This window comes from Cetorhinus maximus, chromosome 2 (genome assembly GCF_964194155.1).
Source record: "Cetorhinus maximus chromosome 2, sCetMax3.hap1.1, whole genome shotgun sequence".
Lineage (NCBI taxonomy): Eukaryota > Metazoa > Chordata > Chondrichthyes > Lamniformes > Cetorhinidae > Cetorhinus > Cetorhinus maximus.
The window spans coordinates 119,903,228-120,047,406 of record NC_135880.1 but is presented as its reverse complement, the minus strand read 5'-3'; the positions used below and the strand labels follow the sequence as shown (position 1 = coordinate 120,047,406).

Below are 144,179 nucleotides of genomic sequence, written 5' to 3'. Positions count from 1 at the left end.
TGCCATAAATTTGATGAATAATGCAATGATAGAGGGAATTCACCTATAGCTTTGAACAATAGTAGCATAGCAAGATCATAACAATTCCAGGAAGGAGAAGATCTTGGCCACAAAATTTGGCTCTGTGGTGCCTCTGGAACTGGAGGAGATGGTAAATGGGACCTCTTTATTCCAGATGGGCTGTCCATTAGTGCCTTTGGTTCCCTTCAAACAGCATCCCATCACCCCCATTGCTCCACAATTCCCCACCATTTAATCCATCTCGTACATTCCCTCAAATGTGCTCTTGGCCAAAACCCAGTGATAAAAACCACTGACAAAAAACCTTTCCATAGGAAATTTATTCAATAATTCAGTCAATAATATATACAAAATGGAAGTATTCACCTTTGTGCATTTCCTTAGTGCCTGTCTAAGGATGCCTTTACCAGGTTTAGTGCTCCTATGCGGTGCTACACCAGTGATTGTGGCATTGCTGATTCAAGGCTGCCCACTTTCACCAGGGAAGTTGGCAGAAGGCCTGGCAGGATGACCTCAAGCAGCACTGGCCTCAGGATGTGGCTTTGGACTTAGCAACACCAGTCTGGGCTGACTTACAACAGCAAGGGCACTGGTGGAGTGGCAAGGGTGGGAGGGCAAATGCTGTCATCCCGAGAGAGAACAGCAGGCTCATGGATGGTGGGTTCACTGGCACTCCCTCGCACCAGCGCTTCAGCAATCCTCATAATCTGTTGGAGAACAGATTTCTGCATATCCCTTTCAATACTGCGACCATGATGGTAACAGTCTGAGCCTGCATGGCAGCAAGCATGGATCTAATGAGCTTTGTCTGAGCTTCTACTGCAGCACTGAGATTTTGAGTGGATTCTATCTATGCTGCACTGGAAACCGAGACAGTGGCCATTAGATGCTGCATCATGATTGTGTCCACAAGTGCTTATGATGGAGCTGGCCACCATTTCCACACTGCAAAGCATGGGCTTCATGGTCTGTGTGATGCCCTGTGCCAAGTCGGAACTGGGCTGCTTCATGCTCCTTGACAGTGATAAGAAGCTACCTGGCAGACCTGCCAATGAGCCAAACATCTCAATGTGTATCACCATTAGCATTCTCCTATATGTCACCTCATCAAAGTCCACATTTGAGTGCCCGGTGCAGAACTCATCTGCAATTGCACACTCCAGGGAGCTGGCAAATGAAAATCCTATCTCCCAACCTAGGTGCAGCCCACTAGTGCCCGGTGCCTCACCATGTGCAGATCCTGGTGCCATACAACCCATTAAGAAGTGCATGGTGCCGGTATCTGAGCTGGTGGCTGTGAGTGTCAGATCATGTGAGAGTGCTTCTTCATCAGACACCTGGAGCACCTCTCGCCCTTCCTCATGAATCTGCACTGGTTGGTCAAGTGGCAGTTCTTGGGTATCTGAAAGCAGAAAACCAGAAGGGGAGGGTTGCTGCAGGGTTTGGATCGGAAAGCAAGAGGTCCACGGTCATATTGTCAGCAGCTTGTTCTTCCTGCCAGAAAACAAGATGAGGATGAGATGGGATTTGAGAAGGGGTATAAAGCCATACCATCATCAGTGACACCATGATGCACAGTCTTCTCCACAGGGTTTAGGTAATGGAGGTGTGCCCCCTCCAGTTCAGCTCTGAACCATGCGGTTATGTTCCAATTTGCCCTGCAAGATAGAGGGAAGAATGTCAATGAGTGCGTTGCACTGTTTTGGGGTGATGTGCCATAGATGAATAGCTGGAGCTTTATGGAGGCTTGTGAGAAGTGGTTGTGAGGCTGGCAGCATTGATAGGTGTGTGAGGGTAAGGTGGAGTATCTGGATTTTAGGCTTGAGTTTTGTGGGCTAGGGACCGCTGCTGGGTGAGTGATGAGGATGTGGTGCATCAAGCAGCATGAGAGACTGGTAAAACAATGTTTTACCCACCGGCCATGATGGTGGATTTTCACTCTATCGTCCCAAACCCACTGCAATACTTATACATTCCCGGGAAACAGGCCGTTTCCATGGCAGATGGGCTCTCGTTCACCCACTACGCCATCACCTCGCCGCTTCATCACGCCAGGCACCACATTTAAAGTCCAGCCACGCTCAGTGCTTCCAGCCCAGGGCAGCAGCAAAGAAGACATGGCCCCAAAAGGCAAGAAGACAGCAGCATCTTGAACACCTTTGGAAGCCATGGAGGCCCACTTTTATGTCCTCTACCCCAGCTCTGGCCACAGGAGGGGCAGCTACATTACCACTCTGACTTGGTAGGTGATGGCAGTGGTGATCAGTGCCAATGCTGCACAGAAGATGATGGCCTTACAATGCAGATAGAGGGTGAATGATCTCATCCATACAGCCAGGGTATGGCAACCATCTCATCACTCTAAACTCTCACACTCATGCCCATCACACATTCACTGGCATCCCACTCACTACCAGCTCATAGGACATCATCATCCATTCTCACACACACCCTCAAATGTCCATCTGGCCTCATCTCCTCTGGAGACTGCCTCCTTAGCCCTCACCATTTTAAGGCCACTTGCACAGATTAACATGTGATCCCCACACACCCTGGGTTACCCTCCTTCACAAGTAAGCTCTCGTCCTGCAGCCTCTACCCTTGCCTGAGGCCACTTTTGCCCCTTCCCCAAGCGAGATCTTTCCCTGCAGCCATTGCAAAGCCACCCGCATACCCATCTGGTAGGTAGAGTCCTGCCGTGAGCCCCCTGAAAGTGATGTGACGCTGTCTGTGAGCCTGGCATTGATGATTGTGAGTGTTGCCCAAAGCAAAGTAGGCAATCAAACCTTGAAGTCCTGAGTGAAGTGCAGCCCGCCAGGTGCATGTCGCTTATGTGCCACTGTGAAACACGTTGGCGTGTTTTCCCGCTGGGCTGCCCTTATAATGATATGCAGATGTATTACACTGAGGCTTCCAACGTCCGATGGCGGGAAACATGGCCCACCATTGGCGGGTAGAACAGATGATCGCAAAATGGTCTCATGATTGTGAAATAGATTGCGCCATATTGTCTGCCCACGCCACTGAACATGCCCGATGCCGGAGAGAATGGACAATCCCGGCCATGGAGCTAGAACTCTCGCCACCTCCCACCACACCTCCACCCCATTGCAAGGGTCGGCTGATAGCCGACGCACCGAAAGGAAGGCCACTCTGCCAGTGGGCTAAACAGGTCAAGGGTGGTTGCCCAGGGAGTGGGCTGGGGGGTGGGGGTGGAGGGGTGCGTTTTGGAGATGAGGCAGGGAGGAACTGAGGGGTTTCCTGATGCACAAAGGGCACCCCAGAATTATGTGCCACCCTTCCTTCCCGCCATTACAAATTTATTTTTATAAATGGCCTGCCCACTCCTGCTTGCCTGCCCATGCCAACAGTATTAAGGTGTGAGCTGTGTATTAAATCGGTCAACTTGCTTGTTAGCAAGCTCAACTGACCCTTAATTATTTCTTTAAATATGTCAAGCAGGCTTCCGATTTTGGTGTCCTCCCACCTACTGTGTTATAGGAGACATCTCAGGGATGGGCAGGCAGCTGGTGGGCTTGCCAGCCCTCGCATTTTACATGATCCACGCTCCCTGCTGAAAACACGTCCAGCGGTGGGGAGGAGGGGGTTGCTGTACAATCCAGCCCATAACCTTTCTCCTCCTGTCCTTCTCCTGAGCTAAGGCCTCCAGTGCAGCATCTGAGAAACTTGGAGCCCTCTCTGATGTTTGTTGCTCCATTTGGTGTCCTTCTCCTAACAGCCACTTGCACGACAGGCAATCAGCAGGATTTTCCTTTATAATGAGTGCATCTCTCCTTTAAAGGGACAGACTGCCTTTTGGAGGTGCAGGCTAGGTGAAACAGGCACTCGCTACACAAGCTGCCAGGCCTCCTGTTGAACGTTCAGCCAGCCAGCAGCATGAGTTGTGGCCAACTGAATGTTACAATCACTCACACGAGGACTCAGCTTGAAGTTTCAATGCTACCTGCCTCAATGGGACTGGGCACTGGCTAATCGCAAGTCATAACCCCTATGCCCTCCAAAAAGAAGAAAACCAATTTGAGCTCTTTCAGTTCATCTAATAATCCCTTGGTGTATTTCAAACATCCCTGAACCTATAGTTCCTTCTTGATACTCGTTGTTTTTTCACCTGGCAAGCCAGAAATATGTTCCACATACTTAATACCTTTGTGTAATAGTTCTTCCTGAATTTTCTATTTCATTTGTTGATCTTAGTTTGCAAATATGACCACTCATGCTTAAATTCTGCATATTGCAGCAATGCATACTTGGACCCAATTTGTCCAACCTCTCATCCTTGTAAATCCTTCTCTCATATTGCCCCTCATTCTTCCCTGTTCAAGACAGTAAACAGCCAGGATAGGCTGTTATAGAGTTGACTTTCCAGGCAACTTTTCTTGGTGGAAACATTGAAATTTATTTACAAGGCGGCAGCAGCAGCAGCAGCAGCAGCTACATGTGTACATCAAGCTCTATAACTAAAAAATAACTCCCTCCTAGAGGTTCCCCACACCACTGATTGGTTTACACAGGCCATGTAAACTATCAAGACAGAATTATTTTTAAAGCTACAGTCCTATGATTATCAAAGCTATAATTACTACATTCCTCCCTCTTTAACTTTTCTGTACATTTTGTATTTACAAGGAAGCTTATCTCATGACGTTACAATAAATACACAGGTCATGGAATTATAAGTTCAGTCTTTCAAGTGGTTTCCTGAACCTTGTGGAATGTCGTAGCTCCATGACTTTCGAACCCCTTACAGGATCCACATTATGTGGAACCGCAGCAACATCAGGTACCTCTTTAGGCACAGGCAGTTCTATGTTATCTACTCTGACAGAGACATCTGGCACATCTATCCTAGGTTGAACAACTTCAACAGGAACCACAGGCTCTACAATGGTTACAGGTGGAACATCATTTTGTTAGTGTATCTCACTTCTTCTTAAATGATCCACGTGTTTGCCGGTGATCCGGCCCTCCACTTCCACGTGGAATGAGAAAGGTCCGGTCACAGAGCCTACTTTACCAGGTAACCACTTCGGTCTTCCACCGAAATTCCTTACATATACTGCTTCACCAACAGTAAATTCTTGCTCATGGCTATGCAAATCATAAGTCACTTTTTGGCTCCCTTGACTTTTCTCCACCTTCCCCTTCAAGTTGAGAAGTATCAGGCTTAATCTCGTTCGAAGATGATGCTTCATCAGTAACTCTGCAGGTGTTGCACCTATAGTAGTGAGGGAATGAGCAAGTTTAGTTTCCAATGATTTACCCGTTAATCTTTTCATTCCAACCTTAAAAGTCTGTACTGCTCTTTCAGCCAATCCGTTAAGTGACTGATGGTATGGTGCAGTCTTCACGTGTTTGATACCATTTAGGCTGACAAATCTTTGAAATTCAGCGCTAGTAAATGCAGTCCCATTACCTGAGATGATTACTTCTGGCAATCCATGGATAGAAAAGCTTTGGCGTAACTTTTCTATGGTAGCGACGTTGGCGACTTAACCTCATAAAATGGAATGAGCATCTATAATCAGTAGAAACATGGCTCCAAGAAAAGGACCAACCCTATCTATGTGCAATCTCACCCAGGGCCTACCAAGCCACTCCCATGGGTGTAATGGGGCTGCCACCGGCAACTTCTGTAGTTGTTGGCATAGTGTATAGTGTTAAACCACCTTCTCAATATCGCTGTCCATTCTCGGCCACCAAATATAACTGTGTACAATCATCTTCATTCTTGAGATTCCCAGATGGGCACTGTGTAATCCTACTAAAAGCAGTTCCCTTCCTTGTGAAGGAGCTACTATTCATGCACCCCATAACAAGATATTATTTTGGCTGCTCAATTCATTTCTTAGAGTGAGAAATGACTTCAGATGGTTCCTGGGACCATCTATTTAAAACTTTGTCTCTCACTTTAGACAGGACTGGATCACAATTCATTCAGTTTCTTATCTGCCTGGCATAGGCTGGTGAGGAATCCAGGAAATTCATTGTTAATACGATCTGTTGGGGAATTGGGATATTGCTCTCCCGCAAAGGAAGGTGACTTAGAGCATTGGCATTGGCTATATGCATCCCAGGCCTATGCACAAAAGTGTATTCATATACAGATAAAAGTAGGGCCCATCTTTAAATTCATGCAGAAGCTATGGGAGGGATTGCCTTTTCTTCACTAAACAGACCCAAGAGTGGTTTGTGGTCTGGTACTATCATAAAGTGTCACCCATGTATGTATTGATGGAACTTTTTAACTCCAAAAGTAAACGACAATCCTTCTTTCTCGATTTATGAATATCCTTTTTCGGTTGTGGTAAGTGTCCTGGAGACATAGCCTATCAGCCTCTCTGAACCATTGTCCATTTTGTGAGATGGTACGGCACTCACTCCATAGGGGGGGCGCAATGCAGGTTAGCACCAATTCCTTTGTCAGGTCATAGTGCACTAACAAATTTGAAGAGTGCAAGGGCTGTTTGACTTTTATGAAGGCTTCTTCTTGGGGTGACTTCCAAGCTCAATGCTGGTTTTTCTTTAGCAGTGAATGTAGAGAGGCTAGGACCATTGATAAGTTAGGTAGGAATCGACCATAATTATGTAACGTTCCTAAAAATGATTTAAGTTCAGAAACATTCTTAGGTGAAGGTGCCTCCTTGATAGCTTTAACCTTCCCTTCAACCCTTGGGCATCTACCCGGTGGCTCAAGTAAATTACTTCGCTTGCCTGAAAAATGCACTTTTCTTTCTTTAAGTGCGCCCCTGCTTCTAAAAATCGTCTCAGGACTTCCTCCAGATTAGCCAAGTGTTCAGTTTCCATGAATCCCGTTATTGGTGCATCGTCCAGGTCCTACTTGAGGTAGCCCTTGTTGCAAGCTCCCCATCATCCTCTGGAAAATGGCACAGGCCAAAGAAACACTGAAGGGCAGGCATATGTATTGATATAACCCTTTGTGGGTGTTTATGGTGACAAATTCTCGGGAGGCATCATCCAGTTCCAGTTGCTGATATGCATGACTCATATCTAGCTTGGTATATGTAGTCCCTCCTGCTAATTTAGCATAGAAGTCTTCAATCTTGGGAAAAGGGTACCTGTCCAGTTTGGCTACTTTGTTGACTGTTAGCTTATAGTCTCCACAGATAGATAGTTTGATCCAGTTTTAAGTCAGGGATTATAGGTGCTGCCCACTTTGAGAACCGAACCGCTTTTATGACACCCAGCATCTCCAGACAGTTTAACCTAGAATCAACCTCCTCTCTCAGAGCATATGCCACCGGTCTTGCTTTCAAGAAACGAGGAGTTGCTTCTGAGTCCACATAAATCTTGGCCTGTAGGCCTTTGATTCTCCTCAGTTCATCTTGGAAGACAGTGTCATTTTTTTTAGCAGCTTTCCTTCGCCTTCTACCACCATCACTGGAAGTTGTGCTGTTTGGTGTTTATAATAAACAGGTACAGTGATTATATCCTTCAGTTGGATTGCTTTGCCAGTGTAAGTTTTCAATTGGCAGAAGATTGTTCCAAATTTAATTGTTGAGCACCTTTATTTAAATATATGAAGGTGTGCTTTCCTACTACAGTGGTAAAAGTGCCAGTGTCTACTTCCATTTTTAAGAGTTTCCCATTCACCTGTAAAGTGACAGTGATTGGCTCTGTCTTCCATAATTTCACATTAAATAAGGGATAAATGTCAGAATTGGTTATTTCTGGTTCTTCCACATTTTATACTTCATTTGACTTTGTTTGGAAGCCTGCCTTAATCTTGCTTTGCAATGTTTCAATATGTGCCCTCTTTTATGGCAAAAATAATACTCCACCTCTTTAAACTGGCAATCTTTAGGAGTATGATTGCTTCCACGTCGATAACAATTAGTTTTCGAATTTGTTACCGAGCTTAAATGCTGAGCCTCTAAATTTTCGGGTAGTGTGGACTGTTTCCCACTTCGTGGCAGACTCCCGGCTTTTTGCGCCACTCTCGAATGACCACTCCCACCCCACTTGGAAAACGGCACCATTTTGTGCACCTTGAATAGCTTGTGAATCCCTTACAGCACTTTCCATCACAGGCGCTATATCCAACGCTTTCTCAAAATCAAGATCCACTTCAGTCAACAATCTTTGCTGAATAGCACCATCTTGCACACCACATACCAACCGATCCCTGAGCATACATTTAGGGTTTCACCGAAATTACAATATTCCATTTGTTGCTTTAATTTCATCACATATGTAGCAATGGTCTCCCTGGGGCTCTAATCTGTGAATTCACCGTGAACCTCTGCATTGTGACTGCGGGTTTTGGTTGAAAGTGTCCCTTAACAAGGTCTGCCAATTCACTGAAGGTCTTCAAATCGGGAGCATTGGGGGCCGTCAAGCTTTGAATTAGATTGTAAATCTTGCTCCCACAAATACTTAGGAGAATCGCTCTGCCCTTTTGCTCCCCCGTGATTTTGTTAGCGTGAAAGTAGACCCTAAGGCATTCTACATATTGACACCAATCCTCTGTGGATGGCTCAAAGGGATCGATTCTGCCAAACTGTGGCATCTCAGATGAGTATATTTTGCTGTCTTTTAATTATCTTAGCTACTCACAATCGCTGGGCGAGGGACAGCACCGGATCTTATTTATCCTCATCACCAGTTTGTTATAGAGTTGATTTTCCAGGCAACTTTTCTTTGTGGAAACATTGAGCTATTTTTACAAGGCAGCATCAGCAGCTACATGTGTACATCAAGCTCTATAACTAAAGAAGAACTTTTTTTTATTTATTCATGGGATGTAGGCTTTGCTGTCTGGGCCAGCATTTATTGCCCATCCCTAATTGCCCTTGAGGAGGTGGTGGTGAGTAGCCTTCTTGAACTGCTGCAGTCCATGTGGTATAGATACACCCATAGTGCTGTTAGGAAGGGAGTTTCAGGATTTTGACCCAGAGACAGTGAAGGAATGGAATGACTTCTAGGTCAGGATGGTGAGTGACTTGAAGGGGAACTTCCAAATGGTGGTGTTCCCCTCTATCTGCTCCCCTTGTCCTTCTAAATAGTAGTGGTCATGGATTTGGATGGTGCTGCCAAAGGATACTTGGTGAATTCCTGCAATGCATCTTGTAAATGGTACACACTGCTGCTACAGTGCGTCGGTAGTGGAGGGAGTGAATGTTTGTGGATGTGGTGTCAATCAAGCAGGCTGCTTTGTCCTGGACGATGTCAAGCTTCTTCAGTGTTGTGGGAGCTGCACTCATCCAGGCAACTGGAGAGTATTCCATCACACTCCTGACTTGTGCCTTGTAAATGGTAAACAGGCCTTGGGGAGTCAGGAGGTGGGTTGCTTGGCGCATGATTCCTAGCCTTGGACCTGCTCTTCTAGCCACAGTATTTAAAAGGCTAGTCCAGTTCAGTTTCTGGTCAATGGTAACCTCCAGGATGTTGATAGTGGGGGATTCAGTGATGGTAATGCCATTGAACATCAGGCGGCGATGGTTAGATTCTCTCTTGTTGGAGATGGTCATTTGCCTGACACTTGTGTACCACGAATATTACTTGCCACTTGTCAGCCCAAGTCCGGATATTGTCCAGGTCTTGCTGCATTTGGACACGGACTGCTTCAGTTTCTGAGGAGTCGCGAATGGTGCTGAACATCGTGAAATCATCAGCGAACATTCCCACTTCTGAACTTATGACAGAAGGAAGGTCATTGATGAAGCAGCGCCTCATGGATGCCCAGTCTTGAGTTGCTAGGTCTGTTCGAAAGCTATCCCATTTAGCACGATGGTAGTGCCACACAACACGATGGAGGGTATCCTCAATGGAATTCGTCTCCACAACAACTGTTCGTTGGTCACTCCTACTGATACTGTCATGGACAGATGCACCTGCGGCAGGCAGGTTGGTGAGGATGAGGTCAAATATTTTTTTCCCTCTTTTTGGTTCCCTCACCACCTGCCGCAGACTCAGTCTAGCAGCTATGTCATTTAGGACTTGGCCAGCTCGGTCAGTTGTGGTGCTACTGAGCCTCTCTTGGTGATGGACATTGAACTCACCCACCCAGAGTACATTCTGCGCCCTTGCCACTCTCAGTGCTTCCTCCAAGTGGTGTTCAACATGGAAGAGCACTGATTCATCAGCTGAGGGAGAGCAGTACTTGGTAACCAGCAGGAGGTTTCCTTGCCCATGTTTGACCTGATGCCATCAGACTTCATGGGGTCTGGAAACGATGTTGAGGACTCCCAGGGCAACTCCCTGCCGACTGTATACCACTGTGCTGCCATGTCTGTTGGGTCTGTCCTGCCAGTGGGACAGGACATGCCCAGGATGGTGATGGTGGTGTCTGGGACGTTATCTGTAAGGTATGATTCTGTGAGGATGACTATGTCAGGGTGTTGCTTGACTAGTCTGTGAGACAGCTCTCCCAATTTTGGCACTAGCCCCAAGATGTTAGTAAGGAGGACTTTGTAGGGTCAACAGGGCTGAGATTGCCATTCTCGTTTCTGGTGCCTAGGTTGATGTCGGGTGGTCTGTCCAGTTGCATTCCTTTTTTTGTGACTTTGTAGCGGTTTGGTATAACTGAGTGGCTTGCTAGGCCATTTCATAGGGCATTTAAGAGCCAACCACATTGTCTGTGCTTATTCCTAGCTTTGATTAGATAGTTGTGACCCTCAGATGGTACAATTTTGTCACAACTTTTTTGGAAATGGCAGATTTACAAAAATAAATCTTAATTTCCTTTTGCCACAAGTGGGGGTAGATATTTCCAGAATTTGAAAACTCTAAATGGAGAATGATTGCAGTATCATAGCAAACAGTGATTTTAACCAAAGAGAGCAACTTGCTTCTGCACATGCAACAGCTGATATGTTGGTTTCCAAATCTATTATTCAGATCCACTTGCATTGTACATTTATGCCTGCCAGAATTTTAAAACTCACTTAAAGCACAAATATAACAGTACAATGCTTTTGCTGCTAAATGAGCTGTAAAATGATAAAATAGCTCTATCTACAGTCAAGAAAATGTACTGCAAGCTATATTACCTTTATTTCTCTTGGTGCTTTATTGTAGAGGTTCTCTCCATAGGTTCCCTTCCTTACCGCACTGTGCGTGTACCTACACCACATGGGCTGCAGCAATTTAAAGAGGCGGCTCACCACCAGCTTCTCAAAGGAAATTAGAGATGGGCAATAAATACTGGCCTAACTAGGAACACCAACATCCTGTGAAAGAATAAATTAAAAAATAACTTTTTTTGCTCGCCCATGTTATAAAAAAAATCCATGGACCCCTGTAACACAACATGTGTATTTTTTCTGTATAAAAATTAATTGTACAATTAAATATATTTACTATTCTTATTGTAATTATTGTTTTGCTTACCTAATGAGAAACTTGTTGCTGGATCTGAACAACAATTCTGTCATGACGACATCAACTTCTATTTATATTCCACCTTGAATATAATAAAATGACCCGAGGCACTTTGCAGGAGATTATAAAATAAAATAAGGAGATATTAGGGCAGATGACCAAAAGCTTAGTCAGAGAGGTAGGTTTTAAGGAATGTTTTCAAGGAGGAAAGGGAGGCAGAGAGGCAGACAGGGATAGGGAGGGAATTCCAGAACTTGCAGCTGAAGGCATGGCTGCAAATGTTGGAGCAATAAAATCCAGGGTGTTTTGCAGGTTTAACTGTGGCTGGTTGGGTTTGTTGGGCCTCTGGAAATCCAGCAGCTGCGGCAAAGTGAGGACAGCCTTGGAGAAAGTGCTTTCACAGTGCAGTATAAAGGGTTAATTCTAACTGTGTGATATGCTAATGAGACAGTATATTTTATCACATGAAATGATGCACCATCTCATGATCTTACTTTCTCCTGTAGACCCCATGGAAAGATGTAGACACAGTAAGAGATGTTCCAATAAAGTTAATGTTTTCCTTACTTCAGCAGACTGTGAATGTTCTGCATTAGCGTAACTAGACCAAGAACTCCTTGTGGGCTAGGAGGAGCTGAAGTTTTTCTTTCCTTCCCCCCAGGGTTGCAAGCTCACACAACATCAGACTTCCCGCCCCCCCCTAACCCTGTACAAAAGACCTCACCTCCACCCCACAATCCTAGGATTGGGGATCATAAGCTTCCCACCTTCCGCCCACCATTCTCCCCAACCCCAGGTTGCGGATTGACCCACCCCCCAGGATCAGGATCCTGATGTCTCTCCACCCATTCAAGAATTTCATCACTCCTGGGATCAGATGCTCTCCCTGAGTCAAGGATCGACCCCAGCCCCCTACTTCTAGATTCAGGAACTCCCTCCCCCGCCTCAGGTTCAGGGAACTGAACCATCTGGTCTTGAGGCTTCCTCCAGAGTTCTCCCTGCACGACTGGAAGTCAAGCCTATCAACCAAGCTGATTTGAAGCCAAGGAATCTGTCATAAGTCACATACTGTGTGGTTAGAACTCCACAGCCAGCGAGGAAACCCACACCTCCGGGTTTCTTGTGCATTGTCAGATTCCCACACATATCCACAACCACCTCTATCCACATGCCCCCACACCAGCTCCCAGCACATCAGCAACTAAAAACTTCCTCCATAATGATCTTTGTGCATCCTGAATGTTGCCTGGCTATTTAACTTGCTGTGAAACAGTTTAATGCACTCTGCGCCATAAGAAGCCACAATTCAAGCAATTGTCAGAGAAAAATAAAAAGCTTAAACAGAGGACCAATAAATTTCCAACAGTTCACTAATTTAGCTGAAGAGGCACAACTGAACCAAATGGAATAGTAATATTAATACCTATAATGATTAATGGGCCAAGTTAGAAAATTGCATAACAGATTAACAAGAACTAGACGCTCAGGACAGGATTTGGGTGGTTAATGGGCTCTTAATTATGAGAGTATAAAAATATTCTTATAATTTTTGGTTTTGTAGATAAACACACTAGAAAACTGAACTGGGCAAAAGGCAAGTGCATTCAGAAAATAAGACATACTCTAAAGGTTTTATTATGCTAGAGGTATCAGTATGAGATAGAATTAAAATTTGTTATATTCCAACAAGAAGATCTTAAATCTATATAGCAGTGGGGAAATTGATAAAAACCTGTTCCCAAGTCTATAACTGATGTTACACACAGATTGCACACCCCAACTCCGAAGGCCCAGGCCTTTGGCTTCAGTTCAATAATTTAGGTGAGCTGTAGGAGGACATTGAAATAGTTGGAGCTTAAATTAAATTTGGACAGTCAAGTTTTTAAACTAAATAGTGGGGGCAAGGGATCAAATTTGGGAAGATGTGGTAAATCAAAGACAAAAGATAAAATGAAAAGGTATTATTACGGAAATGAAAAACAGACCATGACAGGAAGGGATAGAGAGTACAAATCTAACAGTAAATCAACAGATGAAACTAAAGGTTATAAAAAGAATAAAAGGATAAAACTAAAAGCTCTGTATTTGAATGAATGTAACATTCGAAGCAAAACAGATGAACTGACGACGCACATAGAAATAAATAATTACGATTTGATAGCCATTACAGAGTCATGGCTGCAGGAGGAAATGGATTGGGACCTGAATATCGAAAGGTACAGGATATTTAGGAAGGACAGGAAGCGAGGAAAAGGTGGAGGGGTGGCTCTGTTAGTTAATGATGGTATTAGCATATTAGTGAAGGATGACCTAAGTTCAGGAAATCAGGATATGGAAACAGTTTGGGTAGAGGTGAGAAATGGTAACGGCAAGAGGTCACTTGTGGGAGTTGTGTACAGGCCCCCAACAGTTACCACATGGTAGGGTTGAGCATAAAGGAAGAAATAATTGGACTTTGTCAGAAAGGCACGGTAATAATCATGGGAGATTTTAATTTATATATAGACTGGAAAAGTCAGATGGTCAAAGATAGCCTAAGTGAGGAGTACATTGAATGTTTTCAGGATAATTTCTTAGAACAGCATGTTCTGGAACCAACCAGATAGCAGACTATACTAGACTGGTATTGTGCAATGAGATGGAAGTAATTATTTATTTCATAGTGAAGGCGCCCCTAGGTAGCAGCGATCATAATACAATTGAATTTTACATTCAGTTTGAGGGAGAGAGGAGTGGGTCTGAGACTAAGTTTTTAAACTTAAATAAGGGCAATTATGAGGGCACGAAAGCTGAGCTGGCTAAAGTGAATTGGCAAATTAGATTAAGGGATAGGTCAATAGAGATGCAGTGGCTAATATTTAAGGTGATATTTCAGAATACACAGAATAGATACATTCCAACGAGTAAGAAAAACTCCAAGGGACGGACACAACATCCGTGGTTAACAAGAAAAGTTAAAGATAGCATCAGGCTTAAAGAAAAAGCATATCATTGTGCAAAGATAGGTGGAAGGCTAGAGGATTGGACAGGATAGAAGGAACAGCAAAGAATTACTAAAAAACTAATAAGGAGGGAAAAAAATAGAATACACGAGAAAGCTAGCCAGAAATATAAAAACAGATAGTAAGAACTTTATAAATATTTTAAAAAGAAAAGAATTAACAAGGTGAGCATTGGTCCTATAGAAAGTGAGTCTGGAGAATTGATAATGGAAAATGAGGAGATGGCAGATGAATTGAACAGGTATTTTGCATCAGTTTTCACTACAGAGGATACAAGTAACATCCCAGAAGCAACTGTAAATCAGGAAAATGAAATGGGGAAGGAATTCAGGAAAATTACGGTTACCAGAGAAGTGATACTGAGTAAATTGCTGGAGCTGAGGGCTGACAAGTGCCCGGGTCCTGATGGTCTTCATCCTAGGGTCTTAAAAGAAGTGACTAGTGAGATAGTTGATGCATTGATTTTAATTTTCCAAAACTCCCTAGATTTGGGCAAGGTCCTATTAGATTGGAAGATATCAAATATAACTCCTTTATTCAAAAAGGGAGGGAGACAGAAAGTGGGAAACTGCAGATCAGTTAGCTTAACATCTGTCGCAGGGAAAATATTAGAAGCTATTATTAAAGAAGTTATAGCAGGGCACTCGGATAAGCTCAAGGTCATCAGACAGAGTCAACGTGGTTTTGAGAAAGGGAAACGGTGTTTAACCAATTTATTGGAGTTCATTGAGGAAGTAACATGTGCTGTGGATAAAGGGGAACCGGTGGATGCACTGTACTTAGATTTCCAGAAGGCATTTGATAAAGCACCACATCAAAGGTTATTGCAGAAAATAAAAGCTCATTATATAGGGGGTAACATATTGGCATGGAAGATCGGCTGCTAACAGGAAGCAGAAAGTTGGCATAAATGGGTCCTTTTTTAGATTGGCAAGATGTAACAAGTGGCATGCCACATGGTTCAGTGCTGGGACCTCAGCTGATCACAATTTATATAAATGACTTGGGTGAAGGGATTGAAGAGATGGTTGCCAAATTTGCTGATGACACAAAGATAGGTAAGAAAGTAAGTTGTGAAGAGGACATAAGGAGGCTACAAACAGATAAAGATAGGTTAAGTAAGTGGGTAAAGATGTGGCAGATGGAGTATAATGAGGGAAATGTGAAATTGTCCATTTTGGCAGAAAGAATAAAAGAGAAATGGTGAGAGGTTGCAGAGCTCTGAGGTGCAGAGGGATCTGGGTGTCCTAGTGCATGAATCACAAAAGGCTAGCATGCAAGCACGGCAAGTAATTAGGAAAGTTAATAGAATGTTGTAATTTATTGTGAGAGGAATTGAATACAGAAGTATGGAGGTTATGCTTCAGTTGTACAGGGCACTATTGAGACCACATTTGGAGTGCTTATTTAAGGAAAGATGTTAATGTGTTGGAAGCAGTTCAGAGATTAATACCTGGAATGGGTGGGTTGTCTTTAGAGGAAAGGGTTGGGAGACTAGGCTTGTATCCGCTGGAGTTTAGAAGAGTGAGAGGCGACTTCATTGAAACATATAAGATCCTGGGGATACTTGACAGGGGGGATGTGAAGAGGTTGTTTCCTCTTGTGGGAGAAGCGAGAACTAGGAGCCACTGGTTAAAAATAAGGGGTTGCCCATTTAAGAAGAAAGAATATTATCTATTATTTCAGCAATGGGCAATTTTATCTTTTCACATTCCCCTGTTATTGAGCCCAGATTAATCATGCACCATACCTGTTTAGGATAATGATCTGTTCCAAGGATTCTGTATTGATAGCTGTTGGGAGGAGCATGTTGATATTCCTTTTCTCCTTGTGAGGAAACATGTGCTTGTGTTGAATTCTCTCCTCATGAGGGGTAATATTAAAAAGTAAGTTGTTGAATTTGCAAATTCTACTGTGCATCAATGATATACTTATTATCATGAATGCTGAACTTTACAAGACAGTTATGTTTTGAAATGTACCTTTAATTCAAAGTAAAATGGAGAATTCCAGATAAACACCTCAGCTCAAAGAGGTGCCCAAGTGGTCCAGTTGCCATGTGGAGAGAAACTAAAGGAGAAACCCACTGAAGTTGGGTGGCAGTTTTCACACCTTTTCAAAGTATCTCACATAAAAAGGACAGCTACTGTTTGACACACAGGAACAAAGGAGCTAATGCTGTGGAGAAACAGAGGGAACTGTTTAGTGTTAACACCAAGCAGGATGCTTGTGAGGGTTTAATTTCTGTTCAAAAGAAAGGAAACAGAGATGGGTTTCTTGAAGATTTAAGGAATGGAGAGTCACCAAGGTACGCCTTGCTGGTGGTAATCTTATTCAGGAAAACTTGGGCTAAGTGGAACGATTGTTGAAATATACTGGAAGGTTTGACTTGGCATGACAGGAATAAGTGAATCTCTGCTGGTGAGCTGGGCGTGACTTTGGGGCTGTCTCTGTAATGCTACATATCAGCCAGAAGTGTGGCATTGTTTCATAGGAAGAAGGTAAGAATGCAAAACTTACCTTTTTCTTTACTTTGGTGTGTTAGTTGCCTGTTAAGTAATGTTTATCCTGTATTAATTTTAGTTTGTTACAGTAGAAAAAGTGAAATCTTTCCCATTGGTCTGTTTCCATTGGTTGTTTGGGAAATCCATCTCTCTTTGGAAGTTATTGGTCTCTACGGGGATTGTAACACTAAATACAATCCCATTTTTAAACAAAAAATCATCCCCAACATGTGGGCATCACTGACAGGACTGGCATTTATTGCTCATATCTAATTGCTCTTAGAATTGCTCTTAGAAGCTGGCAATGAGCATTCTCAAATCTCTCCCCTTGTCCAGTCCCTTCCCACCTACATCCGTGATTCCTCTGACACTTTACGTCACATCAACAATTTCCAGTTCCCTGGCCCCAACCGCTTCCTCTTCACCATGGATGTCCAATCCCTCTACACCTCCATCCCCCACCAGGATGGTCTGAGGGCCCTTAGCTTCTTCCTTGAACAGAGGCCCGAACAATCCCCATCCACCACTACTCTCCTCCGTCTGGCTGAACTTGTTCTCACACTGAACAATTTCTCCTTTAACTCCTCTCACTTCCTCCAAATAAAAGGTGTGGCTATGGGTACCCGCATGGGCCCCAGCTATGCCTGTCTCTTTATGGGGTATGTGGAACATTCCTTGTTCCAGTCCTACTCCGGCTCCCTCCCACAACTCTTTCTCCGGTACATCGATGATTACTTCGGTGCTGCTTCATGCTCTCGTCGGGACCTGGAAAAATTTATTAATTTTGCTTCCAATCTCCACCCCTCCATCATTTTCACATGGTCCATCTCTGACACTTCTCTTCCCTTCCTTGACCTCTCTGTCTCAATTTCTGATGATAGACTGTCCACCAATTTCCATTACAAGCCTACCGACTCCCACAGCTACCTCGACTACAGCTCCTCACACCCCGCTTCCTGTAAGGACTCCATCCCATTCTCTCAGTTCCTCCGCCTCCGTCGCATCTGTTCTGATGATGCTACCTTCAAAAACAGCTCCTCTGACATGTCCTCCTTCTTCCTTAACCGAGGTTTTCCACCCACGGTCGTTGACAGGGCCCTCAACCGTGTCCGGCCCATATCCCGCGCATCCTCCCTCACGCCTTCTCCTCCTTCCCAGAAACATGATAGGGTCCCCCTTGTCCTCACTTATCACCCCACCAGCCTCCGCATTCAAAGGATCATCCTCCGCCATTTCCGCCAACTCCAGCATGATGCCACCACCAAACACATCTTCCCTTCACCGCCCCCTGACAGCATTCCGTAGGGATCGTTCCCTCCGGGACACCCTGGTCCACTCCTCCATCACCCCCTACTCCTCAACCCCCACCTATGGCACCTGCCCACGCCCACGCAGAAGATGCAACACCTGCCCCTTCACTTCCTCTCTCCTCACCGTCCAAGGGCCCAAACACTCCTTTCAAGTGAAGCAGCATTTCACTTGCATTTCCCCTAACTTAGTCTACTGCATTCGTTGCTCCCAATGCGGTCTCCTCTACATTGGAGAGACCAAACGCAAACTGGGCGACCGCTTTGCAGAACACCTGCGGTCTGTCCGCAAGAAAGACCCAAACCTCCCTGTCGCTTGCCATTTTAACACTCCACCCTGTTCTCTTGCCCACATGTCTGTCCTTGGCTTGCTGCATTGTTCCAGTGAAGCCCAGCGCAAACTGGAGGAACAGCACCTCATCTTCCGACTAGGCACTTTACAGCCTTCCGGGCTGAATATTGAATTCAACAACTTTAGATCTTAAACTCCCCCTCCCCCCATCCCCACCCCGTTTCTCCCCCCTCCCTTTTTTTTCAATAATTTATATAGATTCTTCTTTTCCCACCTATTTCCATTATTTTTAAATCTAAAACTAAAACACCCCACCCCCACTAGAGCTGTACCTTGAGGTCCTGTCTTCCATTCTTAATTAGCACTTTTCTTAGACAAATATCACCACCTTCAACACCTCTTTGATCCTTTTGTCTGTGACATCTTTTGATTATCTGCTCCTATCACTGCTTGCTTATCTCCACAATCACCACACCCTCAACTTCTCTCTCCCCCCGCCCCCCCCACCTTAAACCAGCTTATATTTCACCTTTCTCCTAACTATGCTTCAGTTCTGCCGAAGGGTCGTAAAGACTCGAAACGTTAACTGATTTCTTCTCCACCGATGCTGCCAGACCTGCTGAGTTTTTCCAGGTAATTCTGTTTTTGTTCTCAAATCTCTGTAAGCTGCAATTGAGCAGCTGGCTCAGACAATTCAAAGGACCGTTAAGGATCAATCACCTGGCTGAGGGCCTGGTGTCAAATACAGCCCAGACCAGAGACAGTTGGCAGGTTTCCTTCCCTGAATGATACAAGTGAACCAACTCAGGTTTTATGAGAATGAACAGCTCCATGGTCACTTTTACTGATACTGGTTTTTTTTATTTCCAGTTTTTTTTCACCTGAATTCAAATTTTTAAGATCTACATATAATTTAACTAGGTCTTCTATTTTGATGTACATTTTCTAGATAACAGAAGGTATAATATCCATGTTAAGAGTTTCCAGTCATATTTAAAAAGGTAATTGCTACTTTGTGATTTATTTTATTTTGAAAAGGTTACAAATTACAAATTTACAAGCACACTTTTTCAGTGCAGCTGTGACAGAATAGGGGCTGTTGCAGGTTTGTAGATGGAATAGGTGTTCCAGTGAAGGTTTGTGTTTGCATTACTAATTACTACTGCTTGGGACCTTGAATTCAGCTCAGGACAACATTTGTGAGATTCCTGTCAGCACATTAATTGTAGTGCCATATAGCGGAAGATTATTCCATCTGCAGTGGTGTAGGAAAATTAAGCAGAAGAGAGGTCACTCGCATTCTACAAAACATTAGCTGAGAGTGGTGGCTCCATTCTTTGTTCATTCATAACCAAAAACGTTTCATTTTCTCCCATTCATTCACGGGATGCGGGCTTCACTGGCTGGGTCAGCATTTATCGCCCATCCATAATTACCCTTGAGAAGGTGATGGTGAGCTGCCTTCTTGAACCGTTGCAGTCTATGTGTTGTAGGTACATCCAGAGTGCTGTTAGGAAGGGAGTTTCAAGATTTTGACCCAGCAACAATGAAGGAACGGCGATATATTTCCAAGTCAGAATGGTGAGTGACTTGGAGGGGAACTTCCAGATGGTGGTGCTCCCCACTATCTGCTGTCCTTGTCCTTCTAGATGTTAGTGGTTGTGGGTTTGGAATGTGCTGTCGAAGGAGCCTTGGTGAATTCCTGCAGTGCATCTTGTAGATGGTACACACTGCTGCTACTGTGCATCGGTGGTGGAGGGAGTGAATGTTTGTGGAAGGGGTGCCAATCAAGTGGGCTGCTTTGTTCTGGATGGTGTCAAGCTTCTTGAGTGTTGTTGAGGCTGCACTCATCCAGGCAAGTGGGGAGTATTCCCTTACACTCCAGACTTGTGCCTTGTGGATGGTGGACAGACTTTGGGGAGTCAGGAGGTGAGTTACGCACTGCAGGATTCCTAACCTCTGACCTGCTCTTGGAGCCACAGTATTTATATAGCTAATCCAGTTCAGTTTCTGGCTAATGGTAACCCTCAGGATGTTGATAGTGGGGGATTCAGTGATGGTAATGCCATTGAACATGATTCTCTCTTGTTGGAGATGGTCATTGCCTGGCACTTGTGTGGCGCAAATGTTACTTGCCACTTGGTCAGCCCAAGCCTAGAAATTGTCCAGGTCTTGCTGCATTTGGACATGGATTGCTTCAGTATCTGAGGAGTCACAAATGGTGTTGAACATTGTGCAATCATCAGCAAACATCCCCACTTCTGACCTTATGATGGAAGAAAGATTATTGATGAAGCAGCTGAAGATGGTTGGGCCGAGGACACTACCCTGAGGAACTCCTGCAGTGATGTCCTGGAGCTGAGATGACTGACCTCCAACAACCACAACCATCTTTCTTTGGACTAAGTATGACTCCAATCAATGGAGAGTTCCCCCCCCACCCCCCACCCCCCGTCCCTGTCCCCGCCCCCAATTCCAATTGACTCCAGTTTTGCTAGGGCTCCTTGATGCCAAACTCGGTCAAATGCTACCTTGATGCCAAGGGCAGTCACTCTTGCCTCACTTTGGGAGTTCAGCTCTTTTGTCCATGTTTGAACAAGGCTATAATGAAGTCAGGAGCTGAGTGGCCCTGGCGGAAGCCAAGCTGGACATCAGTGAGCAGGTTATTGCTAAGCAAGTGTCGCTTGATACCACTGTTGATGACCCCTTCCATTACTTTACTGATGATGGAGAGTAGACTGATGGGGCGGAAATTGGCCGGGTTGCATTTATCCTGCTTTTTGTGTACAGGACGTACCTGAGCAATTTTCCACATAGCCGGGTGGATGCCAGTGTTGTAGTTGTACTGGAACAGCTTGGCTAGGGGTGCGGCAAGTTCCAGAGCACAAGTCTTCAGTACTGTTGCCGGAATATTGTCAGGACCCATGGCCTTTGAAGTATCCAGTGCCTTCAGCCGTTTCTTGATATCACGTAGAGTGAACCGAATTGGCTGAAGACTGATATCTGTGATGTTGGGGACCTCCGGAGGAGGCCGAGATGGATCATCTACTCGGCACTTCTGGCTGAAGATTGTAGCAAATGCTTCAGCCTTAGCTTTTGCACTGATGTGCTGGGCTCCTCCATCATTGAGGATGGGGATATTCGTGGACCCTCCACCTCCGGTGAGTTGTTTAATTGTCCATCATCATTCACGACTGGATGTGGCAGGACTGCAGAGCTTAGATCTGATCCGTTGGTTGTGGGATCGCTTAGCTCTGACTATCACTTTCTGCTTATGCTGTTTGGCATGCAAGTAGTCCAGTGTTGTAGCTTCACCAGGTTGACACCTCATTTTTAGGTATGCCTGGTGCTGTTCCTGGCATGCCCTCCTGCACTCTTCATTGAACCAGGGTTGATCCCCTGGCTTGATGGTAATGGTAGAGTGGGGGATATGCTGGGCCATGAGGTTACAGATTATGATCGAGTACAATTCTGCTGCTGCTGATGGCCCACAGCGCCTCATGGATGCCCAGTGTTGAGTTGCTAGACCTGTTCGAAATCTATCCCATTTAGCACGGTGGTAGTGCCACACATGATGGAGGATATCCTCAATGTGAAGGCTGGACTTCGTCTCCATAATGACTGTGCTGTGCGGTGGTCACTCCTACCAACACTGTCATGTACAGATGCATCTGGGGCAGGCAGGTTGGTGATAATGAAGTCACGTATGCTTTTCCCTCTTGTTAATTCCCCCACCACCTGCCGCAGAACAGTCTAGCAGCTATGTCATTTAGGACTCGGCCAGCTCAGTCTGTGGTGGCGCTATTGAGCCACACTTGGTGATCGACATTGAAGTCCTCCAACCAGAGTACATTCTGCACCCTTGCCACCCTCAGTGCTTCCTCCAAGTGGAGGAGCACTGATTCATCAGCTGAGGGAGGGTGGTATTTGGTAATCAGCAGGAGGTTTCCTTGTTCATGTTTGACCTGATGCCATGAGACTTCATGGGGTCCGGAGTCGATGTTGAGGACTCCCAGGTCAACTCCCTCCCGACTGTATACCTCCGTGTCACCACCTCTGCTGGGTCTGTCCTGCCAGTGGGACAGGACATACCCAGGGATAGTGGTGGTGGGACATTATCTGTAAGATATGATTCCATGAGGATGACTATCTCAGGCTATTGTTTGACTGGTCTGTGAGAGGGGTCTCCCAATTTTGGGACTAGCCCCCAGATGTTAGTAAGGAGGACTTTACAGGGTCAACAGGGCTGAGATTGCCGTTCTCGTTTCTAGTGCCTAGGTCGATGCTGGATGGTCTGTCTGGTTTCGCTCCTTTTTTGTGACTTTGTACCAGTTTGATGCAACTGATTGGCTTGCTAGGCCATTTCAGAGAGCATTTAAGAGTCAACCACATTGTTGTGGGTCTGGAGTCACTTGTAGGCCAGACCAGGTAAGGACACCAAATTTCCTTCCTTAAAGGACATTAGTGAACCAGATGGGTTTTTACAACAATCGACAATGGTTTCATCATTAGACTTTTAATTCAAGATTTTTATGGAATCAAACTCCAACACCTGCCATGGCGAGATTCAAACCTGGGTCCCCAGAACATTACCCTGGGTCTCTTGATTACTAGTCTAGCAACAATACCACTTTGTATCACCTCCCCTAATCCTTCATTTGTTTTGCTATTTTTAATAGTAAACATTTCTTTGCATTCTAATGTATTTTTAAAACTCCTGGCTTACATTTTGATGCAGAATCCATGATAATTCTGTGCCATTTTCCTTCATAGCCTTAAATGGCTTGTTATTTTCTTTATGTTTCTTGGTAGTCCCATTCAACCAGGCAGGAGTCCGTCAAGCTTCATACTTTTTCTTTGCTTGGGTATACATTTCATTCACATGTATTCAAAATCACCTTCTGAAGGAACACCACTCTCCTCATCACATTCAAACCTGTCAGACTCACTCCGACAAGACTGTTTTAGGGCACAATGTTGGTTCTCTTAAAAATTTGGCAATTTTGTTTGGGTTTTAATAATGTCTCCAAATCTTTTACTGTAAAATGTGATCACACTACAATCTGTCTCAACCACCTTTGCGTTGGAGAATAGATTGTTCCTATAACTCATAACCAAATCCAAGTTGTTGGCTCCTCTTGGATTCATGTTTACCACATGTTTTTTGCTGCACAGAGGCTTATTCAATAAAATTCCTGTCATTTGGTGTTTTTTGAAGTTCAACCTTTATAATTCTGCAGTTTGAGAAGTTATCTTATTAAAAGATATAAAATTCGGAGAGGACTTGCAGGGTAGATGCACACAAATACACACAAATCCTGCAGCTGGCAGATGTGACCGACCAGTTCCCTCGACATGCAGTCTTCGGTGACACTGGTTCTCGTTCATCTGAAGAGGAATCTGAAGCTCCTCCATCTCCTCCTCAGCAAGCTCCTCTCCCAATTACAGTGCAAGGTTGCAAAGGGTGTAGCAGACGATGACGATGCACGATACCCTCTGTGGACTATACTGCAGGGTTGCACCAGACCGGTCCAGGCACCAGAAACTCATTTTCAGCATCCCGATGGTCTGCTCCACCAAGTTGTGAGTTGCAGCATGAGCCTTGTTACACCTTCACTCTGCTGCAGTCTGAGGCCACCGCATGTGTGTCATCAGCCATGTCCTCTGCAGGTAGCCCTTGTCCCCAAGGAGCCAACCCTGCAGTCTCTGTAGACCCTGGAAGGTGTCAGGGATCTGTGACTGACTGAGAATGTAGGAGTCGTGGACACTCTATGGAAACCAAGTGCAGACCTGCAGGAGGTGTTTGTGGTGGTTGCACAACTGCTGTACATTCAGCGATTGGAATCCTTTGCAGTTGACATAGTTGACTACTTGTTGCCGTGAAGATCTGAGCACCACATTAGTGCAGTTGATGGCACCCTGCACCTATGGGAAACTTGAGATCTGGGCAAATCCAATCGCTCTTGCATCCCGGCTGTCCTGGTCCTGGGAAAAATGCACAAAGTTGTGTGCCTTCGCGAAGGTGGCCTCCGTGACCTCATGGATGCATTGTGGGTGGAAGCTTGTGATATCCCACAGTAGCCCTGAAAGGAGCTACTGGTGTCAAAATTGAGTGCTGTGGTCACTTTCATGGCCACTGGCAGTGGATGCCCTCCATGTCAGTTCAAAGGACATCACCATTCACTCTCACATACACACCTTCATTGTCCTTATCCTGTCCATGGGATCACTCACCACCTACACATGCCAGACATTACTTATTATCTGGCCTGGCAGGCATCCTGCTTACGCTCTCTCCATCTCTATTCCTGCAGGACAAGCTGACACACAACAAGAAGGGGAGGGATATTTCACAGGCACATTTGGGACACAGCCGACGGAGGCCACGACACAAGGCCTCCAATCAAGTCGTGAAGAAACTTCTGAAGAGGAATCTGAAGGTACCTTCATTGAAGACTCATCACATCGCTTGCCCGCACACTCCACCAGTGCAGAGACACACACCTCAGTGGGACCTAGCTTTAGAGTAGACTCGGGATCACAATCTGGTGAGCACATCACACTGTCTGATCCAGGCGGCAGCAGAGACTTCCCAGGTCCCCAGCACTCAGAGGACTCCTGAAGGCCAGAAATTTGCTGAGTCTGAGTCAGGTGACAAGCCTCTGCACTTGGTCATGTCATAGTTGCTGGAGCTGCATAGGCAAGCTCGGGATCATCAGGAAGGGATGTCTGCTGCATCCTCAGATTGCAAGCACGATGTAGGAGTCCGTCCGCCTTCAGGCTGAGGTGATAGCACCGGCATGCCAATGCACTAGGTCAACACTGGTAGGATGGCAGTCGCCATGGAAACCTTAGTCCAGGACATCGCTCCTGCACTGCAGCATGGGCTCAACTCCATTGCTGATGCCATGCTTGGCCTCCAACAGTGTGTACATGAGAGGGGTGCGGGTCAGCTGGATCTCACTCCAGCTACCCCTTCTCCCCAAGGAGCCAGCCAAGGGCTCTCAGGCACCCATAAGGAGGAGGATCGGCATGTGCACACCCCAGAGGCATTCACCCAGGTGACTCCAGGGGTGCCTGGGTCATCCAGCTCCCCTCTTCCTGTGACCCCAGCAGCTCCAACTCCACAGGCCAAGGAAGGTGCCATTGCCACACAGCAGGACTCTGAAAGCTGGCTGGGGCCCTCCAGATCTTGGCCCTCAAGAGGACGCCCACCAACGTCATCACAGAAAGGGCTTAGCAGTCAGCAGGCTGCCTCCCCCTTCGCTGTCGATGCCAGGAGAGCACCAAGACATAGCAGCAGGGCTAGGAGGGTTAAGAAGATGTATTTCCACAGCCTGTCGATCACTTGTACATAATGTTCACTATTTGTAAATAAACTCCCAAGAATGTCTCCCTGATTATGGTTCCTTGTTCTGATGAGCAGTGTTTGTGTCACTCAGATGTGAAACAATCTGTTTGTGCTTGTGGTCCCTGCGCAAGGTAAAGGCAGGTGTCTCAGTCCAGGCCTCTTCCCTCTGCTTTGTGCAACCTTCAGACCAAAGTAGTGGTCCAGCTTCACACTCCCTGGACACATTACCAATGCCTACACCTCGCTGATGCTTGTCACTGCTGCCAGAATGTCATGGGCAGGCGTCACAGAGTTCCATCATTCTTTCTGTGTGCTCTCAGCACCTTTCTATTCCTTTTCCTGTCATATGCTTGCCTAGCTTCCCCTTAAATGCCTCCATACAGTTTGTTTTAACCACTTCTTGTGGTAGAAAATTCCACATTCTCACCACTGTTTGGGTAAAGAGATTTCTTCTGAATTCGCTATTGGATTTCCTGGTGACTATCTTATAGTGATGGTCTCTAGTTATTCCCTTCCCCAGAAGTGGAAACATTCTTTCTGAAACCACTCTTTTCATAACTTTTAAAATTTTAAAGACCTTTATTAGGTCACTCCTTGGCCTTTTTCAAGAGAAGTGAGACCCAGCTGATTTAGCCTCTCTTGATACATATACAGGGACACAAAATCATGAGAGGCTAGCATGAGTTAAAACTAGCCTGATCTACTTAAAGTCAGCATGCACCTCTGAAAGGGGAGGTTCATTGTGGCTAGAGCAGCTGCTGGAAATCATGAAGTCATGATATTGACCAGGGAAACACTCAATAATGGCACAACATAGCAGACAGCAGACTCCAAGAACTTCCTTTGCTGCACTGGAGGCCTTGGTGCAGGAGATGGACAGGAGGACAGATGCCATCTATCTATAGAGTGCCTGGAGGCCATCCAGGCAAACTTTGTAAAGACATTGGGACCAGATAGCCTTGGTTGTCAATGGCAAGAATTCAGCCCTGAGGACCTCTCATTGTGCCAAAAGGTTTAATGAACTCACAGCACCTTCCAAACCCACAATCTCCACCACCTAGAAGGACAAGGACAAGATGCATGGGAAAACCACTATTTGCAAGTTCCCCTCCAAGCCATACACATCCTGACTTGGAATTATATCATTGTTACTTCACTGTTGCTGGGCCAAAATCCAGGAGCTCCCTTCCTCACAGCACTGTGGGTGTATCTATACCACATGGCCTGCAGCAGTTCAAGAAACAGCTCACCACCACCTTGTCAAGGGTAATAAGGGGTGGGCAATAAATGCTGGCCTAGCCAGCAACACCCACATCCGATTAATGAATACATTTTTTAAAAAGTGGTCAAGGTCAGTGAATGAAATTTCAAAGGCCATATCCCACCAACTGCACCACTAGCTTCACACACTGCTCAATGTGCCACACTCTATCACTGTCCTACCAACAATCTCTATCAATCAGGTTATACCTTCACTTCACCCTCATACATTGTTGCAATTCTTGCACCCATATCTCACAGCTTGCACATGCTGCCATCAACCATCAAAAGACCAGAAAATCAAAACGGATTGCACCACACTCCAAGATACATTTCCTTGTCTCTTGCAGAACAAGATGGCACATAACCAGAAGCAGCAGGACCTAATCAGAGGGGGATAGGCTTGACTGCATGTTCTTACCTTGATGGTGGGAGGTGCGGGACTGAAATTGCAGAAGGTAGTGTTATACCCCTGCGTAATCCTCCTCCTACCATCACACTTGCTCCTCATCCCACAGGCTTTTCTGATTGACAAGCTTCAGATGGTATAAGCATGCACCTCTTGCTTTCCCCACTCCCCTCATCAAAACACCAATACCTGGTCAGGTAGTGGTTGAAGAACAAAAGGTGGAAGAGCAGAAAGACAGTGATGAAGAATAAACACGTTACTCTCACACTCACAGCCACCAACTCAGACACTGATATGAGGGAGTATCTTAAACTGCAGTCAATCACTACCAACTCGACAGGACATGATGTATTAGTACCATGACTTGTAGTCAGTTTATAAGTAGCAGCAGTAGAGGTCAGATGTACTATACTTAGCCCCCTAGTTAACTCTCTCTGTATATAGTCTTATCTTCAAATAAGAACATAACACTGACATAGCGTATACTTTACAGGATAGCTTACATGCAGGATCTACAAGTGGTGAGGAGCCAGGTACAGGTGGCCTGCAGTCAGGCCAGGTGAGAAGTGTTATACTGGTGGCTTGAGAGGGTAAACCTGGAATCCATATGGAGGGGATTCCATTTACTCTTGGTACAGGGCTTTGAGAAGAGCTTAGAGTTCACTCTTTTTAGTGTGAAAACAGAGGCCAACTCCATTAACGTGATTGCAGACCCAATCATGGTGCAGTATCTGATGGCTGGTGTCTCAGCTTCCATTTCAGCACAAGCAGAAGCCACACAATGTCATGCAAGGTCAGCTTTCTGCCACGGATGATCAGAATGTCTTTAGGTAAGATTAGCTTTCTGCTCTTCAAGCAAAGTCTACAGTGCAGAATTGGAAAATCTTGGAGCCCTCTCTGTGCCATATTGTGCCATTATTGTGTTCTTCTTGCTCATACTCTCTTCTGCATATAGTTCCAACACTTGCTCCATCCAGATTCATTTAACAGGTTGTAGATTCAAGTCCCACTCGACAATTTGAGTACAAAAATCAAGGCTGACACTCCAGTGCAGTATTGAGGGAGTGCTGCACCACTGGAATGTTGTCTTTTGGATGTCCTCTGGATGAAAAAGTTCCCATGGCAATATTTCGAAGAGTAGGGGAGTTATCCTTGGTCTCTTAACCTTTAGTTATCTCTCAATTAGCAGCACAAAGACAGATTATGTAGTCATTGTCACATGGGAGCTTGCTTTGTGCAAATTGGCTGCCAAATTCCCAAGCAATTAATTATTTTCCTTTTAAGCATCTCAATGCAAGTTGAAAATGCATTGTCAAAAAATACATAATTGCTCCTTTAATAACCAAGTTAAAAGACTTCCCATATTTACAGCCAACCAGAAAACAAACATCCGTAATATGTTCAATATGACAGTCATTAATTACCATTTTGGGTGGAGGCAGAATATATGTATAAAAGAATACAAAGATACCATTACACATAAACCTGCTCTTGCAGCATGTGCCAGTTCGAGTTCCGTTACCAATTTGTTCTTTGCAAGTTGAAACAACACAGGCTAGACCATATAGATAGTATGAAAAACTGATGCTCCTGTACAAGGCTTTGTATTATTTAAGGTCTGAGTGTCCTTCAATTGTGTGAGATCTCATCCATGATAAATATATGCACATTTATTTTGCATTTTTAGCGCACTTGTGCAACTGTTAAAATATTGGCTGATAAAAATTTTTGATTCACTACCTTATTTTTGACTCACTATATTACACAACCTACATAGTGCGGAAAGATGGTGTTGAGGTAGAAGATCAGCCATGATCTAGATAAATGGTAGAGAAGGCTAGAGGGGCCAGCTCCTGTGTTCCTACATTTTCCGTCCTGGCTACTTTGTTGCACTCCCACCCTGTGCATCCCCGGATTCAGTTTGGAAAATATGGCCATCCTAGTATGATGGATGACTTAATTATCTATTTTTCACTTTAATCAAACTTTAAAATTGCTCCTTCCATCTTTTGTAATCAATTCCATATAGTTGTAGAGATGAACAAAACCTATACTATGTTGGATTGTAGACTTATTTTTAGTTGTATTGCATTGATCTATTAAGAATATTTTCTGGATGCTCAGAACTGGGGCAACTCAGTTAACATCAGCTTTGGAATAATAACAAAAGAGTAGTTTTTAAGTAGTCAGAAACAACTAACAAAGAATTCCATCAGGCGACCTGGAGTGTGAGGGAAGCTGGCTAACAGCATGTAAATGATACTTCATGAATATGCGAAGAATGCAGTTTAAATATTAACAAAACTTTTGTAATCTGGCAGCAGTAACCCTGACATTTATAATGCATATTATTTCCAATATTCCGTAGGTTGGTGTATAATATGTTAAGTCTTTTGTTGTTCCCTTGCTGCTCTAGATTTTCTTCTATTCATTCATAGGATGTGGGTGTCGCTGGCTAGGCCAGCATTTATTGCCGATCCCTAGTTGCCCTTGAGAAGGTGATGGTGAGCTGCCTTCTTGAACTGCTGCAGTCCATGTGGTTAGGTACACCCACAGTGCAGTTAGGGAGAGAGTTCTAGGATTTTTACTCAGCAACATTGAAGCTGCTTATCTGTTTGGCACGCAAGTAGTCCTGTTTTGTAGCTTCACCAGGTTGACACCTCAATTTTAGGTATGCTTGGTGCTGCTCCTGGCATGCCCTCCTGCACTCTTCATTGAACCAGGGTTGATCCCCTGGCTTGCTGGTAATGGTACAACGGGGGATATGCTGGGCCATGAGGTTACAGATTACGGTTGAGAACCATTCTGCTGCTGCTGATGGCCCACAGCGCCTCATGGTTGCCCATTCTTGAGTTGCTGGATCTGTTCAAAATCTATCCCATTTAGCAGTGGTGGCACCACACAACACGATGGAGGGTATCTTCAATGTGAAGATGGCTCTATGTCTCCACAAGGACTGTACAATGGTCACTAATACTGATACTGTCATGGACAGATGTATCTGCAGCAGGCAGGTTGGTGAGGATTACAGAATCTTTACACTGCAGAGGGAGGCCATTCGGCCCATTGAGTATGCACTGGCTCGCTGAAAAAGCAATCTACCTAATCCCACTCCCCTCCCTTATCCCCATAACCTTGCACATTCTTTATTTTCAGATAGAAGTCCAATTCCTTTTTGAATACCTCGATCGAACTTGCCTCCACCACCCTTTCAGGAAGTTCGATCCAGACTCCAACTACCCTCTGGTTGAAAAAAATTTTCCTCACATCACTTCTACTCCTTTTGCCCATTATTTTGAATCTATGCCCTCTAGTTCTTGATGTTCTCTTGAGTGGGAACAGTTTCTTACTATTTACCTTGTCCATACCCCTCAGGATCTTTAATACCTCTATCAAGTCTCCTCTCAGCCTTCTTTTCTCCAAAGAAAACAGTCCCAACCTCTCCAATCTATCCTCATAGCTACAGTTGTTTATCCCTGGAATCATTCTTGTGAATCTCCTCCGTACGGTCTCCAATGCCTTCACATCCTTCCTCAAGTATGGCATCCAGAACTGGACACAGTACTCCAGATGAAGCCTAACTATTGTCTTCTACAAGTTTAACATGACCTCCTTATTCTTGTACTTAATGCCCCTATTAATAAAACCTAGGATACCATATGCTTTATTAACTGCTCTCTCAACATGCCGTGCTGCCTTCAATGACTTATGTACATATACACCGAGGTCCCTTTGTTCCTGCACCCCCTTTAGTTTATACTGTCTTTCCACATTCTTCCTACTAAAATGAATCACCTTACACTTCTCTGCATCGAACTTCATCTGCCATTTGTCTGCCCAATCCATCAATATGTCTATGTCCTTTTGAAGTTCAAGACTATCCTCATCACAGTTGACAATGTTTCCAATCTTCGCATCATCTACAAATTTTGAAATCATGCCCTGCACACCACAGTCTAGGTCATTAATATATATCAGGAAGAGCAAGGGTCCCAACACTGACCCCTGGGGAACGCCACTACAGACCTTCCTCCAATTTGAAAAACAATAATTTATCACTACTCCCTGTTTCCTGTCACTCAGCCAATTTCTCATCCAAGTGCCTACTTCCCCTTTTATTCCATGAGCTAGAATTTTGAACACAAATCTGTTGTGTGACACTGTATCAAATGCCTTTTGAAAATCCATATACACCACATCAACAGCATTGCCCTTATCAACCTTCTCTGTTACCACCTCAAAAAACTCCAGCAAGTTAGTTAAACATTCCCTCAATGAATCCACGCTGGCTTTTCTTAATTATCCCGCACCTATCGAAGTGACTATTGATTTTGTCCCGAACTATAGTTTCCAGAAGTTTCCCTACCACTGAAGTAAAATTGACTGGACTATAGTTGCCAGCATTATCTTTGCCCCCCTTTTTGAACAAAGGTGTAATATTCTCAATTTTCCAGTCCTCCATCACCACCCCTGTGTCTAAGGAAGACTGAAAGATTATCACCAGTGCCTCTGAAATTTCCACACTCACCTTCCTCAGTAGCCTTGGATGCACCTCATCCAGTAGTGGTACCTTATCAATTTTAAGCAAAGATCGTCTAACACTTCCTCCTTCTCAATTGTAATGTCTTCAAGTGTACCAGTTACCTCCTCTCTCGCCTCGGCCTGGGTAGCATCCTCTTCCTTTGTAAAGACAGATGCAAAGTACTCATTTAATACCTCCGCTATGTCACCTGTCTCCACATGCAAGTCTCCTATTTTATCCCTAAAATGCCCTACTCTTTCTTTTTCCATCCTTTTGTTATTTACATGCTTATACAAGACCTTGGGATTCCCTTTTATGTTTGCTGCTAGTCTCTTTTCATGAGTCCTCCTTGCTTTTCTTATTAGTTTTTTTCACTTCCCTTCTGGTCCTTCTTTATTCAGCTTGATCCTCCATTTTATTTCTACCTGACATCTATCATACACACACTTCTTCCTTTTCCTCTTCACTTCTATCGCTCGCATCATCCAGGGTGTTCTAGATTTATTTGTCCTACCTTTCCCATTCAAGGGAATGTAGCTTTACATTGCTTGCAGTGCTACCTCTTTGAAGGTAGCCCATTGTTCAGCCACCATCTTTTCCGCCAACATTTGATTCCAACTCACTCGACTCAGATGCGTTCTCATCCCATCGAAGTTGGCTTTATGCCAATTAATTATTCCCTGCTCTGGATTGCTCCTTGTCCTTCTCCATGGCCAACCTAAACCTTATGATACTATGGTCACTGTCTCCTAAATGGTGTCTCACTCTTATTTGATCCACTTAGGCCAACTTATTCCCCAGAACAAGGTCCAACAGTGCTTGCCCTCTTGTTGGATCAGAAACATACTGCTGCAGAAAATTATCTAGAACACACTCTAGGAATTCTCGTCCTTCTTGTCCCTCTTGTCCCTTTGCGCTATTCCTATCCCAGTCTATATTTGGATAATTGAAATCCCCTATTATAATTACTCAGTAATTCTTACACCTCTCTGTAATTGCTTTGCAAATTTGGTTCCTACGTCCCTACCACTAGTTGGTGGTCTATATACTACACCGATCAAAGTTATTGCACCTTTTTCATTTCTTATCTCTAGCCAGAGAGGTTTTGTCTATGACTCCTCTGGAACATCCTTTCTCTCCATCTTTGATCAATATTGCTACTCTCCTCCCGCCCCCACCCCTTTACTTCCTTCCCTGTCTCTTCTAAATACCTTGTACCCAGGAATATTTAACGCTCAGCCCTGTCCTTCTTTGAGTCATGTTTCTGTTGTAGCAAGAATATCATAGGGCAGAATTTTGGGCGGGCTCGGCGGGAGCGGTCGGGAAGCCGACCAGTGCCCGCGATCGGGGCCGGACCGCGATTCAACATGAATGCTGGCTGGAGAACCTCTGAGAAGGGATGGGCGCAGGGCCTGTTGTCCACCAGGTCTAATGGCGACCTGGTGGCTGGTACAAAAATGGCACAAGCAGCCCCAGGGAAGCAGGCTGCGCTGGAGTTGCAACAGCAACATGACAGCAAATAAGGATGCAGAGAGACCAGGCGGGAGGTGAGGTCGGTTGGGCACTTGGCCCCCCGTTTTTCCAACGAGTGCCTCTCCGCCCTCCTGGAGGTTGTGGCTGCCAGAAGGGACACCTTTGTCCCCAGAAATGGGAGGAGGAAGAGGCCACTGCACTTCACAAAGAGGCTATGGGAGGAGGTGGCTGCCCAGGTGAGCAGCCACAGCATGGTGCGGGGCACCTGGGTACAGTGCCAGAAGTGCTTCAATGACCTACTGCGCTCAGTCAGGGTGAGTGGTGTGTTGGAATGTTTTAGGCTGGCCATCCCTCCGTGAAGTTCAGGGGTATTAGAGTCTGAGTGTCAATTGTCAATCACGCTGGAGTTGGCCAATGGGCTGAGCCCTGGTTGCTTTGACTTAGTGCCTTGCGGCCCGAGGGCCACGAATCAGATCTGCCCTGCAAGGTGCTCCTCAGCTGGGGTTGGCCAGGCTGCAGGTAGAGAGTGGACTAATCAATGCTCCTCTGTTCTTTCAGGAGAAGACATCTCATAACAATGTTGAGAGGTCGTGGACTGACGGAGGATCCCCACACCTCCTCATCCTCTCTGAGCAGGAGGCCTTGGAGCTCAAGAGGCACAATGCACCTCAATCAACTGGCCGCAGTGAGGCTGGGGTGTCAGGCGAAGGTAAGAGTACAGTGCACTGAGGTGAGAGTTTCGGATGGTTCAAACATGCTTATGCAGTCTCATCATTGATGGGACTCTCTGGACTGGATTCCTCATTGATCAATGAAAGGCAATGGCACCATGATGCACATCTCCATTGTCTCACCAGGGTGCCTGGCATGCATAGTGATAGTGACATGTTCTTCTTCTCCCCTAGTTCTGCCACCAAGCAGCAAAGTGCACGACCTCCAGGAGCTACCTCTGACCCCGGAGGACCACCTTGCTCCCCAAGCACCTGTGTCACACCCACTCTCTGAACTAGGCGCCAGCGCAGATACCAGCACCTCGGTGGGCATTAGAGTAGCGGCTAGTATCTCGTGCACATTGGTGAGGGTACTTCACACTCGCTTGAGGTACAGTTGGAGGCAGAGAGTGCCCAAGGTGCCAGCAGTTGGAGGACTGATGATTTTCCAATCTTCACAAGATACAGGGGAGGTACCGGAGGACTGGAGAAATGCAAACATAGTTCCCTTGTTTAAAAAGGGATCAAAGGAAATGCCAAACAATTATAGGCCAGTTAGTCTTTCATCGGTGGTGAGCAAATTAGTAGAATCAATCCTGAGAGATAGGATTAACTGTCATGTGGAAAGGCAGGGACTAGTCAGGGATGGTCAGCATGGATTTGTTAAAGGAAGGTCTTGCCTCACAAATTTGATTGAATTCTTAGAAGAAGTGACAAGAAGGGTTGATGAAGGTAGTGCAGTGGATGTTGTGTACATGGATTTTAGCAAGGCATTTGACAAGGTCCCACATGGCAGATTGGTCAGGAAAGTAAAAGCCCATGGGATTCAGGGTAATGTGGCAAACTGGATAAAAGGTTGGCTTTGTAACAGGAAACAAAGGGTAATGGTCGATGGATGCCCTTGCGAGTGGAAAGTTGTCTCAAGTGATGTTCCACAGGGCTCGGTGTTGGGACACTTGCTGTTTGTGTTATATATTAATGATTTGGACGTGAACGTGGGGGGCACGATTGGGAAATTTGCAGATGGCACAAAGATTGGCCGAGTAGTGGATAGTGTAGAGGATAGCCATAATCTTCAAAACGATATAGAGGGGTTGGTGGAGTGGGTGGTAAAGTGGCAGATGGATTTTAACATAGAGAGGTCAAACAGTTACAGGGATTACACAATAAATGGGAATATACTAAGAAGGGTAGATGAAGTGAGAGATCTTGGTGTACAAGTACACAGGTCCCTGAAGGCAGCAGTTCAAGTAGACAAGGTTGTAAAGAAGGCATATGGAATGCTCTCCTTCATTGGCAGAGGTATAGAATATAAAAGTAAGGATATAATGTTGGAATTGTATAAAACACTGGTGAGGCCACAACTGGAGTATTGTGTGCAGTTCTGGTCACCACATTACAGGAAGGCCGTAATAGCTCTGGAGAGAGTGCAGAGGAGGTTTACGAGAATGTTACCAGGGTTAGAAAAGTGTAGCTACGAGGAGAGATTGGATAGGTTGGGGTTATTTTCCTTAGAACAAAGAAGGCTGAGAGGTGACTTGATTGAGGTGTACAAAATTATGAGGGGAATAGATAGAGTGGACAGGATAAAATTGTTTCCCTTGATGGAGAATTCTAGAACCAGGGGACATAGATTCAAGATAAGTAGCAGAAGGTGTAGGGGGGACATGAGGAAGAACTTTTTTACGCAGAGGGTAGTGGGTGTCTGGAATTCGTCGCCCAAGTTGGTGGTAGAGGCAGAAACTTTAAACTATTTTAAAAGGTACCTAGATCTGCACCTATGGGCCGGGTGCAGGAAGGTGGGATTAGAAAGGGCACCTGGGTGTCCTCGGGCTGGCATGGACAAGATGGGATGAATGGCCTCCTTCTGTGCTGTAACTTTTCTATGGTTCTATGGTTAACCAGGACGATGCTCAGTCGAAGGCTGATGATGGGCCTCTGGAGTCGTCCATTAGGCAGAAAATGCTGGATGTCCAGCGGGGTGTGCAGGAGGATCTGGTGGAGATCCAAGATGGTATGCATGCCATGGTCTCCATTGTGGAAGAGTCTTTGTGGAGTGCGAGCACTGTGTTGCCCCTCATGGCTGAGTGAAATGCCTCCTCCATGGTGAGAGTGGCGATTCTCATGGAGAGGCTGCTCCAGGAACAGAATCAGGGCTTCCTAGGGTTGCACTTGGACCTGCAAGCCCTCACACAGGCAATGACCTCAGCTGGTCAGTGTCTGCGCGTGAGATGGATGGGGCACCCAGCCTCCCAGCTAGGTGCCTGTCCGTCAATGGCGAGCAAGGAGGTCCACAGCGACCTCACGTTGGCGCATGAGCTGCTTGTTGTCACTGCGGGCTCCTCTCAGGGTTCTCTGGATGATGGCCGCAGCAACTCCGCACCTCTGCCAGTGACATGGCATCTGATGAGGCTGCAATGACTGGGGAGATGCCAGCCATGGCACTGGCCGCTCACTACCAGGAAGGGCCAGCACAGGCTCCACTGGCCAGAGGACGTCCGCCAAGGTCATCAAGGCCAACAGGACAGCAGAGTCAGCAAGCTGTCTCCAATGCTGGTACCAGCAAGGGGGGAACACCTAGATATAGACCTGTAAACATAAGTTTAAAGCACAAGAGGAACTGGTCACGGGTGATCTTTTGTGTCCCCATTTTTTGCTTCTTCTTTAAATGGTGTGACTACCAACACCAGATATTGTTCCGTTCAATACTATGTGAGTTCCAACATTAAATTACATTTGCTTTTGTGTTATTGCCTGAGCATGCTTCATTTGTTTTGTAGGTGCATGGTAGGCCAGTATGTAATGCTGGACATGGATGGCTCGAACCATTATTGCACAGGCATTGAGTGCATCTTGGGGGCCAAGGAAAGGGTCATTTCTGCGATCCAGGATGGAGACGACAACACTGGCATGAAGTAGTAGTTCTTATTGGTAGCCGAGCTGAAGGAGTGTTGGATCAAGGCGTCCCTGCCTCCCTGGAGTTACGAGGTCTGGCTCCACACCCTCAGCATTCTCCTCACCGTACTCCTCTTCTGACTCACTACTGGACTCATCATCTGGGGCCTGTGCAGCTGCATCAACATCCTCTTCCTCCAGTAGGTCCCCCCTTGCCAGTGCCAGATTGTGGAGAGCGCAGCATGCAGCCACTATCAGTGACACCCACTCTGAGGAGTATTGCAGTGTGCCCTCTGAACAGTCCAGGCATCAGAAGTGCATTTTCAGAAGACCTATGGTTTTCTCTACCACTGCCCTTGTGGAGGCATGGCTCCTGTTCTACAGCTGCTCCGCCTCTGTTCTTGGGTGGCAAAGAGGCGTCATGAGCCACCGTTTCAAGGGATAGCCCTTGTCACCCAGCAGCCATCATCCACTTGAGCTAGAGCACTGAAGAGCCTCGGCACCTGGGAGTGTCTCAGGATATACGCGTCATGGGAGCTGCCAGGGTACCTTGCACAGACTTGCAGAACCTGCATCTTGTGATCCACACACTATCTGCGTGTTCATGAAGTGGAATCCCTTTCTGTTGACGAAGGCACCCGGCCGACCTGCTGCCGCCTTGATGGCCACATGTGTGTAATCGATTGCACCCTGGACGCGGGTGAAGCCAGCAATGGCTGCGAAGCCTCTGGCTCACTCAGCCTGGCTGGCCTCATCCGTACAGAAATGAATAAAAGTCAATACCCGCCTGAACAGAGCTTCTGTCATTAGTTTGACACAACTGTGGGCAGCTGATTGGGGGGACTCTCCACAGATCCCCCACTAAGCCCTGGAAAGAGACAGAGGCATAGAATTTGAGGGCCACTGTGACCTTCAGGGCCCTGGCATGGGGTGTCCACTCACACAGTCGGAGCTGATCTCAGGCCTGATCATCTGACAAATGGAGGTCACGGTCTCCCTGGAGAGATGGAGCCTCCTTCAGCATTGCACCTCAGACATTTTGAGGTAGCTGCAACGCCACCTGTAAACCCTGGCAGCAGGATAGTGGTGTCTTCTGAGCCTCCTTCGACCTTGGGCTACCTGCTGGCCCTGCGCCTCTTGTGCCTGTGCCTCGCCTCCCACAGGTCCCTCCTCTGGAAGCTGCATTGGGACACCTGGCTTCTTCTCCCTTTTGCCCTTCTCTTCCTTCTCAGAGGAGGTGCCTCCAGCAGAGAGCACAATCCCCGATACCAGGATAAGGGAAGTCTGTCTGATACCTGGAAGGGTCCACACGGTCTGAATCCTCAGGGGGGTCTGGATGACTCCAATGAGTCCTGAAATAAAGCCTGGAAATGCTAACAATGAAGCGGTTAATCTGACAAGTACCAATAAGCCGCCAGCAGCACGTTATCTCCAAAACACCTCACTGTTCACATTGATAGTGCTGCTGACCTGTCTTATCCCACCCGTGGATGAGGTTTTGCAAATTGTGGGCTGCCCACCTGTGCAAAAAGTGAAAAATTGCACAGGCAACGTTAAATCGTCATCAGTTGGGTTCTCAAGGGCCTTAACTGGCTCTTAATTAATGGTGGGTGCGGCTCCAACTCCCACCCGTGCCCGCCGAGCGAAATATCGCACAAGTGTGTGATGACTTTGGGACGCTTGCCCAACGTCATCACTCGTCACTTTACATTCGTTTGGGTCGGGCACGCGCCCACCTGACGAGTGAAAAATTCTGCCTACTGTTTCTGAACTTCTCCTGGCAAGGTGAAACATTTCACACCCTCTTTTCAATTCAAGCTAGTCTGATTTATTTAAAAATGCAAATGTCCCCTTTAAATCTATGTTTACCTACTTAACATTTCAAACCTAGCTTATCTTCTAATACATCAAAGCCTTCAGACCAACTGCCTTTAATTCAATTAAGTCACACACACACAGACCCTACTATTAATCTACTTTACAATAAATTCCAATAACATTATGAAAGTTATTATATCTTCCTGACACTATCCTTATGCTCACTAGCATGTGGTACTGGGAGTAATCCTGAGATTACTTCTTGTGAGGTCCTGCTTTTCAATTTCCTTCCTAAGGCCCTAAAATCTGCTTTCAGGACCTCATCCTTTTCCCAGCATATGTCATTGATCCCAAAGTGGACCACGACCTCTGGCTGCTTGCCCTGCCCCAAAAGAACGTCCTGCAGCCGCTCTGTGACATCCTTGACCCTGGCACCATGGAGGCAACATACCATCCTGGAGCCATATGTACAGCAGCAGAAAAGTCTGTCTGCTCCTCTAACTATGGAATCCACTACCACTATATCACTTCCACTCTTCCTCCTCCCCTCCTGTGCAGCTGAGCCACTGGTGATGCTACGAATTTGGCTCTTGCTACAGTCCTCTGATGAACCATCACGCTCACCACTATCCAAAATGGAAAAGTGGTTAGAAAGCAAGATAGCGTCAGGGGATTCCTGCATTACTGCCTGTTTCTCTCAGATACTCTGGCGGTCTCTGCCAACGTCCTTCTTTGTTGCAGTGTGACCACCTTTCTAAACATGCCATTCACATAATTCTCAGACTTGTGGATGCATCACAGTGACTCCAGCTGCCACTCAAGTTCCGCAATCCAGAGTTCAAGTTTCTGAAGCTGATGACACTTCCTGCAGATGTAATCATCGAGGCCACTTTGTGCCTGCACAACTTCTCACATCCCATAGGATGCACATTCCACATGGCCGAGCTGCACTGACATACCTTAAACTTTATATAAAGTGTTTACTCACCTGTCACTTACCAATTGTCTCCTTCTCCCCTCTTGCGCCTCTTTAAGAAATCTCGCTGCTCCCTCCGTCTCACGTTCTTTCATGTCCTGGGCTCCCCTCGAGTTCCCTATGACATCACACTTGAGTTTCTCCAAATCTGATTGGTCCACTGAGATCCACCACCAACACCACAGCTAGTTCCTTTTGAACTCCCAGCTCTTCTTGAACTCCCGGCAATGGATGAGGTCAAGTATGTTTTTTACTCCTGTTGGTTCCCTTACCACCTGCCGCAGACACAGTCTAGCAGCTATATCCTTTAGGATTCGGCCAGGTCGGTCTATTGTCGTGTTACCGAGCCACTGTTGGTGATGGGCATTGAAGTCCCCACCCGGAGTATATTCTGCACCATTGCCACCCTCAGTGCTTTCTCCAGTGTTCAACATGGAGGAGCACTGATTCATCAGCTGAGGTGTTGGGATGGGAGGGGGGCAGGTGGGGTGCAGCAGTAGATGGTAATCAGCAGGTTTCCTTGCACATGTTTGACATGATGCCATGAGACCTCATGGGGTCCAGAGTTGATGTTGAGGACTCCCAGGGCAACTCCCTCCTAACTGTATACCACTGTGCTGCCACCTCTGCTGGGTCTGTCCTGCTGGAGGGACAGGACATACTCAGGGATGGTGATGGAGGTGTCTGGGGTATGATCTGTAAGCTTGCTGCTTGACCAATCTGTGAGACAGCTCTCCCAATTTTGGCACTAGCCCCCAGATGTTATTAAGGAGGACTTTGCAGAGGTGATAGGGTTGAGTTTTCCATTGTTTCCAATGCCTAGGTCGGGTGTTCCATCCAGTTTCATTCCTTTTAGCAGTTTGATACAACTGAGTGGCTTGCTACGCCATTTCATTGCTGTGGATCTGGAGTCACATGTAGACCAGACCAGGTAAGGACGGCAGATTTCCTTGGTTGGGAGGCATTAGTGAACCAGAAGGTTAGACTTTTAATTCCGGCTTTTTATTGAATTCAAACTTGAATTTGAACTCGGGTCCCCAAAGCATTACCCTGGGTCTCTGGACTACTAGTCCAGTGACAATACCACTATGCCGCTGCCTCCCCTGAGATTGTTAAACATTTTTGGGCAGAGATTTCAGTTTGGTTGCAATCAGGAAATTGTGGACAAAATGTGTTTTAAATTTCACTGGTTATACTAGGCTACATGTTTTCCATTAAGATTCATTTGAATAAGCAAAAACATGAATCTTAAATGAATTAATGCAATTGGGCAAGTGTATATTTTTAATTCCTTTTTTTCCATTAAAACACATTCATTGATTAATTTGAGACTGGTCACCCGGTGCAATTTTATTAATACAGCTGAAAATAGGATTAAGGCCAGAAAAAGCATTTTGAATAAGGATGTTCACTTCCTCACCAATGAGTAACTTGATTTTAAATAACTGAAAATGACTTTAAAAACATATGCTTAATCATTTAATAGTTTCATTGGTGCACACTAGTCAGTTTCTTAGTAAATTAAATATTTTTAAGATAATGAGTGCAATTTGAAGAGTTTTCCATAACTAGAGCAATAAGTGGAATCTTGCAATTTTGATCTGGGTATATGGCCATTTTTTGCAAGCAGGGCCTGATTCATAAATCTCACTGAAAATTCCTCAATCTTTTGTCAAGCATTTTTCTTACAAAATCAAAATACAGACACAGAGTAACATTGGGAGTGTATCCCAGCATGGAAAAGGGAGCAGGGGAGCCTGACCAAAACTAGGTGGCACTCGTTTTATGCAAGGCTAAGGAGAGGAGCATTGCAGGACTCAGCATAAGGAAGTGGAAGGACAGGGAATTAGTGATGGGGAGGACTGAGCTGCGGATGAACGAAGAGCAAAGAGGAGGGGTAAAGAGATAACAAAAACAGCAGGGGAAAAGAGCAAGGGAGGTATGAAGGAAGGAAGAGGGTGAGCTGAAAGAAAGAGAGGAAGAGTTACAAATGTTCAATAATGTTTCAATGGGGAACAGATTGAGAATAGGGTAATTTTAATATTCCATCTGTCCCACCCCACCTCTCCTTCCCAATTCCTGCCACCTTGTCTTGACCTCTCCTCCTGCTTCTTCCCCCTTCCCATCTCCCTCATACTCATCCCTCTGGTCTTTCTCTTGTTTGCACCCTCTCTTTCTCCATCATCCTCTTCCTGCTGCTTCTTCCTTTCCAACCCTGTCATTTTATCCTGTTTCCCTCCCTCCCTTTCTCCCCTGCACCTTCCTCCTCCTCCCTCTGCCCTCTCTTCACTTCCTCACTGGGCAACTGCAATCCTGCCATTTGTATCTCCTTTACAGCACCTTCCTTACCTAAAGAAGATTTGGGAAACCATTAGCCCGATCATTTGGTTGGAGGAGCAGGCAGGCTTCCAGACTCAGTGGGGTTAGGTTTGGGTCCTGGGAATAATGCTTATTTGGGGAAGGCAGTTTCAGTGAATGATGCTAACTGAGGGAGTGGGTGTAGGCATGATGGATTTTATGCTTGCCAGGGAGGGGTTGATTCATTACAAATGATGTTCAATGTAGAGGGCACAGGGTAACTAGAAATGATGATTAGTGGAAAGGGATTACGTTCGCTGGGAAAGCTTGGAGAAGCTGGTTGGGGAGGCAATTGTTGGCAGTGCAGATTGGTGTGCAAGACCGGATTACCTTCTGTACCCTGCTAAAGGAAATTGAAGATGTTTTCCATTCTATTATGGAGGCTAAAGGGAGCAAAGTGGACAGGTCCTTGTTTTACATTTCATTAAATACGATTGTAGTACTCGACATATAAGCACCATGTAGCTGAGGCCTACCTTTCGTTTATACTATGTTAGTGAAGTTTATCTCCAATGACTGAGATTACACAGCTGTGACTGCGGATGCAAGATCTGTCCATGAGAATCCCTAGCCTTGGGGTATGTGAAAGCAGGGAAATTCCTGTCACATAAACAAACTTTTTGTATAATTGTCAACTGCATTCTGTGGCAGGCGTGTCCATTTCTTATCAAAATGACCCTGACTGCACAGAAAATTAGAAAACAATGAGTAGAGATGGGCAAGCTTATAAAACAATTCAGGAAAAATCTCAGTATTACATTAAAAGGGCAAGTTACAACTTTTATTAAAAATATTGAAATTGCATTGGTAAAGTTGACAAGAAAAATCATTAAAATGTAACTGAATCAAAGGTCTGAACCTTATTTCCCAAAAATGGATTGGTTGGGGTTGGTCAGATGTTAAAACTAAAATTTGAAACGCAACCCCAGCTCACCCACTTCCGAGTTTAAAGGAAGCCGGACAAGGGATGGCCAGCCAACCTGTTCCCAGAAGGCCAGATGCTCAATTAAATATTTTAAGGAGGCTGACATTTTAGCCCCCTTTTATCTTAATGAACCACCTTACATCACGTTGAAGCCTGTTGTTGTTCCCTGTACATGAGTTGCTGCAATTGGAATGCTTTGTAAAATTCCATATGCCATCATATTTGACTGAAGCTTGGATTTGTCCCAGTAACCCTCAATCCTGGAATTTGTGATATGATGGTGGTAATTTTGAATTCTGCCACCTGGATGCTAACCTGGCAGAGTGAACTACCCACCTGTTTCAATTTCTGTGCTATTGAAAACAATTTGGGGACAATCTGTTTCATCAGATTACTGTCTAGGCACTCAAGAGAAAATAACCTCCAGTATTTACTAATATTACATTTTTCCCTGGCTACATGTGAAATTACAGTGGAAATCTCATATGACATAAATTAAACTGTTGTATTCTGGGAGGTAATCATTACCTCTGCCACTGAAGGAGGGAGGAGCTGATGTTTTCTGCCCATTTTTCTAGTCTGTTTGTAAACAATTGGCCCAGATCTTCTGGTCTCCAAATTGTTGGTAGTTGCCTGGAAGATATTCTCCAGGACCCCTTGGAAGTCCCAACGTACTGACTCTGTGGAAATTGCCCAGGAAGTCTGAAGTTCTTAAGGGCAATTCCTCTGAGTTAGAGTTGGAGACTTCAGATGGTTGCGACTTACTTACCTGAATAGTTACCCAGGAAATGTTAGGCAGAAAAATCCTAGCCTAACTCTTGGGTAACTATACAACTGACTCCCTCCACCTCCCACCACCGACCCCCAATCCCGCCCAACCAACCTGAACTCACCAATTGATTCACTGCCGCCCCCACCCCCCCACCCCTCCGACATCCTGCTGACCTGACCCCACTATCTGACTTCCGCCCTCCATCCCCACCGACCCAACCTGACCTGACCTCACCACCCGAATCTCCCCCCCCCCCCTCCACAACCTCCTGACTCCCCCGCAACCCAATCCCATCACCCGACTCCTCCAACCCCGAATTCCCTCCCGACTTCACCCTTACCTGTTCCCCCCCCTCCTCGACTTGACTAGACCGCGACCTGACATACTCTCCCAACCCACTTACCCACCTGCCACCCTACCCATTAGGGGTTCCCCCCTGGGGAACAGGGGAATAGCCCATTGGAAGTTCAAACTCTACAGGTAGTTCCCACAGAGGTCAGCGTGTCTGGACTTCCGCGGAGTCCCAGCCTGCATCTTTGGTCTTAGGTCCAGTCTCTGACGATCCGGAGTCCGGAAGGTCTGGGCCCTTGTGTGGTTAATTCAAGAGCTATACAGAAATGCTTCAGGAGTTGTCAAGAGTTGGTGATGGGCATACAAAGCAATTCCAGGGAGTAGGGAGTCAGGCAGGGTTGTCTTCTGTGAGGATGGTGCAAGAAGAGAGATGTGGCTGATGAGATCATAGCAAATGCAAATTCAGGTATGCAGAAGGCCTAGTGAAAAGAAACAGTGAGTCTGAATAATTACCCAGGAAATGTTAGACTGAAAAATCCTAGTCTAACCCCTGGGTAACTATACAACTGACTCCCCACCAACTCCACCCAACCCCCCAAACCAACCTGACCTCACCACCTGACTCCCCACCTGACCTCTCCTCACAACGTCCCCCTTAACCGACCCCATCATCCGACTCCCCCCAAAACTTCCGACTCCTCCGCCACCATAACTAAGGCAAAAACCAACATTATGGCTCTAAATGGCAATGGAAAAGTCAAGATTGGAAGCACCATAATACAGGCAGAGGGCAATTTCAAGTACCTTGGCTCGATGATAAACACCAAAGTTACAGACAAGAATGAAATCCAGGTTACATTAGCTACAGCAAAGGGCATGATCAGGTGGCTTAAGTAGCTCAAGTAGCTACTTGGAAGTTCAAGAGCATCAGCATGAAGCTGAAAAAGCATCTAGCACAGTCACTAGTGCGGAGTGTTGTGCCTTACGCATGTGAGAGTTGAACTCTGAAGAAGATGAGGAGGATAACAGCTTTTGAAATGTAGGAATAATGGAGGATGTCCATCACAATCAACTAATGGACAGAAAGACAAATCAGTGGGGTTAGATGAAGAGTAAAAGTTTAGGGCCAGACTATTATGCTCGTCAGGCGGGAGCATGCCTGACCCGAATGAACGTAAAATGAAGCGCGATGACATCGGGCGAGCGTCCTGACAACATCGCGTATTCGCATGATATTTTGATTGGCGGGCACGTGCGGGAGTTGGGAACGTGCCCGCCGACAATTAAAAGGCCTATTAAGGCCATTAACAATGTAATTCAATTAAATTTTTCGCTGCCCGTCCAACCTTACGGTTGGTGGGCAGGTGAAAAGGCCGAGTGGCCTTTGCATTTTTTGCGAAGCCTCATCCACGGGCAGGATGAGGTTTCGATCTGTCATTAAAAAAATAAAAAATTTTCATACTAATTTCTAACATGTCCCTACTCATGTGACAGAGTCACATGAGGTGACATGCTTTTTAACACCTTAAAAATCTTTATTTTTTTCTTATATCTTCATCTCCCTGAGGCAGCTCTGTGCCTCAGGGAGCTTTTCCTGAGTGCACTTGCGCACATGCACGAACTTGCACGCTCACCCTCTTCCCCCACACAGGCAGCGCTGAGTGCTGAAGCATGTGTTTCATGCTGGGTGGTTCTTACTTGGCCTGCCATGATGAAATCACGTTCTGGCCCCAATCGTGGGTAAAATACTGGCTTTGGAATCGAAAGGATTGTTAAGTATAAATAGAGGAGAAAGATAGCCAAGTTTGGATATTGGAAACAAAGACCTGACAGCCTTGTCCTGTCAACAACTGAAGGAGAAATTAACGGTAAAAACAGAAATGGAAGAAGAAAAATCAGATTGTTGGATAACATTGAGATGTGGACTGAAGGAGGCCTGCCACCAAGAGCCAACAGAGGGCCGGCAGCTCAGCAGCCTCACTAGTGGTGACCATTGCTGAAGCTGCAGCTGAGGGTGAAGGTGCATCCATGGTCGGACACCCTTGAAGTAGGGTCTGGAGACACTGGGGCCAAGCAGGCAGGTGCCAGCAATCAGGGGTTGGAGTCGCTGAGGGTAGGCAGAGCCAATACAACAGGGGTGGCCATTGCTGCCAGTGGGTCCCTCTGTGAGCCATGAAATACCCAAAAAGGAGGTCCCCCCACTCGCTGGAGTTCACTAGGAGGGCATGAGGTTTAACTAGATGGCGGTGCGGTGGCGGGCACCCTTCCACTGACAAAATGTCCACAAAGATGGGAAGAGGCTCTTAATTGGCCATTTAAATGGCTCAATTGAGCTCCCAGGCTACAACACATTAACCAGCTTTCCTGCCACTGGCAAAATGGCATGGCAACAGGAAGACACTTGGCATGCTTCCCTGTGCCATTTTGCCAGCCTTCCTGTTTCTCAGCCCATGACCAAGGGGCTTGTAAAATTTCAGCAACTAACTGTTCCCTACTCCATGTCCCATTTCTACAGGGTATCTGGAATTTGACCCTTAGGACACTGCCATCACCATCTCTCTCCAGAATATCTGTTCACTTTTGAACAAAGCCCTTGCCATCCATGAGTTTAATATGGATAACTGCATCATCATCACAGCCTTGATAAAACCTGCTTGAGGAGTGATGACAGCTTGCCCCTAAATTAAGCCTTCCCACCTGGTTATACCTTCCATCACTGCTGAGACCGTCACACCTTGGTCTCTCCCCCTACTTTTCTGGCACTTTCTCTTCTTTTGAACATTTCATCTTGTTCCATCCTTCTTGCCTCTCATTTAATATTGGTCTTCCCTACCAATATTCACAGCCAGCCCCTTAATGTGGCCATCTCACATGGCCTTGCTACTCCTATCATGTCAATCACAGATAAAGCCATCTCTGGTTACTTCCTTGTATTGCTCTCTATGCACACCCTCCTTTCCCCTCCCAATCTTACTTCCTTCTTTGCCTGTCCTGGAAAAAAAAATTATTTCCCAATTTACTAACAACTGTACATTCAAAATCCCAACTGTCCAGCCTTTGGTTTCCACTCACCATAATATTTCTATAGCTACCAATCTGCTTAACCACATCCTCATCTGCACTTTGATATCCTAGCTGCCTTCAAAATCATTACTGTCTTACATCCTGGACTTGCCCCTGCTGCGGCCCTCATCTTTGCTCCCTTAAATTCAAGACTTGAATGGAAATAGTGGACAACTGGTTTAGCCATTTACTGCCAGATCTGGCTGGACCACATAAGTCACAACCGGGCCCTGCTCTCATCTGCCAAAACTGTTCACTATTCCAGGATCATCCAGGAATGCAAAAATAGCTCCTGGCTGCCTTTTCTCCACAGCAAACCTAAACCAATCTACCCCTTTCCACCACCAGCCAGTGTGAGGAGCTTACAGACTTCTCTGTCAGTAAAATTGAGACCTAATAATCAGCTACCTCTACTGCTTCTCTTCCTTCCACTAGCCCACTGGCCATTCTTCTTCTAAGGCTTCCCTCTGCAGCCCTTGCCGTGAACTTGTATCTTTCTCTCGTTTCTCTCCTAATGCTCTTCCAAGTTCATCTTGTTCATGAGACCCACCTTCTGCTCCCTTGAATCTTTTTCCACTAAACTACTAATCGCCAGACAAAGACAAAAGTTTTGCTTTTTCTAATGTTGCCCTGGAGGATGATGCAACTAACCTAAGACTTGATGTTTGATAGGCAGTCAGACAGCAGGAAGCATCTTGGAGAAGTGGCGGGCATGGAGGGGTAATTTTTGTCTTACTATCACTCTATTTGTGCTTAAATATGGGGTCGTGAAAGGGCCAAAATTTTATTGAAAACAGATCCAATAAGTTGTTCATCCATTTAGTATTTTGCTAAGATCTCAATCTAGGTGGTCAGAACTCCTGCTTGAAGCTGGCAAGTCTTAGTGAATGCATGCTAATTAGGGTCAATTGACATAGGATGTACAATACCATTTTTGCTTCTGCCCATGTTGCTACCAATAGTTCTTTCCCCAGTTACAAAGCGTTGCCAGTACATGTGGATTTTCAGCAATGATTAGAGGGATCCTTATCTGCTCTTAAATAAAACAAGAGAAAATTTTGGGATACATGTTGCTTGAATTACAGTATAGTTTTTGCTACTTAATATGATTTCAAATGTGATAGAATATTCTACGGTCTTAGGGGTTTTCTGGCAATGCAATCCTTTCTTCATTGGCATCCAATCTGGCAAGAGGCTTAGCAACAGCAGCTGCAGGAAGAAGGAACAAATAGAGTTATGGCTGCAGTAAAAGCAAATTCTAAAAAAAAGAGCTTGCGGGAATCCTTTCCTTTCTAACAGAGTTTATAGGCTGAGGATAACATACCTTAACTCTGATAAACTGCATGTCCCTAGGGAACTATAATAGTGTATCATTTGCAATCAACTGTCATAGTTAGGACAACATTGGCTGTTGCAGGTGGGGTCGCTGCCACCATGAACTTCTTTGCTTACAGCTCATTTCAGGCTGCCACAGGGGATATCAATAACATTGTTTGCAGTTCATACTTGTATTAAGCAAGGAAATCTTGCTTACTAGATTAAAAGCTTTCATTATTTTCATCTGTAATACTTCTCCACAATCTTTGATATTTTAGGATGAATTTGCCCACCAATGGGCCATTTCTTGAGGTGTCCCTTCTATTGCAATTGATCCTTCTTCCATGAATCAGTGTATCACCCAGGTAAGACCACTGTAACTCAGTGTCTATACCATCTGGGGTGCTGATATATGTGCCGGTGCTTGAAAGGGTCAGAGAAAGTAACACTGCATCTTTGAGAGGTTCTTGCTCATCAAGGTTCAAATCATCTGAAAAGCCTGGAAAAAAAGGGAGACAAAAGTTAGCAAATGAGGGCAAAGGTGGAGTAGCAGATGAGTGGCCGTGCATTGCACCACTAGATTGTTACACTTAGGGTGCAAGTAAATGAGCTAGAGAGTTATGTGGGAAGAGAAATGGAAGCTCAGACATCCCACCACCATGTGTGGTCTCCAGCTGGGTATCTCCATTCTGGTCTGCCTCTGTCTGTTACTGATGTCAGTGGTACCTTCATCCATCAGCCCTGGTATCTATGTAAAGGCAGGACCTCCTCTTGTCATTGTGTGTTTCCTCCCTTTGTTTGCCAGCTCTTCCTGCAAGAAGAGTGGAGCCTGTGCCCCATTGGAGGGGTTTCAAGGTGTATATGGCAGTTTAGCATTGTGTACATAAGAAGCAGAATGTGGTCTAAAAGGAAGTAGTCATGAGGGCAGGAGCAGGTTTTGAGGGTGTGAGTACAAGCAGGAGGAGGTGCAAGGAATTGCCCATTTTGATTGGAGGAGAAGCATGGCGGAGTGGGGACAAATGGAGGTTGAGAGACCCCAATGCCGAGTTGTACAGACAGCAAGAGACATATGATGATGAGTTTTATATTGACAGTCTTGATGAGGTTGTATTATTTTCTTGCACTGAAGTCCTGGGTACAACGCTTTTGGCATTTACCTATCCAGCCACCTCTCAATTGCTGCTGAGAAATTTATCTGGGCATCAGCCACCTATCAGAGGTGCAGATGTATCCTGGCAAATATTTATCTCTCAACTAATACCTAAAAACCACCAGATTATCTGGTCAAAATCACATTGTTGTTTGTGAGAGCTTTCTGCGTGCAAATTGGCTGCCATGTTTCCTACATTACAACAGTGACTATGCTTGAAATAGTACTTGGTTTGTTGTTAAATGCTTTGAGATATCATGAGATTGTGAAATTCATTATATAAATGCAAATCTTTCTTTACTAGCATTGGCAGGTCACTGATTGAATTTCAATTAGACTCGGCAACAAAAATGGCCAAGACGCTCTGCCAGCTGCACCAGATGTGCAGTGTGCTCCCAACCATTGCACACCATATAAGAAAATCACCAGCAAACATTTCAGCCTATCCCCCGTTTGTACCATTACCACAACCTGAAGTCTGACACTTTCAGTGTGGCACCTTTGAAAGACCTAACTTAAACGTAAGGCTGGTGGTTATGTGGGATAAGTAAAGGCACTCTAGTATCAAGCTTGACAGTATTGAACAAGAGTTGAACATGTATTACCCAAAGCAGCGGCAGCAGTGCAGGATGTCCCGCCTTATTTGGTGCTCGAAGACATTTCACTTTCACTGTATGGACACTGCACTTGTCGTTTATCGAAACGTTATCTTCAGGAGGAGAGAAAATAAATCATTCCATGTTTAACGTGGTAAAGATGATTTAAGTGAGACCTGGTGGAAGGGACCACCGAATGCGCTCAAAAAGCGGAGAAAGAAGATTAATCGACTTTGTTTTAAATCTTTCTCGTTACTTCAACGTTTGTCAATATTTTGGCGAGACAGAACTGGAAGAATGTTGTTGTCTGTCGCCGCTGCAGCAGTCGCAGGAGCCATCGCCTTGTTGTTCCTCCTGAATCTCACCTTTTCCTGTCTGTGCGAGGATGTGTGTTTTGTGTTAAGAGCCAGCAAGTTCGGCTTGAAACTTTTGAAAATTTACCTCACCAAGAGGGTGCTCACCGTCCTGGACCGCTTCGCGCAGCGGGTGGAGGCAAACCCGCACAAAACCTTCCTGCTGTACGAGGGCCGGCCTTACACTTACCGAGCCGTGGACAGTCGAAGCAACCGAGTAGCTCAGGTCTTCCTTCAGCAGCAGCCCGGCTTGAGAGCGGGAGACACGGTGGCGTTGCTGATGAGCAACGAGCCCGACTTCGTGTGCGTCTGGTTCGGCTTGTCCAAGCTCGGCTGTGCCGTGGCTTTCCTCAACACCAACCTCCGCACACGCTCTCTCCTGCACTGCCTGGTCAGCTCGGGAGCTAAGACCCTGGTCGTGGGCGCAGGTAAGAAAGGATTTGCACTTTCTCCCACCTTTCACTTCCTTAGAATGAAAGTTCTGCGCAGTCAGCGAAGTAGTCACTGTATTAATGTCACTGTATAATCTGTTCGCGGTCAGGTGAATGACCAAACAATGTCTTGTTTCTTCTCCGCCGATGCTGCCAGACCTGCTGAGTTTTTCCAGGTAATTCTGTTTTTGTTTTGGATTTCCAGCATCCGCGGTAGTTTTTTGTTTTTAAATAATGTCTTGTGTTGGATGTTGGGATGTTAGTTAGGTCACTGGGAGATTTCCTTTGTTTTTTTTTACACCTACCGGAGGTAGGAAACAGGATTTTGGTTTAACATCCCATCCAAAATTTGGGGCCTCCCAGCAATGTGGTAATGTCTCAGCACGACACTGAATAGCAGGCTGGATTATGTGGTCATATCCCTCGGGTTGGGCTTGAACCCATGACCTTTTGACACAGATCGCTACTCCTTCCTTCATTTTTGCTTCAACAATTGGCGATCTTGAATTTTCAGCTGCAGCTGGGCCTCAAAGTAGGAGGTACTTTCATAGAGTTTTTCACCATGTTTACTTGAGAAGGCTGAACTCACTTATGGATGTCTAATTCGCACATGTTTCAGGGTCACTTTGAAAAAGAGTTTTTCTATCTCTTTTACTGCCCGCCATGAGATCCCTTCCCAGTTGTTAATGCATCATAAAAGATTTTCTTCACGATTACTTCAGATGCTTACACCACATGACCTGACCAGCGTTGCTATGCATTCATAATCAAAGCATATATTCCTGGTTTTTTAGCATTTGTTTTAAGAACTTCGATGTCAGGGATCTTGTCTTACCATCTGATTTTCATTAGTTATCTCAAGCAGCTTTGGTGAAAGTGATTCTGTTGCTTAATTTGGCGTGTTTATTTTGCATAGAATTTACAGTACAGAAATGTCCAAGTTTCATAGACATAAAGCAGGGTTATCAGATCAACAGCCCTGGATACTTTGAGCTTGATCTACAGGCTGATTTTTTTTTGAAAAATATGCCTTATTCATAAAATATCTGAAAGAACATTACAACACCTTTCTAAATAGCCATCACAAAAAGTGCAGTCATATTCAACTTTGACACATGAATCATCAGTACAATCAATGAATATTACAGTCATTTGAATATGGTTATTACAGACAGTCAGACAATGTAATGGTATTGGAGTTATCGGCATACATCATGTTGCACTCTGCGGTGCTTCAATACAATAATAATACGTTTAGTGTTCACTACATACATTCATTGAGAGTCATACAGCCCGAGCGGAGTATACAATTCCCAGCCCCTTGGTGCACTATGGCAGAAAGGTCTTAGACAGCGACCTTTCCCCATTGGGCCTTTGCAGCGGTTGCCTCAAGCTTTAGTGTGCCCCTCAGCATGTAGTCCTAGACCTTGGAATGTGCCAGTCTGCAACACTTGGTCAGGGACAATTCTTTGCACTAGAAGACCAACAAGTTTCGGGCAGACCAAAGAGCGTCTTTCACCAAGTTGATGATCCTCCAGCTGCAGTTGATCTTTGTCATGGTGTCTGTCCCTGGGAACAGCCCATAGAGCACAGAGTCATGGGTCACAGCACTGCTCGGGATGAATCTTGACAAAAACCACTGCATCTCTCTCCAGACCTTCTTTGCAAAGGCACATTCGACAAGGAGGTGAACAATGGTTTCTTCCCCACCACAGCCACTTCGAGGGCAATGTGCAGAGGGAGTGAGACTCCTGGCGTGTAGGAAGGATCTCACCACCAGCCAAGCTACATCTTGGTGCTTGTTGGAAAGTTCTGGTGATGAGGCATTCTGCTAAATGACTTTTACAGTCTGCTCAGGGAACCATTTGACAGGATCCACCATCTCCTTTTCCCACAAGGCCTCTAGGACGTTACATGCCAACCATTGCCTGGTGGACTTGTGGTCAAAGGTGTTTCTCTGCATAAATCTTTCCACGAGGGACAGGTGGAAAGCACGATCCAATGACTTGGAGCGTTCCGCGGCACCGTGGTCTGACCCATCCTTCCCAACACCGGGCACAGGTAGAACCTCAGCACATAGTGACACTTGGTGTTTATGTACCAAGGGTCTACGCACAGCTTGATGCAGCCACACACAAAGGTGGCCATCAGGATGAGTGCGATGTTGGGCATGTTTTTTCCTCCTTTATCTCGAGGCTTGTACATCGCGACCCTGCGAACACGATCCATTTTCAACCTCCAGATAAAGCAAAAGATGGCTTGGGTGATCGCCATCGCGCAGGAGTGAGGAATGGGCCAGACTTGCGCCACGTACAGCAACAGCAAGAGTGCTTCACACCTGATGACCAGGTTCTCATCTGCAATGGAGAGGGAGTGTCGCTCCCACATGCCCAGTTTCCTTTCCAGCATAGCGACTCACTCCTTCCAGTTTCTAATGCATGCCCCGGTCCCTTCGAACCATATGCCCAGCACCTTCAGGCCGTATGACCTGATGGTGAAGGGGACAAAGGATCGGTCAGCCCAGTTCCCAAACATGGCCTCGCTCTTACCACGATTTACCTTGGCTCCTGAGGCCAGTTCGAACTGGTCGCAGATGTTGATCAGTCTGCGCACCAACAGCGGATCCGAACAGAAGACGGCAACATCGTCCATGTACAGGGAAGCTTTGACCTGAGTGCCTCCACTGCCTGGGATCATCACTCCTCTTATGCCCGGATCCTTCCTGATGGACTCAGCAAAGGGTTCTATGTAACATACAAACAGGACAGGGGAGAGAGGGCAGCCCTGTCTGACTCCAGATTTAATTGGAAAGCTTTCTGAGTCCCACCCATTGATTGAAACTGCGCTACTGATGTTAATGTAGAGCAGTTAGATCCAGTTGCGGATTGCCTCCCCAAACCCCATTTTGGAGAGCACATCCACCATGTAGGTGTGCAATATTCTGGCTGATGCCTTTTTGTTCCTGAGTTCCCCAAAAGCTTAATTGGTTTTGGTGCTTTTGCTGGATGTGTCTGTATCGATGTTCATTTTTCTGGGTAGGGTGAATCTGCCTGAAGTATGCAATGAGCAATAATGATGATAGGTGCAGTGTAATTCTCGCTGATGGCTAGTTGGAAGTCTTTTTAAACTTGGAATTCATGGCAAATTGAAGGCAAGCTGCTGCAAAATTGTTCATGATTGTTTTGCATATTATCCTTGAAGTAGTCCACTAATGTGTACTGAGTTAAGGCAGACACAGCTGATAATATTACATGCATTGACTATGCATGTATGTCCTTGCATGTTGAAGATGAAAGGGCAACATAACTTGGTGTTTAAGGTGATTAAAGGAGTTGTTAGAGTAGATAGAGAAAAGCTACTTCCTCTGGTGATGGAATCCAGGTCAAGGGGTCATAACCTTAAAACTAGAACAAGGCCATTCAGAGTTGATGTCACACAAAGCGTAGTGGAAATCTGAAGCTCCCCCAAGAAGCTTTCGAGGCTTGATCAATTGAAAATTTCAAAACACAAGCAATAGATTTTGTTAGCCCTCAGTATTAAGAGTTGCGGAACTAAGGCAGATAGAAGGAGTTAAGATTCAGATCAACCTTGATCTAATTAAAAGGAAAAACAGGCTTGAGGGGCTGAATAGCTTACTCCAGTTCCTATGTTTCTCACATAACTGGGAAATGTATATTACTTCCCTTCTTTGCCATCTTTGTAGAGAATGTATATTATGACCCCAGCTGATTTTAGTAATGGACAAGTCAGATCCCAGTGAAACCTGGCTTGATAGATCCTAACATTTTTTTTGAAACCATGGAGAAACGTTACTGAACAAATTCACAGGAGTCTGCTGATGAACTTTTAACACAAAGAATAAAATATTTATTAAAACAAGAAAAATGAATTATATTGCACCAGAGAAAAAGGTTGGAAAGATCTCAATACAAACACAAGAAGATGATTCAATTTCCCAATATTCTTTTACCCAGCAATATCTTTACAGACACACAAATCAGTGAAGAGTTACCACTAGCTTGACACAAAGGCTCCTTGCTTGGGACTTGCACATGTGCAAATGGTTTTCTTCCAGTGAATTCTTGAGCATTCACTTGATGCTTCTCACCCAATGCGTCTGTCTCCCCGAGATTCTCAGGACTGCACACTAAACTCATTGCTTCAACTGCACAGCAAACACGAGTTATCTAAACGCAGTCTCCCAGTAGCCTTGTAGTATTTCTTATCAGAGAGCTTAACAGTCCTGCCTTCTCTCCCCGACACCCACTGAACTCTGCCTTGTCTTTTTTCTGTTTCTGTGTCACTTGAGCACTGTCACTAGGCAACAGCAAGGCGTTTCTACTTTGCTTTGGAATCCCTAAACTTGTGACCCCCTCAACCCATCTCTTGAACCTCAGGGTTGTAAAACCTCATTAAAAATGTGTGTGTGTATATATATATATATATTTTTTTTTTTAAATTTATATATATATATATGTACCAAAAGACTGACCTTTCAGCCACAGGTCCAGCCAGTCTTCTAGGCACCAAGGTTGATACCAAACCTACATGAAACTGAAACCACTCTACCTTCCTTAACACAAAATACATTTATATATAAATTCAACTTAAAACTATACACTGTTCATCACAATGTGCCTTTTTTCGACAGGAGGTGTATGTAAAAGGTTTGAATGTAGTGCTCACAATATGCTTTAATATCTAATTTTGTTAAGCAAGTATGAAGTGCATCAATTTGTGTAAACCTATAATCAGAACTTTATAGCAGTTGGTGGGACCAACAGCTTTGTTTAGTCAAACAAAATTAGTTGTAAATTCCTTTTTAATTTGAAATAATATTTTATCTAAAAAAAAGCCACGTGCCAGTCCCATAGAGAAAATAATTTTATACTGACATAAAGTGAACAAAGTTGAATTTTCAACAGAAATTCAAAAAATTGCAGGGATTTATTGCTCAACGTCACTGTCTAGGCAAAGGTTTCAGGCTATCATTGTTTGTTTGCCAGGTATTCATGAATTTCTTTCTTGCTGCACCCTTTCCTCCCACCACCACTGTCCTCCACTCCCCCCATCCCCCAAAAGGAACAAATCAATTTATACATATTCAAATCATATATTTGTAGGATATATTGCCTTTGGTATATAATGCTGACTTGTTTTTCCATCATAATATGCTAGGCTTTTTTAGTGTATTGTACTATAGGAAAAATTGAACTTGTCAGTTTGCTTTAATGTACCTCAAATTGGTACCAACAATAGCCGTTTCAGCGACAAACTTGTGATTACAGCAGCTCCAAATACTATCTCCAGTCATAGCTCAATCTGTAACCGTATTGATGGGTGCTTCTTATAGATCAAATCAATGTATTATAAAGTTTCACTTGCTGGTCATTAATAGTTCACCACCATTAATAGTGTACTTGGATTTCAGAAATAATTTTGATGAATCCATGAGGAAAGCTGATAAATTGATATCAGTTTTGCAATATTACAGTTTTAATTGCCTAACGGGAGATATAGCAGCAAGAAGGAAAATTATGTATTGATTTGTACATAGTATTTACAGCACAAAAACAGGCCACTCAGCTCAACAGGTCCATGCTGGTATTTATGCTGCACATGAGCCTTCTCCCACCTTCTTCATTTAACCCCATCAACATATCTTTTTGTTCCTTTTGCCTTCACATGTTTATCTGGCTCCCCTTTAATTGCATCTATGCCAGTTAGCTCAACTATTCCTTGCAGTAGTGGGTTCCACATTCTAGCCACTCTCTGGGCAAAGAAGTTTCTCTTGAACTCTCTGAATTTATTGGTGAGTACCTTATATCTATGACCCAGATCTGGTCTTCCCCACAAATGGAAAAATCTTCTCTCATGTCTATGCCATCAAACCGTTTTATAATCTTAAAATCCTCTAATAGGTCACCCCTTAGTCTTTTTTCTAATGAAAAGAGCCCCAACCTGTTCCATCTTTCTTGATAGGTTTAACTCTCAGTTCTGGTACAGTAAATCTTATTTGCACCTTCCCCAATGCCTCTGTATCATTTTTATAATCTGGAATCTAGAACTGTTCACAGGACTCCTGGTATGGTCTCACCAAATTTCTATACAAGTTAAACTTAACTCCTCTGCTTTACAGTTCTGTCCCTCTAGAAAAGAACCCTAGCATGTTGTTTGTTTTGTTTTATAGATTTATTAATCTGTAGCTACTTTTAGTGATTTGTGTATCTGTACATTAATTTGTGTAACTGTACGCTCAGATATCCTAATGGGTTCAGAAAGGAATTATGCAGATTTTTCCACCAACTGAGTATTATCTACTTTAGCCTTTCAGCTAATGCATTCCAGATCATTATGTTGAGTAAAACATGTAAATTACAGGCCTGAAGGGGGGCGTTCAACCCACTGCCTCAGTGCCAGTGCTGGTGACTCTTCAAATGGAATAACTGGGTTTTATCTGTTTTTCCATCTCTCACAGGAGGTCATATGGCTTTCAGATGGGGTAGGTATGTACATCTTGTGATACACAACCCATGGCTGTGCCAGCTTTTAAAAGGCTATTCAGTTAATCTCACTTCCTTGCTCCTTCCCCATAACCAGTAAATCTTTCCAAGTATATATTCAATCCCCTTGAAAGTTACCATCTGCTTCGACCAGCCTTTCAGCTAATGCATTCCAGATCATAATGTCAAGTAAAACACATAAATTACAGCCCCGAAGGTGGGCATTCAACCCACTGCTTCAGTGCCAGTGCTGGTGACTCGTCAAATGGAATAATCCACTCTAATCACATTTATTCAACTTTTCCCAAAATCTTTTTCCAAAAACCAATCCATTTCCTTTCTAAATTACATTACTCTCCACATTACATTTCCCACTCATAATTGTTGTGATATTTATATCTGTATGTTTATATATATTTGAAACTTGCTTATAGTTTTTATGTTGCCAAATGTTATTTTTTACACATTTTGTTTATGTATGTGTCATTTGTACATAAACTTCATCCAGCCATTTACCGGTTCAACTTGTCTTTGAACGCCTTCACTGTTATTTGAATATAACATTTCTGATTGGTTTTGTTAATAGCTCTCTCAAAATCTTCTGCTGTGGTGATGGGTTGTAATTCCCAAAGCATAACTAAAAGTCCTGGAATCCTACGTAACGAAAAGGAAAATTTCACCTACCTAGGAACAAATTAATTACCCCAGAGATTTCATTGTGGATTAATTGAGGATAGAGTTGTTGTAATCATCGTTTTGAAAAAAAAACGTGCAAGTTCAGCTTAATCAGTTCACCCCCTTTCTACCTTTATTTGACTTTGACATTAGAAATTTCTAATTAGAATTCACATCTGTTACTTGGGAATTGAAAAGAAAATTAAGTACAGTATATGGTGCTGCTATAGTCTGTGAAGAATTTTCTGTGCTCTAAGACATCACACAACATTTATTGTTATTTAAAAGACTTTATATAGTAAAATATTTCAAAGTGCTTCACATAATCACTTACTTTGAAATGCAGTGATCATAGGCAAATAGCTCAACCATTTTGTATTGACAAAGTCCAACAGAAACTAATAAGATTAATGGCCAGTTAGTCTGTTTATTTTGTTCCGACTAAGCTTCCACTGGTATAAATATCAGTCTGCATTTGTTGCCTGATAAATATTATGTTCATGTGTAATTTGGAAACATTTAACATTTTAATAGGTTGTCTAAACCGGAAGTATTTTATAAATGAATATATCATTCATTAAAGCTGGTATGACTTAACTTACATTTTTTAAGAAAACTATAATCCTGCTATCAGGTCTTCTGCCTCCACCAGTCCCATTCCCAAATTGTACATGTGCATATTATTCATTCATTATAGTAAATGCTACTTTTTCAAGCATTGAGTACTTTTTTCATAAATTCCGGTAATGCTTTTGACAACTTGGTACAAACCTGATAGAATAACTGTGTCACTAGTCACTGGAAACTTTTGCTCAGCTTCAATTCTACTCATTGCAGATTGTAAACTAAAAACAATTCAGTGTTGTTGTGCTTCCAGCAGATTTGTTGTTTGGTTAATGCAGCATGGATATGCTGCCAAAGAAAGGACAAAACATTGCCAGAGTAACTAGCAAATATGCTAACAGCTTTTACAGATTTTTTTTTATGTGACTCCTGTTATACAAAGTGCTGCAGTAATTTTAAAAAATGCAAAGCAAGGTCTGATGCAGGCCTGTAACATTTTGCACATTCTTACCAATGGAAAGGCAGCAAGTGATTTCTGCCTTATCAGCTGCTATACATTGAAAAGTTTTGGGAGATTGAGGTAGTGTGGATTCAATGTTTTTTCTTACTCTTTTTGCAAAATTAAACATGTATTGGGTATAACAAGGTCCATGGTTACTGATATAAAAACAGAATGTGCTGGAAAAACTCAACTAGTCTGGCAGCATCTGTGGAGAGAGAAACAGGGTTAATGTTTTGAGTCCAATATGACTCTTCTTTGGAACTGAATTTTGTCGACTATAAGAACCTGGAATTCAATTTTCAGTCTGTGCTTAGCTGATGTCAGCAGAGATGTACGCAATTACAAGTGACCTCTTGCTCCTAAAAATCATTGAGTTTGTTACTCCTCGTAACTATACAATGATCCCATTGGAAAAGTGAGTTTATGTAGACATTGGCAGGATCAAGCTTTCAAGCTTGGCATAGTTAAATTACCTGCCAACATCCACATGTGAAGGGTAGCCACTTGGGAAAGATATTGTAGGGCAACAATAAGCATTGCCTTCAGGAGAGAAGCAAGAGGAGGGAATGGGGAATAAGTGGCAAAACTTTCCCCAAAAAAAATAACATGCGTTGAAGGAAATCACAACTGTCTTGTATCTAAATCTAGTTTGGGTACACAGCATACCTTTATGAATCACTTGGTCTTCAGCTTAATATTTGATAATCACCTTCTGTTAGTTTTGTATTGTTTACTGTAGTTATTATTTAGTACACAATTGAAGTTAGTACAAAAAGGCAGGTTAAGTATATATATATTTAAAAAAATCAATTGTGATCCAACTAGTTTGTCCAAGAATGGAATAAAACCACAAAATACTTTAAGTAACGTTGTGGGTCAATCAGCAATGGTAAAGAGAAAAGATGAGTTAATATTTTGGATGAGAAACTTTCCTTAGTTCTGGTGAAGGATCTGCATTTGGAATATTCATTTTTCCCCTTTCTAGATGCTGAGGGAACAGTTATGTATTTCCACCACCTTCAAATTTTTGAATTTCAAATTTCCAGTGTCTGCAGGTTTTTGTCTTTTTGTCTTTGGAATGGTTTCATGGAAGTGCACAATTTGTTTTTGTTTAAAACTGAGAATATTTAAAGCCACAATTAAACTATTGAATCCGAGAAGAAAAAGATTTGCATATCATATAAACAATACAAGCTCAAGGGGCTAAATAGCCACTCCTGCTCCTATTTCTGATGTTCTTAATATAACAGAGCACCACAGATCGCTCTAAGTATCTGGTGTCTGATGTGTGAATAGTGTTTGGTTTCATGTGCTGGTTTTTTTCTTCACTGAACTGTGAGATTTAATTCTGTATTTCCTTCACCTCCATCTGGGATTGAATGAAGCACTGTTTGAAGCGATGAACTATCCCTTTCCCAAAGATATACAGATTTTAAAATTCAATTCATTTGGTGTCCTCAGTAAAAAAACTCACCTTAATTGAACTACTTTAATATGAGTTTAAGTGCCGTGCTAGTGTGACCAGCTCCTGATGGCTGGGGGATAGGCCTTACAAAGCTAGAATCAGCCCTAAGATAAAGCTGCTGGATTCACCAAAGTTGCCTACCAAAACAAAACAGTGTTATAACAGGGGGGAAGCTTGGCAAGGGGATTTTTTAAAAACCAGTTCTTTGTAAAGTTGGTTTTGTTGAACTAGTCAGCTTTACTTCAGGGTTTGTGGTTGCACAAGACCCACACATTGGGAACCACCAGCGCTATCATGGAATACAAAAGCTGCTTCGGACAAACTCGCTCGTGCAGTCATGTAAATAAGTGATGCTGGAAAGGATAAATGTAACATTTCTGCAGTAAAATGTGTCCTTCTAAGTTGGAATTGAGGCACATTATTGGATAGCATAGGGAATATCTTTTTTTCATGCAGCTTGTTACTTTGTGTGATTTCTAATGCTATAATTGGGTGAAAAAAGGTAGAATTGCTCCATTTCTTTCGCATTGACATTCTTCACCGCAATCCCAAAATTCTTCTTTCTTCATCTTATATAAGTATGTTTGTAGGTGGGAGCTGTCAGGGATATATAGGTATCAGATGTGTCTTGCCTGAACAAATCCGCACACATTTTATCCTTTCTATTAGAAAATTGATGGGTTTGCAATAGGGCAGTAAATCAGCTCATGGAAAATTGCTGTGCTCTGCTCTTTGATCTTCTCACTGCAGGTATTGACTGTAACTCAAACCTGATGCTACTATTTGGCTGTTGGAGTGGACTCTGTGCCATGGGAATTCTTGGTCTCATGATAAAAAATGAATTGTGCCAATGGGAGCAGGTGTTGTGCACCAAATGAAAGAATATGTACAATAAGAAGGGGAGGATTGGGAACTTAATGTTCTGGCTATCAGGTATTCGAGACAGATAGCAAAAGAACAAAGAAGTGTGGAAATCAGAAAAACTGTTATAGCAGTGGAAGGGAAGGTGCAGTTGAGGAGTCAAAGACGGAATCTGTTGGTTAGAATTAAGATACATTAGAGGAATTATTACATGACTGTTATGTGCAATAGGACACTAAGTAGTGGGAAGGAGGTTGAGGAGCAAATTTGTGGGCAAACGACTGAAAGATATAATAATTACATGGTAGTAATAATGGGGAACATCTACACATAAGCATAAAAATACTGAACTGGAAGAGAGCTAACTTTGTAGGTACTTGTGCAAAAATCTTTGAAGGTGATATGGTAACGAAGCAGTTAATAAAGCATATGGGATTCTGGATTTAATAATTCAAGCTGTAGAGTACAAAAGCCAAGATGTTATGCCAAATCTTGATAAGCTGTAGTATTGTAATTAATTCTGGGTACCACTTTAGGAAGGATGTGAAGGTTTTGGAGAAGGTACAGAACAGAGTTACTAGAATGGTTCCAGGGATTACAGTTATGTAGATGAAGCTGGGGTTGTTAGACCTTGGAGCAGAGGAGGCTAAGAGGAAACTTGATAGAGGTATTAAAAATCATGAAAGGTTTAGATAGAGAAACTGCTTTCAATGGCTGAAGAGTTGAAAACAAGAGGGCACGGATTTAAGTTGTTTATCAATGGAACCAGAGGTGACTTGAGGAAATATGTCTTATGCGATGAATGGTTAGGTTTTTAAATGCACTGCCTGATTGGGCGGTGGATGCAAACTCAATGGTAGTTCAATCTGATTGACTCTTAACTGCCCTTTAAAATGGCTTGAGAAGCCTCTCAGTTGTATCAAACTGCTACAAAAAAGTCAAATACAAATAAAATCAGGTGGAACACTTGGCATCAACCTAGGCACTGTAAAAAAACAAAGACACAACCTGCTCGGTTGACCATGCAATGTCCTCTTCACTAGCATCTGGGGACTTATGTCAAAATTAGGAGAGCTGTCCCACAGGGTAGTCAAGCAACAGCCTGACGTTGTCATGCTCACTGAATCATACCTTACAGCCAATGTCCCAGTCTCCCCTATCATGATTTTTGGGTATGCTGTGCCCCATTGGCAGGACAGACCCAGCAGAGGTGGCAGCACAGTGGTATACAGTTGAGCATGAGTGGCCCTGGGAGCCTTCAATATTAATTCCAGACCTCATGAAGTCTCATGGCATCAAGTCAAACATAGGCAAGGAAACATCCTGGTGATTACCACCTACCGTCCTCAGTTGATGAGTCAGTACTCCTCCATTTTGAACACCACGTGGAAGAAGCACTGAGGACAGCAAGGGCACAGAATGTACTCTAGGTGGGGGACTTCAATGCCTATCACCAAGAGTGGCTCAGTAGCACCACAACTAAATGATCTGGCTGAGTCTTGAATGGACATGTCTGCCAGACTGAACCTGCGGCAGGTAGTAAGAGAAACAAAAAGAGGGAAAAATCTAGTTGATCTCGTTCTTATCAATCTACCTTTCACAGCTGCATGTGACCATGACAGTATTGGAAGGAATGTCCACCCCACAGTCCTTGTGGAGACAAAGTCAAGTCTTCACACTGAGTGCACCCTCCATCATGTTATATGGCAATACCATACTGTGCTAAATGGGATAGACTCAGAAAAGATCTAGCAGTTCAAAATTGGGCATCCATGAGGTCATCGGCAGAAGCAGAATTGTATTCAGCCACAATGTGTAACCTCATGGCCTGCCATATCCCTCACACTTTATCATTACCATCAAACTGGGGATTAATCCTGGTTGAGTGAAGAGTGCAGGAGGGCATGCCAGGAGCAGCACCAGCCGTATCTGAAAATGAGATGTCAACTTGGTGAAGCTACAACAGAGGACTACATGCTTGCAGAAACAGCAGAAGCAGTATGCTATAGATAGAACTAAGCAATCACACAATCAATGGATCAGATCAAAGCTCCTGCCACATCCAGTCGTGAATGCTGGTCAACAATTAAACAACTGACTGGAGGAGGTGGCTCCAAAAACACCCCTACCTTCAGTGATGGGTGAGCCCATCTTTCAGTCCAAGAGACAAGGGTGAAGCATTTGCAACCACCTTCAGCCAGAAGCGACAAGTGGATAATTCATCTCAGCCTCCTCCTGAGGTCCCCGCCATTGTGGATGCTGGTCTTCAGCCAATTCAATTCGCTCTATGTGATATAAAGAAATGGTTGAAGGCACTGGATATGGCAAAGGCATAGGTCCTGACAACATCCTGCCTGTAATACTGAAGACTTGTGCTCCAAAACTAGCCACACCTTTAGCTAAGCTGTTCCAGTGCTGTTACAACACTGGCATCTACCCAACAAATTGGAAAATTGCCCAGCAAAAAGCAGTACAAATGCAATCTGGCCAATTTCTAATCTTAATCATCAGCAAAGTGGTGGAAGATGCCATTGACAGTGCTATCAAACGACATGTAGTCAGCAACAATCTGTTCTTCAGTGCTCAGTTTGGGTTCTGTCAGGGCTACTCAGTTCCAGAAGTCATTATAGCCATTGTCTAATCATGGAAAAAAGAGCTGAATTTCAGAGGTTGAGATTAGAGGGACTGTCCTTGACATCAAGGCTGCATTTGATGGAGTGTGGCACCAAGCAGCCCGAGCAAAATTGAAGTCAATGGGAATCGGGGGTGGCAGCAGGGTTGGGGAGGGGGGAGGCAGTGGGTGGGAAGCGCTAAGCTGGTTGGGCCTTACCTAGCATAATGAAAGATGGTTTTGATTGTTGGAAGCCACTCAGCCCATTCCAAGGACATTACTGCAGGAGTTTCTTAGGGCAGTGCCTTTGGTCCAACCGTCTTCACTGCTTCAGCATAAGGTTAGAAATTGGGACTTTTGCTGATGATTGCACAGAACTCAGCACCATTCACGACTCCCCAGATATTAAAGCAGTCCATGCGCACATGCAGCAAGACCTAGACAATATTCAGACTTAGCCTGTTGTGTGACATAGCCTGTTACTTGCCACTTAATTGCCAGTCAATAACCATCTCCAACAAGAGAAAATCTAACCATTTCTTAATGTTCATTGTCATTACCATCATTGAATCCCCAGCTATCAACACCCTGGGTGTTACCATTGAAATGAAACTTAACTGGACCAACCATATAAATACTGTGGCTACACAGCAATGTGGTTGACCCTTAAAAAAAATGCCCTCTGAACAAGGGCAATTAGGGATGGGCAACAAATGATGGCCTAGCCTGCAATGCCCACATCCCATAAACAAATAAAAAAAACAGATCAGAGGCTGGGAATTCTGCAGCGAGTAACTCACTTCCTGATTCTCCAAAGCCTGTCTACCATCTACAAGGCACAAGTCAGGTGTGTAATTGAAGCACAGCTCCAACAACACTCAATAATCTCAGCACCATTCAAGACAATGCAGCCCACTTGATCTGCACCCCTTCCACTGTACAAATATTCACTCTCTTCACAACCTGTGCACAATGACAGAAGTGTGGATCGATCTACAATGTACACTGCAGCAACTTGACAACCTTCCAAATGAGCAACCTTGAACACCTAATATGATAAGGGCAACAGACTATTTTGGGAATACCACCATGTGCAAGGTCCCCTCCAAGTCACACACAATCCTGACTTGGAACTATATTGCCATTCCTCCACTGTTACTAGGTAAAAATTCTGAAACTCTCTTTGTAACAGTTCTTCCACATGGTCTGCAGCAATTTCAGAAGGCAACTCACCACTACCTTCTCAAGGGAAATTTGAGATGGGTAATAAATGCTGGACTTGCCCACAGCACTCAAATTCCAAGAATGACTAAGAAAAAGCTTTCAAAAGAGTATTGGATAAACAGTTGAAATAGAAATATTGGAAGGATATGGGGAAAGAACTGGGGAGTGGGACTATTTCCATTACTCTATTAAAGAGCTGGCATAGATGCAATGGGATGAATGGCTTCTTTCCCTGCTGTACTATTCTATGATTCTAATTTTGCTGCCTATGCAGAATGATTATTTTATAAGTAAATAATGTTCTTTAGAGCTTTTGATGTCTGATTTTCATCTTTATAAAGTTGTGTTTTCTTCTTTATAATTTGCAGATCTAGTTGATACTGTGGAGGACATTCTTACTGATATCCAGAATAATAATATATCTGTCTGGGTTATGGGGAAAAGTTGTACTCTCCATGAGGTGAATACCCTAGCAGATAAAGTAGAAGAAGCACCAGACAGTCCTGTGCCAGGATCGTGGAAATCTACAATCTACTTAAAGTCCACCTTTCTCTACATATTCACTTCAGGCACAACAGGTATTTAGGATTCTGGTTTTGTTTTATTCTTTAATTTGTTCTGTAGAGACAACTTTAATTGAAGAATGCTAAATTATGTATCTTCTTCCTGCATTACAGCACAATAACTTGCATCTGTATAGCACCTTTGACTTGAAAATATCTTGGGGCATTTTTTTTTAAGAGAAGGGAAAAATCATTGGAAATGGTTAAGGGAATAGACATTAAGCCATGGATTAAGAAATTAGGAAGGGTGACAAAATGTTGATCAAAAAGAGAAGCTTTTCAGTTCTGGGTAAGGAAAAGGAAAGGTTGAGAGGTGTGGGGAGGGAATTCCAGAGAGGAATTCCAGAGAGGGCAAAGGTATCTGAAGATTCTGCCATTACTGGTGTGGTGAAGGACGTGGGAGAGTTGGCGGGGGAGATGCACAAAACATATCAAGAGGGAATAAGGCTGGAAGGGTTTCCAAGATTAGTGGGCCAAAGCTGTGGAGGAATTCAAAAGATATTAAGTTTAATTTGTAAGGGACTGGGGGCAGCAATGACTGGGTTAATGGATATTTTAATCATGTAATCTTAAGAAAGAGATGACTGGCTGAAGGTTGCATGCGTCCTTTGAATAAGATTACAACAACAAAACATTTTGCATTTATATCCGGTCTTTAACATTACAAGGCTTTTTGTAGGAGCATAGTCAAATATTAAAAACAATTGTCAGATTAGGAGATAAGCTTGTATACAACTCAATTATATAAACTGCACCCATTAAAATACATAGAGGCATTGAGTACACAAGCAGGGAAGTTGTGTTGAATCTTTATAAAGCTCCAGTTAGCCCACAACTAGAGAATTGTATTCCATTCTGGTCACCACACTTAAAGAAAGAGCTGAGGATCCTTGAGAGAGTGCAGTGAAGATTTACTAGAATGGTTCCAGGGATGAGGAATTTTAACTACAAGGCTAGGTTCAGAAGCTGACATTGTTCTCAGTGTAGCAAAGGAGATTGAGAGGAGATTTGACAGAGGTGTTCAAGACTATGACAGGTTTAGGTAAGGTAGACAAAGAAAAGCTGTTCCTATTAGCTGATGGTACAAGGACTAGGGGACACTAACTTAAGGTTTTGGGCAAGAGATGTGGATATGATGTGAGGAAGAACTTTTTGACGCAGCGAGTGGTAATGACCTGGAACTCATTGCCTATGATGGTAGAAGTGGAGATGATTAATGATTTCTAAAGAAAATTGGATGGACATTTGAGAGAAACAAATTTGCACGTTGATATGGATAGAGCAGGGGAATGGAACTGACTGGATTGCTCTACAGAGAGCCGGCATGAACTTGATGGGTCAATGGCCTTCTTCTATGCCTTAATGACTCTCTATCACTCTCTGTGACTCTGTGTATAATGCAGTGTTTAAAAGTACAACAGTCTAAATTGGCTTAACTGTATCATGAACATTTATTATAGTTTCTTTCCATTCCTTTCACACTGATAGTGCCGTTCTTTCACTGAAGATATTTCAGTTGAGAATAACATGTAAAATCCAATAAAGCATTTTGGAAATGTATTTTTCATCATCAGTACCATGTAATTAACATAATCAACATTAGGAAAGTCCCATAGTCCTATGTGCAGTTGAGCTATTAGGCATTCTGTGGCATGAATATTCTAACTGAGCAGTTAAAATTGAAGACTATAGGACAAAGCAGTGCAAGGTCACTGCAACGTATTGCAGCTACATAAATGGCTATGAATGAAACGTTTTGTTCTTATCAGGAATTTGAGTCACAGATTCATAGATGTTCTCTGAGGGAGATGGGAGGTGCAAATCCAACCATAAATGAAATGTGCTCTTGTTAGACTCATTGCGTGTTGCACGCAGGGTACCACTGAAGTCACAAGGAAAATAAAGTTGCTAGATGTGATGGATTTTTTTTTTTAAATTGCTTTTGTATTGCTCTTTTACTGCTGAATCCTGTAGTGTAGATATTTTTTGCAGGTCAGCCACATAGATGTTAACCTGCTAGATTTTGTTAAACCAGCAAAGATGACCTGTTTGATCACTTTCTGTCGACTGCTGTACAATCCTATGTGACAGTAGCAAATTTATATGGCATCACTACTATGTTATCATTTACAAGCTATTGTGTTTCTAGAGAGGAAGAATGAGGAAAGACTTAGGGCTAGATTTTAACTTTTCAACCGTCTGGCTGCAGGCAAGCCCTGAAGCACATGCGGAACCCACAAGTTTTAGAAATGCGCTTGTCAGTGGCTTTTTAACCCAGCAAATGGATTAGCATCTGACTTCCTGGTTTCCTGAGCAACTAGCATGAGCGGGTTTTTAGAACCATAGAATGGTTATTTAATAATATATCAATTAGTGTATATATATATATGTATATGTATATATATAAAATATATTATATATATATAAAATATACTAATCATTGCACAGATGGAGGCCATTTGACCTGTTGTCCGTGCTGGCCCTCTGCAAGATTTTTACCTGAGCCATGTGCAAATTGGCATAGGGCAAATAAGATTAGAGAGATGAATGTGTGGCTCAAAGACTGGCATGGGAGAAGTGGGTTCTGGTTAGTGGAGCATTGCCGCCAGTACTGGGGAAAGTGCATGCTGTACCGTTGGGACGGTCTACATCTGAACCGTGCTGGGACGTGTGTTCTTGCAAATTGCATAACTAGGGAAGTAGAGAGGGCGTTAAACTAAACAAGGTGGGTGAGGGATCAAGCTTGGGTAGATGTGACAAATCAAGGGTAGATTCAAAGCAGGAGATGATAATAGTAATGTGGGAAATAAGGGTCATAGAACAGCACAAAGGGACAGAGAGATAAAACCTAAGAATACATCAATAGTCAAGACTAGATGTTACAAAGATAACAAAAAACAAAACTAAAGGCTCTGTATCTGAATGCGTGTAGTATTCATAATAAAGTAAGTGAATTGATAGCACATATTGAAGTAAATAAATGTGATCTGATAGCCATTACGGAGACATAGCTGCAGGGTGAGAAGGATTGGGTCCTGAATAATGAGGGGTATATGATATTCAAGAATAATAGGAAGCTAGGTAAAGGTGGAGGGGTCTCGCAGTTGATTAAGGATGGCATTGGTGCAATAGTTAGAGATGACCTTGGTTCAGGAGATCAGGATGTAGAATCGGTTTGGATAGAGATGAAGAATAGTAGGGAAAGAAGTCACGAGTGGTAGTGGTCTACAGGCTCACAATGTAGGACACCAAGTAACCACAATGTAGGACAATATATGCAAGAAGAAATATTGTGTGCTTGTGATAAAAGGACAGCAATAATCATGGGTGATTTTAATCTACGTATAAACTGGAAAAGCCAGATTGGCAGTACTAGCCTGAATGAGGAGTTCATAGAGTGCTTTCAAGATTGTTTTTTTAGAGCAGCATGTTCTGGAACCAACCAGAGGACAGGTTATATTCGACTTGATATTGTGTAATGTGACATGATTAATTAATGACCTCAGAGTGAAGGCACCCCTACGTAGCAGCGGCCACGATGTTGGTGGTTCTCGGCCTTTGTGTTGAGATAACTTTTTTGCGCACCTTTTCTGATCGTTAGCCTGACAGCAAAATCTGGGCCATTAGTAACTGAGCTCAGGGAGCAGGTCCTGACAGAAAGCCCAGAAATCCCCTCCCGTGTGCGCGCACACACATTTTAAACATTTAAACATTTGTTGGGCTGTTGTGACCGAGCTGCTCGTGTTTATAAACCAGAGGCCCAGCAAGAAAGAGTAGCACTGCTGGAAACAGTTGACACGCCAGGGGGTAAGGGATGTGTGTGCACACGGGAGGGGAGAGATGTGTGTGCGCGCAGGAAGGGGAAGGGGTGTCCGTGTGCTCACGCGCAAGGGTGCGCGCGTTGGAGGGGATGTGTGTGTGCATGCGCGGGAGGGTGTGTGTGTGTGCGGCACGCAGGAGTGGGTGCGTGTGTGCACAGGCAGGAGAAGATGTGTGGCGTGCGTGGGAGGATGTGTATGTGTGCGCATGGGAAGGGATGTCTGGACCCTCTATCGGGACCTGCTCCCTGAGCTCAGTTACTAATGGCCCAGATTTTGCTGCCAGAGTAACGATCAGGCTAATGGTATCACTTATCACGTGTAATCCTTTTTCCAAAAGTGTGATTTAGTCACAAAATTTGAATATGTACATTACAATGCTATTCAAATGTGCCAGTTCACTTCGTGTAACATAATAAATTTGGTTAATTGCAGCACATGGCACTCTAGATTTTTAAATCATTAAGGGAATTAATGGTTATGGGGAAAAGGCAGGAAAGTGGAGTTGAGGATTATCAGATCAGTCATGATCTCATTGAATGGCAGAGCAGACTTGATAGGCTGAATGGCCTGCTTCTGCTCCTATGTCTTATTGTTTATCATAACTTCATTGCTTTTGTACTATATGCCCCTATTTATAAAACGCAGGATCCTGTATAATTTAATGTGTTTAGAGAGAGCCAGAACTTGAAGCTATGGACTCAACATGGCAAGGCAGCACCACGCTTCGCAGATGCCTCCGTCGAGCTGCGAACTGTGAGGGCCTGCAGGCAGATTCTGGTGTCTGCTGAGAGGAGGAAATAGCCTGGCATAGAGTACAAGAAGGTGTGGTTTGAAGTTACTGAGGAGGCCTATAGCAGAAGCACCATGCTCTTGGATATAGTGCCAGAAGAGGTTTAATGACCTAATCAGGGCAGAAAAGATGTGCTGGCATGGCACATGCACATATATCCCAGTGTGTGTTTAACCTGACCCATTGGGACTAATTGGAAAACTTTTTCAAAGAGCTGGCACAGGCTTGAAGGTTTGAATGGCCATCTTCTCTGCTGTATGAGTCTATATTGACATCATGTCTGCTGGCCAACAAGTCATGGTGAAGCAGATTAAGGAAATTCAGGACAATTATTTTCTTAGACTTCTCTTTAGCGTAAGAACTACATATAATGTAAAAAGTCCTTATGCAAATACACAGATTAACCCAAGTGTCTCTGTTAACGACATGAAAATGCATAGCTCTATAACCACCCAAGAAAGCAGCTTGTTCCTTCTATTTTTTTATAAAAGGCAAAGAGAGTTAGAATCTTAAGGTATTATGTTTAGAGGTTTTGGTGAAGTTTACTTGAAAGGCTATGTGCCACAATGAGGTAAATGAAATGCAATAGATATCCATATCTGAGAAGGGGACACGATGAGGAAATTTAGTAGTGTAGAGAAGGTTAAGATAAATGCATCAGCCTTGTCCAAAGTTATGAAAGGGTTTGAGAATAAATAGTTATTCCACCTGTAGAATCAGTATCAAAGGCGCAAAATTAAGGGTTAATATTAGAAGCAAAAATGTAGAAATGTTCATGTATATGGAATGCATAACCGCGAGTGACATTTAAACACTGAGTGAATCAGCTTTAAGGTCAATTTAGATAAACACTGAAAAAAATTCAAACAGGGAGAGAGCATGAAACTGGGAGAAAATGTGGCTCCAGTATGGAACGGATGCAGAGAGCTGCTCTGAAATGAAATATTTCTGTGATTTTATTTCTGTGATTCTATTAATTCATTTTTGAATTTGAGTCAAAGAGGGGAGTGAAATTTTATGCAGATACAACATTCTTTAACATGCCTATTGAGTTCCATTTGCAGCTCCTCAGTAATGAAGCAGTCCATGCCTACATGCAGCACAATGTGGACAACATCCAGGTTTAGGTTGATAAGTGACAAATAACATTCACTCTGCAAAGTGGCAGGTAATGACCATCTCAAACAAAAGAGAGCCTAACCACTTCCCCATGCCATTCAACATCAAATCCTCCAACATCAGTATCTTAAGCGGGGGTCATAATTAACCACAGACTTAACTGTACAAGCTACTTATATACTGTGGTTACAAGAGCTGATCAGACCCTGTGAATTCTGTGGTGCATGACTCACCTCCCGGTTCTCCACAGCCTGGCCACCACCTACAGGGCACAGGTAAAGAACTTGATGGAGTACTCCCCATTTCCCTGAAAGGGTGCAGCTCCAAGAAACTTGACACCTTCCAGGACAAAGCATTTTGCTTGACTGGTATCCTATCCACCATCTTAAACATTCACTCTCTTCATCACTGGTACAACGTGGTAGCAGTGTGTACCATCTACATGATGCACTGCAGCAGCTCACCAAGGTTCCTTCAATCGTTGCTTCCAAACCTATGACCTCTACCACTAGGATAAGGGCAGCCACCTCCCAACTTCCCTCCAAGTCACACCCTTGGAATTATATTGGCATTCCTTCGCTGATGTTGAGTCAAAATCCTGAAACTCCCTTCCTAACAATACTGTAGGAGTACCATCACCACACTTCAGCAGTTCAAGGTGGCTCACCAACACCTTAAGGGCAACTAGGAATTTGCAATACATGCCAGTTTTGCCAGTGATGCCCACATCCAGTGAATGAATAAATATCTATTTTTTACTTTAAAAATTGGTATGACCATTACTAAACCTAACCATATGAAAGATGAAAAAGGATGAAAATTAAGGCCATCTCTGTTTAAAAATTGTATGTATTTTAGGTTTAAGAAGAATTGTGTGTCATGTGTGTAAGCCTTGTCTTCATTTTAGAAGTATGAAGAATAAACTTCACTCTGGGTTAATGTAATATTGTAGTACTTCAATTTGTTAATTCTTTACTTATTTATGTAAAGTTGAATGGTCTTTCAACATAATGTAATTTTGAAAATTTTCAGGGTTACCAAAGGCTGCTGTGATCACCCAGCTACAATCCTTAAGGGCTAGTGCTGGCTTTTGGGTGTTTGGAGTGACCAAGGATGACATCATCTATGTTCCACTTCCTTTATATCATGGTGCAGCCTCTCTTTTAGGCATCTGTGGCTGCATTGAGATAGGTATGTTTGCTTCTGAATTAAATGCTAATTATTGCCTGAGGAAAAAGAAGTACTGACATATCGTGCTGGATTTGAGAGCCCTTTAAAAATGGCAGTCAGGCCCCCATTCCCAGGGTTTCCAATTTTCAGGAGTGCCCTTTAAGGGTGTGAGCCCACACCCTGCACTCCTGACCTTGCTGGCTCAATTGAGGTGATAGGCATTCCCTAGTCCTCTGCAATTTTCATGGATTCGGGCCAGCTTTTCTAAGAGCCATGGCTCACAGCACCTCGGAGGTGTCATGAAACATAGTCTACATGAAGGAACCTTTGGAGGTCCTCCTAATGCCCCCTCATACTAAGGGATGCCATCCCACTCAATCCCTATTGCCCCTCATGCCTCCTATGACCCCACCCTTCTCTAGCGCCTCATGCCCCCATGCCAACTATTCCCTCCCACCAACCCCCAATGGCCCCTCATGTTACCTATGCCAAGGCTTGCCCTCCAACAGCCCATATGGTCCGTCATGTCCCCTATGCCAAAGTGTGCCCCCAATCAACCTTAATGGCTCCTCATGTCCCCCATGCCAAGCTATGGCACCTCCATGCCCATTCACCCACTATATACTGTATAGAACCAATGAACCCTATTGTGACAATAGGATGTATAAAAAAAGCTTTTAAGAAGTCATTCATTGGTAACTTTCCAATTTCTTAAAAAATATTTTTTTACGAGAGCCCAATAAAAGTTTCTATCATCCAGACCCTTTAAAGTATTGTGGCTGAAACTCCAAGCACTTAAAACTTATTTTTCTTGTGTAAATAAACACTAGGCAATTGACAGCACAGATCAGAGAGCCAGAGTTGTCAATCAAGCAATGTTTTCTCTGGTGCTCAGCTGTTTCAACAGTCTGATGGATTTATGGGCTCTCAGTCAAGCCTCATTCAGCACTCTTTGCTGAGAGCTTAGACATTCATTAGAATACGAAAACATGGGTTATGAGGGGCCAGAGAGGATGGGTAGGGGGGTCATACTTTGACATGGGGGCATGAGAGGTGGGTGGGGGTGCAAGAGGTGGCATGGATGGGGCATGGGGAGTGTGCAGGGGATGAGAGGGTGTGAGGAATGAGAGCTGGGGGGTCTTTCTGCTTTTATTATAACTGCAATGAAATCCCAGAGCACCGAGGTAACTTTCCAATTTGAACAGTCGGCCTCCGCACCAGGCAGCCCCTGTGGCTGCTTCTGAACTTCTTCCTTTATCCTGGCTTGGCTGGTCTGACTGCCACCCTCACCTGTCAACCCCACGCCCGCCAACCCTCCCCCACCACGTCCCTGTAATGAAAATCCTGTCCTTCCTGGCACTTTCTCCTGAGGCGGGTGGGCCAAACTGGGACTTTTCCTGACTCTCACTATCCACTCCTAGGATGACAATTCATAATAACAAGTTACTCTAAAACTGTTGAACTCTGGGCTAAATCATTTGTACATGTATTTATTTGGTGCCGTTGACAATATTAACCTTTGGCTCGTAAGATTTGGGGGTCTAGTCCTAAACCAGGATTTGTGCTCGTAAATTTGATTGATATTCCAATGCAGAACTGAATTCAAGGTGGCACTCTTCTGAGAAGGGGCCTATCTATTCTAATGGTTCAGATGAATGTTAAAGGCCCATAGTACTTTTGGAAGATGGGACACAAACAAGTAAATTGGATGAGAGTAGGTCAAGGATTTTTAAATCTTTTTCATCTGTGGAACCCTTGCAAATATTGACACCTCACAGGAATCTTAAGTCCTAACTTTTAAAAGATAGCTGTGCATCCAAAAGCAGCTTGCTGCCAGCATTCTAATTTTTAGTCCCTTGCCTTGCACCTAGAACCTAAGGTAAATCTGGATCGGAAATTGTGTCCTTATCCATCATCTGCATGTGCACTTCTCAAGAGGAATGAGTGGATAACAGTCAAGAATGGAAGCATTATTTGATATATTTTCTCTCTAAAGACTGCTGGTAGTGAAACCAATGTAGAACCTTCAGCACTACTCTGATTGGGGTCAATTAATTGAACATAGATCAGAGATCAAATATTAAACCCTACTGGTCTTTACATCTTACTAGAGGCAAGAACTGTGATCATCCCTGAATAATCATTGAATAATGATAACTTGGGTAAGGTGCTAGAGGGCAACTGGCACCAATTAAACCATATGTCAACAAGGATTGAACATTTTCAGGAGAAGAGGACAGAGGAGAAAATTAGTGAAGGAAAAGAAAGAAGAAGCAAGCTATGATCCGAAATAAAACCAGAAATTAGAAATAAACCCCTCAACATAAAAAGAGAAGAAACTGGTTAACATTTTGGTTTGAGACACTTCGTTAGTGCAGTGGAATAACAATGAATCACAACCGGAAAAATGTTAATCTATCTTTTCTTTTCAGATTCTGAAGAACAGCCATGCCTTCCAGTATTTTCTGTTTTAAGTTTGGTGTGGCTCAGTTGTAGTATTAGTTGGTGATTTACTTGCTAGACTGTCTGATGGTCCCAAATATTAACTTGAAAATTACACTGAAATTCTCTGGCTACATATCAACCCACTCTTGTGTAGTATATGTTCTGCTGCTGACCCATAATCATGGTCTTGCAATTGTAATTGTCACAGAAGCTCAAGGTTATTAACAGTACATGATTAGGGGAACAATTTTTTGTCACTGCTCAAATATCTGAAAGATACATTTTTGTGTTCATTTAGGTGCAACATTGGTGCTAAAGAAGAAATTCTCAGCTAGCCAGTTCTGGAACGACTGCCGAAAGTATAACGTTACAGTAGTCCAATATATTGGAGAACTCTGCCGCTATCTGTGTAATCAGCCAAAGGTAATACTAACATGATAGAGCTCTTTCCCAGCCATAATTTTAGGAAATTTTCCAAATACTGTTGCAGTTGAGTTGTTAGTTGATGTGGGAGCACTTAAGGCGTTTTACTGATTTCATCTTTCCCTGTGTTAAAACAAATCAGAACTTGTCTTTGGCTAACTTGGGGACCATGAAAGATTATAGCTTTAATTTAAACCTGAATTTTTGTGATTTCCTAATTCCTGGCAACAAACAGGAGCTTATTATGTTTTATTTGCTACTATGCTGATATTAAGAGGGCTTTATATAGTATTAAAATGCATGTTGTAAGTATTTAAGAGTGTACAGTTCTGAGTGTTGGATGCTATCAGAGTTTTAAATTATAAAAACAATCTTTGAATTTTGGATTTTCTGATAAACAGTGCAATTGTTAAAATTCTTTCATGGGATGTGGGTGTCGGTGGCAAGGCCAGCATTTGTTACCCATCCCTCATTGCCCTTGAGAAAGTAATGAGTTGCTTTCTTGAACCACTGCAATCCATGTGGTGTAGTTACACCCACAGGGAAGGAAGTTCCAGGATTTTGACCCAGCACCAGTGAAGGAATGGCAATATAGTTCCAAGTCAGGATGGTGTGTGGCTTGGAGAGAAATTTGCAGGTGTTGTTGTTCCTATGCATCTGCTGCCCTTGTCCTTCTAGGTAGCAGGGGTCATGGGTTTGGAAGGCGCTGTCAAAGGAGCCTTGGTGAGTTGCTGCAGTGCATCTTGTAGATGTTAATGCCACTGTGATGCTGCTGTGCTTTGGTGGTGGAGGGAGTGAATGTTTAAGGTGGTGGATGGGGTGTAGATCAAGTGGGCTGCTTTGTCCTGGATGGTGTCGAGCTTCTTGAGTGTTGTTGGAGCTGTGCTCATCCAGGCAAGTGGGAGGTATTCCATCACACACTTGACTTGTGCCTTGTAGGTGGTGGACAGGCTTTGGGGAGTCAGGAGGTCAGTTACTTGCTGCAGAATTTCCAGCCTCTGACCTGGCTAGTCCAGTTCAGTTTCTGGTAACCCTCAGGAAATTGATAATGGGGGAGTCAGCAATGTTAATGCCATTGAATGTCAAGGGGAGATGGTTAGATTCTATTTTCTTTGAGGCAGTTATTGATTGGCACTTGAGTGGTGCAAATGTTACTTGCCACTTATAACCCCAAGCCTGAATATTGTCCAGGTCTTGCTGTACATGGACATGGACTGCTTCAGTATCTGAGGAGTTACGAATGATATTGAACATTGTGCAATCATCAGCGAACATCCCCACTTCTGACCTTATGATGGAAGAAACAATTTGCATTTAGCTTTGTGTATTGAGAAAGTATTGATGATAACTCGATCTCTGTTCTCCAGTGGAACTTTGAGAAATGAAGGATTCAATTTAAGATAAATGCTGCTGCTAACAGTAATGACATTGTTGCTTCTTGTAAGTTAAGAGCAGTTGGCAATCATGGTACAGTGGGTTACCTGCTGAATGACTGTTGACCATTGTAGAGATACTGCCTGAATTTAGATTATTTTTGCCACCCAAGTTTAATATTTCAGGTTAGTTGTAACTAATTAAATGTGCAGCTCAAGGCATGTGTGTTTTCAAAATCCCATAGGTAGGCCTTGAGAGTAACTATGGTAGATACTAATCTTTTCAATCATTTTAAGAGGGAATTTATGGCAGTTATGGTCATAGGCTAAAAGTTGTCAGGATCTCCCACAGTAAACTGTCCCTCTGTAATAGCACAGAATCAGCCAATTCTACTTGTGTCTTTTGATCCTAGATTACAGGGAGGCAACTGCTAGCTACACCTCTATAGTTGAACGGGGTTGATTTAGGAGGTGCAGTTAATGGCACCCACCTTGCTTTAAAGGTGTTCACAGAACACCCAATCAATGATATCAACAGGAGAACTCTCTCAATGTTTAGATTATATGTGTCAATCATCAAAGGAGCCTGCACATCAACACCCAACGTACAGGAAGCTATCATGATGCCTTCAGTATTCACAATGCAGCTCCCCAGGATCTCTTGATGGAGGAGAATCAAATCAATGATTGTTTTCTGGGTGACAAAGCCTTTCCTCTGCTCCCATGTCGAATGATGCCAATAACTGTGGTCTGAACAACAGCAGAGGACTCCGACATTGAGGCATATGCCTCTACTAGAGTTGTCATTGAAAGGCCACTGGGGTGTTAAAACCAAACTTCCTGAACTGGTCAGAAGTGGCATTGCAATATGCTCCAGTTGGGGCCTCGAGTAGTTTTAGCTTGCCATGCCCTTCACAGCTTTGCACCAGAAAGGACTGCAATTTGAAATGACTGTCAAAGAGGCTCTTGTTCAGGTGGAACCAGAACTAAATGGAGCAGGCAATCATGATGATCAACATTCAGAGGATTTCTACAAGGGACATAAGAACACAGTCAATTTCTGTATTTTTACCTTTTGTGCGCCTTTGGCAGCACATCCTGACCCCCTTTTTCTGACTTGCAAGCAAAGAGATATATCCTCAATACACAGACACCTTTTCACATGACAGCACATCAAACCTCTTTGATCTTCCATGAGTATGCCTGTAATCATTACTTGAGTGAATAATTCAGCACCAAATGCACCCTTTCCTGTATGAATAACCTCCCTGAATATCAAAGCACTATGATAGTGACAGTCTATTTTAATCCAATAATTGCAAAGTGAAAATAATCACCGTATTCCTTCTTAACACCACTTTCTCTTGGATACCTATACACAACTTTCTATCACTTATTTTCAAGCTCCTCCCAAATGTGACTTAAGGACCAGACTTGTAGAAAGCTGTTGACTCTTCATGCTTTCCTGAAGACTGAGATGGTTCTCAGCTCATGTCAGCTTTCTCCTAGGCAGCTTTTGTGTCACCTCCCATGTTCCACTGGCATAATGCTGTCAGGGGAATTGCAGCGGAGGCCTGGCAGATGCAATATTATGCAGCTATGATTCCTGGGTGGTTTGACTTTCATCATTTCCTTCACCTTCATTATCATCTTACTGCTCCTGTAGCACCTGCTGCTTGTGTATCTCCAGGAAAGGAATGTATAGGCTAAGAATTGGTGAACATTATCTCCTTAGAATTAGGGCGACAGTGCATGTGCTCAGTCAGCAACTTGATGCTGGCCATTTACCATGGCTTCCTCCTCAGTAGGGTTGAGGTATTTAGGTTAGGGTAGCCCCTCCAGTTTTCTACCTGTGGCAGGCATTGGGCAGCAATTTATCCTGCAAGAAGATAAAGCAATTGAGGGTAAGGTTACTACTTGAGGAATGAATGGCATAGGAGAACTAAAGAAAAAAGTGTAGTAGTATGAGGCTAATAGCGTGGAAGAAGAGATTTTAGAGTTGTGTATATAAGTAATTGCTGTGAGGAAGAACTGAGTAGCTGCACTGCAAGATACCTCAACCAGTGAAAGGCTGATTGTGGAACCACTGCTTTAAGAGGGAGAAGAATGTCAATTGATACGCAAGGTGGGCAAGGACAAAAAAGGAGTGGTGTCAAGTGTGTTACCTTGTCTGCCCTGCTAAGGACATGTAAGTTTTTTTATGGTACTGTTCACTTGTCCTGAGGGTGAGGAAATTGTGGAGGAAATAATCACTTAGGAACTTTTCAGACATTTGAACCACTGCAGTGTTATTTTGATCTGGTCACCTGACTCCACTCTGTCTTGTACTTCAATCTGACTGGTGCCTTTCTCTGTTATCACTGACAGGAAGATTGGCTGCCACACAGGTGGTATAGAAAACCCACGTCTGTTCTTTTATGCAGTCTTGTAAAATTTGTGTTTGAAATTGAGTTTATGAAGCTTCTAACTGTGAAAGTTTTTAACCCTGTCTTTTGGGTTGATGCACGCTTTTGTATTTTTCATACATTATTATTTAAAAGAAAAGATGGGGTGAAATTTTCCCTTCTAGGACTAAGTCTCATGGTGGGGCGAGGACAGGGAGTGTTTCCTGCCACAGAAGCCATTGGGAATTCACGCAGTATCGCGTGGCCCTGGCCTCATTAATTATGCAGTCGGGGGTTTCCCGACATTCTGCATGGTGGCGCAAGATGGATGGCGCACGGCCTGCCATTATATCCAGGAGCCATATTTAAAGGCGCTCGGACAGCAACCTACACAATGCTGAGTGAGGAGATGGCTAGAAGAGGACAGGGAGCTCTGGCACCCAAATTCATCAATGCCTCCCTGGACGCCCTGCCTGACCAAGCGGAGGCTAGGAGAGATGTCATCTATCCACTGGATGGGAGGATGAGGCCGAACAGGGAGACGAGCCCTCATGTGGGCAAGTCTCCAGGGCAGTCAGTGCCCAGGGCCTCCAGCAGAGGACTGTCCTGCAATGCCACAAAAGGATGAATGACCTCATCCGCTCCACCAGGATAAGTGAACCCTCAGCTGCTCACACTCACCTCAATGAATGGTACAGGGGACATAGGCCTCAGTGGCAATGCAATAAGGTGATAATTCATAGCCCCACTGCAGTCTGCCTACTCTGCAAATGGAGAAGCCACTGTGGCTCCCTCACCCTTCCACACAAAGAGTTCACATGCTGTCTGGGATGCAGGGTTTGTGGGGTTTGGTAGGGAGGGGCTCGGGCATTGCGGTCATGAGCAAGCATCGCCAATGACATGCCTCTCTGAACCTTATCCTTATATCTGCATGGGCTCACCGGTCTGGAGGGTGCTGGCTCAGAACCCTTCTGAACAACCTGCAGTGCATCATTCACATGGCACACAATCCAGTAGGTTATTTGTAAGACTGGAAGCATGAGAAAGATACATGAAACCTATCTTCTCTCTTTGTGCAGGAGAAATGAAGCCATAATAGAAGAGAGAGGGAGAAGACAAGAAGGGGATGGCCACACTTAAAAGAACTGACCAACTTTGAGGAGCGGGCAGCCCTACTGGCAGAGGTGGGGTGGGACAGATCCATTGGACATGGAGAAATTGCGGCCTCCATCCAGTAAGCATCTGTGCATGTCATAGAAACCTAAGAGTCAGGTGTGCCTTCTTGTTGGAGGCAGCTCATGCAGTCACTCGGCTCCTCTCTCCTCTCTCACTGCAGGTACCAACAGGAAGAGGGCAAGGCCTAAAAGTGAGGAAGACCTGTCCAGCACACACACAAGCCTGGAAAGGAGCGAGGATATCGCTGATGAATAAAGTGCACATGTGGAGGCATCACAGCAGACACCTGCACCCTTCACCAGCCCAGAGACACAGACCTCGGTGGGTACTAGATCTAGTTTCAGAAGGGTCTCACATTCTGGTGGTCACTGCAAGGACACATGTCCGCAGCAGGAGGAGGCAGGGTCAGCTAAGTTCACCGGCACTTGGAGGACTGCTGGGGAAGAGGCTACTGCAAGGTTTGCGCATGATGACGAGCCTCTGGAATTGGCTTTCCAAGAGATACTGGAAAGGCAGCAAGAGATGGGGGAAAATCAGGCAAGGATGTCGGAGGCCCTCAACAGGGTGGCATGCGAGGTGGAGGAGACCATCTGCCAGCTGGCTGATGAAGTGGTGCTAACCTGTAGCGCGCATGGAGGTCTCCATGGGGAGGATGGTGGACTCCATGGAGAAGCTGGTCCAGTATCTGCTGGAGATGCGCGTAGACCTGCACTCCATCGCTGTAGCTTTTGCAGTGCAGGTTACGGAAGAGAAAACAGGGCACCTCGGCCTCTCTCCAAGTGCCCCTTCCCCTCAAGGAGTCAGGCAGGGGCCTTCGGGCACCCAAAGGGAGGGGGAGCTGCAGTTGGACACCTCTGGGACCTTCATTCAGGACTCTCTGAGAGTGTCTGGCCCTTCGGAATCCCCTTTTCCTGTGACCCCTTCAGTCTTGTCCCCTGTGGCCGCAGAAGGAGCAGGTGCCCCACAGCAGGACAGCCAAAGTAAGCCGGGGCCCTCCGGGCCTCGGGTCTCCAGAAGACTGTGCCAAGGTCATCCAAGGCAACAGGGCCAACTGGTCAGTAGGCTGCCTCCACCCGTGCTGCGGATGTTGGGGGAGCGCTTAGAAGAAGTGGTAGGGAAAGAAAAATTTAGAAGTTTCTGATTTCACAAATGGTTGCATGGCTGCACAATGACTGTTAAACTTATCACACTTTTATAAATATATTTCACTTGCACTTTAATCATGTTTGATGTGGTTTCTTAGCGATAGGCCTTAAGCCTGTGTCCACCAACATCTTGCGAGGAACGCCCCATGTCCCCCAGAATCAGGCATGTGCAGAGAGGCAAAGGTCTTTGCCAGGGCCCTTGTGAGCCATGTACGAGAAGTCTCCCGCACACACTGAGACTTTGCCCTTCACACACTCATCTGTCTCAAGGCCCTATCATTGTAAGTACTACATAATGGGGTTCCCCTTCAGTTGTCCATTTGAGCTGGCCTGTATCTCCGCCCACCCCCGATGATCCAACACACATGCAGCATCTCGAGATCTCCATCACAAAGCTCTGCATAGTTGCGAGCAGCCATGGTGCTAGTAACATTTGAACTTGAGTCTAATAATACCCTTTCCCCTCCCCTGGTTACCAAAACCCTCGCCGCCGCCACACCCCCCCCCCCACCCACACACACACACACACACACACACAAACCACCCCCAACCCCACCCAGTACTCATTAACCCCACCAGAATCACTTTTGACCTCCCCATGTCCACCCTCCCCCATTACCCGACAGGTCAATATTGAAGTCCCTTACCTTCCTGAACAGCTCATCCCCATAACAATAGATTTGCCCCCCTCATCTTGCCCCCCCCCCCCCCCCCCCCCCCCACCCAACCAAAATTCTGCGTCATCCTACGCATCCCCTCCAACAACCCTTTCGCTTGACGTCACCTCACCCTCCCACCCTACCAGCTCCCACTGCTCCCTTTAACGTCACCATCTCATCCTACCATAGGTACACTCAATATGATTCTCAGGATTCTTCCATTGATTCTACTGACCCCTCCTTCTGAGCCCCCTTCCCCTCTACACCCTCTATGCCCCTTCCCACCGGCACAACCCCCATCACCCCACCCACACTCCAACATGGCCCTTCCCACCTTCCTGTTCCATATCAGCTCATCCGTTCAATGACCCCTGCAGAATTTCTCTCTTTCCCCTACCACCCCAACATCCCCTGTCCCCTCCCTAGGTCTCCACAACCCTGCCCCACCCCGCCTCCTCATTCCTCTCTTACCCGTCCCCTCCCCTCAGTTAAACTTTTGCTCTCTCCCATGCATGTGGCCCCAGCCTTCACTCACTCTAATCCAAGGAGGGCAAACATTAAACAGTCAAATCATAAAAAGACATAAGGGAACTTATTAAATTAAATAAGAGTTATGTCTCCACTGTGCCCTCCAGTCCCTGCAGTCACGGAAGATCTCAAGTGTACTGGGAGACACTGCATGTTCTCCTTCAGGGCCATCGAGGTGTGGAATGGAGGCTGTCAGCCAAAGTGTAAACCTTCATGGCTGGTCACTGTCTCAGATTGAACCAGGTGACTCACAGCCTCAGCAACCTATTGAACCACCCATATTCTCCTCATCAGAAAGACCATCTACTTCCACTGTGGTAAACTGGAGTGCTATGTACTTTTAAGAGAATGTAGTTAATTGACCATGTGACTGTATTGACCAATCGCCACACAGCGCGGGCTACTTTGGTAACTGAAGTCTAGAGCTGGAGGTGATTGAAGAAGCACACATGGGGTAAAATGTTTAGCTTGGCGGGCGGGCGCACGCTCGACCCGCTCAAGAGTAAAATGACGTGCGTTGACATCAGACAAGCAATATTTCGGTCAATGGACACGCGCCAGAGTTGGCAGGGCGCCTGCCGACAAGGCATTAAATGATCAATTAATTTGAATTTTTCACTCCCCACCGCCACCATGCACCCCCCCCAACCCACCCCAGCACAGACCCTCGCAGCCCACCTGTACCTCCTGCAGCCTTCTACTTGCAGATCCGAGCCCTGGAAGAAGTTGCTGCATTGAGAACAAGCACCTCCTGGATGCTGCTGCGCAGAGAGGATTCATGTGGTTGATGTTCCACCCTCCCAAGCATGCTGCACGTGGTGTTCCAGGGTCTGTTCGCTGGAGGTCTCCATCTTCTCCTCATCTCCGCGAGCTGCCCCAGGCTGCCTTCAGGTAAATGCTGACATGTACATACCACGTTGGTCCAAACGTGTTCTGGACCGGCATGATTTCCCATTGGCTGCGCAGACGATCAGATGTGGGGGTGAGGGATGATTCTGGATGGGCCTTCATCTATATCCCATTAGCAGAAATTGGTTTCATACTGGCTTCTGGCAGAAATTACATTTGTGGCGGACTGATGGGAAATGATCTTTCAGCACCCACCCGCCATTAAACCCACCGTGGAGGGGTCTGGAAAATCCCACCCATAGACTTAGATTTATATAACACTTTCAAAACCACAGTTGTCTCAAATTGCTTTACAGCCAAATAAGTACTTTAGTAATGCAGTCCCTGTTGTAATGTAGGAAATGTGGCAGTCAATTTACAAACAGCAAGCTTCCGCAATCAGAAAAGTGATAATGATTAGGTAATCAGTTTTTGTGATGATGACTAAGGGACAAATATTGGCCAGGATACCAGAGATAACTCCCCTGCTCTTCTTCGAAATAGTGCATGGGATCTTTTATGTGCACTGAGAAGGCAAACAGCATTTTTTTCCTTTATTCTTTTATGGGATGTGGCATCACTGGCAAGGCCAGCATTTGCTGCCCATCCCTAATTGCCCTTGAACTGAGTGGCTTGCTAGACCATTTCAGAGGTTGGTTAAGAGTCAACCACATATTTGTGGGTCTGGAATCACATGTAGTCCAGACCATGTAAGGATGGAATATTTCCTCCCCTAAAGGACATTAGTGAAGCAGATGGGTTTTTGTAATACTCAGTGATAGTTTCATGGTCACCATTACTAAGACTAGCTTTCAACACCAGATTTATTAATTGAATTTAAATTCCACCAGCTGCCATGGCAGGATTTGAACCCATGCCCCCAGAGCATTAGCCAGGGCCTTGGGATTATTAAAATAAAAGCAAAATACTGCAGATGCTGAACAGCTGAAATAAAAACAGAAAATGCTGGAAAAACTCAGCAGGTCTAGCACCAGCTGTGGAGAGAGAAACAGAGTTAATGTTTTGAATCCATATGACTCTTCTTCAGATGGGTACAAATGTGATGGAATTTATGCTTTTGAAGGGGGTGAGGTTGGTGGAGCAGGTGGAGCAAAATGGAAAGTCAGGTATAGATGGGAGCTCAGAAGAGTTAGTTGTAAATTGGGAAGAGCAGTATTACCTTGTCATCCTTTTTCTAGTTCCTAGCAAACTAACCCACCTCTTTGTAAAATGAATTAATAGCATTTGCTCACAGTTGGATCAGCCTAAAGAATAATACAATGTCCTAATCCCATTAAATAATCTTATTATTTTTAAGAAATACAAGAAGAGATAAAGGTAAGTTAGTTCAACAAAAAAGGCATGTTACTTCTTTTAAAGTTCTACTGAAGTAACTTATTCACTCTGTGGAACAAATATTACTTTTAAAACAAAAGCCACACTAGTTTTTGGTGGTGGGTGTCTTTTCACTGCCACTCCGTGACTCAGCATATATGTTTAACTTTAACTTTTCTCGTTTTACAGATAGAAGGAGAAAAGAATCACCAAGTGCGCATGGCTGTAGGAAATGGTATAAGGACTGAGGTCTGGAAAGAATTTCTAGAGCGATTTGGCAATATTAAGATGTGCGAGTTTTATGGTGCAACAGAAGGAAATATTTTCTTTATGAATTACACAGGCAAGTTGGGAGCTGTGGGACGCACCAGTTACTTATATAAGGTGAGTAAAAATGGAGTTCATATAACTGAAAGCTGGAAATTTTCTGATGACCTGGTTTAATCTCTGTCTCTAAGAATGCTAATTATTTTGGGAGTAAATTTGATTGTGGTGGATGCTTGGCACAGTAAGTGACTTTCACTTTCCAGTATTCTCGTGTAAAGTCCTGGCTCCTGCTTCCCCATCAATACCTTGTTATAAATTCAACAATGGAGAGAACCTGTAATTTGCAAAACTAACTAGAATTTCATTTATCCAGTCATTGATAAGTTATTCCTTACACCTGTTTGCTTGATGCTGTTAATATTTGTGCATTCCTGTGTTCTTGTGGAAAATGGCTTTACTGCAGGTGATGCAGAGCTAAAAAAAATATAAACTACTATTTACAGATGAAGCAAGGAATTAGATTTCAATTATGAAACAGAAAATGGTGTTTAGCTTTGTTGCTGTTCTTTATTTTGTTCCAGTTTTTTTGAAGAATTATTAGTTAAAATTTGTGTTGTCTACTCTTTCAGACTACTTGCGACCCACTTATATTTGTGCAAAAGAACTAAAGTTACATTTGTATCGCACTCGGTCATATCGCAACATTCTTCATGTACATGGTTACTTTCTGAAATGTAATCTCAACCATTATGTAGACAAGAGGCAGCTCTACAGGATGAAAACAGCTGCTGAAATGATGCTACAAGCAGTCGCCAAGGGGATTTTAGATCCCAACCAAATCCTGCAGGGAAGAAAGTAAATGATTGTGGCTAATTCAAAATTAGAAGCTGGTATTATTTCTTTCCAGCATGAGAATTGCCCTTGGGAGAAAATAGACTAAGTTTTAATTTGAGGCAGTCAACTGACTGATCTGCTTAATTCAGTTTGGCTGATCAGTGTCAGAAAAACCATTATGACTAGAACTGCCTTAAATTGTACTAAGTAGATAAATCTTATTGAGTTATAAGAGCCAGTAGAAGAGGGTTGAAACTTCAAGTAAAGAGAAAAATTGCTTACCAGAATAGAGGGATTGACACTGCTAAGGACAGTTAGGGGATATGGACTTTCTAGCGCATGCAATTGTGACAATGGCACGGATTGACTGTTATACTCACAAGAACTGCTAAGGCCACCAGAGACCAGTTCCAGAATAAGTAAGAGTATCTGATGAGATGAGGAGGTCTTGTGGTGCAGTGAGTAGTGTCCGTGCCTGTGAGCTAGAACCTCTAGGTTCAAGTCTCACTTTAGGACTATTGTGGGGTGTTGGATACCATTTGGTAGGCCTTAATGAAGTCTTTGTAGTCTTAAGTAGGTTAACTGTATGTATTTATTAATTACAAAAACTATGTACACATATACAGTAAAGGGTTCAAGATAGGAGCTGTGTCCATGCTTGCTTGTTTACACAGCTCTGTCCAACACTAGACTGACCCCTAGATGTGGGTCATGTGTTATCTCACATTACTGTGTAGGCAGTACTATAGTCTGTCCCACGTTAACCCTAAATGCGCCAGACCCTTATATTATACCAGCCGCCAAGTCTTTATCCAATGTATTTCAAGTTATTCTGGTTTACCCCGTGTTTTTACATTGTTATTACTGCCCCACCTCCTCCCCCTGGGTTCAGGCAGACTGGAGGCCTTATAACCCTTGCATATCTTGCTTGCACTACTGTCGGATGAGTGGTAGGATCTGTCATTGAGGGGAAACTCTGTTGTTTTGAAGGTTGTTCTGGCATCTGGGTATCTTTTCATTCTCTTTTTCCATTCCTTGAGATTGAACTGCTCTTTGTTGATTCAGCAGTTGTGGTGATAGGTAGTTGTTGATTTATCCCATTTTATTTCAGGGTGGATGAACGCTGTGCTCATCCCCATAGCACTTTTGCCCTCTTCTTTCGTCGTGCTGCTCGCAACAACACATATGGAAGTTCACGTTTCAACAATGGAACCCTCATTCCCACTTGTTTCACAATTTTAGCCAAATGTTTGATTACTTTCTCCTTTCCCAGTTTTTTTTCAGTTCTGTGTTAACCCTATATGTGCCAGACCCTTATACTGCAAGGATTTGATGGCCAAGGAAGGCCAAACAGATTGAGTATCAAGCTGCAAATCTTTCAAAAACATGCCAATAGCAAGCAGTAAGAGCGGGAGAGATTCCTGATCAGCCATGGGATGGAAAGAACATTGGAGCCTCTATCATCACTATCCATAGCTCCAGGCTACAACATGCATGTAAAAAGTGCATGCTTCCACAGCAACTCAGACTCCCTGAGTGATCTGTAACACAACAATACCATTGATGAGATGCAATAACTAAACCAACTCCAACAATCTAATCATGCATTGTCTGGTGTAGTATTGAAATAATTAAATGTTGTCTTTAATTCAGGAAGTATTCTGTTCGGCACTTAATTGTACTGTCAATTATTTAACATCAATGGATAATTTATTTCATTTAAGCAGCAAATTATTTATTGAGGTCTGACAGCAAATTGTGCTTATTTATTACACTCCAGGCACACACATATTTATATGCTGTGTGTAGATTGGGATTGCTGACTGTAGTCACAAGTTGTATTTTAAAAACCAGACATTGGTCCAGAATTTGCTGGCAAACTAACAGCTTGTTTAATGAGAATGTCTTTATTCGTGTGTACATCATCTAGTAATTCAATATGAGGAAGAGATACCCCTTGAGCTGCCACAAACTACTGGATGATTTGCGCTACTCAGTCTTTAGCCTCGTGAAAATAGCAGCTCATGATCAACCACCCAAGAGGTTCAAGAAATTGCTGCATTGTGCAACATTTAGAATGAAACTCACTGCAGAAAACTGGGGCTTGTTAACAGTGTAATGATGAGTTTTTAGTTCCTGCAAAACCATTCAGCCACTCCAGTCCAGAAAGCACAGTTGTAACTGTGAAGTCTCATTCCTACAAGTGGTTCTTAGAGACTTTAAACTTTTAATTTTCTTTTCTTAATTTTCCTTCTTGTCTCCATTTTTCTCTCTTAATTCAAACTTTCTATCTCATGTCAATTCCTTTTATTTAGACATTTCATACAAATTTTAATACCTGAGGTTTCATGTTTTTTCTGAAGGCCGCCTGGGGTCTTCGCCTGCCCGCCAACCTTAAGGTTGGATGGGCAGGTCCATTAATTAGTCTAATTACTTTTTTAATGGCCTTAATAGGCCTTTGACAGTTCGGCCGAATTGGCTGCGCACCCGCTGAACTAACAATGTAAATAACGCGGGGTGAGATCGGGACGCACGCCCGATGTCACCCCGCGTCATTTTACACGTCAGCGAGCAGGCACTGCCCCCCTGCTCGCTGACCGGAAGATGCAGCCCATTATTTCTCTGCTTAACACTGGTTTGATTTTATTTCACCCTATTTCCTTCTGTATCTCCATTGGAACTGCCTTCATGCCCGGTTTCCGAGAGGCGGAGATGATTAAAATTTCCCCAGGGTGTCAGAAGTGAGAGCGTCTCTTATCCTGTGGGCTAAAGTTTTGGGGTGCACAGTTGTTCATCATTAGAAGCCTTATCATGTAAAATCTAGTCATGGATGAGTGTGCACTCTAACTAGGAAGCAGCATGGGCAACCAGAATCTATATACTGGATATTAACAGGGTAGGTTACATAGATATAGAATGCTGTGGAATTTTAACTCCAAATTCTGCATCTTTTGGCATTTACAGATTCTCCCTGCGGTAAAGTGAAATGTTAAAACATTGGATAACCTGAGGATATTTTTAATTTAATTTTTCACTTTTTTTCAATGTTCGCAAAGAGCAGTCTTAACACTGCTGGCTTCTCTGTTGGCCTTATGCAGCTTTAAACAAAAGGATACCCAATTGCAGTATATTTATTTGCTGTGCCACTAGGCCTTTATGTTAATTGCTGAAAGCAATGCTGTAGTGTGAAAATAATGTGAAACCTGGTACAGTCGAGTCAACTGATGGCAAGAGAATAGTGTTGCATATTTTGTTTTTCCACTTGCACCAGGGATGACTTGAGTATTGTGTCTTGTGATAGGGAATTATAAAGAGCTTATTGTTCACAGCTGTTTGCTTCAGTTTGTACTATGCTTCCTGTTTTGGCTCAAAACTCCAGCTAAGACAAGTATTCTTTTCAGAGAAGATTTTACAACACATTAGGATCAATTTTAGCCAAGGGCAGGCAGGAGTTGGGGGTGGGAGAAACTACAGAGAGTTCATTCTGAGGTGCAGGCCATTTTTACTCGAATGCTTCAATTAAATTTTCTACCACTGTCCCCTGTCTAAAGGAAATTAGAGCAAAGGTTGTTAACTGCAGGAGGCCTGACCTTTAAAAGGTACATACAGTAACAATTACAGGCGCTATGTAACCTTAAATCACAAGGCCGAAAGATCATTTAATCAAACCTCCAAGTATACCTCAACCACAGTTGGCAAGGGACCCAAAGGAATATCCCTGTGCAGTTACTGCTCTTGTGCCATGATGTCACTCCCACTTCCAGTTTCAGGATGAAGATGGATAAGTACTACTCAAATTGAAACACGAGAGTTAAACTGGTCTAGATCTCACACTGAATTCTTTGCAGTGGTTTCTTGTCCGCCCTAGTTAAAATCAGGGTTTACAAGTATGGTCACCATAATATGGGCATGAGACTTTTCACCCAAAAATCCTTTCAGGATTAACAGAAGATATCAATGCTGGATATGTTGGAGTTTCAGATTTCTACGACCAAAATTTTTACCTCGGCGGGCGTGCGCGTGCCCGACCTGCTCGAGCATAAAATGATGCGCATTGACACCTGGCAAGCGTCCCAACGTCAACGTGCAGTCGTGCGATATTTCGGTCGGTGGCCGCACGCCTTAGTTGGCTGCGCACCCACTGGCAATTAAAAGGCCTATTGGGGCCATTAAAGGATCAATTAAATAGGATCTTTTGCTGCCCGTCCAACCTTACGGTTGGTGGGCAGGCGAAAAGACCAAGTGGCCTTTGCACTTTTTTGGAAAGCTCATCCACGGGCGGGATGAGGTTTCCAACATCAAATAAAAATTAAATAACGTTTTTCAGATTTCACTTCTAACATGTCCCTACTCATGTGACAGAGTCTGTCACATGATCAGCATCAGGCCTGTTCTTTCTGGTTTTTCCAGGTATGGATATGACCTAGCAAACAACTGCCATCAAAAATGTAAGTTTGACATGAAGCCAGGTGGAGCAGGAGTGCTCTTCTTGGCTCCATGACACTCTTGGAGCAGTTATTGACCCGTAATAAACCCCAAACCCAACTCACTTCCATTCTTGCTCACCCTTTTAGGTTTTGCCACCAATCAATCACATCATAGAATCATAGAATTGTTACAGTGCAGAAGTGCATTCAGTCCATCGTGTCTGCACCAGCTCTCCAAATTAACAATTCACTTAGTGCCATTCTCCCACCTTCTCCTCATAACCTTGTACATTCTTCCTTTTCATATAACAGTTTCATTCCCTTCTGAATGTTGAACACTCGTAAGCAGTGCATTCTAGATCTTAACCCTCGCTGTGTGAAAAAGATTTTTCTCATATTGCTTTTGCTTCTTATGCCAAATACATTTAACCTGTACCCTCTTGTTCCCGACCCTTTCATGAGTAGGAACAATTTCTGCCTATCTACTCTGTCCAGACCCCTCATGATTTTAAATACGTCAATCAAATCTCCTCTTAGCCTCTCCTCCAAGGAAGGCAGTCCCAACTTCTCCAATCTGTCTTCATAACTGAAGCACTTTATCCTTGGAACCAATCAGCCTAACTTTCATCACTAAACCTTTCAACCTTTTTGATGAAAGGTCGTCGATCTGAAAGATTAACTTTGTTTCTCTCTATAAAGTTGCTGCATGGCCTGTTGAGGATTTCCAACATTTTCTGTTATACATTAGACAGCTTGTCTGTGGAAGCGTGACAGACATCAGCAGCTCATCCAAATAGTATTAATGAGGCCCAACTCTAGAAAAGCCTCAGGCCTCCCATGCACATGCACTCAGTGTTGCAATGCCATTTGCAGGCTTCAAAGCATTTTATATCCATCATCTTTCTTCCCTTCACCTTTTTCCTCTTGGAAATTCTTGGTAGCAATCATCTAATTGGCCGCTCTTCAATTTGTGACCCTAGACAGGCTCTTTGGCTGTGATGACTATGGCCATGTGGAGAGGGTATAGAAGTGTGTGGGAGTCGAAAACGGCCAAAAAAACTTAGCATAGCAGGATGTCATTATCATTTTTAAAATCTGATTCCCACCTGACAGTGGCGAAATTGACAGTCTGATTGAAACCAAGGATGGCCTGACCATCAGCACACAAAGTGAGCTTGATGTTCAGCACAGGGAACATCAGAGAATGTATTGGCACAGTGGTACCAACAGATGCTTTCTCCACTGTTCAGATTATATGCCCCCAGATGCAGGGTCAGCATACTCTCTATGCAAAACTGGATACTTCCATGTCGTTCTCTGTAAGGCTGGCATATTTTTGATAATTGGCTTTAATCAATGATTGCAATAGCTGCATGAATCCGCCCTATAGGTAGCTATATGGCTAAAGACTAACCAGCAAAACATGATGGTTAAGACTGCTCAAAAATGCTTAAAAAAAATGATAGCTTTTGCCCATGCTGCAGGCCATGGCTAGCGATTTGTAAAAGAAGTGAGAAAAGGCTGCTGAGTGTGTAAGTCTTTTCAGTTGAACTGTATGTAAGGCAAAGGTCAAGTGATATATCTCTTAATATTTGATTTAATATTATGATTTTCTGTACTAATAAAAATATTGAAGCAACTGCAAGGCAGAATGAGAAAGCTTAAGCAGAGCGTTAAGTATACAAATGGGATAAGATATATCTGTACCTGTCAATGTATGGACTCAGAAGGGATCTTGACCTTTGTCCGAGTAAAAGTTAGAAACGTTTTTTTTGTTCCATGCTTGAACTTGTGATATTCATCACAATGGCAAAATGTGAGATTATGGAAAATGGTTGATGTCAGCAGACATGTGAGTCTTGGGTAGTCTACAAGTAGGAGAACAGTAGGAAACATCTGTGGGTGGCCTACGTGTTGACCCAGGGCGTGACCATGGATGAACAATGAGGTAATTCAGGCCCAATTATGCTGACCAGAGGCAACTTTAGTCTAACAGTGCAACGGAGGGGTCTCTGGGCAGGATAAAAGGGAGGGAATCTTAGACATCATTGGCATACCTCAAGAGACAACAAGACTGCAGTCAACAGAATACTGAGAAGATGACACTACAGTCAACAGAATATAACCCAGAAGACAATTCCCCAATGACGTTGGAGAGCAAGGACCAGAGGTCGCTGTCACAACTACTGCTGTTGTTAAGTATGGATTTATGTATTAATTTAGCTTAATAAACGCATGCTACTAATTAAACATTCAGTGTCTGTACTTGGTGGGCCAAAGAGTGGTTAAGATCCGATTATCTACCTCAATTCCTGACAACACTGAAATGTATGTACCTACAGAAGTGGCAAGTGATGATTTGACCAACCAACGCCAAACTCACTGTATACAATGACTCAGAAATTCCATCTCTGGGATCCATTAAACTCAAGTGCCGCTACAACAACTTGCCCTATATTTTATGTTGTGGACACTCTGAGTCCAGTAATCAAAGGCCTACCCGCATACAAAGACCTGTCCTTAGTCACCATCCATGGTATCATTTAGACAGTGGCAAGGACAACAGACCACAAGGAACACCATTGGAAACCCTGTGCTTACAGTGGGAGGAGATCACTGAATTCTGTAATGCAGATCATCAGCCAACAGGCTCCATGAACTGAATGTGTACACCCACTCCGAACCTGCAAACTTCATACCGCAGAACCAATGCAGAATTGATATTCAGCAGACAAGTGCTTCCAATCATCGCTCGTCAATTTTTCCAGGAGTATGTGATGTACTACTCAAAAAATAGGGGAAGATGAAAGATGCCCACAATTGGCATGCAGGAATGAATTACCCAACCTGATCATCAGACAGAAAGTTTGAGTACAACACCCAACTGATGGCACCTGGTATCCAGCAGAAAACTTCAGCACATGCCCAGAACCAAGGATTGGGGGATTCAGGCAGGGGTGATAATGCTGTTGACCATCAAGGGGAAATGGTTAGATTCTCTCTTATTGGAGATGGTCATTGCCTGGCACTTGAATGTTCCTTTTCATTTATTAGCCTAAGCCTGGATGTTGTCCAGGTTGTGCAACATGCAGGCATAGACTGCTTCATTATCTGAGGAGTTCTGTGCTTCTGCAGTAAGATGGTTGCAAATGTTTTAGTCTTGTGTTTTGTATTGATGTCTGGGCGCCCTCACCATTGAAGTTTATGATTTTTGTGAAGGTTACTCCTCCATTTAGTTTAATTGCCCACCACCATTCACAATTGTATGTGGCAGGGCTGCAGGACTTTGATCTGATTTGTTGCTTAGCTCCGTCTATAACCTTGTTTACCTATTATCTAGTTGTCAGGTTTATCGTAAGTGCAACTGAAATTGATAGCCCTTTCCACCCCCACACCAATTTGTGGAATTTTGCAGAAATTTTCTTTTGAATATTGCTATTGTTTAAAGCACCTTAAGCCAAGTTGACTGGATGACGTTTATCTATTTGTTACTAACTCAGTGGCTAGAAAAAAATCCTGGTGTTTGTCCATCCAGATAGGGCAATCACATTATCTAGAAAGCAAGATGTTGACTTTGCTTTAACTAAGCATTTAGTATTTTTTGAGGTTATATGCAGCATCTTTTGCTACTCGAGCTAAAATGTGAAAGATTATGGGCAGAATTTTCCCTGCTCACTGGCGTCGGGCGTCATGGCGGGTGTGAGTGGGCAATATGGTGGGTAGGCCAAAAATCTGTTTCACGACATCATGAAACCAGTTGCAATCGTCCGCTCCGCCCATCAATGGCGGGCCTACCACTGCCGCGTGTTGGAATATCATTTTAAAATATTTGCATATCATCATAAACCCAGCTCGCCGGAATCATCCCCCCACATCAAATTTAATGCCCATGTCAGCGGGAAAACATGCCGATGCAGAGCACATCTTGACAAGTGTGACATGCAGAAGTCAGGACTTACTGTCAAGGACTTGCTCACATCGCGGACATCCAAGGAGCAGAAGATGCTGGACCCCTGCAGCAACGGGACTCTGGAGGAATGTGCATTGCATGCTGTGTGGATTCTCATGGACATGGCTCCGCCGCGAAGCAGCTCACGGAAGGTGGAAGATCACCGTTGAGGATCTGCTTCGAGACATCAGTGCCTTGGCCATGGTCTGTTATGGATGATCAATGAGGGGGTGGAGAGGAAGGTGGGTGGGTGATGTTGGGAGGCGGGAAACAAATGTGCCAGGCGGTGAGGATGGGAGGGGGGAGCGAAGGTGTCGGGGTTGGAGGGGGAGGTGAGGTTGGGAGGGGGGAATGAAGGTGCCAGGGTGAGGTTGGGCATGGGGAAACGATCATGTCAGATGGGGGTGAGGTTAGGAGGAGGGGATCAATGGTGTGGTGGGGGTGAGATTGGGAAGGGAGAGGGAGTATGGGGGAGATAGGTGTAACGGGGAGAATACGGCAGCTGGGGAGGTAGGTGTAAGGTATGGAGTTCGGAAGGGGGAAGGAGTCCAGAGTGGGGAAAGACTTCAGGTGGAGGAAGGAGTTCAGAGGGGGGGAAGTACTTAAGGGTGAGGAAGGAGTTCCGAGGGGGGCAAGACTTTGTGGGGAGGAAGGAGTTCCAAGGGGATAAGAAGTCCGGGATGAGGGAAGGAGTCCGGGGGCGGAGAGGAAGTAGTGTGGGGTGGGAGGGAGGAAGGAGTTTGGGGTGGGGAGGAAGGAGTGAGAGTGGAGGAAAGAGTATGGATGGAGGAAAGAGAAAGGGTGGAAGAAGGAGAAGGAAGCGAGAAAGAGTAAGAGGGAAATAAGCAATAAGGAAGGGGGAAGCAGTTTGGAGGGGGGGAAGGAGCCCAGGGAGAGGAAAGAGTAAGAGGGGGAGGTAGGAGTCCGGGGCAGTCGGGGAGAGGAAGAGGTGCGGGGGGGGGTGGGGGGAGTGGGGGGGGTGGGTGGGCGGGGGGAGGAAGGGGGTCAGGGGGGCAGAGGAAGGGGGTTGGGGGGGGTGGAGAGGAAGGAGTCCAGTGGGGGGGGTGGGTAGGAAAGAGTCTGGGGAGGAAGGGGTTGGGAGGAGGTGGAAGGAGTAAGGATGGCGGAAGTGGGAAAGAGTAAGGGGGGGGATGACCAAGTGAACGTGCAAGGGAGGGGCCTGTGGAGTCAATGGCTGCCTCCTGGGGAGCGAATTGAGGGTGGGCCTGGTAGGAGGGAATGATGAGAATGAGAGAGGGCAGAGTGAGCCGGTAGGGTGGGAGGGTGAGGGTTCGACAGTAACAGTAGAAAGGCTGGCAAAGGTGGTTGGTGGGGTCTTGGAGGCAGACACAGACCTGGGGGTGGGAAGGAGAAGGTCAGGGCGCTCAATGTGGATAAGAACAGGATTTTTGGGAAGGCAGGGAATGTGCAATTTCACCTGGACATCTCCAGAAGAAAACGGTTCTGGCTGGTAGGTGATGGTGGGGAGGTTGAAGGTGATGCCTGCCGGTGTGGGGGGTGGTCGACAGTAATGGGGGAAAGGACATGGGTGACTGAGGGAGGGGAAAGGACAGGGGTGCTAAGGATAAATGTTACACGTATCATGCTTCTAAAACCGAAAGTGAAGGGTTGGGAACAGGTGCTGCATGGGAGTGTGATCAGTGGGTGGGTGGAGATGCAGGTCAGCTCAGATGGACAACTGAAAGAGAACCACAGCAGGCAGCATTGAAAATGCTCAGGACATTGAGATGAGTGTGATGGAGGGAGGGTCCGCGTACGTGGGAGAGTGCTTGCATGAGGCTCCGAAAGGCCCTGCCACACACACACTTCTCCCTCAAGAATCAGTCATGGGCCAGTTGCGTGCAGCTGAACTGCTATTGGAGGGGTAGAAGCAGTGGAAGGAGTCGCAAAGCCTGCCAATGAAGCTGAAAGATACCTTTATGCATTATTTAGTGAAAGAGAATATATTTTTGGATTATTAAGTGATAAAATGTTTTTACCCGTGCAACCAATTGTGATCAGAATTTCTTAACTTTTCTAGGCCTACTACTTCTTCTAGGTGCTGCCCTGGCTTTGGCATGTGTCCTCTGGGGAGCCATAACCTTGGGGGCTTGGCTTGCTTTGGCTGTCCCCCTGTGGGCAGCTGCTCCCTCTGCGGTGACAGAGTTCGAGGTTGAGGGGGTCATGGCAAAGGGGACTCAGAGGGAGAGGACAGACTCTGAGATTCTTGAATGCATGACCCGGGGTGTCCAGCTGCCACTCCTCCTCCCTTTGGGTGCCGAGGGCCCCGGCCTGACTCCTTAAGGGGAAGGAGCACCTGGAGGGATGTCGAGGTGCCCCATTTCCCTCTAACATTGCTACTGCAGGAACTCACCCATGGCTACCGCAATGGGCTGCAGGTCTGCGCATATCATGGCGTTCTGCTGGACCAGGGACTCCATGGCGTCCGCAATCCTTCCCATGTGCACATGTGGGCACCACTTCATCAGAGAGCAGGCTTCGCACTCCTTCAACTCATGTGCCACTCTGTTGAGGGCTTCCAACAGCTCTGCGTGATGTTCCCCCGCCTTCTGTTGACTCTCCACAATGAGTTGGAAGGCCGAATCCAGATGCTCGTCATCTGACTCGGACCTCACAGATGCCACTTCCACAGCAGTCCTCCGAGTGGCGGGGAGCTTGGCTGAACCTGCCTCCTTTTGATGCGGACACATGTCTTTGCAGTGACCATCAGATTGTGAACCGAAGCCTGCTCTAGATCTAGGTCCCACCGAGGCATGCGTCTTTACACTGGTGGAGGGCGTAGGTAAGCGCGGTGACAGATCTTCCAGGCTGCTTATTTCCAGCTCTTCAATGGAGATATAGGATATCCTCTTGGCTGGAGGTGAGGACGTGGATGGAGCTGAGGGTGTTGGTTGCTTGGCAGAGCTTCCTGTGAACCAAGGTAGAAATAATTAGTGCATGACAGCAGAGTCAAAAGCAGGAGAGCGAGCATTCACATTTGCGTTGAGAGAAGGCTGATGTGGTGTAGGATTCTCACATGCGTGTTTGCTGCCAACCTCACTGTTGCCGCAGGGATGGTCCACACTCTCACCAGTCAGCACAATGGCACGCTCCTCAAAGTGAGTGAGGAGCCTAATGTGGGCCACTCCACCCCCGTTGTGGGACCTCCCTGCTGTTATGAGCCAGCTTCTCCTGCATGAAAACAGATGGAGAGAGTGCGAGCAGGACACATGGCACTGTGTGGAATGTTTGTGTGGTGAGTGAAGACATCGACGGGATGAGGACACGAGCTCGAGAGGATATGAGCCTGGTGGAGATGTGAGGGTGTGTGTGGGTTAGTGATGTTCACCCTTGAGGTGTGAGACCCCTGTGGATATGTGATGAGTTTATGGGTGTGTGAGTTGAGAGTGATGAGAAGAGTAAATTACCCTGGTGGAACAGATGAGACCATTCATCCTCTTTCGGCACTGGGTGGCTGTCCTCTCTTGCAGGGCATTGGCCTCCCATGCTGGATTTGTCACCTTCATTGCTGGCCTTTGCCAGCTCAGAGAGAGGGTGGAGGACATCGCGGTGGGGCTCCACGGCATTCCAGTGGCATGTCACTGAATCGAGGGGCTGCAGTCTTCTTGCCTTTTGGGGCCATATCTTCTGTGCAGCAGTCCTGGGCTGGAAGCACTGAGAGGTGTGTGCGCAGCTACACTTTAAATGTGGTGCCTGCCATGAGGATGCAGTGAGGTGACGGCATGGCAGGCGAATCGGAGGCAGCCCACTAGCGAAACAGCGTTTTTCCCAAGAATGCATGATTAATGAGGTGGGATTGGGACGATACGGTGTGAAAAGCTACCATTGCGGCCGGCGGGTAAAACGTTCTTTTTTCCACCCGCTACTGCAGTTAGTGCAAATCTGGGATTATTCTGCCCTATGTCATACCTGCTATAGCCGCTTGAATATTGTGCTGGTTATTTAGACTTCCATTTATGCAGGTGGGAGAAGATGGGCTATATCCAATATTAAGCTCTCTATTAGTCCTTTTCAGTTTAATGCAGTTATGTTTTCACGGTTTTCTGTTTATTCCTGTTCTCTTTAATGTTTGGTAGGAAAGTATATTCAAAACCCACCAGACAAACTTGTTTAAAAAAGTTGCTGCAATTTAAATCTGTTTGCAAGAAAGTGAAGCCCATTAATAGACTATATTATTGGCCGACATGTGAGAGCTTTTCTCAACAGTCTGCAGTGTAGGTGCTTAGAATAGTGTACATGCTTTCACAAAGCATCCTTGATAACAGTTCCAGATGGCAAATGCTTTGACAGGCTGTGCAGCAAGCATGGCCACAATGTTGAGATCATGCTTCTGTTTTTTTTTACATTACTTTAGGATAACCCTTTTATGTTGGGTGAACAGAAGTGAAAGAACAATAAATTACTTACCTTAGCTACAGTTTTCAATCTTTAAATGTAGTTCATCCAACACGTACAGATATTTCTTTTCTGTTTCTGCGCTGACCATAGTTGAAGCTTATTTATGTGTGCAGATTCCCTTCTCAAACAAAATTAAAACAAAGTTCAGAAAGAGGCTTAAACATTTCAAAGGGAGAGAAGAGCTGCTTTTCAAAATTACACAAACGTTGCAAACATATGATGCTCATGGTGATTGTTGAAGGAGTTTGGTGTATTCATAGAATGAGGAAGATTATACTAATAATGGGTAATTTAATATTTGCAAGACTGAATTCCCCTTTTTAAGAGGATTTTCATGAACTATACAGAACCAATTATATAATTGTGGAATAGTTCTTTTTACTTTGCATCAGATGTAATTTACAAATCTTTTCATTCTTCAGGCATTTCTATCATATAGACTGGTAAAATATGATGCTCAAAAGGAAACACCCATAAGGAATGAACAAGGACGATGTGAAAAGGTTGGCAAAGGTATGTTTAAAGGGAATTCTACCTTATTTTTAGAGAAAAAATTATAACAATCTATTTAGTGCCAATAAAGTAGAAAAATATCCTAAAGTGCTCCAAAGAGGTGTAATCTGTTATGACCAGTCCCCGGCTGAGTTTCCCCCAATTTGTTACAATCCCGGACGAGGTACCCCCAAATTGCTATGCTCCCAGGTGAGGAGGGATGAACTGGCTCCCTTTCTTTATTCAACCCCCTCGGTTGGTTGTAACAAGGTTAATTTCAAAAGGATCTCTTCTCTCGTGGATACCTTTTCCCAGTCCAAATGTATTTATGTTTTAAAAGGAGCCAATTTAAACAGGCTTTCTTGAGTTAAAGAAAGAGTGAATTTATTAGTTACTAAAACCCAAGAAAAAAATAATAGAAACACAACACACATACAAACAGAACAAAAACAGAACTACCTGGAAAAACTCAGCAGGTCCGGACCTGCTGAGTTTTTCCAGGTAGTTCTGTTTTTGTTTTGGATTTCCAGCATCCGCAGTAGTTTTTGTTTTTAACATGTACAAACAGATTAGAAATGAGAAGTGAGCCCAGAAATAAAAGTTAAAAAGATATACGATTCAGTCTTTTGCTGGTCCGTAAGGAGTACATGATGAAACGTTGTGGCCGTTAAGATGGATGATTTTGGCAGTTGAGCAGTGGGTTTGGAGATTCTTGGTTCTGCAGGTTAGCCGAAAGGAATTGTCCTGTTTCCTTTTCGACTGTGCCTTTGCTGATTTGTGGCTTGCTTCCAACAATCAGCAAGAGATATTTTTATCTGCAAGCGCAGGGATGCCTAATTGAAGTTCTTCAGCTGTGACCTTCATAGCACAACCTTGCACATCAGGCCTGGAACACCAAAACTAGCACACGGAACTAGGGTTGCAGTTGGTTTTTTAACCCCTTTTCTTGTGTATTCCTGGAAGGAAAAAATAAACATGCCTTTCACCCAGATTTGCTTTCTTTTCAACTCCCATCATGTCCACAGTCTGGGATATAACTCACAGGAGATGGTTTCTGCTAAGATGGTAATCAGTCTTTATTATCTGCATGACCACAGGAGGCTACAGCTCCGTTTTTGCATTGTATCTTTTCCTTTGAAGTGTCTCTGTCTGAAGTAGGCCTTGACACATTTTCAGGTGTGACATTCTGTTCTCTGGACTAGTTGGTCAAGTGTAATCCACATTTTACCAGCAAGTGGTTACTTTGCAGTCTCAGCCAGATTTTGCTTGTATGTCCTTTTTTTCAAAAAAAACATGTTTTACTTAAAAGTTCATTATGTCCTTAAGTAATTTGGGGCTGTGATTCGCAGTCATGACAAATCGAACAAAATCTTAAGTGCAAATCCACTTAAAAGCACAGTCAAAGGCCAAGTAATCGTAACCTTGCTTCACCAGCAGTTTATGTTATTTTAACATAGGATGTATGCTGACAAGGCAGTATTTATTGTCCATCCTTAATTGTCCTTGAGAAGGTTATGGCAAGCCACCCTCTTGAACCGCTTTTGGTTTATGTTGTGTAGGTACACCCACAGTGCATTTAAGTGGGGAGTTCAAGGGTGAGAAATTATTTTGTGTAGGGTGTGCTACAAGTGTCCACCTAACCACATCCTGTGTGACCTGTTCAGTGTTCTAGAAGATAAGAGCACATGCAGTTGCATGCCTGCGTGTGCCAGAAGGCTCTGATTTGGCGCTATTCAGCTCCACTAGCTGATGTAACATCAGGATCCCAAATTTGGGTAACAAATGTGCAGGCAGAATCTGCATTACTTACTTGAGGAAAGACAAGTGAGAGGCTACAAAATGGACCCTGCAGTGACGGTATTTAAAGGGTCAAACACCCTGCTTACAGGTAAGTCAAATTTTTGGAACTTTTTCTATTGCAAAGTGTCTACTTGTAGTCTTTTTAGAGGTCTTTTGGTCATTTCCTGATTTTGCCAGAGTGTATTGCCATATCAACACACAGGGCCAGAGAAGTAGGTGACCTTTTCACACAAAGACTTCTACAGGTATCAGGGAAATATTGAAAGTGCCTATGCGTCTGCAACCCATCAGGGAAATGGAGCAGGGGTGCGGAGAAGGCAGGAGACTGTCTAGCAGCCCAGGCAATGCACTCCGCACCTCGGTGCACATGTCCCTTCAGCACTGTCCCATATGCTGCCCCATCAAGATCCTCATCTGAGTTCTCTGCAGCAGTATTTATTTGCCACCTCGCCTTTCAGCGAGCTAACAACCAAATCTTCCTATACCCCTCATCTGGCAACAGGTGAGGCATCAAGGGGTATGGGGATAGAGTGGCAGTATGGCTTTGAGGTGGAGGATCAGCCATGTTCGTTATGAATAGCGGAGCAGGCTCGGAGTGTCGAATGACCTACTCCTGTTTCTATTTTCTATGTTTCTGTGTTTCTAGGTCACTCTTGCCCAGTCGACAAACGCTTGCTGATCCCAACTCTGTACCAGCTTAGATGGTACATGTAGGTAGCAGTATCTGAGTTGGTGGCTGCGAATGTTAGATCAAGTGAAGGGCCCTTGTCATTAGTGCTGTTGCTCTCTTCCTCCTCCTGGAGCTACTGCAACTAGGCAGATGGCAGTTCTTGGGTATCTGAAAGCAGGAACTCAAAACAGGAAAATTGGTGTGACGGGAGGGGTGTCAGTGGGAAATAAGACGTCCATGGTCATACCATCTGCATTTGCTCATCATTCCAGATAGCAGGATGAAGGTGTGCTGCGAGTTCAGAAGAAGAATAAGGCAGGAAACTGTCATCACCTCAGTGATGTCGGATGCCACAGACCCCATTGCAACCAGTAACATGATGCAGAGAACCATGTCCTCGGTAGGACTAAGGAGATGCAGGTATCCTTGTTCCCTGCCTGTTCTAGTCTGCTCTCTTGTGTTGTGTTCCACCTTGTCTTGCAAGAGAGAGCGCAGAATGTCAGTGATTATGTTGCACTGAGTTTGCATTACGTGCCTGCCATACCTGAATAACTGGAGGTATATGAAGGCAGTGAGAGGATGGTTTAAGGCTGACAACATTGCTAGGTATGTGAGGCAGAGATGGAGTATCTGGATGTCAGGCATGGGCACTGTCTGCCGGGGAGTGCCGCTGGATTAGTGATGGGGATGTGATACATTGAGCACAGCGTGAGAGGCTGACAGTGTGGTGGGTAGGGGATGTCATGTGAAGATGCATTCATTAACATTGATCACCCATATGAGATCGTTAGACCAGTTAGACCACTTGTGGCACTCCTGCCAGGTCATGGGTTCCAGACTCCAGGAGTTGACATTCTTAACAATTTGCTCCCACTCCTTTCTGAGGGTGGCCTTTGAGGGTCTTCTGGCCACTCTCAGACCAATGGCACTTCCCCTTCTGTCCCCTGGACCACTACTGTATCCAGTGTTGAATGTGTCTATGGATCCCTCTGCCTGGTATTCACTTCGCAATCGTTTACATTTCAGCAATATATTTGTGCAATTTCCCTTTAAGATATAGCCTGGTTTTAAAGCTGACTATACCAGTGGTCCGTAAAAAACTCTGCTGCATCGTCCTGCTGAGCACAGGGCTGGCAGGCAACATTCAGGAGTGGACAGCAGCTCAGAAGTCATTTGAGTTAATGCTACAATCATTCAGTTGAGGCTGCAACTCACCCACCTCAGTCTCAAAGGGTATTGTGACTCGAGTGTCCCAAAAATGGGATTAACTGAATTCTAGCCTTCAGAATTCTAACCAGACAACAATGATATAGTTCCAATTCAGAATGGTGTGTGGACTGGAAGGAAAACTTGTAGGTGGTGCTGTCCCATGCATCTGCTGCCCTTGTCCTTCCAGGTGGTAGAGGTTGCAGGTTTGAAAGGTTCTGTCAAAGAAGCTTGGTGAGTTGCTGCAGTGCATCTTGTAGATGGCACACACTGCTGTCATGGTGTGCCAGTGATGAGGGGTTAAATATTCCAGATGGTTGATTGGGGTACCAGTCAAGTAGATGGCTTTTCCCTCGATAGTGCCAAGCTTCTTGAATGTTCTTGGAGCTGCATTTTTCCAGGTAAGTATAGAGTATTCCATCACAATCGCAGCTTGTGCCTTGTAGGTGGTGGACAGGCTTTGGGGAGTCAGGAAGCAAGTTACCCGCCACAAAATATCCAGCCTCTGACATGCTCTCGGAGCCACAGTATTTATGTGACTAACCCAGTGAAGTTCCTGGTCAGTGGTTACCCCACAATGTTTAGTGTGGGGTATTCAGCACTGGTAATACCATTGAATGTCAAGGGGAGGTGGTGACTTCCTTTTGTTAGAGATTGCCATTGTCTGACACTTCTGTGGCATGAATGTTACTTGCCACTTACCAGCTTAAGCCTGAACATTGTCCATGTCACAGATTGCTTCATTATATGAGGAGTTTTGAATGGAACTGAACACTGCGCAATTATCAGTGAACATCCCACTTCTGATATTATAGTGGAGGGGGATAATTAATGGAGTAGCTGAAGATGTTTGGGCCTGCCCTGAGGAATTTCTGCAGTGATATCCTGAGACTGAAATGTTTGGGTTTCAACAACCACAATAATCTTCCAATGTGCTCAGTATGACTCCAACCAGTATGGAGTTTTCCTCCTGGTTCCCACTGACTTCACTTTTACTAGGATTCCTTGATGTCATACTCTGTCAAATGCTGCTTTGATGTCAAGGGCAGTTACTTTCACCTTGCCTCCGGAATTCAGCTCTTTTGTCCATGTTTGGATGAAGACTGCAATGTGATCTGGAGCCAAATGGTCCTGGTGGAACCCAACTGAGCTGGTTATTGGTGCCAAAGTACTGCTTGATAGAATTCTTGATGATATCTTCCATCACTTTGCTGATTATTAAGCATGAACTCTTGGGCCTGTAAATGGAGAAGTTGGATTTTTCCTAGTTTTTGTGAACAGGAGATACTTCTGCAATTTGTCCACATTGTTGCATAGATTACATTGTTATAGCTGTATTTGGCCAGATGAGCAGCTAGCTCTGCAGCACAAGCCTTCAGCACTGTAGCCATTGTTGTCATAGCCCATAGCTTTTTGCTGTATCCAGTGCACTCAGTAATATCAGGTGGAGTTAAACGAATTGCTGAAGACATGATGGAGGCATCACGAGGAGGCTGAGTGATCATCTACCTGGAATTTCGACTGAAGATAGTTGCAAATGCTTCAGTCTTCTCTTTTATACTTTTTGAGGTCTGCAGTCATTGTGAATAGGGACGTTCATGCAGCCTCCTCCTCTTGTTAATTGTTTAATTGTCTACGACTATTGGGCATGGACTGCTTCAGTATCTGAGAAGTTGCGAATAGTGCTGAACACTGTGCAATCATCAGCAAACGTTCCCACTTCTGACCTTATGATGGAGGGGAGGTCATTGAGGAAGGAGCTGAAGTTGATTGTGCCTAGGACACTACCCTGAGGAACTCCTGCAGCGGTGTCATGGGACTGAGATGATTGACCTCCAACAATCACAACCATCTTCTTTTGGACTAGGTATGATTCCAACCAGTGGAGAGTTTCCCCCCTGATTCCTATTGACTACAGTTTTGCTAGGGCTCCTAGATGACACACTCAGTCAAATGCTGCCTTGATGTCAAGAGCAGTCACTTTCACTTCCCCTGTTGAGTTCAGGGATCATCCACTCGCTGGCTGAAGATTGTAGCAAATGCTTCAGCCTTATCGTTTGCACTGATGTGCTGGGTCACCCCTCATGGAGGATGGGGATATTTGTGGAGCCTCCTCCGCCAGTGAGTTGTTTCATTCTCCACCACCATTCACAACTGGATGTGGCAGGACTGCAAAGCTTAGATGATCCATTGGTTGTGGGATCAGTTAGCTCTGTCTATTGAATGCTGCTTCCGCTGTTTGGTGTGCAAGTAGTCCTGTGTTGTAGCTGCACCAGGTTGACACCTCATTTTTAGGTATGTCTGGTGCTGCTCCTGGCATGCCCTCCTGCACTCTTCATCGAACCAGGGCTGGTCCCCTGGCTTGATGGTAATGGTAGAGTGAGGATATACTGGGCCATGAGGTTACAGATTGTGTTTGTGCACAATTCTGCTGCTACTGATGGCCCACAGTGCCTCATGGATGCCCAGTTTTCAGTTGTTAGATTTGTTCGACGTATATCCCACTTAACACGATGGTGGTAGTGCCATGTAACACGATGGAAGACAGGACTTTGGCCGGGATTTTCCGCACCTAGTTGTGACGGGCGTGTTCGGTGGCAAGATCGGAGAATCTCACGAGAAGGACCTAGGCACGTTTCCTGGCAACGTGAATCCAAGAAGCAATTGTCCGCTCCCCTCACCAGTGGTGGGTCGTGTTTCCTGCCCTCAAACGTTGGGAATTTAACTTGAACCCATTTGCATCTCATTATTGTGGTCACACACCGTAATAAACCCCCACCCACGTCAAATTTAAAGCCGACATCAGAGTGATTTTATAACGGCGTGATTTACAGCTGCCTTTAAAGGCATGCACCTGGCGACCTGAACCTCGAGGAACTTGGAGGTGAATGCACACAAATTTGCATAGCGATCGCAATGATCCCAATGCCAGGAAGCAGCTCTGCGAATTTTGAAGAGGTCAAGGGGTTCACAGGCAAGTCTCCACAGCAGCTTCTTCGTGGCTGGCTTGTGGTGACAGGGCAAAGGCAAAAGTACCAGCGGGGAGGAAATCTCAGAGCAAGGGCTAGACTGCAAGTGGAGAAGGGAACCTCAAGGTAGGGGCTACAGTACGGGAGCGAGGGTGGTCATGGCAGTGCAGACTGAAGTTTGAACACAAACACATGCCAGTGGTGGTGGGGGGGTGGGTAGAAAATGGCCCATCAAATGCCAGCAAACATGAGCACTCTTGCGCAGCTGGGAATGTTTAGCTTGAGCTCAATTAACATGCTTACAGTCAGCTAGCCAAGCAATTGCACCCGCGCAAGCAGCACTAATTCCTGACAGTGCCAATGATTACTCCTCTACTATTAACCCCTCGTACACACACTTCAAACTCGAATGAGTGCTCTGGTGCTGCAGAACCATTGCGCGACTGGTCAGGCTTGAGGATCCCCTTGGGAAAGGCGGCCATCGAACACTGACAGAGGGGTGTGCTCCTAGTTCCTTGCATTATGTTTAGGTTGACATTGAAGAGTCACTGTCATGGTCCAAGCAAACTGCAAGGCCTTGGAGTGCAAGTTAGGACAATGCCTGCAACTGAGGTGAGAATGCAGGGTGCAGTCGAGTGGCCAAAACGGTCATCACTCGGGCATGTGGTGTGGGGCGGTGTTGGGTGGGAGCATCATGCATACTAAACACTGGGCATCCATGTGGTCGCCTGGACTCTCCAGAATACGTTCAGGGGTCTTGAGAGGCAGCCGCAGACAATGATTTGACCAAGAGTGGCCCTTAGAAGATAATTGTGGACCCTTGCATCTTTCTCTTTGATACTGCAGTGAGGAGGCCATCAGGAACATGGAGGCTGGTGATCTCGTCATCTGTCTGATTGCTTATAGGCAGGAGAGAAGAAGGAGAAGAATGTGATGGAGGCCTCTGGCTCGTCAAAGATTGGAGCAGAACCCTGAAGACCAAGGGACCTCCTCTGCACATAGAGGATAAACCCCACAGAGCCATCATTCATAGGCACGCCACTTGACCCAGGGCCTATAGACAGCATATGTGCTACCTGCAGATGTGTGAAAACCAGTATCATGGATTCCTGTTCTGTGGTGTCCTCGGGGCTGGAGTTGAGGACCTGGCTCGTGGACCCCTTGGCTGCTTCCGAGTTGTGTCTGGGAAAGCAAGGAGAGATAATTAGTGTATGGCATGGGACTCCAGAACAGGGGAACTGACTCACAGCATGGTTGTCTGATGGATGTTGGACCGCTGGATCCTCACTTGGTTGAGCACTGCTGAACTCACCATCAGCACAGGAAAGGTCCAGATCATCCCTGGCCAACTGGATGGCTCTATTTTCGAAGTCTGTGAGGACTTTGATATCAGTCATTCCTCCACCAGACTGCGACCACTCCATTTAGTTGTGTGCTAGCTTGTTCCTGCATGAATACAGATGGAGAGAGTGTAAGCAGGACACCTGCCAGGCCAGGTGAAAAGGATGCCTGACATGTATGGGTGCGGTGATGAAAGATGTATATTTTTATATCATGTGATTATATTTTCTGTGTAGAAAGCTGTGGGGGTGTATGTGTCCAGGGTTAATTAAACAGGGGGAAGGTTACTAGAGACAGATTGCCTATGTGGTCTAAGAGATAAAAGGTTAAAGGTGTTAGGTTTGCGCATTTGTAATGAGAGGTTATGGTGGGTTTGAGTTACAAGTAAATAGGTTGGATCTGAAACTTGCATTTTGAGATAAGTTGGGAAATTGATTTTTCTTTAGCTGTTGAATTTCAAAAGGGAGTTCAAAAGGGTGATGAGGAACATTTGCATCTTACAGGTGTTCCATGAGTAAATAGGGGAAGGTATATTAAATTTTATTGACTTGAAAGTAGAGGCAAAATAGAAAACATGAAAGATTTTTATATTTGGAGAAGTTAAATTTCAAAGACTGTGTTTGAGGACAATGGAACCTGAGACAAAAAGGGGAAAAGATATTTAAGAAAAGGGATGTTTAACTATTGAGAGTTGCTGTGGGGGAACCCACTGAAGGCCAGCTTCCTTGTGTGCGAGCTGCTGAGAAGCTGTGAAAGTTTTGAATTGTAAGCAGCCACTCAGTGTTAAGCCAGTTGAATCTTTGTTTTAGGAAACAGTTTGTTTCTGAACTTCCTTTTGGAATTCCACATCAGAGTAGAAGTGTCTGAGAAGTCATGAGGTGTATCTTTATTAAAGTGACAACAATTCCTTGGCCTAGATAATATTTACTGGATTTTTATGGTTAAAAATCTGTAAGGGCTTTTTACCAGAAAGATAGTTTAATTGTGTGCTTTTGACCAAGTGTGTTTTTTTTTTGGGTCACTCTGTAAGAATGTTTTAACTGTGTAACTTTTATCTTGTGTGCTTAAGTATTTTTTTCTTTTTAATAAATCTTTTAATTTTTAAAATTCTAAAGGTGTCACTGGAGTTCTATGCTTTTGAGGTCAGTAGCTCTTCCTCCTTGTTTTCATGATAAAAAAGGTTTATGGTCAGCAAGGCAGACTTCACTCTGGGATCTGGCTTGCTCAGCAATAACATCAGCTGTGGTCGTAACAAATTTGGGGGCTCTTGAGTGATCAGAATTCCTTGATTGGATTGGGATTTGTCAGTCTAAAGTATGTTTTAGTCCAAATCATCAAGTATGAGGAGGATACTGAACTCAGGAGTTTTGTGTTGAAAGATATTAATATATTTGTACTGCAAAATGGCTTGAGCAGTTGCTAAGGCTTTTCTAGGAGTGGTGGATGCAACTGTGGGTTATTTGAAATCTCTGACTGAAACTCAGTTAAAAGAGTTAGCAGATAAAGTAAAGGTTGAAATAAAAGCAGAATTTCGTAAGGCTGATATGATTAAAGTACTTATCCAGCACTTAAAGTTAGAGGAGGAGACACCTGAAACTAGTGTGTCACCGCTAGAGGTGATAAGACTTCAGCTGCAGATGAAGCAGCTTGATATAGAAAAAGAAGTGGAACTGAAAAGACTTGAATTGGAAGGAAGAAAAAAAAAAGAAAAATGAGAAAACAAGGAAAATAAAGGGACAGATTGAAAGAAATAGCAATAAAAAAGCTTGCATGGGAAAAAGAGCAGCAAGAAAAGGAAAAAAATTGCAAGAAAGAGAATTGTGTAAGCTTGAACTTGAAGTTCAGAGAGAGAAGTTAGCAAGTGAGGAAAGGGATAAGGAAAGAGATAGAGAGCTCCAGAGAGAGAAGAAAGCCAGACAGTATGAACTATCCAAAGCGAAGCTTAGAATAAAGGAGGAAAGGAGAGATAGTGGTTCGGAGAATGATTTTGATTCCTTTGAGGAATTTCATTTAACTAGAAATCTTAGTTTAGTGCCTAAATTTAAAGGATGGAGTTGAAAGCTATTTCACCTCATTTGAAAAGATAACTGTGGAATTGAATTGGCCAAAATATACTTGGGCCATAATGTTACAGAGTGTTCTGTCAGGTACAGCCATGAATGCATATGCTAGCTAATCAGAAGAACAATCTGCAGACTACAAAGTGGTTAAAAGGCAATATTAAATATTTATGAGCTTGTCCCTGAAGCTTGTCAATTAAAATTTAGGATCATAAGAAAGAGATCTCATCAGACATTGGCAGTATTTGCAAGAGAGAAAGAAACTCCATGGTAGCAGTGTTTTCGATCACTGAAGTTAGAGAAGAGTTTTGAAAATGTAAGGGAAATTATAATTATGGAAGAATTTAAAAATAGTATTCCAGTAACCATCAAAACTTATTTAGACAAAAAAAAAATCAGAGAATCTGCTGTCTTAGCTGATACTTATGATATTTAACACAGTTGAATGCAGGAAAAGGATCATGTGGGAGCCAGCAAGGAAATTGGAGATATAGAAAACCTAGTGATTGGAAAAGTGCTAGTAATAAGGAGCAAAGTTAAGGGTGCCAGTCTACTAAAGATGAAAAGTTAGAAAGCAAAGGTGATGGGAAAAAGGTAATATATTGTAATTGCAATAATGCTGGACATATGAGGTCAAATTGCTAGAAGTTAAATGGGAGGTTGATTACAGCGATAAGAACTCAGAAGAGTTCTGTAAATAAGAGTGCTTTGGACTCTGAATCCCAAGTGAAAGATAAATCAGTAGCATTCGTACAGGTGAGAAAGGAAGAGTCAGAATTAGCCAGAGAGGTGGGAGTGTGTTCTGAACCTACCCAAGTGATAATGAAGGTCAGGTTACAGAGATGTTCAAAGATTTTATATGTGAGGGGGAAGTATATCCTTGTTTTTCAGGAAAAGAAGGAAAATTGTCAAAGTTTTGAGGGATATAGGTGCCAGTCAATCACTAATGTTATGGGGTCGTGCCATCTGCTGTCCAGAAGGGCTACTGCAGGAGAAATTGTTAGTTAATGGAATACACAGGGAATTTAAACCTAGTTCACTATACAGAATAAGTTTTAAAAATGATTTGAAAACAGGAGAAGTAATTGTTGGAATGGTAGAGAAATTGCAAAGTGCAGGGATTCAATTCATTTTAAAAAATGATATAGCTAATTCTCAAATATGGACTACCCCTAAAGTGATAGAAAAACCTATTGAAATACAATCAATGGAGGTTTTATGAAAAGATCATCCTGGATTGTTTCCAGGCTGTGTGGTGACAAGGTCACAGGCACAAAAATTTAGACAGGAAGAGGAAGAATCTAAAAGACGGGGAGGATGCCAAACCTCGGTTGGCTGGGTCTATTTTTGAAAATGTTGCGCAGGAGAAGAAGATTGGAGAGAAAGAGGCTGAGATGTTTAACCTATTGAATTTAGTAGAGTTACGGCAAAAAGATCCAGAATTTTAAAAGCGATATCAGACGGCTTATTCTGAGACTGAGGCAGAACACATGCCAGACAATGTGCTATTGAGGAATTGGGGAACCGCCTCATGTCCCTGCAGATGAGAAGTTGGCCATAGTTCACCAGGTAGTAATTCCATCTGGATATCGGAATGAACTTTTAAGAGTGGCTCATGAAATCCCAATGGCTTGACATTGGGAATTGGGAAAACTCAAACTAGGATACAAAAACATTTCTACTGGCCTGGACTACATAAAGATGTAGTTAAATTTTGTCAGACATGGCACACATGTCAAGTGGTAGGAAAACCTCAAGCAGTGATTAAACCTGCGCCTTTAATTCCAATTCCAGCATTTGTGGAACCTTTTAAAAGGGTCCTGTTTGATTGTGTAGGACCCCTCCCTAGGACTAAAAGTGGGAATCAGTATTTACTGGCAATCATGGATATGTCCATGAGATTTCCAGAAGCAATACCTTTCAGGAAAATCACAGCAAAGTTGATTGTAGAAGAGTTAACCAAATTCTTTACAAGTTGTGGATTGCCAAAAGAAATACAATCTGATCAGGGTTCAAATTTCATGTCACAGCTGTTTAAAGAAATGATGAGCAGCCTGGGAATGAAGCAATTCAAGTCATCAGCTTATCACCCCAAATCACAAGGTGCTTTGGAAAGGTGGCATGAAACTTTTAAAACCATGATTACAGCGTATAGTCAAGACTACCCTCATGATTGGGATTGGAGATTACATTCTTGTTGTTTGCTATTAGGCACAACCCTAATGAGTCAACAGGGTTCAGTCCTTTTGAATTGATTTATGGTCACGAAGTAAGGGAACCACTCAAATTGATGCAGGAGAAATTAGTGAATCGGAGTTCTGAAACTACTCTCCTGGACTATGTAATAAAATTCAGAGAAAGATTAAGTAGGGCATGTGAGTTAGATAGGGAACATTTAAATGTGTCTCAACAAGTAATGAAGGCAAATGCAGATAAAAGGGCAAAGGCTCGTTATTTTGTAGCTGGGGGAAAAAGTGCTGGTACTGTTGCCGGTTTCAGGCAAGCCATTAAAGGCAAAGTTTAGTGGATCTTAACAGATTGAAAAGAAACTGAATGAGGTAAACTATGTAGTGAATACTTCAGATAGGAGAAAGAGTCAGCGAGTGTGCCATGTAAACATACTCATACTTTGACAGGGAGGATAAACAGAAGGAGGTGTTAGTCACTGTAGGTAAAGAGGAGGAAACAGAAATTAAAGAGTCTGAAATTGTCCTTCCTCTGATTAAATTGTAAAATGAGCAAGTACTTAAGAATTTAAATGTAATATTATGCTACCTTCCAGAGAACAATCGAAGTGACTTACAAAAGCTGTTGCAGTCACAGAAAGCAATTTGTGGGAATAGGCCAGGAAAGACAAGTTTGGCTATGCATGATGTTGATGTGGGGGATTCAGTTTCAATAAGGCAACACGCATATAGATTAAATCCAGTAAAATTGGTTCAATTGTGGAGAGAAATTGAATTTATGCTTCAAAATGACATAATAGAACCCAGTCGCAGTAATTGGAGTTCACCCATCGTAATGGTGTCAAAACTGGATGGATCAGAAAGATTGATTATTGCGGTATTCATTACCGCAAAGTAAATACAGTAACAAAGGAGGATTTGTATCTTATTCCATGGTTAGAAGATTGTATTGCAAGAGTTGAATAGTCAGTATTTATTACAAAAAATTGACTTACTTTGGGTATATTGGCAAGTACCATTATCAGAAAGGGCAAAAGAGATATCAGCTTTTGTGACTCCGGATGGCCTGTATGAATGTAAGGTAATGCCATTTGGTATGAAAAATGCGCCAGCAACATTTCAAAGACTAACAAACAAAGTGATTGAAGGACTGAGCAATTGTGTAGTCTTTATTGATGACTTAGTGATATTCAGTCAGCAGTCAGACGTGGGAAGAACACCTACAACATTTGAAGGAACTATTTGACCGACTACAAGAAGCCAATTGGTTATAAATTTGGCTAAAAGTGACTTTGTGAAGGCAAAAGTCACATATTCAGGTCACACAATTGGACATGGTCAAGTGGCCCCATAGGATGCAAATGTAAGAGCTACTGTGGAGTTCCCAGTGCTACAACAAATTGGGAAGTTCTGCGATTTATTGACATGAGTGGGTCTTATTGAAAATTTATGCCAGGTTTCAGCAGTGTAGTTGCTCCACTCACTGGATTATTAAAGAAGAACAGAAAATTTGCATGGACGCAGGAATGTCAGAGTGCATTTGACAGCTTAAAAGCTGCACTGATTACTACATCTGTTCTAGCAGCACATGATTATATAAAAAAGTTTAAAATGGCTGTTGACGCCAATGATGTAGGTGTTGGTGCTGTTTTGCTGCAGGGAGATGAAATGGGAATTGAGAAACCAGTAGGATATTTTTCACAGAAGTTGAATGTGCATCAGAAGAAATATTCAACTGTGGAAAAAGAGACTTTAAGTTTGGTTCTGACTTTGCAGCATTTTGAAGTGCATGTTGCAAGAAACTCTTCAGAGATGATTGCATTTGAAGTTTCTGGAGAAAATCTGGGATAAAAATGGCAGACTGTGCCAGTGAAGTTTATTATTATAAGCATTCAATTTGAAAATTATACATGTGGCTGGACAGGAGAATATCATTGCGGATGTGTTGTCAAGAGCTTCCATTCAAATGGACTTGGATGTCAGAAATTGAAAAATGGCCTGGAATGAACTTTATTCTTGCCAAAGGCTTTTGTATATTTTCATGGTTTATGCATGTACACTATGTTGTGATAGTATTTTGCATAGATAGGTATAGTAAATAACAAGAAGTAGGTTAAGAAAATGAAAATGTCTTTAGAAATATGATGTTTCATATTTTGCTTTGTGTGATGAGAGATGTATTTTTATTTTTTGTGATTATGTTTTCTGTGTAGAAAGCTGTGGGTGTGTGTGTCCAGGGTTAATTAAACAGGGGGAAGCTTACCAGAGACAGGTTGCCTTTGAGGTCTAAGAGATAAAAGGTTAAAGGTGTTAGGTTTGCGCATTTGTAATAAGAGATTATGGTGGGTTTGAGTTACAAGAAAATAGGTTGGATCTGAAATCTGCGTTTTGAGATAAGTTGAGAAATTGATTTTTCAGCTGTTGAATTTCAGAAGGGAGTTCAGAAGTGATGAGGAGCATTTGCATCTTACAGGGGATCCATGAGTAAATAGGGGAAGGTATATTAAATTTTATTGACTCAAAAGTAGAGATTTTTATATTTGGAGAAGTTGAGTTTCAAAGACTGTGTTTGAGGACAATGGAACGTGAGATGAAAGGGGGAAAAGATATTTAAGGAAAGGGATGTTTATCTGTTGAGAGTTGCTGCATGGGAACCCACTGAAGGCCAGCTTCCTTGTGTGCGAGCTGCTGAGAAGCTGTGGAAGTTTTGAATTGTAAGCAGCCACTCAGTGTTAAGCCAGTTGAATCTTTGTTTTAGGAAATAGTTTGTTTCTGAACCTCCTTTTGGAATTCCACATCAGAGTGGAAGTGTCTGAGAAGTTGTGAGGTATACCTTTAGTAAAGTGACAACAATTCCTTGACTTGGGTAATATTTACTGGAATTTTATGGTTACAAATCTATAAGGGGTTTTTGCCAAAAAGATAGTTTAATTGCGTGCTTTTGACCAAGCATGTATGTTTTTTTAGGTCACTCTGTAAGACTGTTTTAACTGTGTAACTTATATCTTGTGTGCTTAAGATTTTTTTCTTTTTAATTTTTAAAATTCTAAAGGTGTTATTGGAGTTCTGTGCTTTTGAGGGAAGGCGATGGCATAGTGGTATTGTCACTGGACTAGTATTCCAGAGACCCAGGGTAATGCTCTGCGGACCTGGGTTTGAATCCCACCATGGCAGATGGTGAAATTTGAATTCAATAAAAATCTGGAATTAAAAGTCTGATGATGACCATGAAACCATTGCCGATTGTTGTAAAAACCCATCTGGTTCACCAATGTCCTTTAGAGAACAAAATCTGGCATCCTTACCTGGTCTGGCCTACATGTGACTCCAGACCCGTGGCAATGTGGTTGGCTCTTAAAAATGCCCTCTGAATGAGGGCAATTAGGGGTGGGCAATAAATGCTGGCCTTGCCAGCGATGCCCATATCCCATGAACAAATGAAAAAAGGTCAGTAGCTCTTCCTCCTTGTTTTCACAATAAAAATCTTGTGGGGTCTGGCTTGCTCAACAGTAACATCAGCTATGGTTGTAACAGTGCCGTTTGCTGCCATGGACGACGGGATGAGGACATGATCCAAGGGTAGATGAAGATGTGTGTGAGAGAGTGAATGGTGATGTCCCTTGAGCTGGCAGTGACTGAGATCCCTGTGGGTGTATGATGGGTTTGTGAGTGTCAGTATTGAGGATGATGAGAAGAGTGACTTATCCTGGTGGAACGGAGGAGATCATTTATCCCCGTTTGGCACTAGGTGGCTGCCCTCTTTTGGAGGTGTTGGCACTGACTGCTGCTGCCACCACTTCCCATGCTGGATTTGTCACTTTGGATGAGGTTCTTCGCCCAGCGTGGGGACAGAGGACACGCAGTGGACCTCTACTGCATTCAGTAGGCACTCAAGTGAGGTGTTGCTAAATCTGGGGGCAGCATGTTTCCCCACTTTGGCAGCCATCAGTTCCCAGCAGCTTCCTATCCCTTGAGTGCTGGCTCTGTGCAGGGATGACCTTTAAATATGCCGCCCTGTTTACTGAAGGCCCGAGGTCAAGGCAGGGTGGGGGAATCAGAGGCCACCCGCTAGTGATCCAGTGGAAAACCCATGCCTCTCAATTTTTTAAACAAAGTGCAGCACGATATGGCCGAAAAAGCCGCCATTGCCGTCAGTGATTTCCCTGCCTGATATCAGACTTTGCCGATTTCTGGAACGATTCAGAGCGGGCGAGGGGGTGCAGCAACTGGTAATCAGAAGGATGTTTCTTGCCCATGTTTCACCTGATACCATGAGACTTCATAAGGTCAATGTTGAGGACTCCCAGGGCTGTTCCCTCCCAACTGTATACCACTGTCATCACCTGTAGGTGGGTCTGTCCTGCCAGTGGGGCAGGTTATGACCCAGGGATGGTGATGGTGGAATCTGGGACATTGTAAGGTATCATTCCATGAGTATGACTGTGTCAGGCTGTTGCTTGACTAGCCAGTGGGATAGCTCTTACAATTTTGGCACAGGAGGATTTGCAGGGTCGACAAGGCTGGGATTGCCATTATCATTTATGGTTGCCTAGATTGATGCCGGGTGGTCCATCCAATTTCATTCCTTTTAGACTTTGTAGCGGTTTGATACAACTGAGTGGCTTGCTAGGCCATGTCAGAGGGCATTTAAGAGTCAACCACATTGCTGTGGATCTGAAGTCATATGTAGTCCAGGCCAGGTAAGGATGGCAGATTTCCTACCTTAAAGGGCATTAGTGAACCAGGTGGGTTTATACGACAACCTACAATGGGCACCATTAGATTATTTTATAATTCCAGATTTACTAATTGAATTTAAATTCCACCAGCGACCATGGTAGGATTTGAATCACTGTCCCCAGAGCATTAGCCTGAGGCCCTGGATTACTAGTCCAGTGACATTACCACCAAGCCACAGCCACACTCTGTTTCTATACCATGCTAATCCCCTAAGAATGTTTGTTCATGAGAATTATTTATTCTTACCTGTCATTTTATCAAATAAAAAATCATCAGTATTATTACAAGATCTCATTGATCCTAAAAGTAGAATTTTAAGTAATCCTTGGTGTTTGTCATTTCAGCTTATTGTCATGTTTTGTGACGTAGAAGAGGCCTGTGAGTCAGTATTTTGTAAATGTGCTATTATTAATGGGCAGTCTTTTCTTTTTCCATTTGTGGGACTTTGCTACATTACAACAGCAACTACACTGAAAAAGTACTTCTTGGATGTGAAGCACTTAAGAGCATCCTGAGGTTGTGAAAGTCTCTATATAAATGCAAGTTCTTTCTTTCTTATTTAGCATGTGACAACCAAACACAGTGGGGTTTGGATTGTACACAGTGCAGGCACAACATTGTCCATTATAGTCCAAATTTTGGCCACATTGTTATTGTGTCCTTTTTGCAAATGCTATTATCAATCTATTCTCTTCCTATGGCAGGTGAGACTGGACTCCTCATATCTCCAGTGACTAAATGGAATCCATTCAGTGGTTATGCTGGAAGCAAGAAGTTTTCACAGCAGAAGTTACTGGAAGATGTTTTTAAAAAAGGGGACCTGTATTTCAACACTGGAGACCTGATGTCTGAGAGCCAGGATGGCTATATTTACTTCCGTGATCGGATTGGGGACACCTTTAGGTAAACAATATTAAATGTGAAATCCCTCAATCCTTTATTGCATTGAAGATGAAAAATGTGGTTCATTTGACGTTGCAGTTAGAAGCCAATGCGGTGAATGTTTCTGATTTTCTGTTGAAATCTTCAAAATCAAGTTATTGATTTCAGATGAATTCGAGATTTTACTTTAGTTTAGCTGTTATCACGTCTTGGCAGTATCAATTCTGACTTATACAGGCTTGTTAACTTCACTGCAAATAGAATTGATATTTGATGCTTTGTGAACAACAAAGTACCCATGCAGGAACTTCTAATGGTCAGCAGCATGTTTACCGAGTGCTGCATGTCAGACCTAAAGGTCACGTCGGGAGTCACCTATCCACAGATTAGGAGATGGGTTCTAACCACTTTCATTATACAAGGGAAAAACAAGCTTAAAGGCTTCCTTCAGAAAGCATCTTATTTCTACAGGCTCTAATGTCTTTAAAGAATTATAAATATTCACCATTCGGAGAATTATGATTACATTAAGTGCATGCTCAGTGCTTCAACCAGAAAACAAATATCAGCCATGAAGCTGTTCCCTTTAAAAGTACATAAACCTTTCCATTGTTAGTGTTATAACCATTGGTCTGAATGTCTTTGTTTTTAGATGGAAAGGGGAAAATGTTGCAACCACAGAGGTGGCTGAAATTATCGGAATGATGGACTTTGTAGAAGAAGCCAATGTATATGGAGTAGCTATCAAAGGTGAAAAATGGCTGCGTAATAACAGTCTTTAATTAATTTTAGACTTTAAAAAATGAGTTAGTCTTACACTAACTATGGCATTTGGATCCTTTTCATACATCATCTAATTGTGCTGCATTTCTCAAGTATACACTGGGTGAAAGAAAGATGAGCACCAGTAAAGAGCAAAAGGAAAACAGAAATTGAAAGGTGGGAGCCCATTGCCCAGTTGAAGAGAATTTTTGATGGGTTATGAAAGCACAGAATGAGTAGAACTCAAGAAGGGTTTCGAGAACACGTAGGAGAACATAGGGTTGAATTTCATTGGGTGTTCTTTGAGTTCCACCTTAAATTTGACATTAGATCCACAGAAGCCCTGGGAAAATAGCAAATGGAATTAGGAGGTTGATGAGAGGTGATTTGCAGTAACCTGGCCTGGAGCCTCATACTACTTTTCTGATTTTTCTCTCATTATTCTCACTATTGTATTGCTCAACATTTCCCCTCTGTCATTACTTTTTTCCTTTATTTTTAATGTTTGACTTTGTTCTCTGAATTCAATCTTTCTTAATTCTGGTAGATAGAATTGCATCAACATTTACAACATGGAAACTGCACTTTTGGTCCAGTCATGTTAATTGTTTTCACGTTCTTTCTTCTCTTCCTCTTTTATTTTGTCCATTTTTTTCTCTGTTCTTTGATCTAATTATGGCTATTATCCTGAAATCAGCTCATCTTCACCTTCAAGTGTTTGTTCAAAGCGTCATTGAGATCACTGAGAGACAAAAGCAATCTTAATAATCTTGGGAAATTCTTCATGCACAAAGGGCAAAAATTACACGTTCTTTTGAAAACAGGGTTGAAGCTTTTAAGGGAAGCTCCTAATTCAGTAGGAGAACCAGTAGAGGCTTCTGAAAATGAATGGGTAGGAGGTGATAGGGCAGGTCAGGAAATCAATACTTTAGGCAAGTACATAAGAAATAGGAACAGGAGGAGGCCATTTGGCCCCTTGAGTCTGCTCCGTCATTCAGTAAGATCATGGCTGGTCTGATTCTGGCTTTAACTCTACTTTTCTACCTGCACCTAATAGCCTTTGACTCCCTTGCAAATCAAAAATCTGCCTAACTCAAACCTGGAATATATTCAATGACTCAGCCTCCACTGCTGCCTGAGGTAGTGAATACCAAAGATTAACAATCCTCTGAGAAAGAAATTCCTCCGCATCCACATTGTAAATGGGAGACCCCTTATTTTTAAAGTATGTCCCCTAGTTCTAGATTTCCCCCATAAGGGGAAACATCCTTTCAGTATCTAGCCTGTCAAGTCCCCTCAGAATCTTGGATGTTTCAATAAGGTCTCTTCTCATTCTTCTAAAATCCAAGTATAGGTCCAACCTGTTCAACATTTCCAATTAAGATAAACCTTTCATCCCAGGATAATGCAAAGGCTATGGGCCCTGACAACATTCCAGTAGACTTCCGGTGCTCCAGGCCAGCGTGCCTCTAACTGAGCTGTTACAGTACAGCTACAACAGTGGCATCTACATGACAATGTGGAAGATTGCCCAGGTATGGCCTGTCCACATAAAGCAGGACTGGTCCAGTCTGGTCAATTAGTGCCTCATAAGTCTACACTCAATCATCAGCAAAGTGATGGAACATGTCATCGACAGTGCTATTAAATTGCACTTAGCAATTACCCACTGACTGACACTGACATGGACATCGAGGCAGCATTTGACCAAGTGTAGGATCAAGGAGCCCTAGCAAAATTGTAGTCAGTGAGAATTGGGGAAAGCTCTCTGTTTGGAGTTATACATAGCACTAAGGAAGATGGCTGTGGTCGTTGGATCCCGTCATCTCAGTCCCAGCACATCATGGCAAGGGTTCCTCAGAGTAGGGTCCGAGGCCCAACCATCTTTAGCTGCGTCATCCATGACCTTCCCTCCATGGGGGATGTTCACTGATGATTGATTGCACAATGTTCAGTACCATTCGTAACTTCTCAGATACTGAAGCAGTCCTTAACTATATGTAGAAAGAGCTGGACAACATTCTAGCTAGGGCTGAGGGTGGCATGAATGTTACTTGCCACTTAAGTGCCAGGCAATGACCATCTCCAACAAGAGAAAATCTAACCATTCACCCTTGATATTCAATGACTACCATCACTAAATCCACCATTAGCAACATCCTTGGGGTTACCATTGTCCAGAACCTGAACTGGACCAGCCATATAAATACTGTAGTTACAAGAGCAGGTCAGAGGCTGGGAAATCTGTGTTGAGTAACTCACCTCCTGTCTCCCCAAATTCTCTCCTCCATCTACAAGTCAGGAGTGTGATGGAAAACTCTCCACTTGCCTGGATGAGAGCAGCTCCAACAAAACTCAAGAAGCTCGACACCATCAGGACAAAGTAGCCTTGCTTGATTGACATCCATCCACACCTTAAATATTCACTCTCCCCACCATCGACGCACAGTGGCAGCAGTGTGCACTGTATATAAGATGCACTGCAGGAACTCCTTCAACAATACCTTCCAAACCTGCAACCTCTACCACCTAGAAGGTCAAGGGCAGCAGATGCATGGGAACACCACCACCTGAAAGTTCCCATCCAAGCTATCCTGACTTGCAACTATATCACCGTTCCTTTACTGACAATTTGATCAAAATCCTGGAACTCCCTTCCTATCAGCACTGTGGGTGTATTTGCACCAGATGGATTGCAGTGGTTCAGGAATGGGGCTCACCACTTACTTTTCAAGGGCAATTAGGTGTGGGCAGTAAATGCTGGCCTTGCCCATATTCCATGAAAGAATAAAAGCAAAGGAATCAACCTAGTGAACCTTTTCTGAACTGCCTCCCATGCAAGTATATCTTTCCTTTGGTAAGGAGACTAAAACCATATGCAGTACTCAACAATAACCTATACAATTGTAACAAGGGGCAGAAGTTTTAGCTCGGGGGGTGGGTGCGCGCCCTACCCATCTGAGTGTTAAATAAAGTGCATTGATGTCGGCTGAGCGTGCCGTCATCAACGTGCACTCTCGCGATATTGCGCTAGGCAGGCGCATGATGGAGACAGAGGCGTGTCCACCATTAATTAAGTGGCTAGTTACGGCCCTTGAGACACCAATTGTCTCTGAATTTATGTAGCCTGTGCGATTTTGAAGCCGCCGCACGGGCAAAACAGGAAGGCGGGCAGGCCACAATTTACAAAGCCTCATCCACGGGTGGGATAAGAGGGGTCAGAGGCCTTGTCAATGCAATTAATGAGGAGTTTAGGATATCACTTGCTACTGGTTGCTTCTATGAACAGGGCGGCTTCATCTCGTTTCAGAGCTGCATTCAAAACATTTAGAGGCTTCAGTTCAGGACTCAGTGTTGCTTTCCAGGTCCCCGGAGGATTCACACCATGTGGGGCCTTCCAGGTATGTAGACAGCCTTCCCTTATCCTGGTAATGGGGATTGTGGTCTCCGCTGGAGGCACCTCCTCTGAGGAGCAAGAGAGGGCCAGAAGGGAGAGGAGGCCAGGTGTCCCTATTCAGCTTCCAGGGGAGCGACCTGTGGGAGGAGGCACAGGCACAAGGGGTACTGGGACAACAGGAAGTCCAAGGCGGAAGGGGCCGCATAAGATGCCGCTATCCTGCTGCCAGGGTTTACAGGCGGCGCTGCAGCTATCTCAATATGTCTGAGGTGCAATGCTGAAGGAGAGTCCGTTTGTCAAGGGAGACAGTGATCTCCATTTGTCAGAGGATCGGCCCTGAGATCAGCTCCGACTGTGTTGGTGGACACCCCATGCCAGTGGCTCTAAAGGTCACGGTGGCCCTCAACTTCAATGCCTCCGGCTCTTTCCAGGGCTCAGTGGGGGATCTTTGTAGAGTCTCCCAATCAGCTGTCCACAGTTGCATCAAACTGGTGACAGAAGCTCTGTTCAGGCGTGCATTTATTTTCGTTCATTACCGAATGGACAAGGCCAGCCAGGCACAGTGAGTCAGAGGCTTTGCAGCAATTGCTGGGTTCCCCTGCATCCAGAGTGCAATTGACTGCACATATGTGGCCATCAAGGCGCCAGCGGGTGAGGCAGGAGCCTTCGTCGACAGGAAGGGCTTCCAATCCATGAACGTGCAAATAGTGTGTGACCACAAGATGCAGATTCTGCAAGTCTGTGCAAGGTACCCTGGCAGCTCCCATGATGCCTACATCCTGAGGCACTCCCAGGTGCCGAGGTTCTTCAGTGCTCCAGCCTGACTGGATGGATGGCTGCTGGGTGAAAAGGTGGATCATGACGTCTCTCCGCCGAGCAGCAGTACGATAGGAGCCACGCCTCCACAAGGGCAATGGTAGAGGGAACCATAGGTCTTCTCAAGATCCACTTTTGATGCCTGCACTGTTCAGGGGGCGCACTCCAATAATCCCCCAGATCGTGCGTCACTGATAGTGGTTGCATGCTGCGCTCTCCACAATCTGGCACTGGCAAGGAGGGATGCAGTGGAAGAAGATCTTGACACAGCTGCACAGCCAACAGATGATAAGTCCAATAGTGAGTCCGAGGCCGAGCATGGTGAGGAGAACACTGAGGGCATAGACACTGACCTCACTAATCTCCAGGGGGACACCCGGGACACTTTGGTCCAACACTTCTTCTGCTAGACCACCAAATAAGAACCACCACCACACACCAGGGCTCCAGGCTCCCTACTCGATCCCTGACAGTACCAATTCTTGGTCAACAACATACACTATGTGCCTTTGCAATAAAGTTTCTGGAGACACACGTCCATCATAACATCATGGCCTACCCTGCACCTACAAAACAAATAAAGCATACAAAGGCCAATTGCACAAAATAATATCTCATTTACTTGTTATCGTGAAACATTGCAGAAATTAACTTTAACCGGTGTTTTCCATCACACCAATATAAAATGTAAAGAAAAATGGGGGAACCAAATATTACCCATGATAAGGCCGTGTTGTGCCTAAGGTGCTTTAAGTTTTCGCTCGCGGGTGCTACGTCTTGGTGCTCCCCCCTTGCTGGCACCGGCATTGGAGACAGCCAGTTCACTCTGCTGTCTTGTTGGCCTTGATGTCCTTGGCGGGCATCCACTGGCCCATGGAGCCTGTGCTGGCCCTGCCTGGGAGGGAGCGGCCAGTGCCATGGCTGGCATCTCCCCAGTCCCCGCAGCCTCATCAGATGCTACAGTCACTGGCAGAGGGGTGGAGGAGCTACTGCCATCATCCGGAACACCCTGACAAGAGCCCACAGAGACGACAGGCAGCTTGTGCGCCAACTTGAGGTTGCATTGGACCTCCCTGCTCACCATTGATGGATAGGCACCTAGCTGGGATACAGGGTGCCAATCCATTTCCCACACTGACACTGACCAGCTGAAATCATTGCCGGTGTGAGGGCTTGTAGGTCCGAGCACCTCCCCAGGAACCCCTGATTGAGTCCCTGGAGGAGCCTTTCCATGAGAATTGCCACTCGCTGGAGGAGACATTGCGCTCGGCCATGAAGGTGAACACAGTGCTTATGCTCTGCAGAGACTCCCTCCACGACGGACGCCATGGCATGCACTCCCTCATGTATCTCCGCCAGATCCTCTTGCACACTCAGCTGGACTTCCAGCATCTGCTGCCTCAGGGACGACTCCAGAAGCCCATCATCAGCCATTGGCTCAGCATCGTCCTGGTCCGCAGCAGTCCTCGGACTGCCGGCACCCTGGGCACCCTCTGCCTCCGCCTGCATCTCAAGTGAGTGTGAAGTGCCCTCACCAATGTGCATTGATAGACTACACAAAGATGTTATGCCCACCGAGGTGCTGGTATCCGCTCTGGTGCCTGCTTGACAAAGAGGCGGTGATGCAGGTGCAAGGTGAGCATGGTGGTCGTCAGGGGCCAGGGATGGGCCTTCGGGCTCCTCATGATGACCGGCTGATGGTGAGCCTAAACTGGAGAAGGACATGTCATTAGTTGAAGCCATGACACTGTCACTGTGCATGCCTGACACCCTGATGAGACAGAGATCTGCATCATGGCGCCCTTGCCTTTCGATTATCAATGGGGATTCCAGGTTTGAGGCTCAGATCAATATAGAGACTACACTGGAACGGTTCAATAACCGACATTCTCATCTCAATGCACTGCACTATTACCTTCCTCTGGCATCCCAACCTCACCAAGGCCGCTTGACTGAGGTGCATGGCACCTCTCCAGCTTCAGGGCCTCCTGCTCATATCGTGTAAGGATGAGGCGGTATGGGGGTACCCTGCCAGTCCGTAACCCCTCAACATTGTTGTGGGATGTTTTCTCCTGAAAGGGCAGAGGAGCTTTGATTAGTTCATTCTCTACCCGCAGCACCATTGCAGCCTGGCCAACCGCACCTGAGGAACACCTCGTAGGGCTCAGTCGATTCATGACCCTGGAGCCGTAAGGCACTCAATCCAAGCAGTCAGCGCTCACCCCTTTGGCCAGCTCCTGCCTCATTGACATTTGCCACTCACACTCTAACACCTCTGAGGTCTATGGGGGGATGGGCAGCTCTTAACTGTTCTGCAAAGTGACCCATGCCAACACGGTACTCACCTTTCCTGACGCAGGAGATAGTTGAAGCGCTTCTGGCACTGCACCCATGTGCACCTTACCACATCGTGGCTGCTGACCCTGGATGCCACCTCCTCCCAGACCTTCTTGTGAGGTGGAGGGGACAAGGGTTTCTATCCTCACTGCCACCTCCTCCAGGAGGGCTGCGAAGCACTCATCTGAGAAAAGTGGGGTCAACTGCTCCTCCAGCCTGCCCTCCCCCCTGCCATGTCCACCTGCAACGGTTTCTATTGACCAGACTTCAGCGTTCTTCCACGGCAGCCTTCCAGGGGCTGCCGAGGCTACTTTTGAATCAGCCACCGGGTTGCCATTGGACCCGGCGGACATAATACCTCTGCCCGCCCCTTCTATGCTCATTCCCAAGTCACGTATCACGCTGGGTGGGCCTTAATTGGCCTGCCAGCATAAAATCGTGGAGCACTGCCGATTGCGGGTGGCGGGCGGCTGCCCGACCTCCCCCACCCATCCCGTCGATCTCGCATGCCAAGGGCAAAATTCTGCCCAAGACCTCCCTACTTTTATACTCCATTTCCCTTCTTTAAAGACCAACATTCCATTTACCTTCCTAATTTCTGTACCTGCACATGAATCTTTTTGCAATTCATGTACAAGGACACCCAGATCCCTCTGTACCACAGAATTCTGCAGTCTCTCTCAATTTAAATTATATTCTACCTTTCTATTCTTCCCAACAAAGTGGACAACTTCACATTTTCCCACATTATTGTCCATCTGCCAAATTTTTGACCACTCACTTAACCTATATATACCCCTTTGCAGGCTCTTTGTGCCCTCCTCACAACTTGCTTTCCTACTTATCTTTGTATCGCCAGCAAATTTGGCTACAGTATACTTGGTCCCATCAACCAAATCATTAATATAGTTTGTAAATAAGATAATTTGAGGCCCCAACATTGATCCTTGTGGCACCCCACTAGTTACGGTTGGCCAACCTAAAAATGAACCATTTATCCCAGCTCTCTGCTTCCTGTTAGCTAGGTAATTCCTAACATCTTGATGTGATAATGGTGGATGAGAAAGAATTAAAAGAGGATGATATAAGAAACATGGCATCCAAAAATTTTGAAGAATATGATTGCTTTCCTGTTTATGAATGGGAATTGTTTGGAAGGTAATGAAATGCATTGTGTTTATGTTTATAATAAGTGTGAAATATGAGCAACCCGGCGTGCTTTGTGTCCTAAATCTATATTAAACAATGGTTAATTGTATATGTCTTTTCATTTCTAGCTTGGTTGGACAAATTTTTATTAACCATTTTTATGTACAATGCAGGGTACGAAGGCAGGATAGGAATGGCAGCTATCATCCTGAAGCCAGTTCAAGAGTTTGATGGAAAAAAATTATATGATCATGTTGTGAAATATCTGCCGAGCTATGCCTACCCACGCTTCCTAAGGATCCAGGTCAATACTTACAAATTCTTTAACCAATTTAACACATCCATGAAGTTTGAGTTCTCTTGAAATAGCTGGTTGGATTTAATAAACATGAATATGACATACTTTACCAGAGCTAAATAGCACAGGTAGACTATCATCTTCAGTTCAAAAATATGGGGCAGAATTTTACACTCGGCATGCGGGCATGCGCCCAACATGCCCAAGCGTAAAATTACGTGTGATATTTCATTCAGCGGGCACGCGCCGGAGTTGGCTGCGCACCCGCCGATAATTAAAAGGCCTATTAAGGCCATTAACTAGCTAATTAATTTCAAATTTACACTGCCCGTCCAACCTTACAGTTGGTGGGCAGGTGAAAAGGCCAAGTGGCCTTTGCATTTTTTAGGAAACCTCATCCACGAGCAGGATGAGGTTTCCTAAAGCAAATTAACATTAAATAAAAACATTATTTTGGAATTAAAAACATGTCCCATCTCATGTGACAGAGTCACATGAGGGGACATGTTTTATTAAATTTTTACTGTCTTTATTAATTTTTTTTAAAAGTGCTTCAATCTCCCTGAGGCAGCTCTGTGACTCAGGGTGTTTGAAGCACTCTTTCACGCGCATGCGCGAACTGCACGCTAGGCCTGACTCTCCCTCCTCCTCTGCCCACACAGCAGCGCTCAGCACTGCCGCTCGCGATCCACGCAGGAGGCCTGCACGCGTGAAATTGCGAAACGGAGCCGATCGTGGGTGGCGGTCGGCTGCCCGCCCGCCCCCGCCCATGATCTTCCATTAAAGACGCATAAAAAAGCCAATTAAGCCAGAAACAAAGTATTAAGCCATGTGAAGAACAGCAGCAAAAGCAAGGACCCACAAAATTAGGTTTTTAAACCAGAAAGCTTAAAGGACACTCAGAGCAGATGCAGAAAAGATATTTAGAAGCTAAGCAAGACCACCACTCATGGTGGCAATTATATATTTTTCATTATTATGCAAAGTCAATCTATTGAACTATATTAAGTATATCCGATCACAATTGATGCTCTGCTAATTCATTAGCTTTGAAGAAAAGCAGTTTAACAATTCACATCTGGGCTCACCTCACCCTGTCCGCCTTCAAACATATTGAAGAGGCATTTGTGAAAGACATGACTATCCAGGGTTCCTAATTTTACACCTCTAAATCACGCTATAATTTAGACAGATATTGCTCAGCATGTTTCTACTGCAACACTTACAGGATTCACTTACAGGAACGATTGATCTAATGGACCAGAGGAGTCTGATGACGAACCCAAATTCATTACAGACATCAACCAGTAATACGGACAAGTAGGGTGACTTGTCTTGCCAGTGTTCAGTTGGAGAAAGCTTTGGCTTTTTCATGAGTTGGTGTTGGGCTAGCAATCTAACCCCAAAATGATAATTGTGGAATCAAAGGTGATTGCAGGGACATGGAGCTGTATTTTGTCTCTCTCTCTCTGATAGCCCTTCAAAGCGAGACAACGCTTGTCACATAGCAAGAACCTCTACATGGAGTCTTTTAACATGGGGAGGCTGTTGCACTGCAGCTACCACACAGCTCTGGCTGACCAGGAGACTTTGCCATAGGCATATTGGAAGAATTTGAATGTTGATAATCAACCTGTTCGGCCACATTATGAACCATGGCCATCAAATCCCAGAGTGGGTCTCAGACAGACTACCACTGTGCCACCAGACCTCCTACTGAATGTTGTCTACATATATATGAAAGCTGATGCCATGGTTATGGACAATGGTGTGAGGAGTACGACAAACAAGGAGCAGTAAGGGCCAAAGGTGGAACCTTGAACTATTACTCCTCTCAGTAATGGCCCCTCCCATTTGAGAGGAGGAGGAGAAGCCATTGTCAGAAGTACAACGTTTTCTTAAAATTTTTGTTCTTGGGATATTGGTAATGCTGGAAAAGCCACACTTAGTGCCTATCCCTAATTGCCTTGATAATTGATTTGATTGCTAGTGCACTTCAGATGGCATTAAGAATCAACCACATAGTCTGAGACTGGACATGGGTAGGACAGAGCAGGTGGGGATAGAAGATCCCTTCCTTGAAGAACATTAATGAACCATTTGGATTTTCTCAACAAGATTTCCGGGCCAATTTGTAGTACAGGCCAACAAACTAGTAGTTTCATTTAATTCAATTTCACAATAACCATGGTACGATCTGCTGAAAACATCTAAATTGCTGATTCAACACCATAACCACAATGCTACTCCACCCAGCAAATTTGCTGGCAGGAATGGAATAAAGTTAAACCCAACTTGTAGAGGGGGAAATGGAGGAGAGATAACGAATGTGTGGACTGGTTGACCATGACCATGTTGAATGCTGCAGTGAGATTGAGGTGGCCAGAGACAGATATTGACGTGTGATATGAGGCTAGGGTTAAGGGAAAGGATGCAGAGGCTCAGGGATAGGGGAGTGGAGCAGACTAATATAGATGAGTAGGAAGTTCCGACCTTTGAGACAAATGGATCTGTAAGCTCTTTTCACTTTACTTTGGAGATAAGGATCATGAAGATGCGCTGATAGGAAATTCAAAAAGGATTTGTAAAGATTGTAACAGAAGTAATTAATGAAATGTATCAATAATGATTTACATGGTAACCTTTGTAGGTATTTGTTACTCAGTCAGGAGTGAGAAAGTTTAGATGTATTTGTTCAAGATGTTCCGTCATAAATAAGTGATGTTTGTAATTACGTTCTTAAATTGAAACTTAAAATGGACTAGTTCCTATTAATGCAGCATGCCCCAAGTACATATAAAATCACAGGTCACAACGTTGGTGGCTTTGATCAAGAAGACAGTGAGACTAACATAATACTAGTGAAAAAATATTTAATAGTGGAAGATAATTGTTGAAACTTTCTTCCAGAAATGCGACATCAGCTAAAACCAGTTGTATTTGTTTTATCACAATTTAGGAATCGATGGAAATGACTGGAACCTTCAAGAGAAAAAAAATAAATTTGGTAGAAGAAGCATTCAATCCCATGATAATAACTGAGCCATTGTATTTCCTGGATCCTTCTGTGAAATCTTACATTTTAATGACAGAACAAATCTACAACCAAATTTTGTCTCTCAAGATAAAATTATGAGCCATTGTTTGTAACTTGGGCATTTTATTGTATGTCTACGGGAATCCAACATGACCACTTTTTCAGCAAATAATTATATAGCATTAATTTTAATAGCAACTATGTTTTATTAGTACATTCTATCTGAAGGTCTATTTTTTGCAGAAAATATTTTTAACTTGCCATGTAAATAATTTTAATTTGTACCTCTGTAACAAAAAAATATATATATATTTTATATATATATATAAAACATATGTTAAAAGTAGCTCCACTTTCTAAACTATTAAAAAGCCTGTATTTGACTTTTTAATTGAACAAAGTAGCATTATAAAAATGCTCTCACTCTGATTTCTTATTTTTTTTGTATTCTGTACATTCAGTTCAAAATTGCAATGCTGCCATTTTTATCAAGCACATTTGACTTTTTAATTTCCTACAGGACCCACAATAATCTTTGTTAATTGCATAGTCATAATATTCAGTGCAGCACTTATTTCATTCCTATAACTAATCGTTTGTGTCTTGTTTACTCACCATATTGATTTTATAGAGCTCCCTAGGCTAGAACTGCTTAGTCTCTGGCAGGGGTCAATATAATTTTTTTCTCGAGGGTACTTTTTGAGAAAAAAAACTGCCTAGCTTAATTTTGTTGAGGGCTACTTTTTTGATTTTCCGGCACTCTTTTTTCGTTTTCACAGGATGCCATCCTTCCTTAGTTCCTTGGGGTTGCCCAGCAAGGCCATTTGTAGTGTCCGCACTGAAAGCCTCTCACCAGCCATGTTGCAGCCACAGCCACTGGGTATCACTATGTCAAAGCACCGGGCAAGGCAAAGCAGCAAGACAGGCAATAAGGAGATGGACCAAGGGTGAATAGTTTGGTTTTGTATACAATGTTGAAAGTGCATTGGATAAACATGTTACAGAATGGTTTTTGTTGGTGGCTTTTATTTTAGGATTTTGGGCAAGAGGATACCATTGATGGTATGTAGCAGTCAGATTGGAAGATGGAGAAATGTGGAGCAATTGGGATGAAATCTTAGGGGAACTGGAATTTTAGGGCGGGATTTTCCAGCCCCGACACCAGCAGCCATCGCCACGGGTGGGACAGGAAAATTTGGAGAGCTGTTAAAAGTCAACGGCTCTCTAAATTTTTCTCCCCCACCTGCAGTGATGCCCGCCAATGGCGGGACCGGAAAATCCCGGCCTCAGTATCTGCTCACGGACAACCTGTCCAGAGCAAAAAGGTCTTGTACGCCTTCTCTCTGCCTCCTTTTCCTCTTCCTCCTCCCTACCCTGAGAAGGCCTCTGAATGCCTGATGGAAAGGGCTGCAACCTCATGATAGCTAGGTAGTGGAGGCTGTGGCAGACCACAGTGAACTAGGACACGCACTCTGGTGAGTACTGGAGGGCTTCTCCCCATTCAGTCTAGGCAGCAAGATCATTCCATAAGCATGCCTATGATTTGCGCCTCAACATTCCTTGTTGCTGCTTGGTTCTCATTACAGGCATGTTGTCATCACGTAGTCCAGTGATGGAGTGGAGTCATTGAGAAGATGTATAGCGGGTATCCCTAGTCACCCAGAAGTCAGCCTCTGGTTCTGCATGATGATCCAGAGATGATGGATTCAGTTGACCACCTCAAAATGAAGGCATCATGGCTAGTGTCAGGATAAGAAACATTAATCAAGATGATCTTCTGGTCATGGTCGCATTCCACTAGATATTGATAAAGTAACTCTTGTGTTTACATTTGCCTTTAACACATGGGGCCAGGAGAGCCATATGTGGCAGTCGATTGCCTGCTTCACTGTTGGCACTCCTGCCAGCCTGGTTTATTCTCTTGATTTTCTCTGGTCAGAGAGCAGATTATGAAATCCATTCTGCTTCTATGCAGGATTCCTGTGACCTCCCTGATGCAGCAATGCCCCATTACTGACGCAGGTTTTCTCTGGACAGGCCAAGTAACTCCTCTGACCTTGTCAGGACCTAGCACCAGTCAAAACCCAAAAAGAAAGCAAAATCCCTCTAATAACACAGTACAGTACTTCCACTAAATTTGCACCAGCAAAAGTAAGTCAAAAGCAAGTTGGATAGCCTTGTAAATAACACTCGTGATTGTGGGGTTGGGAAGGAGTTGTTGGCAGATCCCTCATGCCACTGAATACATGCTCAGCTGGGAGTGATTAGGAGAGGGTGCTAATTGGATCTGCACCAACAGCACTTCAGCGCCCAATTTCATGACCCATGTTTCAAAATGTGAAAAAAAAGTTTAACTTCCTTCTTCACTTTTCTAGTGATATTCCACGGCTTATTTCCCCTTGTTATTAATCTTCTCACCGTTTCCAAGGCTTTAGTAATGGAATAGCACTGACAATTTTTCCAGTGAGGAACTGATGATATACTTCCCACACCCTGTGCTTTTTAAAGTTAATTTATAGGAAGTGGATGATGTTGACAGTATTCATTGGCCTTCTCTAAATGCCTTTGAGAAGTTGGTAGTGAGCTGTCTTCTTGAGATGCTGCAGTCCAAGTGATGAAGGTACTCCAAGGGGAGAACTTTCCCCATGTCGGGCGGGCCGGTCAGAAGCGGGCGCAGGTGGGCATGAAGCCAATTGCCACCTGTGATCGGCTGCACACCGCCATTTTACGTGGGCAGGCCTTAATTGGCCCGCCCAGCGTGACGCATGGCCGGTAGCGCCACCTGTGCGGGCGGTGGGAGGAGGGAAAGTCGGGGCCTGCGCTCTTTCGCGCATGTGCGCAAAAGAGCGCAGAAATCTCCTTGAGGCATGAAGCTGTACATAATGAAAGTTTCAAATAAAGAAAGATTAAAATTATTTAGACATGCCCCCTCACGTGACAGTGTCACATGAGCTGGGACATGTTTATGAATTGTGAAAAAAATATTTATTTATTTAATCATCCTGAAAACCGCGAAGGCCACTTGGGCTCTTTGCCTGCCCGCCAATCTTAAGGTTGGATGGGCAGCCCTGTTAATTATCTAAATTAGTGGCCTTAACAGGTCTTTGACAGTTCGGCGGGCGCGCAGTCACCTCCAGTGCACGCCCGCCGAGGGAAAGATCTGAATGACGCACGGTGAAGTCGGGACATACGCCTGATGTCACTGCACGTCGGCATGCAGGGCCCGACCCGCATGCCGACATGAAAATTCTGGCCCTAGAGTACTTTTATTCAATATGGTAGAAGTCATGGGTTTATGTGTTTTTATATTACTTACCTTGAGTTTACTCACAATCCTACAATTCTCTTTTTGTCATTACTGATGTCAGTCAGTGACACAACCAACGGATCAGATCTAAGCTCTGCAGACCTGTCACATCCAGTTGTGAATGGTGGTGGGCAATTAAACAGCTAACTGGAGGAAAAGGCTACGTAAATATCCACATCCTCAATGATGGGGAAGCCCAGCCATCAATGCAAGAGACAAGATTGAAACATTTGCTACAATATTCAGCCAGAAGTGCCCAGTGGATGATCTATCTCAGCCTCCTCATGAGGTGCCCAGCACCACACATGCCAGTTTTCAGCCAATTCGATTCATTCCACATCAAGAAACATCTGAAGACACTGGATACTGCAAAGGCTATATAGGCCTTGACAATATTCCAGCAATAGCACTAAAGACTTGTGCTCCAGAACTAGCTGCGTCCCTAGCCAAGTTGTTCCAGTACAGCTACAGCACTGGCATCTACCCGGCAATGTGGAAAATTGTCCAGGTCTGTCCTGTCCACAAAAAGCAAGATACATTCATCCCAACCAATTACCGCCCCTTCAGTCTACTCATGATCATCAGCAAAGTGATGGGAGGTGTTGTCGACTGTCCTATCAAACGCCAGTTACTCAGCAATAACCTGCTCACTGATGCACAGTTTGGGTTCTGTCAGGGTCACTCAACTCCTGACATCATTACAGCCTTGGTCCAAACACGGACAAAAGAGCTGAACTCAAGAGGTAAGATGAAAGTGACTGCATTTGACATTAAGGCACCATTTGACTGAGTGTGGCAGCGAGGAACCTAGCCAATGTGAATCGGGGGAAATCTCTCCACTGGTCGGAGTCATACCTAGCACAAAGGAAGATGGTTGTTGTTGTTGGAAGTCAATCACCTCAGTTCCAGGATATCACTGCAGGATTTCCTCAGGGTAGTGTCCTACGCCCAACCATCTTCAGCTGTTTCATCAATGACCTTCCCTCCATCATAAGGTCAGAAGTGGGAATGTTTGCTGATAATTGCACAATGTTCAGCACCATTTGCGACTCCTCAGATATTGAAGAAATCCTTGTCCATATGCAGCCAGATCTGGACGATATTCAGACTTGGTTTGATAAGTGGCAAGTAACATTCGCGCCACACAAATGCTAGGCACTGACCATCTCCAACAAAAGAGAATCTAACCATATTCCCTTGACATTCAGTGGCATTACCATTACGGAATCCCCCACTATCAATATACTGAGGGTTACCATTGACCAGAAACTGAACTGGACCAGCCATATAAGTACTGTGGCTACAAAACCACATCAGAGACTGGGAATTCTGCACAGAGGAACTCACCTCCTGACTCCCCAAAGCCTGTCCACTATTTACAAAGCATAAGTCAAGAGTGCGATGAAACACTCTCCGCTTGCCTGGATGAGTGCAGCTTCAAAAACACTTAAGAAGCTCGACACCATCCAGGACAAAGCAGCCCACTTGTTTGGCACCCCATCCACCACCTTAAACATTCACTCCCTCCACCACTGATGCACAGTGGTAGCAGTGTGTACCATCTACAAGATGCACTGCATCCACTCACCAAGGCTCCCTCAACAGCACCTTCCAAACTTGTGACCTCTACCACATAGAATGACGAGGGCAGCAGATGCATGGGAACATCATCACCTGCAGGTACCCCTCCAAGCCATAGAGCATCCTGACTTGAAACTATATTGCCACTCCTTTACTGTCGCTGGGTCAAAATCCTGGAATTCCCTTCCTAACAGCACAGTGGGTATCCCTAAAACACATGGACTGCAGCAGTTCAAGAAGGCAGCTCAACACCACCTTCTCAAGGGCAATTATGGATGGGCAATAAACAGTGACCTAGCCAGCACTGTCCACATCCCTTGAACGAATACCACTGCCTCAACCACGGTTTCTGTGGGTGAGAGTTTCCTTGACTTGCCCAATTAGTGTACTCGGAATAAGTTAGACCTCTTTGCATCAGGCACAGCAGTCATCATGTCAGCTGCTAAAGGTGCAAATGAGGAGTTCTTGACTGAGAAGAGCTTGCAGACCCTTTATTGATGAATTCTGAATGCAAGAAACACTCTTAAGGATTTTTTTGCTGTCAGTCAACAGACACATGCACTTATTTAGGAGGCCTCTCAGAGAGTCAAACTAGTGGCTTTTTGGAAGTGATATTCACACATTTTGTCCCCTCACCAGTTAGAGTGCTAAGGAGCATTCCCTTTGAGCATCTATGCTCATGGTTCTTCTAGATTCTATCCGAAAGGCAGATTGCTCAAAGTGGTTGGCTCCTTGTGCTGCATAGAAAGGTTACGGGCATGAGGTGGTGGTGGTCCCTTGGCTGCTGGCTCTTGACATACTGTCATTGTTGGCTGAATCTCTGGAAGGTGCGTCTGCATAACCTGGCCACGCCTTCAACTGGTGTGGCACTCTTAAGGGAAAAACCACTGGAAGCCTGGCATGTACTGCTGCCTTGATGGTCAACATATTATACTGGGAAAGTAGAAGATAAGAATGAGTGAAAATCATCTCCTTGGGATTAAGGAGATGGATGGGACTGGAAGGTTGTAACTGTGTGGCGCTTCAAATGGATCCCAGAGTAACAGTTCAGGTGTTCAGTCAATAACCTGAGTACAAAACCTGTGTATCCCTAAACAATCTGTTCTTGTATCCAAACAGGATGAGGAGTTTAAGGGGTGGGGTAGCTCCATTTGGTGGCCTGTTTTGGTGGGCACTATGGGGAGAATTTTCCCAGGTTGGTGGAAGTGGCTTTAGAGGCGGGCGGTGGGAGGGGGCAGGAGGAGAAAATTGAAAAGAATGCCGTTGAGCCACTATCCTAATGTGCTCCTGCCTCCTTTCCTGTTCCGGGGTAAACAGGGAGTGAAGTCAAGAAACCCTGCAGCTGAGGTGGGAGAGCAATTAAAGTTGTTAAGCGGAAAATTAAGAGAGATTTGCTTGTAGACCCTCTCTTTCCTGAGAATGAATCAGTCCCACACTGTGTCTTAAACTTGGCAGGTTGGAAAAGGCAATAGCACAGGGAGAAGGACTTCTTCAGTGTAACTGACAAGTTGTGAAGACTTTGATCAGTTACACTAGAGATTTGCAGATATGGCCAGATGAGAGACTGCTTTGCTACACACTCCTTCTGTCAGACTCCTATCTCTGCATAACAGGAGATTACCAGCTCATTAGAAGGCACTTCAGCTGAACTGCACCTCACCCACCATCTGCCAGTCTTTAGGGTGGAATGAGAGCAGCTTATGTAGTTCCATTATCCACCTCCACTGAGGGTCCAGGACAAGTTTGTCACTGCTGTATGCTCCAGTAGCAGCAGGGACAACAGCAAAAGCAGTAACATCTGTCTCCTTCTCAGCCACATGCATCTCCCCATGGCAAAGGAAATGGCCACCAAGATTCTGAAAGGAGGTGAGACTCCCAACAGAGGGTCTAAGGCAGAAGTCCCAGCTATCACAACATATGTGAGCACCAGTGCTGCAGGAGGCTCAGGTTTGTCACAGCAGGTCACATGGTGCTAGATTGCCTTCCCAGCAGACCAGGCAGGCATTCATTAGCAGTGACTGATAAGGTACATGTCACTGAAGGTCCACCCACCACTTCTCTGCCTCTCATCAAGTTGTACACTCTTTTCTGCAAGGACAGAAAGCAGGGAGGTGTAAATGATCCTAACGACTTGTGTGCAGAGCAGTGAAGAGGACCATTTGTGGAGGGTGACTGTGAGACATGTTTGCAAGAGGACAATAGACTGAGGATGACTGTGAGTGTTGACTGTTCAGAAGGGGTGACTGCCACACTGAACTTTTTGCAAGTGGTTCGTTCCAGGGCTCCACTGGGGAGCTCTGTGGCATATCCCAAGCATCTGCTCATAAATGCATCTGAGAGGTGACTGATGCCCTATTTAGCAAGGCACACAATTACATCCAGTTTGCCCTGGATGAAGCCAGCCAGGCTGCCAGAGCAGTGAAGTTTGCAACGATCTCTGGCTTCCCACAGGTGCAAGATGCCATCGACTGCACACGTGGCATTAAGAGCTCCCTGGCAGCAGCCACAATGATTCATCAACAGAAAAGGCTTCCACTCTCTCGACGTTCAGCTGATCTGTACCACCAGAAGCAGATTATGCAGGTCTGTGCAAGATACCCCGGAAGCTCTCACGGCTCTTACATTTTGAGTCACTCACAGGTATTTGAGGGCCCTCGGTACATCCAGGGTTGGCTCCTTGGTGATAAAGGCTACCCGTATAGCCAATGATGCTCGTTAGATAGTCATAAAGTGCTTCAAAGGAGAGGTACATTGCAGCTCATTCTGCAACAAGCTCCTTAATTGAGCAGATCATTGGCATGTTGAAGATGTGTTTCAGATGTCTGGACCAGTCAGGCGGCGCTCTCCAGTACTTTACCCAGATGGTGTCCTGCATCATCGTGATTTGCTGTGCTCTACATAACCTGGCGCTACAAAGTGGAGAAGGACTTGTTAGGTTGAGAGATGGAGGACCTGCATGTCTCCTCCAATGAGGAGGACGTCAAGAGGGCTGAGCTCAATGAGGGTGAGGAAGCTGGGGCTCCAGAAGAGGCCATAGCATAGGCCAGATGTGCCAGACATGCTTATGAGATCCTTATAGCTACAAAGTTACAGGACGATGATGCTGACTAGCTCATATGATCCTCTTTCACCTGTGCCCTCCATGCTGCCTTCTCATGAACACCTTTGTTGCTATATGCAGCATCTCAATGAAGGACATCAATCTCAGAATAAGTAGTTACAATCTTGCGTGATGCTGGCATCATCCTTGGAATACTAGGTAGCCTCTGGAGCATATGGCCACTCTATAATGGGATCATAACTCCACCAGCGTGCACTGTGAACACAGTAGACATGGTGCAGTCTCTTCTAGCATCTCACCGACATTCCACTGCCTATGACAGCCTTCAAGAGGCAGGAGCAGTACTGCCAACCTCAGGGCACTCGTGGCAATATGCCTGGAGTGTTGCTAGGTGCCTAAGGAGGACAATCAGCACTTACTGGTTCACGCTTTGATGTCCGAGGTCTAATCTGAAGCTGGACTGTGGGATTTCTCCACAGGCAACCACTCATGCAAGGGTAGTGCTCAGGCCTTATCATCATACTGAGTCCATAGCATGAGATCATTCTTTAGAACGCAGTGATGGATGCGAACCTGCGAGTCAGGTCACATTTGTATACACTGTGAGAGCTTCCGCAGCAGCATTGTCTGAAGACTAACAATCACGTACGACCGTGTCTTCGTCTGGAGTACCCCAACTTCCCGTGCAGCCTAGCCCTTGCATCTGTGGGCCTGAGAATCCAGGCATTGCATTTCGGCATTCATTAGTTAATTGTTTGATAATAAACAGCACACATCAGATGTAGTGAAGTTTTGCCCTGATCCCATTTGAGGCCTGCATATTTTCATTCCAGAACTTTCAGATGTCCGCACGGAAACCAAGCACGCTGATAACATTCTCATGATCAGAGAACCATATGGATTGCCCATTGGAGAGCTGTCTCAGGGATTTGGGCAAGCCATGCTAGCCACACCTTCAGGTCCAGAGCGGCATCCTCCCATGTATTAGTCCGGCATTTGGGACCTTGACACACACCTCTGATCTCGCATAGTCATTGCCCTCTAGCAGGCATTTCAGGAGTCACCAAGTGTTAGCTATGTGCATAGCTCTGCATTATGCAGGTGGACAAGTGGAAACTAATATAGGGGTGATATCTAGCAGTAAATAAGGACACGACATAATGCTGCAGGCCACCAGGAGCACATACGATCCCTGAATATTGGTCGATACGTAACCCACACTCAAACCTTACAGCCATTACATGGAGCCCATTGAAAGATGCACCAACTGAAACTGACTCCAATATGGCTGGACATTAAAACCTAGATGGACCACATGGACCATTCCTCAGTGCAGAAGCATTAGGTGAGTAAACCAGACTGCAACATCGATACTCTTGAGGCCACATCATATGATCTTCTGACCTAATACCCTGTCAGTCTTTCCACCCCACCCCCACTAGAGCTGTACCTTGAGTGTCCTGCCATCAATTCTTAATTAGCACATTCTCTTAGATAATATCACCACCTTTAACACGTCTTTGTTCCTTTTGTCTGTGACATCTTTTGATTATCTACTCCTATCACTGCTTGCTTGTCCCTACAACCACCCACCCCCCCACCCCACCCCACAACTTCTCTCCCCCCACCCCCCACCTTAAACCAGCTTATATTTCACCCCTCTCCTAACTTCACTCAGTTCTGCTGAAGGGTCTTGAGGACTCGAAATGTCAACTCTTTTCTTCTCCGCCGATACTGCCAGACCTGCTGAGTTTTTCCAGGTAATTCTGTTTTTGTTTTGGATTTCCAGCATCCGCAGTAGTTTTTTGTTTTTATCACTGTCAGTGCCACCTCCATCCAAAGGGTATCAGTGATAATTCTGGGTGATTTGATTGCATCCATTCCAAGGAGTCTAATTCATCCTGCCCTCAATACCTCCCATAAAGTGAGAATGAGTAAAGTTGTGCATTCTTTGGTGCCACACCCAGCTAATCTCTGAGCACAGGTAGCACTTTATTAATTCTAATTCTGACCGAGTATAATAAAAGATAAAGGTAAAACCAGCAATAAAGTAATTTGAGAAAAATGAAATAAAAATGAAAAAGACAGTTTAGCTGTCTTACTTACTTACTCGGTATTATGTTGAATAGCACAAGCTGGATAATGCAATCCAAAGGCTTCTGGCTCAGCTGTTTATACCAGCTTTACACTGATTTTACCCCAATGCCTGCACCAGTGGATAAACAAATGAGCTTACCCAGGAAACCTCCATGCTTCTCGTTCTCGGGGCCAGTGATGAATATAACTCTTTAAATAAAACATCAATGTAAATAACATGAAAGAAATTCAGAGCCAATCTCTCACAATTTATCCAAATCTTTCTAATTGTTGAAACCTTGTTAGATTCCAGTGTGCTAAATACTTTGCGTGGAATTTTTTGGTCCTGCCTGCCGTGGATGGAACAGAAAATTTGACAGATCGGCAAAAAGCCCATTGACTTCGGGCAGGAATTTTCGGATCCGTGGTGGGTAGGACCATAAAATCCCCCCCTTTGAGTCTGGCTGCATAACCATAATCTTTTGGTATCATCTTCATATGCCTTCAATGTAACTTTTCCATAGTTCTAATATCTTGTTCTAATTCCATGCCAAGAACTACAAATAGTATTTCACAATGCCTTGTGCAAATTCAACATCACTTCCCTAATTTTACATTCATTGTTCCTATGTATAAAACTTAAGAAACTGTTTATCTTTTTCATAGACTTTTTAACCTGTGCTTCCACCCTATCATTTCACTAGTCCGTTAATATTCTTACTGTTTAAGGTATACTTTGTTTTGCTGCTTTGTTTTTCTGGATTCCAAATTCAGGACAAAAGGGGGATGATAATGACTGAAAAATTGTGGGGAGCACATGAATGACTCCCTGATGTGTGTATTCAATGAGGAAGCTTCAGTGACAGTAGTGCCCATTCACAAAACTGTGTCGAAGAAAAAACGATCTGCACTTAAATTGAGCCTTAAAACTATATATTACTCTTCTGTGTCCTTAACAATGCCTTCCAATATTCTGAGATGTACATCATCTGGGCTCAGCAACTGTTTTATATTTGGTCTCTAACTTTTTGTAACTTGCGATTGAAGCACACAGACTGAATGAAGATTTTAAAAAAGGTTCCTTTATTCCACCAGCACCAAAACTGCATAAACTTTCAAGGGAAAGTGGAGCTCCAAGAAACAAACTACCTACAGAGAATATTCACCACCAATGCCCCAGCTCCCTGCTCTATTCATGGCCTCGGCTCCTCAATGCAGTGACTCACCAGATTTGTTCTGCTTCCCAACTCCTGGCTGCAGCCCTGCTGCCCTCTCCATTTCCATGAGGCTTCTCAGACTCAGGGGTGCTGCCAGTTGGACCAACTAGGGGTCTAACTCCCCTCCTTAACCCACCCCCCACCTCCCAGGGGCTTCAAGCTGCCCTAGGCTCCTGCCACACTGCTATTCACAAGTCCTAGCCTTATCCTTGCTGCTTTCTCCCTTGACTCAAGGCATTTGGCTCCACCCCTCAGCTTGTCACAGACCCTGCTCTCTGCAGGGAGGGACCCACATGGGCTGATCAGTTGCCCAGCCATCGCCACCTGCTGCTGGAGGCCCTACCACATTTTTTAAAATACATTTTTCTTTTTGAATATTTTTAGTAGTGAAACCTCCACATCTACCTCAGGTAGTCTTATAATTCCACTTTCTTCTTCCTCTGTAAAAACTGAGGGAAATTACTTGTTGTTATCTCTGCCGTTCCATCACTTCCAAGTACAAGATGCCCCCCTTCATTTCCAAGTAGTGCCGTACTTTCTTTTGTAATCCTTTATTTCTTAACTGGGTAGATCTTGACTTTGCGCGTTAGTTTAAAATAGGTGATAACGAGTGGGCAACCAGTTTCACAATTCCAAATGTTTATTTCCATTGAAAACAGGCTCATTTCTAACTCACAACAGTTTTACTCTATATTATTTACAATTGGCAATTGCTTAAAGTTTCTCAATAACCAGCATTCTGAAAACAATCCACCCAGTAATTACATTTGTTCTGCTAGCTATATTAAATTACTTTATGCTGCAGCATAGGGGATTGATTTTACTGCAACAAATAGGAGCTCTGCTGCAAATTCTATATACAATCTTGAAGGCCAGGAAATTTCTTGGAATGGCTCCTGTTCTACTACATTACTTCACTGGAAGTGCAGCGGAGAGTCATCGTGAATGATTGAAAACTCATGAGTGCTACAGAAACCAATTGATTATTGAGAGAATTTGCACATATGATAGCACATTAGGCTACTCTTGATACCTGCTCTCTTGCTATTGCTCCTCTAAATGGGTATAATACTAATGTGACAACTTCAAATAAAGCAGCTTGATGTCTGAATAAGGAGCTTCAGGAGATTTTGAAACTGAGGAAATGTGAATCTAAAGTATTTGAAATAACCATTTTATCAGCGCAATGTGCTGTACAAATTGCATGGAATGTATTTAGTTTACTGATAGCAGTGAGTGTTTTTGTATGTTAATAAGTAAATTTCAAAAGCAAAACTGCCTCCAACTTCATGTCATAATGTTCCTGAATGATATATTTCCATACAAAAGTTTAGCTTGGCCAAGCACAACAGACTTAAAATGGAATTCTATTGCTGCACTCTGAAAGAAACTCTTTTGCCTCAGGATGTGAGTATAAACAATTGATTTCAAGGGAATTAAATAGAATTAAAACATGGAAACATGCCATTTTGCTCAACCAGCCCTTTTTGGTGTTCATCCTCCACATGAGCAGTAATCCTAATCTCATGTGCCTGCCCTGTTTCTATATCCCTTTATTAGTTATTGATATAGGAATAGGAGTAGACTATTCAGCCTTTGAAGCCTGTCTAACTTATTCTAAGATATTGACATGGCCCCTGCTTCAAACCCTAACTCCGGTAATTGTTTCCACAGCCTCACAACACTATATAAAAAAAAATCAAAAGTGTCAGCCATGTCTCAGTTGGTAGTACTAATGCCTTGGAGTTCCAAGGTTCTGGATTCAAGTCCCACTCCAGGCCTTAAGTACAAACATCAAAGCTGATGCTCCAATCTTATATTGAGGGAGTGCTACACTGTTGGAGGTGTCTTTTGGTTGAGACACTAAACTGAGACCCCATCTGCCTACTTGGGTAGATGTAAAAAATCCCATGGTGCTGTTTTGAAAAAGAGCAGGGATGTTATCACTGATGTCCTGGCCAATATTTATCCTTCAATAAACATCACAAAAACCAATCAGGTTGTTTGTGGGAGTTTGCTGTGTGCATATTGGCTGCTGTATTTCCAACATTACAACAGTGACTACACTTCTAAAAGTACTTAATTGGCTGTAAAGTTCTTTGAGATATCCGGTGGTTATGAAAAGGGCTGTATAAATGCTAGTCTTTCTTCTTTCTCAGTTCTAATCTCTTACATTCATTTTATAACTGTACTGTTTTATTCTCTGCTGCCTAACCACAACACACGGTCTGTTTCTATCTTCTGTCTTCTCCTTTCATAACTTTAAAATATCTCAAATCATATCACGCTATTCACTCTCCTATCTTAATAAAAACAGTCCATAGTTTTCAAGTGATATATATCATGGCTATAATTATAATTTAAGCAGGTAAATCTTATTAACATACAAATGTTAATACAATCATGTATGTAAATGTAACACTGCTCTACCAGACAGGATTATGGTTAAATGTTCACCTCAACCATTAAAAACGGTAAAAATTCCAGAGGTAGGAGGTAACTTTAATCTAACTTATGTGGGAAACTGCTAGGATCTGATTGGCTGCCTGTTTTACTTCCCGTTCAATTTTATTTTCCATTAAAATCAATGGAATGTAAAATGGGAATGTAAAACAGGTGATTGATCCAACCTTGTTGGTTTCCTGCCAAACAGTTTAGATTAAAATGATCATCTTTTGTTTCAAACCTGTCCCAGTAAAAATTCCACTTCATAAGAACAATGCTGCTCTGTTCACTATCTAGCTGGGGTAATAGAATAATTATAATAACTGCCATGTTGCTATAAAGCTGCTCCTTCAAGGGAACATGCAGGTTATTGAAAGTGTCCTTTAATCTGGTTTGAATTGACCCTTTGGGCAGAATTTTACGCCTCACGGGCGGGCGTGCGCTGACCCAAATGGGCGTAAAATAACGGGAAAAGACGTCGGGCGAGCGTCCCAACATCATCCTGCACACACACAATCTTCAGATTGGCAGGCGGTGCAGGGGTCGAAGCTGCGCCCGCCATCAATTAAGAGCCACTTAAGGCCATTAAAAACGCAATTGATCCCAATTTTATGTTGCCCATGTGATTTTGCACTCGTCACATGGCAAAATGAGCAGGCGGGCAGCCCCCATTTTGCAAAACCTCATCCAAAAGTGGGATATAAATGTTCAGCAGCATTGCCAGTGTTAGTTGTGAGGAGTTTACGAGATAGTTTGCTGCTGATTGCTTATTTGAACTTGACAGCTTCATCTCCCGTTCTGAACTTCATTCTTAGCCTTTCGAGGCTTCATTTCAGGACTCATTGGTGCTCCAAGGCCCCTGGAGGATTTCGACCGTGTGGACCCTTCCAGGTATCAGATTGCCTTCCATTACCCTGGTCATGGGAATTGTGGTCTGTGCTGGTGGCACCTCCTCTGAGGAGGAAGAGAGGGGCAGAAGGAAAAGGAGGCCAGGTATCCCAATGTAGCTTCCAGGGAGGCGACCTGTGGAAGGAGGGGCACAGGCACATGGGGTGCAAGGCCAGCGGGAGTCC

General features: G+C 44.3%; 1 protein-coding gene and 1 long non-coding RNA gene across 2 annotated transcripts; one reads left to right on the top strand and one right to left on the bottom strand.

Annotated features, from left to right (window-relative positions):
* Nucleotides 1-45,781: 45,781 nt before the first annotated feature.
* LOC144697143 (uncharacterized) lies at nucleotides 45,782-51,024 on the bottom strand. The gene is made up of 3 exons (XR_013580306.1): nucleotides 50,917-51,024; nucleotides 48,921-49,126; nucleotides 45,782-48,519 (listed from the first exon to the last, which is right to left on the bottom strand). It is a non-coding gene; the product is annotated as an uncharacterized LOC144697143 (long non-coding RNA).
* Nucleotides 50,459-129,848, top strand: slc27a6 (solute carrier family 27 member 6). Its single transcript, XM_078568978.1, has 10 exons — nucleotides 50,459-51,154; nucleotides 65,931-66,140; nucleotides 72,888-73,046; nucleotides 75,769-75,893; nucleotides 85,571-85,765; nucleotides 99,700-99,790; nucleotides 117,446-117,644; nucleotides 118,276-118,373; nucleotides 126,258-126,388; nucleotides 129,342-129,848. Exons 1-10 carry the CDS (start codon nucleotides 50,671-50,673, stop codon nucleotides 129,516-129,518), a joined length of 1,869 nt encoding a protein of 622 aa, XP_078425104.1. The 5' UTR covers nucleotides 50,459-50,670; the 3' UTR covers nucleotides 129,519-129,848.
* Nucleotides 129,849-144,179: the final 14,331 nt, after the last annotated feature.

Excerpts from the sequence above, each read along its gene's own strand:
- slc27a6 (XM_078568978.1), top strand. The coding sequence starts at position 50,671 with ATGTTGTTGTCTGTCGCCGCTGCAGCAGTCGCAGGAGCCATCGCCTTG. Across the intron at positions 99,791-117,445 it reads ATGTGAAAAGGTTGGCAAAG|GTGAGACTGGACTCCTCATA; the intron begins GTATGTTTAAAG and ends TTCCTATGGCAG. Across the intron at positions 117,645-118,275 it reads CGGATTGGGGACACCTTTAG|ATGGAAAGGGGAAAATGTTG; the intron begins GTAAACAATATT and ends CTTTGTTTTTAG.